Source organism: Camelus bactrianus, chromosome 8 (assembly GCF_048773025.1).
Source record: "Camelus bactrianus isolate YW-2024 breed Bactrian camel chromosome 8, ASM4877302v1, whole genome shotgun sequence".
Lineage (NCBI taxonomy): Eukaryota > Metazoa > Chordata > Mammalia > Artiodactyla > Camelidae > Camelus > Camelus bactrianus.
The window spans coordinates 79,761,115-79,885,844 of NC_133546.1; the positions used below are offsets into that span (position 1 = coordinate 79,761,115).

The window sequence follows — 124,730 nt, forward strand, 5'->3', positions numbered from 1 at the left end:
GAGTAAAAGTTTCTCCTGCAACCCGTGCCCTTTGTGCTAGATGAACGAACGTCTCTCCACATGCTCAGTTCTGAGAGATAAGTGCGTGTGAAAGCCGTCCTTCACCTAGCTTGTTGGGAACACAAAGTTTCTTTTCCCTTGCAAACTCCACTCCATACATATTTATGTGGAGGTACAAGCTCCAACTCGATTTTACAGTGAAAACTGCAGGAACTTCAAACCGGCACTAGGAACTAGACTGAGAAACCAGAGTAAAAGTTTCTCCTGCAACCCTTTCCCTTGTGCTACATGAACGAACGTCTCTCCACATGATCAGTTCTGAGAGAGATGTCTGTGTGAAAGCCGTCCTTCACCTAGCTTGTTGGGAACACAAAGTTTCTTTTCATTTGCAAAATCCAATCCATACATATATATGGGGATGTACTAGCTCCAACTCGGTTTTACAGTGAAAACTGCAGGAACTTCAAACCGGCACTAGGAAACAGACTGAGAAACCAGAGTAAAAGTTTCACCTGCAACCCGTTCCCTTTGTGCTAGATGAATGAACGTCTTTCCACATGCTCAGTTCTGAGAGATAAGTGTGTGTGAAAGACGTCCTTCACCAAGATTGGTGGAAACACAAACTTTCTTTTCTGTTGCCAAAACCACTCCTTACGTATATATATGGAGGTACTAACTCCAACTCTGTTTTAGAGAGAAAATTGCAGGAAATTCAAACCGTCACTAGGAAACAGACTGAGATACCAGAGTAAAAATTTCCCCTGCAAAACGTTCCCTTTGTGCTAGATGAACGAACGTCTCTCCACATGCTCATTTCTGAGAGATATTTGTGTGTGAAAGCCGTCTTTCACCTAGCTTGTTTTGAAGACAAAGTTTCTTTTCATTTGCAAACTCCAATCCATACATATATATGGGGTTGTACTAGCTTCAAAACGGTTTTACAGTGATAACTCAGGAACTTGAAACCGGCAGGACGATACAGACTGAGAAACAAGAGTAAAACATTCTCCTGCAACCCGTTCCCTTTGTGCTAGATGAACGAACGTCTCTCCACATGCTCAGTTCTGAGAGAAAAGAGTGTGTGAAAGCCGTCCTTCAGCTAGCTTGTTGGGAACACAAAGTTTCTTTTCAGTAGAAAAATACACTCCATACATATATGTGAGGAGGTACGAGCTCCAACTCGGTTTTACAGTGAAATCTGCAGTAACTTCAGAAAGGCACTAGGAACTAGACTGAGAAACCAGAGTAAAAGTTTCTCCTAGAAACAGTGCCATTTGTCCTAGATGAAAGAACGTCTCTCCACATGCTCAGTTCTGAGAGATAAGTGTGTGTGAAAGCCGTCCTTAACCTAGCTTGTTGGGAACACAAAGTTTCTTTCATTTGCTAAATCAAATCCATACATATATATGGGGAGGTACTAGCTCCAACACTATTTTACAGTGAAAACTGCAGTAACTTCAAACCGGCACTAATAAACAGAATGAGAAACCAGAGTAAAAGTTTCTCCTGCAACCCGTTCCCTTTGTGCTAGATGAACGAACGTCTCTCCACATGCTCAGTTCTGAGAGATATTTGAGTGTGAAAGCCGTCCTTCTCCTTGCATGTTGGGAACACAAAGTTTCTTTTCAATTGCAAACTCCACTCCATACATATATATGGGGAGGTACTAGCTCCAACTCGGTTATACAGTGAAAAATGCAGGAACTTCAAACCGGCACTAGGAAACAGACTGAGAAACCAGAGTAAAAGTTTCTCCTGCAACCCGTTCCATTTGTGCTAGATGAACGAACGTCTCTCCACATGCACAGTTCTGAGAGATAATTGTGTGTGAAAGCCGTCCTTCACCTAGCTTGTTGGGAACACAAAGTTTCTTTTCATTTGCAAACTCCACTCCATACATATATATGGGGAGGTACAAGCTCCAACTCGGTTTTACATTGCAAACTGCAGGAACTTCAAACCGGCACTAGGAAACAGACTGAGAATCCAGAGTAAAAGTTTATCCTGCAACCCGCTCCCTTTGTGCTAGATGAACGAACGTCTCTCCACATGCACAGTTCTGAGAGATAAGTGTGTGTGAAATCCGTCCTTCACCTAGCTTGTTGGGAACACAAAGTTTCTTTTCACTTGCAAACTCCACTCCATACATATATATGGGGAGGTACTAGCTCCAACTCTGTTTTACAGTGAAAACTGCAGGAACTTCAAACCGGCACTAGGAAACAGACTGAGAAACCAGAGTAAAATTTCTCCTGCAACCCTTTCCTTTTGTGCTAGATGAACGAACGTCCCTCCACATGCTCAGTTCTGAGAGATAAGTGTGTGTGAAAGCCGTTTTTTACCTAGCTTGTTGGGAACTCAAAGTTTCTTTTCAGTAGATAACTCCACTCCATACATATATGTGAGGAGGTACGAGCTCCAACTCGGTTTTAAAGTGAAAACTGCAGTAACTTCAAACCGGCACTAGGAACTAGACTGAGAAACCAGAGTAAAAGTTTCTCCTAGAACCCGTGCCCTTTGTGCTAGATGAACGAACGTCTCTCCACATGCTCAGTTCTGAGAGATATGTGCGTGTGAAAGCCGTCCTTCACATAGTTTGTTGCGAACACAAAGTTTCTTTTCAGTTGCCAACTCCAATCCATACGTATTTATGTGGAGGTACTAGCTCCAACTCGGTTTTACAGTGAAAATTGCAGGAACTTCAAACCGGCACTAGGAACTAGACTGAGAAACCAGAGTAAAAGTTTCTCCTGCAACCCTTTCCCTTGTGCTACATGAACGAACGTCTCTCCACATGCTCAGTTCTGAGAGATAAGTGTGTGTGAAAGCCATCCTTCACCTAGCTTGTTGGGAACACAAAGTTTCTTTTCAGTTGCAACCTCCACTCCATACGTATATAAGGGGAGGTACTAGCTCCAACTCGGTTTTACCGTGCAAACTGAAGGAACTTCAAACCGGCACTAGGAAACAGACTGAGAAACCAGAGTAAAAGTTTCTCCTGCAACCCGTTCCCTTTGTGCTAGATGAACGAACGTCTCTCCACATGCTCAGTTCTGAGAGATAAGTGTGTGTGAAATCCGTCCTTCACCTAGCTTGTTGGGAACACAAAGTTTCTTTTCAGTTGCAAACTCCACTCCATACATATATATGGGGAAGTAGTAGCTCCAAATCGGTTTTACAGTGCAAACTGCAGGAACTTCAAACCGGCACTAGGAAACACACTGAGCAACCAGAGTAAAAGTTTCTCCTGCAACCCGTTCCCTTTGTGCTAGATGAACGAACGTCTCTCCACATGCTCAGTTCTGAGAGATAAGTGTGTGTGAAAGCCGTTCTTAACTTAGCTTGTTGGGAACACAAAGTTTCTTTTCACTTGCAAACTCCACTCCATACATATATATGGGGAGGTACTAGCTCCAACTCGCTTTTACAGTGCAAACTGCAGGTACTTCAAACCGGCACTAGGAAACACACTGTGAATCCAGAGTAAAAGTTTCTCCTGCAACCCGTTCCCTTTGTGCTAGATGAAAGAACGTCTCTCCACATGCTCAGTTCTGAGAGAAAAGAGTGTGTGAAAGCCGTCCTTCACCTAGCTTGTTGGGAACACAAAGTTTCTTTTCAGTAGAAAACTCCACTCCATACATATATGTGAGGAGGTACGAGCTCCAACTCGGTTTTAAAGTGAAAACTGCAGTAACTTCAAACCGGCACTAGGAACTAGACTGAGAAACCAGAGTAAAAGTTTCTCCTAGAACCCGTGCCCTTTGTGCTAGATGAACGAACGTCTCTCCACATGCTCAGTTCTGAGAGATATGTGCGTGTGAAAGCCGTCCTTCACATAGTTTGTTGTGAACACAAAGTTTCTTTTCAGTTGCCAAATCCAATCCATACATATATATATGGAGGTACTAAATCCAACTCTGTTTTACAGAGAAAACTGCAGGAACTTCAAACCGGCACTAGGAAACAGACTGAGAGTCCAGAGTAAAACTTTCCCCTGCAACACGTTCACTTTTTGCTAGATGAACGAAAGTCTCTCCACATGCTCAGTTGTGAGAGATAAGTGTGTGTGAAAGCCGTCTTTCATCTAGCTTGTTGGGAACACAAAGATTCTGTTCAGTTAGAAAATCCTCTCCATACATATCTATGGGTAGGGACTAGCTCCAACTCGGTTTTGCAGTGAAATCTGCAGGAATTTCAAACCGGCATTAGGAAACAGACTGAGAAACCAGAGTAAAAGTTTCTCCTGCAACCCGTGCCCTTTGTGCTAGATGAACGAACGTCTCTCCACATGCTCAGTTCTGAGAGATAAGTGCGTGTGAAAGCCGTCCTTCACCTAGCTTGTTGGGAACACAAAGTTTCTTTTCCCTTGCAAACTCCACTCCATACATATTTATGTGGAGGTACAAGCTCCAACTCGATTTTACAGTGAAAACTGCAGGAACTTCAAACCGGCACTAGGAACTAGACTGAGAAACCAGAGTAAAAGTTTCTCCTGCAACACTTTCCCTTGTGCTACATGAACGAACGTCTCTCCACATGCTCAGTTCTGAGAGATAAGTGTGTGTGAAAGCCATCCTTCACCTAGCTTGTTGGGAACACAAAGTTTCTTTTCAGTTGCAACCTCCACTCCATACGTATATAAGGGGAGGTACTAGCTCCAACTCGGTTTTACCGTGCAAACTGAAGGAACTTCAAACCGGCACTAGGAAACAGACTGAGAAACCAGAGTAAAAGTTTCTCCTGCAACCCGTTCCCTTTGTGCTAGATGAACGAACGTCTCTCCACATGCTCAGTTCTGAGAGATAAGTGTGTGTGAAATCCGTCCTTCACCTAGCTTGTTGGGAACACAAAGTTTCTTTTCAGTTGCAAACTCCACTCCATACATATATATGGGGAAGTAGTAGCTCCAAATCGGTTTTACAGTGCAAACTGCAGGAACTTCAAACCGGCACTAGGAAACACACTGAGCAACAAGAGTAAAAGTTTCTCCTGCAACCCGTTCCCTTTGTGCTAGATGAACGAACGTCTCTCCACATGCTCAGTTCTGAGAGATAAGTGTGTGTGAAAGCCGTTCTTAACTTAGCTTGTTGGGAACACAAAGTTTCTTTTCACTTGCAAACTCCACTCCATACATATATATGGGGAGGTACTAGCTCCAACTCGCTTTTACAGTGCAAACTGCAGGTACTTCAAACCGGCACTAGGAAACACACTGTGAATCCAGAGTAAAAGTTTCTCCTGCAACCCGTTCCCTTTGTGCTAGATGAACGAACGTCTCTCCACATGCTCAGTTCTGAGAGAAAAGAGTGTGTGAAAGCCGTCCTTCACCTAGCTTGTTGGGAACACAAAGTTTCTTTTCAGTAGAAAACTCCACTCCATACATATATGTGAGGAGGTACGAGCTCCAACTCGGTTTTAAAGTGAAAACTGCAGTAACTTCAAACCGGCACTAGGAACTAGACTGAGAAACCAGAGTAAAAGTTTCTCCTGCAACCCTTTCCCTTGTGCTACATGAACGAACGTTTCTCCACATGCTCAGTTCTGAGAGATAAGTGTGTGTGAAAGCCGTTTTTTACCTAGCTTGTTGGGAACACAAAGTTTCTTTTCACTTGCAAACTCCACTCCATACATATATATGGGTAGGTACGAGCTCCACCCCTTTTTTACAGTGAAAACTGCAGGAACTTCAAACCGGAACTAGGAAACAGACTGTGAATCCAGAGTAAAAGTTTCTCCTGCAACCCTATCCCTTTGTGCTAGATGAACGAACGTCTCTCCACATGCTCAGTTGTGAGAGACAACTGTGTGTGAAAGCCATCCTTCACCTAGCTTGTTGGGAACACAAAGTTTCTTTTCAGTTGCAACCTCCACTCCATACGTATATAAGGGGAGGTAATAGCTCCAACTCGGTTTTACCGTGCAAACTGTAGGAACTTCAAACCGGCACTAGGAAACAGATTGAGAAACCAGAGTAAAAGTTTCCCCCGCAACCCGTTCCCTTTTTTGCTAGATGAACGAACGTCTCTCCACATGCTCAGTTCTGAGGGATTATTGTGTGTGAAAACTGACTTTCAAATAGCTTTTTGGGAACACAAAGTTTCTTTTCAGTTGAATCCTCCACTCCATACATATATATGATGAGATACTAGTTCCAACTATGTTTTACAGTGAAATCTCAGTATCTTCATACCAGCACTAGGAAACAGAATGAGCAACCAGAGTAAAAGTTTCTTCTGCAACCCTTTCCCTTTGGCCTAGATGAACGAACGTCTCTCCACATGCTCATTTCTGAGAGATAAGTGTGTGTGAACGACGTCCTTCACATAGATTGTTGGGAACACAAAGTTACTTTTCAGTTGCCAAATCCAATCCTTACATATATATATGGAGGTACTAAATCCAACTCTGTTTTACAGAGAAAACTGCAGGAACTTCAAACCGGCACTAGGAAACAGACTGAGAGTCCAGAGTAAAACTTTCCCCTGCAACACGTTCACTTTTTGCTAGATGAACGAAAGTCTCTCCACATGTTCAGTTGTGAGAGATAAGTGTGTGTGAAAGCCGTCTTCCATCTAGCTTGTTGGGAACACAAAGATTCTGTTCAGTTAGAAAATCCTCTCCATACATATCTATGGGTAGGGACTAGCTCCAACTCGGTTTTGCAGTGAAATCTGCAGGAATTTCAAACCGGCATTAGGAAACAGACTGAGAAACCAGAGTAAAAGTTTCTCCTGCAACCCGTGCCCTTTGTGCTAGATGAACGAACGTCTCTCCACATGCTCAGTTCTGAGAGATAAGTGCGTGTGAAAGCCGTCCTTCACCTAGCTTGTTGGGAACACAAAGTTTCTTTTCCCTTGCAAACTCCACTCCATACATATTTATGTGGAGGTACAAGCTCCAACTCGATTTTACAGTGAAAACTGCAGGAACTTCAAACCGGCACTAGGAACTAGACTGAGAAACCAGAGTAAAAGTTTCTCCTGCAACCCTTTCCCTTGTGCTACATGAACGAACGTCTCTCCACATGATCAGTTCTGAGAGAGATGTCTGTGTGAAAGCCGTCCTTCACCTAGCTTGTTGGGAACACAAAGTTTCTTTTCATTTGCAAAATCCAATCCATACATATATATGGGGATGTACTAGCTCCAACTCGGTTTTACAGTGAAAACTGCAGGAACTTCAAACCGGCACTAGGAAACAGACTGAGAAACCAGAGTAAAAGTTTCACCTGCAACCCGTTCCCTTTGTGCTAGATGAATGAACGTCTTTCCACATGCTCAGTTCTGAGAGATAAGTGTGTGTGAAAGACGTCATTCACCAAGATTGTTGGAAACACAAACTTTCTTTTCTGTTGCCAAAACCACTCCTTACGTATATATATGGAGGTACTAACTCCAACTCTGTTTTAGAGAGAAAATTGCAATAAATTCAAACCGTCACTAGGAAACAGACTGAGATACTAGAGTAAAAATTTCCCCTGCAAAACGTTCCCTTTGTGCTAGATGAACGAACGTCTCTCCACATGCTCAGTTCTGAGAGATATTTGTGTGTGAAAGCCGTCCTTCACCTAGCTTGTTTTGAAGACAAAGTTTCTTTTCATTTGCAAACTCCAATCCATACATATATATGGGGTTGTACTAGCTTCAACACGGTTTTACAGTGATAACTCAGGAACTTGAAACCGGCAGGACGATACAGACTGAGAAACAAGAGTAAAACATTCTCCTGCAACCCGTTCCCTTTGTGCTAGATGAACGAACGTCTCTCCACATGCTCAGTTCTGAGAGAAAGAGTGTGTGAAAGCCGTCCTTCAGTTAGCTTGTTGGGAACACAAAGTTTCTTTTCAGTAGAAAAATCCACTCCATACATATATGTGAGGAGGTACGAGCTCCAACTCGGTTTTACAGTGAAATCTGCAGTAACTTCAGACCGGCACTAGGAACTAGACTGAGAAACCAGAGTAAAAGTTTCTCCTAGAACCCGTGCCCTTTTTTCTAGATGAAAGAACGTCTCTCCACATGCTCAGTTCTGAGAGATAAGTGTGTGTGAAAGCCGTCCTTCACCTAGCTTGTTGGGAACACAAAGTTTCTTTTCATTTGCTAAATCAAATCCATACATATATATGGGGAGGTACTAGCTCCAACACTATTTTACAGTGAAAACTGCAGTAACTTCAAACCGGCACTAATAAACAGACTGAGAAACCAGAGTAAAAGTTTCTCCTGCAAACCGTTCCCTTTGTGCTAGATGAACGAACGTCTCTCCACATGCTCAGTTCTGAGAGATATTTGTGTGTGAAAGCCGTCCTTCTCCTAGCATGTTGGGAACACAAAGTTTCTTTTCAATTGCAAACTCCACTCCATACATATATATGGGGAGGTACTAGCTCCAACTCGGTTATACAGTGAAAAATGCAGGAACTTCAAACCGGCACTAGGAAACAGACTGAGAAACCAGAGTAAAAGTTTCTCCTGCAAAGCGTTCCATTTGTGCTAGATGAACGAACGTCTCTCCACATGCTCAGATCTGAGAGATAATTGTGTGTGAAAGCCGTCCTTCACCTAGCTTGTTGGGAACACAAAGTTTCTTTTCATTTGCAAACTCCAATCCATACATATATATGGGGAGGTACAAGCTCCAACTCGGTTTTACAGTGCAAACTGCAGGAACTTCAAACCGGCACTAGGAAACAGACTGAGCAACCAGAGTAAAAGTTTATCCTGCAACCCGTTCCTTTTGTGCTAGATAAACGAACGTCTCTCCAAATGCTCAGTTCTGAGAGATAAGTGTGTGTGAAAGCCGTCCTTAACCTAGCTTGTTGGGAACACAAAGTTTCTTTTCACTTGCAAACCCCACTCCATACATATATATGGGGAGGTACTAGCGCCAACTCGGTTTTACAGTGAAAACTGCAGGAACTTCAAACCGGCACTAGGAAACAGACTGTGAATCCAGAGTAATAGTTTATCCTACAACCCGCTCCCTTTGTGCTAGATGAACGAACGTCTCTCCACATGCACAGTTCTGAGAGATAAGTGTGTGTGAAATCCGTCCTTCACCTAGCTTGTTGGGAACACAAAGTTTCTTTTCACTTGCAAACTCCACTCCATACATATATATGGGTAGGTACTAGCTCCAACTCTGTTTTACAGTGAAAACTGCAGGAACTTCAAAACGGCACTAGGAAACACACTGAGAAACCAGAGTAAAATTTCTCCTGCAACCCTTTCCTTTTGTGCTAGATGAACGAACGTCCCTCCACATGCTCAGTTCTGAGAGATAAGTGTGTGTGAAAGCCGTTTTTACCTAGCTTGTTGGGAACACAAAGTTTCTTTTCACTTGCAAACCCCACTCCATACATACATATGGGCAGGTACGAGCTCCACCACTTATTTACAGTGAAAACTGCAGGAACTTCAAACCGGCACTAGGAAACAGACTGAGCAACCAGAGTAAAAGTTTATCCTGCAACCCGTTCCTTTTGTGATAGATAAACGAACGTCTCTCCAAATGCTCAGTTCTGAGAGATAAGTGTGTGTGAAAGCCGTCCTTAACCTAGCTTGTTGGGAACACAAAGTTTCTTTTCACTTGCAAACCCCACTCCATACATATATATGGGGAGGTACTAGCGCCAACTCGGTTTTACAGTGAAAACTGCAGGAACTTCAAACCGGCACTAGGAAAGAGACTGTGAATCCAGAGTAAAAGTTTATCCTGCAACCCGCTCCTTTTGTGCTAGATGAACGAACGTCTCTCCACATGCACAGTTCTGAGAGATAAGTGTGTGTGAAATCCGTCCTTCACCTAGCTTGTTGGGAACACAAAGTTTCTTTTCACTTGCAAACTCCACTCCATACATATATATTTGGAGGTACTAGCTCCAACTCTGTTTTACAGTGAAAACTGCAGGAACTTCAAACCGGCACTAGGAAACAGACTGAGAAACCAGAGTAAAATTTCTCCTGCAACCCTTTCCTTTTGTGCTAGATGAACGAACGTCCCTCCACATGCTCAGTTCTGAGAGATAAGTGTGTGTGAAAGCCGTTTTTTACCTAGCTTGTTGGGAACACAAAGTTTCTTTTCACTTGCAAACCCCACTCCATACATACATATGGGTAGGTACGAGCTCCACCACTTATTTACAGTGAAAACTGCAGGAACTTCAAACCGGCACTAGGAAACAGACTGTGAATCCAGAGTAAAAGTTTCTCCTGCAACCCGTTCCCTTTGTGCTAGATGAACGAACGTCTCTCCACATGCTCAGTTCTGAACAGATAAGTGTGTGTGAAAGCCATCCTTCACCTAGCTTGTTGGAAACACAAGGTTTCTTTTCAGTTGCAACCTCCACTCCATACATATATAAGGGGAGGTACTAGCTCCAACTCGGTTTTACCGTGCAAACTGAAGGAACTTCAAACCGGCACTAGGAAACAGAATGAGCAACCAGAATAAAAGTTTCTATTGCAACCCGTTCCCTTTGTGCTAGATGAACGAACGTCTCTCCACATGCTCAGTTCTGAGAGATATGTGTGTGTGAAAGCCGTCCTTCACCTAGCTTGTTGGGAACACAAAGTTTCTTTTCACTTGCACACTCCACTCCATACATATATATGGGGAGGTACTAGCTAAAATACGGTTTTACAGTGAAAACAGCAGGAACTTCAAACCGGCACTAGGAAACAGATTGAGAAACCAGAGTAAAATTTTCCCCCGCAACCCGTTCCCTTTTTTGCTAGATGAACGAACGTCTCTCCACATGCTCAGTTCTGAGGGATTATTGTGTGTGAAAACCGACTTTCAAATAGCTTTTTGGGAACACAAAGTTTCTTTTCAGTTGAAACCTCCACTACATACATATATATGGGGAGGTACTAGTTCCAACTATGTTTTACAGTGAAATCTCCGTATCTTCATACCAGCACTAGGAAACAGACTGAGTAACCAGAGTAAAAGTTTCTTCTGCAACCCTATCCCTTTGGACTAGATGAACGAACGTCTCTCCACATGCTCATTTCTGAGAGATAAGTGTGTGTGAAAGACGTCCTTCACATAGATTGTTGGGAACACAAAGTTACTTTTCAGTTGCCAAATCCAATCCTTACATATATATATGGAGGTACTAAATTCAACTCTATTTTACAGAGAAAACTGCAGGTACTTCAAACCGGCACTAGGAAACAGACTGAGAGTCCAGAGTAAAACTTTCCCCTGAAACACGTTCACTTTTTGCTAGATGAACGAAAGTCTCTCCACATGCTCAGTTGTGAGAGATAAGTGTGTGTGAAAGCCGTTTTCATTTAGCTTGTTGGGAACACAAAGATTCTGTTCAGTTAGAAAATCCTCTCCATACATATCTATGGGTAGGGACTAGCTCCAACTCGGTTTTGCAGTGAAATCTGCAGGAATTTCAAACCGGCACTTGGAAACAGACTGAGCAACCAGAGTAAAAGTTTCTCCTGCAACCCGTTCCCTTTGTGCTAGATGAACGAACGTCTCTCCACATGCTCAATTCTGAGAGATATGTGTGTGTGAAAGCCGTCCTTCACCTAGCTTGTTGGGAACACAAAGTTTCTTTTCACTTGCAAACTCCAATCCATACATATATATGGGGGGGTACTAGCTCCAACTCGGTTTTACAGTGAAAACTGCAGGAACTTCAAACCGGCACTAGGAAACAGACTGTGAATCCAGAGTAAAAGTTTCTCCTGCAACCCGTTCCCTTTGTGCTAGATGAACGAACGTCTCTCCACGTGCTCAGTTCTGAGAGATAAGTGTGTGTGAATGCCGTCCTTCATCTAGCTTGTTGTTAACAAAAAGTTTCTTTTCACTTGCAAACTCCACTCCATACCTATATTTGGGTAGGTACTAGCTCCAACTCGGTTTTACAGTGAAAACTGCAGGAACTTCAAACCGGCACTAGGAAACAGACTGAGAAACCAGAGTAAAAGTTTCTCCTGCAACCCGTTCCCTTTTTGCTAGATGAACGAACGTCTCTCCACATGCTCAGTTCTCAGAGATAAGTGTGTGTGAAAGCTGTCCTTCACCTAGCTTGTTGGGAACACAAAGTTTCTTTTCACTTGCAAACTGCACTCCACACATATATATGGGGAGGTACTAGCTCCAACTCTGTTTTACTGTGAAAACTGCAGGAACTTCAAACCGGCACTAGGAAACAGACTGAGAAACCAGAGTAAAAGATTCTCCTGTAACCCGTTCCCTTTGTGCTAGATGAACGAACGTCTCTCCACATGCTCAGTTCTGAGAGATAATGTGTGTGAAAGCCGTCCTTCACCTAGCTTGTTGGGAACTCAAAGTTTCTTTTCACTTGCAAACACCACTCCATACATATATATGGGGAGGTACTAGCTCCAACTCTGTTTTACAGTGAAAAATGCAGGAACTTCAAACCGGCACTAGGAAACAGACTGAGAGACCAGAGTAAAAGTTTTTCCTGCAACCCGTTCCCTTTGTGCTAGATGAACGAACGTCCCTCCACATGCTCAGTTCTGAGAGATTTGTGTGTGTGAAAGCCGTCCTTCACGTAGCTTGTTGGGAACACAAAGTTTCTTTTCACTTGCAAACTCCACTCCATACATATATATGGGGAGGTACTAGCTCCAACTCGGTTTTACAGTGAAAACTGCAGGAACTTCAAACCGGCACTAGAAAACATACTGGAAACCAGAGTAAAAGTTTCCCCTGCAACCCGTTCCCTTTGTGCTAGATGAACGAACTTCTCTCCACATGCTCTGTTCTGAGAGATAAGTGTGTGTGAAAGCCGTCTTTCACCTAGCTTGTTGGGAACACAAATTTTCTTTTCACGTGCAAATTCCACTCCATATATACATATGTTGAGGTACGAGCTCCAACATCGTTTTACAGTGCAAACTGCAGGAACTTAAAACCGGCACTAGGAAACAGATTGATACCAGAGTAAAAATTTCCCCTGCACCCCGTTCCCTTTGTGCTAGATGAACGAACGTCTCTCCACATGCTCATTTCTGAGAGATAAGTGTGTGTGAAAGCCGTCCTTCACATAGCTTGTTGGGAACACAAAGTTACTTTTCAGATGCAAACTCCACTCCATACATATATATGGGGATGTACTAGCTCCAACTCGGTTTTACAGTGCAAACTGCAGGAACTTCAAACCGGCACTAGGAAACAGACTGAGAAACCAGAGTAAAAGTTTCTCCTGCAACCCGTTCCCTTTGTTCTAGATGAACGAACGTCTTTCCACCTGCTCAGTTCTGAGAAATAAGTGTGTGTGAAAGCCGTCCTTCACCTAGCTTGTTGGGAACACAAAGTTTCTTTTCACTTGCAAACTCCAATCCATACATATATATGGGGAGGTACTAGCTCCAACTCGGTTTTACAGTGAAAACTGCAGGAACTTCAAATCGGCACTAGGAAACAGACTGAGAAACCAGAGTAAATGTTTCTCCTGCAACCCGTTCCCTTTGTGCTAGATGAACGAACGTCCCTCCACATGCTCAGTTCTGAGAAATAAGTGTGTGTGAAAGCCGTCCTTCACCTAGCTTGTTGGGAACACAAAGTTTCTTTTCACTTGCAATCTCCACTCCATACATATATATGGGGAGGTACTAGCTCCAACTCGGTTTTACAGTGAAAACTGCAGGAACTTCAAACCGGCACTAGGAAACAGACTGAGAAACCAGAGTAAAAGTTTCTCCTGCAACCCGTTCCTTTTGTGCTAGATGAACGAACGTCTCTCCATATGCTCTGTTCTGAGAGATAAGTGTGTGTGAAAGCCGTCCTTCACCTAGATTGTTGGGAACACAAAGTTTCTTTTCACTTGCAAACACCACTCCATACATATATAAGGGGAGGTACAAGCTCCAACTCTGTTTTACAGTGAAAAATGCAGGAACATCAAACCGGCACTAGGAAACAGACTGAGATACCAGAGTAAAAATTTCCCCTGCTATTCGTTCCCTTTGTTCTAGATGAACGAACGTCTTTCCACATACTCAGTTCTGAGAAATAAGTGTGTGTGAAAGCCGTCCTTCACCAAGCTTGTTGGGAACAAAAAGTTTCTTTTCACTTGTAAACTCCACTCCATACATATACATGGGGAGGTACTAGCTCCAACTCGGTTTTAAAGTGCAAACTGCAGGAAGTTCAAACCGGCACTAGGAAACAGACTGAGAAACCAGAGTAAAAGTTTCTCCTGCAACCCGTTCCCTTTGTGCTAGATGAACGAACGTTTCTCCACATGCTCAGTTCTGAGAGATAAGTGTGTGTGAAAGCCATTCTTCACCTAGCTTGTTGGGAACACAAAGTTTCTTTTAGTTGCAACCTCCACTCCATACGTATATATGGGGAGGTACTAGCTCCAACTCGCTATTACCGTGCAAACTGCAGGAACTTCAAACCGGCACTAGGAAACAGACTGAGAAACCAGAGTAAAAGTTTCTCCTGCAACCCGTTCCCTTTGTGCTAGATGAACGAAAGTCTCTCCTCATGCTCAGTTCTGAGAGATAGGTGTGTGTGAAAGCCGTCCTTCACCTAGCTTGTTGGGAACACAAAGTTTCTTTTCAGTTGCAAACTCCACTCCATACATATATATGGGGAAGTACTAGCACCAAATCGGTTTTACAGTGAAAACTGCAGGAACTTAAAACCGGCACTAGGAAACAGAATGAGCAACCAGAGTAAAAGTTTCTTCTGAAACCCGTTCCCCTTGTGCTAGATGAACGAACGTCTCTCCACATGCTCTGTTCTGAGAGATAAGTGTGTGTGAAAGCCGTACTTCACCTAGCTTGTGGGAACACAAAGTTTCTTTTCACTTGCAAACTCCACTCCATATATACATATGTTGAGGTACGAGCTCCAACACCGTTTTACAGTGCAAACTGCAGGAACTTCAAACCGGCACTAGGAAATAGACTGAGAAACCAGAGTAAAAGTTTCTCCTGCAACCCATTCCTTTTGTGCTAGTGAACGAACGTCACTCCACATGCTCATTTCTGAGAGATAAGTGTGTGTGAAAGCCGTCCTTCACCTAGCTTGTTGGGAACACAAAGTTTCTTTTCATTTGCAAACTCCATTCCATACTTATATATGGGGAGGTACTAGCTCCAACTCGGTTTTACAGTGCAAACTGCAGGAAGTTCAAACCGGCACTAGGAAACAGACTGAGAAACCAGAGTAAAAGTTTCTCCTGCAACACGTTCCCTTTCTGCTAGATGAACGAACGTCTTTCCACATGCTCAGTTCTGAGAAATAAGTGTTTGTGATAGCCGACCTTCACCTAGCTTGTTGGGAACACAAAGTTTCTTTTCACTTGTAAACTCCACTCCATACATATATATGGGGAGGTACTAGCTCCAACTCGGTTTTAAATTGCAAACTGCAGGAACTTCAAACCGGCACTAGGAAACAGACTGAGAAACCAGAGTAAAAGTTTCTCCTGAAACCCGTTCCCTTTGTGCTAGATGAACGAACGTCTCTCCACATGCTCAGTTCTGAGAGATAAGTGTGTGTGAAAGCCGTACTTCAACTAGCTTGTTGGGAACACAAAGTTTCTTTTCACTTGCAAACTCCACTCCATATATATATATGGGGAGGTACTAGCTCCAACTCGGTTTTACAGTGAAAAGTGCAGGAACTTCAAACCGGCACTAGGAAACAGACTGAGAAACCAGAGTAAAAGTTTCTCCTGCAACCCGTTCCCTTTGTGCTAGATGAACGAACGTCTCTCCACATGCTCTGTTCTGAGAGATAAGTGTGTGTGAAAGCCGTCCTTCACCTAGCTTGTTGGGAACACAAATTTTCTTTTCAGTAGCAAAATTCATTCCATACATATATATGGGGAGGTACTAACTCCAACTCGGTTCTTCAGTGAAAACTGCAGGAACATCAAACCGGCTCTAGGAAACAGACTGAGAAACCAGAGTAAAATTTCTCCTGCAACCAGTTCCCATTGTGCTAGATGAACGAACGTCTTTCCACATGCTCAGTTCTGAGAAATAAGTGGGTGTGAAAGCCGTCCTTCACCTAGCTTTATCTGAACACAAAGTTTCTTTTCACTTGCAAACTCCACTCCATACATTTATATGGGGAGGTACAAGCTCCAACTCGGTTTTAAAGTGCAAACTGCAGGAACTTCAAACCGGCACTAGGAAACAGACTGAGAAACCAGAGTAAAAGTTTCTCCTGCAACCCGTTCCCTTTGTGCTAGATGAACGAACGTCTCTCCACATGCTCAGTTCTGAGAGATAAGTGTGTGTGAAAGCCGTCCTTCACCTAGCTTGTTGGGAACACAATGTTTCTTTTCATTTGCAAACTCCACTCCATACTTATATATGGGGAGGTACTAGCTCCAACACGGTTTTACAGTGCAAACTGCAGGAACTTCAAACCGGCACTAGGAAACAGACTGAGAAACCAGAGTAAAAGTTTCTCCTGCAACACGTTCCTTTTGTGCTAGATGAACGAAAGTCTCTCCACATGCTCAGTTCTGAGAGATAAGTGTGTGTGAAAGCCGTCCTTCACCTAGCTTGTTGGGAACACAAAGTTTCTTTTCATTAGCAAAATTCACTCCATAAATATATATGGGGAGGTACTAACTCCAACTCGGTTCTACAGTGAAAACTGCAGGAACTTCAAACCGGCACTAGGAAACAGACTGAGAAACCAGAGTAAAAGTTTCTCCTGCAACCCGTTCCCTTTGTGCTAGATGAACGAACGTCTTTCCACATGCTCAGTTCTGAGAAATAAGTGTGTGTGAAAGCCGAACTTCACCTAGCTTGTTGGGAACACAAAGTTTCTTTTCACTTGTAAACTCCACTCCATACATATATATGGGGAGGTACTAGCTCCAACTCGGTTTTAAAGTGCAAACTGCAGGAACTTCAAACCGGCACTAGTAAACAGACTGAGAAACCAGAGTAAAAGTTTCTCCTGAAACCCGTTCCCTTTGTGCTAGATGAACGAACGTCTCTCCACATGCTCAGTTCTGAGAGATAAGTGTGTGTGAAAGCCGTACTTCACCTAGCTTGTTGGGAACACAAAGTTTCTTTTCACTTGCAAACTCCACTCCATATATATATATGGGGAGGTACTAGCTCCAACTCGGTTTTACAGTGCAAACTGCAGGAACATCAAACCGGCCCTAGGAAACAGACTGAGAAACCAGAGTAAAAGTTTCTCCTGCAACCCGTTCCCTTTGTGCTAGATGAACGAACGTCTCTCCACATGCTCAGTTCTGAGAGATAATTGTGTGTGAAAGCCGTACTTCACCTAGCTTGTTGGGAACACAAAGTTTCTTTTCACTTGCAAACTCCACTCCATATATACATATGTTGAGGTACGAGCTCCAACACCGTTATACAGTGCAAACTGCAGGAACTTCAAACCGGCACTAGGAAACAGACTGAGAAACCAGAGTAAAAGTTTCTCCTGCAACCCGTTCCCTTTGTGCTAGATGAACGAAAGTCCCTCCACATGCTCAGTTCTGAGAGATAAGTGTGTGTGAAAGCCGTCCTTTACCTAGCTTGTTGGGAACACAAAGTTTCTTTTCACTTGCAAACTCCACTCCATATATATATATGGGGAGGTACTAGCTCCAACTCGGTTTTACAGTGCAAACTGCAGGAACATCAAACCGGCCCTAGGAAACAGACTGAGAAACCAGAGTAAAAGTTTCTCCTGCAACCCGTTCCCTTTGTGCTAGATGAACGAACGTCTCTCCACATGCTCAGTTCTGAGAGATAATTGTGTGTGAAAGCCGTACTTCACCTAGCTTGTTGGGAACACAAAGTTTCTTTTCACTTGCAAACTCCACTCCATATATACATATGTTGAGGTACGAGCTCCAACACCGTTATACAGTGCAAACTGCAGGAACTTCAAACCGGCACTAGGAAACAGACTGAGAAACCAGAGTAAAAGTTTCTCCTGCAACCCGTTCCCTTTGTGCTAGATGAACGAAAGTCCCTCCACATGCTCAGTTCTGAGAGATAAGTGTGTGTGAAAGCCGTCCTTTACCTAGCTTGTTGGGAATACAAAGTTTCTTTTCACTTGCAAACTCCACTCCATACATATATATGGGGAGGTAGGAGCTCCAACTCGGTTTTAGTGTGCAAACTGCAGGAACTTCAAACCGGCACTAGGAAACAGACTGAGAAACCAGAGTAAAAGTTTCTCCTGCAACCAGTTCACTTTGTGCTAGATGAACGAACGTCTCTCCACATGCTCAGTTCTGAGAGATAAGTGTGTGTGAAAGCCGTCCTTCACCATCTTGTTGGGAACAAAAAGTTTCTTTTCACTTGCAAACTCCACTCCATACATATATATGGGGAGGTACTAGCTCCAACTCGGTTTTACAGTGCAAACTGCAGGAACTTCAAACCGGCACTAGGAAACAGACTGAGAAACCAGAGTAAAAGTTTCCCTGCAACCCTATCCCCTTGTGCTAGATGAACGAACGTCTATCCACATGCTCAGTTCTGAGAGAAAAGTGTATGTGAAAGCCGTCCTTCACCTAGCTTGTTGGGAACACAAAGTTAATTTTCAGTTGCAAACTCCACTCCATACATATATATGGGGAGGTACTAGTTACAACTATGTTTTACAGTGAAATCTCAGTATCATCATAACAGCACTAGGAAACAGACTGGGAAACCAGAATAAAATTTCTTCTGCAACCCTTTCCCTTTGTGCTAGATGAACGAACGTCTCTCCTCATGCTCATTTCTGAGAAATAAGTTTGTGTGAGAGACGTCCTTCACATAGAATGTGGGGAACACAAAGTTACTTTTCAGTTGCCAAATCCAATCCTTACATATATATATGGAGGTACTAAATCCAACACTTTTTTACAGAGAAAACTGCAGGAACTTCAAACCGGCACTTGGAAACAGACTGAGAGTCCAGAGAAAAACTTTCCCCTGCAACACGTTCACTTTTTGCTAGATGAACGAAAGTCTCTCCACATGCTCAGTTGTGAGAGATAAGTGTGTGTGAAAGCCGTCCTTCACCTAGCTTGTTGGGAACACAAAGATTCTGTTCAGTTAGAAAATCCTCTCCATACATATTTATGGGTAGGTACTAGCTCCAACTCGGTTTTACAGTTAAAACTGCAGGAATTTCAAACCGGCATTAGGAAACAGACTGAGAAACCCGAGTAAAAGTTTCTCCTGCAACCCGTGCCCTTTGTGCTAGATGAACGAACGTCTATCCACATGCTCATTTCTGAGAGGCAAGTGCGTGTGAAAGCCGTCCTTCACCTAGCTTGTTCGGACACAAAGTTTCTTTTCATTTGCAAAATCCAATCCATAAATATATATGGGGAGGTACTAGCTCCAAATCGCTTTTACAGTGAAAACTGCAGGAACTTCAAACCGGCACAAGGAAACAGACTGAGAAACCAGAGTAAATGTTTCCCTGCAACCCGTTCCCTTTGTGCTAGATGAACGAACGTCTTTCCACATGCTCAGTTCTGAGAGATAAGTGTGTGTGAAAGCCGTCTTTCACCTAGCTTGTTGGGAACACAAAGTTTCTTTTCAGTAGCAAAATCCACTCCATACATATATATGGGGAGGTACGAGCTCCAACACTGTTTTACTGTGAAAACATCAGGAACTTCAAACCGGCACTAGAAAACATACTGAGAAACCAGGGTAATTGTTTCTCCTGCAACCTGTTCCCTTTGTGCTAGATGAACGAACGTCTCTCCACACGCTCAGTTCTGAGAGATAACTGTGAGTGAAAGACGTCCTTCACCTAGCTTGTTGGGAACACAAAGTTTCTATTCAGTTGCCAACCCCACCCCATACATATATATGGGGAGGTATTAGCCATAACTCGTTTTTAAAGTGAAAACTGCAGGAACTTCAAACCGGCACTAGGAAACAGTCTGAGAAACCAGTGTAAAATTTCTCCTGCATCCCGTTCCCTTTCTGCTAGATGAACGAACGTCTATCCACATGCTCATTTCTGAGAGATATTTGTGTGTGAAACCCGTCCTTCACCTAGCTTGTTTTGAAGACAAAGTTTCTTTTCATTTGCAAACTCCACTCCATATATATATATGGGGTTGTACTAGCTTCAACACGGTTTTACAGTGATATCTCAGGAACTTGAAACAGGCAGGACGAAACAAACTTAGAAACCATAGTAAAAGTTTCTCCTGCAATCCGTTCCCTTTTTTGCTAGATGAACGAACGTCTCTCCACATGCTCAGTTCTGAGAGATTAGTGTGTGTGAAAGCCGTCCTTCACCTAGCTTGTTGGGAACACAAAGTTTCTTTTCAGTTGCAAACTCCACTCCATACATATATATGGGGAGGTACTAGCTCCAACTCGGTTTTACAGTGAAAACTGCAGGAACTTCAAACCGGCACTAGGAATCAGACTGAGAAACCAGAGTAAAAGTTTCTCCTGCAACCCGTTCCCTTTGTGCTAGATGAACGAACGTCTCTCCACATGCTCAATTCTGATATCTGAGTTTGCGTTGGAGCTGTCCTTCAGCTAACTTGTTGGAAATCCATAGTTTCTGGTACAGGGGAACTACGCTACTTACATATCTAAGGGGAGACACTCGCTCCAACGTGGTTTTCCACACTAAATCGCTTTTACATTGAAAAAGGCGTTAGGAAACATGCTTACAAATCAGAGAATTTGTGTCTAGAATACCTCTGCCTTTTATACTGCATGAAGGAACCCTTCTCAACATGCTCAATTATCAGATCTGTACGAGTGTGAAAGCCGTTCTTCACCTAAGTTTTTGGAAACCCAGTGTTTCAGTCCAAGGTAAACTACGCTGCTTTCCAATATATGGGGATGTACTAGCATGAACCCGATTTTTCACTGCAATCGGCTTTTACTTGAAACCAGCTTTGAGAAACATGCTGAGAAATCAGAGTACTTGTTTCTGTATGTAACTTAACCTTCAAGGCTGGATGAAAGAAGCCTCTCCACAAGCTCACGTTTGACATCTGAATTTCTCTTGGAACTGTCCTTCACCTAACTTGTTGGAACTCCAGAGTTTCTTGTATAGGGGAACTACCCTACTTACATATGTAAGGGGGGGCTCTCGCTCCAAATTCGTTTTCCAGATCAAACCGCTTTTACATTGAAACCGGCATAAGAAACACGGTCAGAAATCAGAGAATGTGTGTCTAGAAGTCCCTCTGCCTTTTATGCTGGATGAAGGAACGCCTCTCCACATGCTCAATTTTCAGGAATATAGGAGTGTGGAAGCCACCTTTCACCTAGCTTGTTGGAAACCCAGATTTTCAGTCCAAGGTAAACTTCGCTGCTTTCATATATATGGGGACGTACTAGCACGAACTCAGTTTTTCACTGCAAACCGCTTTTACTTGAAACCGGGTTTAAGAAACATACTGAGAAATCAGAGAACGTGTTTGTACATTTCACTCTGCCTTTTATGTTTACTGTGAAACGCTGGTTTGAAAGAAAAATCACTTTGCTTTGGTAAACTGCTTTGAATCGAGTTCCTCTGCTTTGATATGTAAATTGGGTAGTTGCCGTTTTCCAGAAGCTCTGGTTTTCCAACAGGTTAGGAGAAGGACGTCTCCAACACAAATTCAAGTGTCAGAAGTGATCTTGTGGAAAGGCGTTCTTTCATCCAGCATTAAAGGTTAAGTGACATACAGAAATACTTACTCTGAATTCTCAGCATGTTTCCTAATGCCAGTTTCTAAGGAAGAGTGGTTTGCTGTGGAAAACCGCTTTGGAGCGAGAGCCTCTGCTTAGATATGTAAGCAGCGTAGTTCCCCTAGACCAGAAACCCTTGTTTTCGAAGAAGTTATGTGAATGGCTCCAACTCACATTTAGATGTCAGAAGTGAGCATGTTGGGAGGCGTTCCTTCTTCCACCATTGAAGGTTAAGTGACATACTGAAACACTCACTCTGATTTCTTAGCATGTTTCTGAAATCCGTTTCAAGTAAAAACGTCTTGCAGTGGAAATGAGAGTTGGTGCTAGTTCGTTCGCATATATATGAAAGCAGCGTTGTTTCCCTAGTCCAGAAACTGTTGGTTCCCAACGAGCTAGGTGAAGGACGGCTTCCATACATATACAGATTTGAAAATAGAGCATGTGTAGAGGCCTTATTTCACCCAGCATAAAAGGCAGAGTGACATGTAGAAACACATTCTCTGATTTCTCAGCATGTTTACTAACGCCGATTTAAAAGTAAAAGCTGTTTGTGTGGAAAACTGCATTGGAGCGAGAGCCTCCTCTTAGATATGTAAGCAGCGTAGTACCCTTAGACCAGAAAATCTTGTTTTCCAACATTTTAAGTGAAGGACGTCCCCAACACTCATCCAGCTGTCATAAGTGAGCATGTGGAGAGGCGTTCTTTCATCCTGCATTGAAGGTTAAGTGACATACTGAAACACTATCTCTGATTTCTCAGCATGTTTCTCAAAGCCGGTTTCAAGTAAAGCGGTGTGCAGTGGAAATGAGAGTTGGTGCTAGGACGTCCCCAAATATAAGAAAGCAGCGTAGTTCCCCTAGTCCTGAAACTATGGTTCCCAACAAATAGGTGAAAGAAGGCTTCCATACATATACAGATTTGAAAATAGAGCATTTGGAGTGGCGTTCTTTCATCCATCATAAAAGGCAGAGTGACATGTAGAAACACATTCTCTGATTTCTCAGCGTGTTTACTAACGCTGGTTTCAAAGTAAAAGTGGTTTGCTTAGGAAAACCGCGTTGGAGCGACTGCCTCCGGTTACATATGTAAGTAGCTTAGTTCCCCTAGACCAGAAACTCTGGGTTTCCAACAAGTAAGGTGAAGGACACCTCCAACACACATTCAAATGTCAGAAGTTATCATGTGGAGAGGCGTTCTTTCGTCCAGCATTGACGGTTAAGTGACATACAGAAACACTTACTCTGATTTCTCAGTGTGTTTTTCAGAGCCGGTTGCAAGTAAACACGGTTTGCAGTGAAAAACCGTTTTGGTACTAATACATCCCCATAGATATGTATGTAGCGTAGTTTCCCTACCCCAGAAACTGTGGGTTCCCAATTAGCTAGTTGAAGGACAGCTTCCAAACTCATACATTATCTAAAAATTGAGCATGTGGTGTGGAGTTCTTTCATACAGCATAAAAGGTGGAGTGACATATAGAAACACTAACTCTGATTTCTCAGCATGATTCTGAAAGCTGGTTTCAAGTAAAAGGTCTTTGAAATGGAAAAGCCAACTGGAGCTTGTGCCTCACCTTATATAAGTAAGTACCGTAATTCCCCGAGACCAGAAACTGGGTTCTCAAAAACCTAGGTGAAAGTTGGCTTCCACTCACATATGTTTCCAAAATGGAACAAGTGTAGAAGAATTCCTTTGTCTCACCTAAACAGCAAGGCTAAATCTCAAGCACTTACCATGATTTCTCTGCATGTTTACTTGAGTAGATTTAAAGCTAAAAGCATTTTTCGCTCAGATACCTAGTTAGAGCTTATTCCTGCTGTTATATATATCGGTCGGGCAGTGCCCCAACACCACAATTCTGTTTTTCCAGCAGTGTTGGTGAAGGGTGGCTTCCACACATATTCGGTTTTCTCTCATCCTCACTCTTCTGCTTAGACATCAATGCAGGTTGTGTATTGTGGAAGCCAAGGAAATTTTTTTTCATTTAGGATCAGCCTCGGAGAAAACTGAGACCTGCTTCTGCTTCTTTTCCCTGCTAGATTTCCTCTTGGTGCATTACCAATCCTCAAGAGTGAGTTCCTTTAAACAAGTATTTCAAAAAAATGAGCAGGTTTCCATAGGGCCATTACTTCTTTTATATTCTTGCTTTTTAATACCTCTCTTCCATCTCTTTATCTCCAGGTGTCTTATTTCTATGTCCTTTGGTTTGGGCTGATGGCTAATCAGCATTAGTGTAGAAATTGTTGCTTGATATTACTGATCTATATTCTTTCCATGGATATTTGATTTATCATTGGATTTTAGGGAAGATAGTTTCTTTAAAAAATCTCTGGTAAGTAACTTGTGGAGGACCCTGATTCTGTTGGTCTAGATCTATAATGCTTAATTTCTGAATAAGTGATACTTTCACAGAGCTCAAAATTCCAAAGGTTTGAGTGCCACCACTGTCCCGAAGACTTTCAAACTTTTCTTTGGGGGCACTCAGAACTGAGTGTGTGTGTGTGTGTGTGTGTGTGTGTGTGTGTGTGTGTCCTTCTGGACTTAGTTTAGCCTGAAATGAGCAAAGGCAAGTACCCCCCATTTTACACAATCAATAGACGACTTTCACAATTTGATACCTTTTAAAAATATATGAACTGTAATGTAGAATTTTACAAGAGGCAGTGACCTTCAGGACTGTCAGCAATGGAGGCAGAACAGTTGGAGGGACAGCAGGTGCTCGTGCTCAGTGGCTGAAGTCACACAACATCCACGGCCACCTCTGGTTAATCTTATAGAGTGGGTGCTGTCTGCAGGCTTTCAGGGCTGTGCCCCCTCCCCACCAAACATATATATTAGGAAAAGTGGTGAGCCTCAGTATGAGAAACAATAAAGAATTAGTAGGGTAAATTGAGTTTATTGTTTTTAAAAGAAAAATTAACATCCAGGTAGTTTAATTTCAGCTCCTAATAGACTGATGTGTTGACATTCACAAGGATGCGTAAACACCTGCAAGATCATGGGGCAGGACCGGAGACTCTGAAGCAGCAGTCACCACACACAACTTCCACTGCTGTCCTTGACAGCCTTATAGAATTACTTGATTAAGAAAAGGCCATAGATGTTAAATATCATCATTTTGAGAAACCAGTTCTTTTGAAATCTTATATACTAATGTAACTGAATTGGATAAAGAAATGTTAAATGTGTAATAAAGTATCCAAAGAGGTAATGATTACTGAAAACACCACAAATTGAAGAGGACCACAGCATAATGTGCATATATATTTTAATGATCTGGAAGAATCAGCTCAGCAGTGTATTCGAGACATCTAGAGATGATGTCAAAAGTGGGTGTCCTTGGATAGCTTTTTGTGAATGTTAGAGTGAAGTCAGGGTCAGGTACACAAATTTAGTTTAAAAACAAAAGGTGAACCAGATTTCTTTTCAAAAATCTATTGTGTCTTGTTAGAAATCATCAAATCCAGTGTCAAGGGAAGGAAAAAAAAACCTAGTGACCACGTGAGTGTTTCAGGAGCTGGTAGTAAAATGACAGTTGACAATTGTGTAAATTAGATATGATCTTGATGTCCAACTGACCCAAAGATTTTTAGTCCATGTGCCAATAATATATCAAGGAATAAATAGTGATATATGTTTTATCAGCTCTGTTATCCCCCCTTCAAGCCTGCATTTTGATTGGGAAACTAAGAACTTCTACTGCAGGGAGGGGGATTTTCAAAAATGGAGTGTCCCCCAACCGAGAAAATTAAGAAAATGTAGCCATACACTGTAGAGACACAGGGAGATCTGTTGAGCCAGATGACACTTGCTTTACTGTCAACTAGTGGAGGTGCAGCTTTTTGAAGACTTGGGTACCACGTTGCTGCCTTTCTCAAGGTATTGCCCACGGCTCTTGAGAAGCGTTGAAGTGAGGCCAAGGAATTAGCCTCCGAATGCCCTTTGCCATGGATGTTGTCTCTATTCGCCACTTTTAAGATTTAGCTTAGACAAGTTGCCGTGTCTTGCCAAGTGAGCTAAATACACTAAGTACATCTTGAAGCACACGACTCTTTCCTCCTCACTGCAGCAGAGGACCTCTGCATTGGAGCATCCTGAGATGTCATCAATTGTCATTTTTCATGTTCGGAATCAGTAAGGATGCTATGTCCACATGGATGAGGAGCGTAAGATTTCAGTCTCTAAAGTGACAATGATGGGTTGACCTTTTCACTTAAAGGGTCTCACATCAACAAATGCGTGTCTGTTCTGGACCAAGAAGAAACAAGTGTTTGCAAAAGAATAGCTTGAAAGGTCAGTGGGACATGTCAGGCATCTCCTTCATGTCCTCAAGTTCGGGTATCCAACATGGTTTTCCTATCCTGAGTGATACTGACAATTTGCCGTGCTCTGTGCCACATGTATACCAAAGGCTTTCCTAAATAAAATACCTAGAAATGGTAACATTCTTGATATGTGTTAAACCGGGGGATGTGAAGGATTTAAAATTAGTCCCTAATGTGCATTGATTTTTTTAAAGACATCAAATTTATAGAAACTTTTGAAGAATTAAAGTGACAGATAATTACAAAGCACCTTTTCCTTCTGGTAAGAAAGGGTTCTGTATTCCTTTATTGATGAATCTAACATAGAATCAGTACTAATATTGTTTGTATTGTACTTAGTGTTTACAGAGTGATTCACAGATATTCTCCTATTTCATCTGTGCAATGACCTCTGGAAGATAAGATTTCCTAGTTATGCTTTTTAATGTCTATTTTTAACTCTGTCTAAAAGCAGATTGATTGAGCCCCATTTGCTCAATTTAGAAGGCTGGACTGATATTGTGTCAGAACATTCCAGGAGGCAGAGGAAAGGAAGAGACTGGGGTTCTACAGGATGGAAGCTGCTCCTGAAATGATTTGACCAGCAGTTTTATCCATTTTTCCCAAGGCTGGAAACAAAACATAACCCAAGACAAGGAAAACAGGGAGCCCATGTGACTCCATTCTTGGCACGTAGAGTCACTGCTGTCCTTCTGTGCCTTGGAGAGGAGGATGCTTTGGGTCTCTGTTCTACAAACTCTGTTTTGTTTATCTCCACAGTGTCTTGTTTTACTGGCATATGCTGTAACTTGATTTATATTTCATAGCATTAAAACAAAAATCAAGATCTCTTTATCATTTATTAACTATTTGGTAAAGAGTTTTTGGTGAATATTGAACTTTATTATTAGGTCTTACCATGGCAATGCACAACACCTAGTTCCCCAGATAACAGCAGTGGCTTAAACATGCTAAAATTGTATTTCCCTCTTACATAAAGAAGTCAAGCAATCGGTAGCCCAGGGCTGGTTTGCATGATGGCCCCTGGGTCAGAGAACAAGATGCCTGTTATCTTCAGCCCATCAACCTGATGGCCCAAAGTGGCTGCCTGAGGGTCAACCATCAGGTCCACATTCCAGGCAGCAGAAAGGAGGGAAGAAAGGTGCTTCAGTTCCCTTTTGGGATGGTTCTGTAAAGTCCCAGGTAGCTTTCCTGCTTTTATCTTGCTTTAGACAGAGGGCTGAGAGACAGCTTGCTATGAGGTAAGCTCAACTCAGGACCAGCCTTCTCCCTCGAGGGGAGGGGAGGGAGTGCGCGGGGAGGAACCGATCATCCTGCACATGGTGTAAGACACCACGATGAGCCGCCGGGGGCCTCTTCAGTCCGCCCATTGCTTTGGGCTGCACTGAGCGGTTGGTAACGGTTGAGATTTTCACGTAGAGGTGCGTGTATGCTTGAACAATTGCTCGGTTCATTTAAACTAGTGGCTACCAGAGCACGTTGGAGAACACATTTGTTCTCACCTTCTAGCCAGTGACCCTCCCGCCAGGTTGCTGTCCTGCTGTTCATTTCCACGTTATTTTCCAAGACTTCCAGAGGAAATGTAAGCAGCCTGATGTTCAAATGCTTTTCTGTGTGATTCCCCCCTTGTTCTTTGAAGGAACAACAAATTGCCTAGAGAAGAGTGGACAAAATTCCAACCCTCCATTTCTTTAAAGCTCTGAGATTTGGTGTTAGGAAATAGAAGAAAATTCCAGAAACACCGTTAAGAAACATTATTTCTTTCAAATGTGATTTTTAACAGCAAAGGACAATATAATTTATAGAACAACTTTTAAGACAATTGAATTGGCAGTAAGTTCACATAATGACACTTCCAACAAGTCTTTATATTTCTCCTGGAAATTCCTTGGCTATTGGTGTAAATTATTAATAATTAATATCAGCTTTCTATTCTTTCTCTTCCTGTAGTTGTAGAGTTACATGAAAATAGCTTGTTGTGTCACTGAGAAAGCCTCCTGGTCAGCCTTTTAGTTAAACAGCTTGTGTGCGTTTCGGTGGCAGGTGTGCTAAATAGTAGTTTTCAGGCACTTGGGGGATGCCCATCACACCAGCACTGTGGGAGCCTATTTCTCACCCACGACCAGGTGAGACCCTCCTTTCCTCCACTGCCTCGCCCAGCCCCCCACATTCTGGTTATTTCTCACCACCCAATTTCATCAGATTCAGCCCTGCACAAGCAGAGCAAGTCTTGGTTTCTCAAAGACCAGGATCTTAGTTCTAGGCTTTCTGTTAAAGGACAGTGTATAAAATCAGGCAAATTTATGTGTCTATTGAGGCCTCGGGATCTCTGCAATTAAAACAAGAAGTTGAGTTACAATACTATTCTTTTCCACTTCTGAATTTCTATAACTCCACACAATAGCTTTTTTATTAATTAGCTAAAAATTTTTCCAGAATATATTTTCCTAAGATTCACAAATATCTGTTACTTTATATTTAAAGATGCTATATTTAAAAAATGGAATAATTATTTACTTTTAAAAAGTAATTTAAGTCAAGAAATGTTTGATACTGAAAGTTTACTATGAGTCCAAGTATGTAAGCTTAATTTTTGTGGTACTGTCGTTAAAACACACAACGTGAGAGTTGTGGGTTAAGTTTTATCTGGGGCAAAATGAGGACCAGAGCCCAGGTGTCAGCATCTCAGAGAGCTCGGAGGAACTGCTCTGAATTTGAGGGGGAGTTCAGCATTATATGAGATTTCATTGAATGCTGACGTGCAGTCAAGTATACGTTAAGTCAGAGGCTGCTGCTATTCGAGGAACAGGTGTCTCTGTTAATGATTTTAGTGCTTTTCTAGATAGGAGGAGATGCAAGAATTTGGGCTCATAAAATTTCCTGAAAATGTCTAACTATCTGAAAGATTTTCTGCCCATTTTCCCAGAGCACAGAGCGCCCCATTCCTGATCTCCACCCTGAACTACTTTCAGAGGGTGTTCAAGGTCAGCAGCTGCAGCGGCTCATGACTTAATCAAATCAGAGGCAGATGACAAGTGCCAATTTTTAGTTGACAATATGTATATATTGTAGGAAAAAATGTTACTTTCCAACCCTACCCCTGTTTTACTTTTAGTTAGAGGTCAACTGATAACTGTTAGATGACTTAAGTCAGATGAGGGGTGAAGGAGTCGTCTCGTGAGCCGGCCAGTGCTCTATGTCAGCCTCCTTGATCACATTCAATTTTCTTTCTGTTCAAACAGCATGCATCTGATTTTATGAAGTTTGGAGACTGTCCTGAGCACATGGGGTCTGGAAGTGGCCCTGTTCCTGTGGTCTTTGTTTATTCTGTGAATTATGGTGTGAATCTTTATGTGCCCAAGCTTCATCATAATTTCAAACTTTAAGGATTTAAATATGGGAGATGGATGCCAAGTTCTGGGAATAGATTTTCAGGATAACAGCCAGGATTGGTAAAAAGTAGGGGGAATGGATACAGCCTTTAAAAAAGAAAAGTTATTTTACAATTTCTGGCAGATAAATTAAAGTCCTTGTTGGGATTCTATCAGGAATGTTTAATTGGGAGACCTACCTCCCATTTTCATGAAATAAAATAATTTTATTATTTGTTTAGTGCCAACTGTCTAACAAATAAGTATCCCCTTTGCATATATTTTTATCATTTAATCTCTACAAAGATTCCCTGGAGAACACACGTGTCACAGGTGAGGGAACCAAGATCATCCAGGGTAAGTGGCTGGAAGGCAGATGGGTTGGAGGGCTTACCCTCCTTCAGGCTGAGACAGAGACACCAAGGTTTATTGACAAGCATGTAGCTGAAGTGGTTTATTTAATACTTTGCTTCCTTGATGAATTGGATCTCTTGAAATTGTTTATGTCTGTCTTATCTTCCCCTCTCTCCTCTGCCTCAGGACTTCTCCTCGTAAGTAGTATGAATTCAGCCTCAGCTGATTCAGGAAAATCAGAAAATAAAAAATTAGCCCACACAAATGACTTCTTAGTCCTTGTAATTCAGTACTTCCTAAAATTCTCAGAAACGCAAGGAAGGTGTGTTACCTCGGGGACTGAGTGCATTTGAAGAGTGAGAAATGTTAAGTGTGATCTGGTAAAGGTGCAGGCTCTATAGACAAAGATCCGGGTTTGGATCCTGGTTCCATCAAGTACTGGAAACATGACCACCTACAGCCTCAGTTTCTTCATGTGTTAAATGGGCTGATGGAGCTCACCTCCATGTGGTCAGGTCAAAATGAGATGGTACGAGTGACTCTCAGGCAGAATGCTTGGCAAAGTGCTAGTTGCTCTTGCTGGTTTATAATGTCCTCTTAGGTAATTCCGTTGTCCATTGGCTTGAGAATACCTCCTCATTTGATTTAAGAAAAATAGCATGCCTTAAGAATTTTAAAAATAAGGAATGAAGATTTACTGATTAATGCTGGGTGTATTTTTATAGGTCATTTATTTAAAAAAAAAGTAGGAGTTCTCTAAAGAGAATTTATTCAGTGTGCCTAGAATATGATTCAGTTAAAAATGGTTTTCCTTTAAATACTTTTCAGAAATTTTCTGTGATATTTTTCTTGAAAAGTACTTGAAGATTTCTGAGGAGGTTTTACATTTAGAAAAGTTTATTCTTGTAACAATTGACACATTAAATAAATGATTCATATCCCTGGACAGCATAAAGCACTGGCTTTTTTTTTTTTTAATATATATAATTTTGGTGGTTAGTTCTATGACATTTTATTGGGTAGAACTATCTCCCATTTCCATTTTACAGGCAGAGAAGATGAGTCATACGATACTCACTATACAAGAGAAGCAGAGGCTGATTAATTTGGGCAGAAGTGTAAAAGGGTGTGGAGAAAAAAATCGTTGACTCGCAAACTGGACGCATTCTGTGGTGCTGTGCAGCTGAAACGGATTTGATTTTGCTTCTGGGTTGTCCTAGGTTTTGGCACATGTGCCTGGAAATGTCTCTCGGGCAAAGATGCTTATTTAAGAAGGTTGTCATTGTAAATGTTCTTAAGAGTATTAAACAAATTCCACAGCAAATAAATGAACATGTTTGGAAGGTTTTCCACCCTAATGTAATTTCCAGAAAACAGACATGATTCACTTGCTAAACCAAACACACAGGTACAATAATGAGCCTGGCTCACATGACTGGACAGCACGGAGGGAGCCTCATCTATTGGCCTGGGTTATGCTGCAGTAACTGCACCTGAAATTTTAATTAGAATTTATTTACAGCGAGTGCTGCTTCCGCGTTTTTCTCCCCAAAGTAAGGAAGCGCCCTCAATGCCTGGCCATTAGTCTGCAGAGCCCCGCGGCTCACACACTCCCCTGCTCATCAGGAGGCTGATGGAGCCAGTTTGCTTAGACACACTTAGCTACACTCGCAGCGGGGATCATCAGTCTCTTCTGTGTGTTGATCTCCACGTGCAGGGGAGAAAATCGACTTTTGCTGCCGACAAACGCTAATTGACTACCAGTTGTTTCAGAGGGACTGTGATGTTGAAAACTGGTGTCCCATTCATTTTTATATGTTGGATGCTGACAAATTTCACGGCAACACCTTCACGGTAAGTACACCCACCAGGGAGGGTGTCGGAGTTTGAATCTGTGTGTTTTAGTATTCAGATCCTGGCACTGGTCAGTTTACAGTGTTCTCGCTGGGTTTGGGAGACTGTTTCTGGAGCGATTTCTTTGGCTTCCAATAAATTTGCAAAGCCGTCTCCTTCAGTCGATTTCTGATGAGTTGAGTTGGGAGGGGCATGTGAAATTGGGGCGGGCAGAGAGGTGCAATTAAAACTAGCCACCATCTGGTTACCTTTCATTTTTTGTGGGCCAAAAATGCTTGTCTTCTTTTCTTTTCTCCTCCATTCATCCCTTCAGGTCAGGGAGTCGTCTTCAAGAATTTCTTCCTAAAATGTAAAGTAATGATGAAGGCAGTGTGTTTCTGTGGTTGATTTCATTTGATTTGCTTTCATTGTTAAAGATTTTCTGGTGAGGTTCTTATGAGCTCTTAAAAGCTGGAAGAGCAGCAATACCAAGGAGAGAAAGTCAGAGAAATGAGTCAGCGGCCCCTGTGAGGTCTGGGGGACGAGGGCAGGAGGTGGGGCAGAGGCAGCACCGTGGCCTCACCTGCAGCCCTGAGGGCAACGTGCGCATGTAAAGCCAGCGTCTCTTGTCACCATGTGTTCTAACAGGACTCCCACTAAAGGAATGCGAGGAGATTTGGGGAGGCCTTAACTTTTACCCTCTTGCCAAACATCTTTAATGCTGACTGTATTTATTCAAGATGACACAGAGATCACCTGCAGAGTGTGAGGAAGCGGTGCTTGCTTCCTGTCTTGCCCGCCCCAGGCTCACTCATCAGACACCTGATTCTTGCAGGCACTGCAGTGCCCGTGGGGGGAGCTCTGCTCCTCGGGGAGCTGGGCACGGCAGTGCGCACATTGAAGCCGGCCGCACCATCGCTGATCCCACTCCAAATGGTGAGATGAGCCCTTTGTGTAAGTAGTAGAGGTGGGATCCAGAGTCTTCCTGTGTTTGAGTTTTGCAGTAAAGCCAACTTGGAGGAAAGAAAGAAAATGCCTACTGTTCCATGACTGTGTCCTAAGGGTTTAAAGCTCACTGTGGAGCACACGTGAGATCTCATTCAGTAAATACTCTGGGGTCTTGATTCTGACTTGTCTTGAATTTGGCATTCTCATGTTATTTCTCTTAAAATATGTCTAAGCAATCATTTTTGTTTGATGGTTATGTGTGCATAAGGATCCTGAAGAAACTGTTGTGGATGGAAGTGTGGGTACCAGAAGGGCTGGTGGCCCTGGGGGCTGCCCGAGCTCCACACCATTTGTTACCAGCAGTCTTTCAGATTGCATCTTATTCCAGAGCTCATCGGGGCTCCCATCTCTCACTACGTGTCTTTAGAGAATATTTGTTCAGAGGGGAGGGGACGGGGTGCTTCCAAGTTTGGGCTCTGGGGTTCCCTGTCTAAAGGTGGCACTGGAACAAATCATTTATTCATGGAGTAATGAAGCCCCCCAGTCTCGTGGCTAATTGGGACTCCCTGTCCTTCTTCATTTTAGGAGCTGGAGGGCTTGTGTTAGGCCCCCAAACCTGTTTTTTGGTGAGCTTTCAGTCCTATAACTCCACCTGGGTTGTCCCGTTTCAGTCACATGACTTTGATTTTTGCAGGTAGGTGTGAATCCTGGCTAGTGCCTGGGACTTCCTGGTTTCCCCTACAGTAGGGACACTGAAGAAAGTTCACCCCATAAGGTGTGTTCGGGGGCCTCGAGGACAAGTAGGGACCCACAGACAGATGTCTGGATGGGTGGCGATCAGGCCCAAGTCTTGGAAGAACAGAGATTCCATTACTGTTTTAACAGTGAAATTGAAGGAGTAATTCTGGAAGGTCTGATGCAACTGAGATTAAAATTATTATATGGTTTTTATTGTTAGCAGGAGTGGTTTTTAATCCTTAGACCCAGTCCCCCCTATTGACAATAAATATTTTGTAACCTTTCTTTTCTGTTGCCCGGAAATGAACGTCATAGAAAATGTAACCTAACTATAAATATGATAAACAAATAGACAGGTAGATGGAAAGATGTTTTGCCTAAATTCTTATATTATGGGGTATTTTATATTCTATGCTAATTAGTGACCACTCAGGACAAAAGGCACATACAAAGGGAGTCACTTCTAATAAACTATTTTTCCAACCCTTACCTAACTGGGAAACAAGTGGCTTCAGAATGTTAGAGCACCTCCCAAGTCCCTGGGGAAATCTCCTTGTCAGAGTTACACTTGCTTATGGTGTCCTGTGCCAAGTGCAAGCAGATGCGGTTCGGAAGCTGCCCGGAGGCTGACTCCGGGGATTCCATCTCCGTCGCAGCTGTGAGGGAGCCTGTCTTTCCTGACCACAACCAAAGAGGCGATTTTGAATCTCTTAAAACTGCCATACCAGTGTATATCACAACCCTCACAAGATACGTTGAATAAAGTAGAAAACTTTAAGTGTCTCCTTTAGGATAGAAATAGGGTATAAAAGAAATAAATTAAAAAATTCTAGTGCCCGAATAAGTGCTACATTACACTGGCTGCATTATAAGGTTAGAAAACTTCATTACCGCTTTACATACCACATCTTGTAATTAGATTTTATTTATCTTTTTTTCCCTAAAGAAAAAACAATCATTTGATGAGTTCTTGTGTCAGAGGTGATGAGCAGAGAGCAAGTGTAAAACCGGGAATCGTGGTGCTGGTTAGTCTAAGACCATCTCCGTCACTACGCAGATCATCTTTACTCATTTTACTGCACTTTTTGGAATCACCTTCTCACTTGGAAAAACTCCCGTGTCAGTTGGATTTGCTAGTAAAACAATTCTTTTTCTTACCTAGAACATCAGTGATGTTTTCAAGATGATAAAAAAAATTTGCCCATGGCATTTAAACAGTTGCTTGTTCTCGTAACTCATGGCTCACGGTCTCGTATTTGTCACAATTGGAACTGTGTTTTCTTTGTGCAAATTCTCATTGCTTTGGTGACGCAGGGACACTTGTCCTTACTGGATGGAATATGATAGTAGTTTTTTGCATTCTCTCCCTAAATCTGGAGTCCTGTGTTATGTTTCCTGTTAACTTAAAAAATAGGAATATTGTTATTTACCTAAATATCTAACCTCACACCAGTGGTGCATATCAAATTGGTCCAAATAAGAATTCCAATATTAAATGAAACAGTAATTTCACAACCCACTTTTCCAAAAATTTGGATTGATGGTTCAATTATACCAGGGACATTAGCTGTTTTAATTGAATCAATCATTGCTTTCTTCAATAAAATTTTCCATTCCATCTGCTCTTTTGGTTTATTGTTCTTCAGTGTTTCATTTGCTTTCTTTCCCAAAAATATATGATTTTGGCTTTTGTCATTGAAAATCCTTGCTGGTTTTGCTACCTCATGCTGGAGAGGAAGGCTTGTGACTGTTTTATAGTCACTGGTTTCATGGTTGTATGAGTGCTTAATGCCACGTTGCAGGGGTGTGGAGACCTAATGAAGTGTGTACATAAAAGGCTTATTCTACACTGAGTGCAGGGTTAGTGTTCACAGCCCATGTCATCAGTATCATAATTAATCCATTACAATCATCCTCTATTAATCAGTGTTTTCCTTCTAACGTCTCCAGGAGAGGAAATGTAGTAGTCTAAATGCAAATCTTTGCCAAACTTTCAGTCAATTCAAAACCTTTAAAGCTTTGCTGTCAATAGGACTGTGTGCTTTCTGTCCCTAATTCTACTCCTCCTGACCCAGGACGCGGTCTCCACAGCTGATGATCCATGAGACACTGGATTCTTGGTCCCATGGCTCTGTGTGTTCTGGGACTTCTGGGGACTTCAGCACTGTTTTAGGGGCTTTGGGTCCCACCTCTTCATAGCATTGCTGAGATGAGATCTGTGGGTTCACCCTCATTCTTGACTGTATGGTGCATTTTTTCTAGAACCAACACACGCCACCGTGGCAGCACTACTTTGAACACGTGCTGGGGCAGCGTGTGCTTGTCAGTTCTTGGGTTTAAATTTTCTGTTCTAATTTCTATAATGGGGTATATTGACAGATACACTCCATGTAAACAGAAGCTCTGTGGGGTTTTCAGCAACTTCTAAGAACATAAATATTCCTGAAGCAGCTAATCTTCCTCCCAACAAGTGAGGAGCAAGCCGGCAAGTCCTGGGCGCCTGTGGCGGCCAAGCTGTGCAGCCCAGGCTGCTCACCGAGGAGCAAGGAGAAAATCTTAAAAACCTACTTCCATGCTGTCTTTCACAGAATCTCAGAAATGAACGTTTTAATATCTAAAGAGGGGTGTTTTTTTAAAATAAATTTTTTATTTTTTTCCTTTTTCAGTTTTATCAGGTAGAATTTTTACAGTTCAACTTCACATACACATATTGCATGTAAATACATGTATAGAGCATACTGCATTTTTTAGTTTACATATATGTACTAATTATTGTTTCATAAGAACAGATTAGAGCTTTAGATTTTTAAAATTAGTTACCAGAGGAATAAGGACATCTACAAAAGAATAAACAGAATATGGTAATCCAATCACAAAGGACGGTCAGATGTGCTTGCATATATTCAAGAAATCAAAACAATATTTAGTTCATTTGTGGTCTTATTATTATTGCTATTAATTTTAGATTCCCCATAAATGAAGTCATATGGCATTTTTCTTTCTCTTTCCACCCCACTTCACTTAGAATGACAGTCTTCAGGTCCATCCATGTTGCTGCAAATGGCATCTTTTATGGGTGAGTAGTATTCCATTGTATATATGTATCACCTCGTCTTTATCCAGTCATGTGCTGATGGACATTTGTGTTGTTTACATGTTCCTTGTTCTATGTCCCTTCTGGCAACAATTACGGATTTTAAATATTTTCCACCTTAAAATCCTTCCTGAAGGAGATGTGGTAACTGGAATCAAAAACAGTTACAGCACAGGGTTGTTTGTGATGGCCTTGGGGGCTTGGTAGAAAGGTTGGCAGAAAGGATTTCAGATTCTGATCAAATGAGTCCTCCTCTTGTAGCCCTGCTGACCGCCTCTCTCACGGCCTGCCCTACAAGTCTGACCAGTCCCTTCTGTGAATCCTACTGTATTGTGCACAAATTTTGTCCAATTGGTGTCATCCAGTATGGACCTTAAGTGAGGCACCCAAGCTCCTGTGTTGGTTTCTTCCATCAGCCCTTACTTCCTTGGGAGCCAGGACTGTCTCATTGCCCCAAGGATCCCTAATGCCTAGTGAGATGCATGATAAAGCTGGTACTTAATGAGCACATGGGTCAAATGGAAAAACCTGATCAAAAAAAGGCCCTCATTTTTCAGACATGCCTACTTGAGCACATAGGGTAAAATGACATGTCTTCTTGGATTTGCTGTCAAATACTTCAACAAAGGACAAATAAAAGAACAAAGGTCTGAATAAAGGAAATATGGAAAAGTTTGTGAATTCCTTAATCTGGGTGATTGGCTTATTGTACTATACTTACTCATGTATACTTAAGTTAGTTTATAATTTTACTGTCATTAGCTGAATAGCAAGTATTAATGCGTATTAATTGAAATCCTTAGAACTGAACAAACTTACCCCACACAAAATCCTTAATATCCTAGTAGTTTGTCTTTCAGAAATCTTTTCCCACAAAGACAGGAAAAAAGGGAAAGGCAGATCCGTGCAGTATTTCCACGTTGTCAAAAGACCAAAGGCCGATACAAAAGAAGAGATTGTAAAAAAGATAAAGAGGCTGAAATCAATGTCCGGAAAACCTAGCTAACAATCCTAAATGGCCCAACTTAACTAACCTCAGCACTGCTGCATCAAGAATGGGGCAAATAGCACCTAGTGGATTTTTTTTTAATAAATAAATAATAATCCAGTTCCTACCACAGGCAATTATGATAAGACTGAGTATAATTTCTAACACCAACTAGTGTACAAATCATAATTTCTACTTGATTCAAACTGCTTCTTCTATAAAATTTGAATCTTTTTATTCTTAAGACAGATTTGTGGCCTATGACCTAGTGATAAAATTTTCAACTGGCTTGTATTAAAAAAGATTCACCATAGTGAGAGTTTATTACATCAAGTATTCCTTTTTGGGAAACCCATGTGCCTTGTCACTCTCTTTCATAAGATTTCCTGTGGAAAATTCAATCCTTCATTCAGGAAAAGGCTGAGCAATATATCTCATGGGAAAACCTTCATAAACTGCAACACAAGAAAATGAAAATGACAGTGAGCAGCCCGTGAAGCCGGCAGACACACAGCGCACGGCTGTGTTCCCGCCTCGAATTTCTTTAACCAGCAGGGAAAATGTGCATTTCAAGAAATAGACATAAACACTTTTCAGGACCTGAGCACACAATTTCCCTTTCAGGGTTTAGTGGGCTTCCATTTAATTCTATGAGAAATGTTTAAAACAACAGAACAACAGCTGAGATAGGGTTTAAATTAACTTTTATGTCTTAGTGAAAATAAAGCCAACTGATAGTTATCATTTTTACTTTATTTGATCTCACTCTCTTACTTTACCTCCCCAACCTCCTCCAGAAAATGATTGTGAACATCCCCTCCTGTGTCAGAAGGCTAAGTAGAAAGTACCAATCAAATGGAGGTGGGCTTTGTTGTTTTATTTTTCAAAACAAACAAGTTTAATTCATGTGATTTAATAATATACATCAGAAACAAAGTCTACTCAATAAATGGTAGCCAACACATGTCATCATAGCTGCTCATCAGGTTTGGCCCCACGTTACACACTTTTACATGGACATGTGCCATGTGCTGTCATGGGAAATGGTGAGTGGGGACAGGGCCTCTGCTCTCACAGGGCACACAGCCTGGTGGGGAGGTGGTGTTCAATCATTGCCCTTTTTTTTAATATACTTACAAATTATGGGAAATGCTATTTAAAAAGAACAAAATGAGTCAATGAAAGTGAAAAATACAAGGACAGTATTTAGGCTGAGGGAAGACAGGGAACCTCTTTGAAGAGCTGACACTCCACTGAGACCCAAAGGACAACTCCGGTGCTGCAGGTGAAGGGCAGGGACACATTGATAAAGGGCTGATATCCAGAATATACCAAAATCTCTTTAAACTCAACAAGAAGGATGAACAACCTGATTAAAAAATGAGCAAAATTCCTGACACAGATCTCATCAAAGAAAAAATCTAGATGCCAAAGAAGTCTATGGAAAGATGCTCCACAGCATCTGTCATCAAGGGGATGCAGACTGAAACAGCGAGGTACCACTGCACAACTGTCAGAACTGCCAAAACTCTGAACACTGACAGCACCAAATGCTGGTGAGGATGTGGAGCATAAGGAATTCTCATGCATTGCTGGTGGGAATGTAAAATGGCCCAGATACTTTGGAAGACGATCTGGCAATTTTTTACAAAACTAAACGTACTCCTAACACATGATCCGGCAACTGTGCTCCTTGGTGTTTACTCGACGAAATGGAAACTTATGTCCACACACAAAACTGCATACAGATGTTAATAGCAGCTTTATTCATAATCACCAGAACTCAGAAGCAACTAAGCTGTTCTTCAGTAGGTGAATGGATAAACTGTGGTCCAGCCAGAAAATGGACTATTATTTGGTGCTAAAATGAAATGAGTTATCAAGGCATGGAAAGACATGGAGGAACCTTAAATGCATATTACTAAGGGAAAGAAGCCAATCTGGGAAGGTTCCGCAACTGTCTGATTCCAACTGTATGGTGTTCTGGGAAAGGGAAAACCACAGAGACTAAAAGATCAGTGGCTGTCAGAGGCTAGAGGGGAAGGAGCAATGAATGAGGTGCAGCACGGAGCATTTTAAGGTCACTAAGACAGACTACTCTGTATGATGCTGTGACGGTGGATACATGTCATTGCACATCTGTCCAAACCCACAGAGTGCACACCACCAAGTGTAAATCCTAGTGTTAAGTCTGGGCTCTGGGTGATGATGACGTGTCAGTGCAGGTTCACCCATTGTCGCAAATGCATGCTCTGTTGCAGGCGTCAATAGTGAGGAGGCTGTGGGGACAAACTGCAGTTCATACACTGAATCCAGCCCCAGACACCGCTGTTAATAAAGCTCTGTGGGTGTGTGGAATGTCCGGATGCTCTGGCGTCTGAACAGCAGAGCTGAGCAGCTGCACCAGAGATCAGGAGGTTTGCAGACCCTGAAATATTTACTCCCAAGCCCTTGACAGAAAAAGTCTGCTGAGCCCTATTCTAAACGAATCAGAATTCACCCTGATGAGACAGGACAGCAGGGCCCAAACCAGGCATGGTTAATGGGACTGAAGCAATGTTTTAGTTCCGACACCTTTGCTGAAGTCCTGCAGATCCAGCGACAGACTGTAGCCAGGAAGCGTCTGCAGAAGGAGTCGGTAGCAGACCTTCCCGCCAGGCTCCGTAATGCCGGGGGCCGCGCGCTGCACGGGGGCCACCCGCTTGAAGAAGGCGGACTTGCGGTGGAAGCCGATCAACTCATAGAGCTCGGAGAGGATGCTGCACTGCTGAATTCTCTCCTAGGAATGCTGAAGCACAGGGAGAAAAGCAACAAGCATCTGAACGAAACATGTAATGGAAAAAAGACCCGTAAAAAATTTTCCCTTAAAACAGAGACCGAACGACACAGGAAGGAAGAGGAAGGCTGACTTCATGCACTGATGGGACCGGATGCAGAAATGCAGGGAAGCAGCGCTGTGCGGATGCTCCAGACCCCCTCTGGGCCCCACCTTTCCGCGTTCCGCCTCTCCTTTTACTAGAAAGTTCCGTATTCCCTGAAACAGAGGAATCTGCTACCTAAACATGGGACACAGAGAAGGGAAAGAGGAAAAGGACGGGAAAGTAAAGGAACAACAGTTCATCTACACCCTAGGGTTTGGGCGGGACTTTCACCAAACACACAACCTCTCAAAGCACAGAGCACACAGTGAGAGGCTGACAGAGTGACTGCGACTTCTGCTCCTTAAACACAAGCTACCTGCCAGCACACGCTGTGCCCGTTACTGAATCATTACAATCATTTCAGAAACTATTACTACCCCAGCTCACAGGCAAGGAAATCTGAATCTCGGGGAGGATTTATTATCATCCTGGACAAATTCCCATGGCCCAGAAGTGTCAGAGCCTCCGGCAGACCCTGGACTAAAATGCTCCTCATCACCACGGGCCCTGAGCCTCAGGCTGAGGCCACGTTAGGTCTGCACCGGCCCAGAGCACGAGTCTGTGGGACAGGGAGTGGTCCCATTTGAAGTGCCAGGCCAAGGCCCTCAGGAACATATGTAATGAAACCAAATACCCAAACTCATTTCCAAGCACTTCCCTGTCCGGTAGGACTGCTCAGCACATCTGGCTTATCACCTGTGCACAGGCTGTGCAAGGGGCCCAGACAGTGACGTGACGTCCCCATGGAAGTGGCTCAGAGACCGCTTCATCACAGGACAGACTCTCCCGGCTTCCAACGTTAGCTCTCCATTCCATTTCCAACTGGAAAGTAAGTTTAGACTTGTTTTCCTCTCCAGAAACAAAGACAGTGGTAACATCAGCGGGAAACTCAAGACTGAGGAAGAGTCTCCTGGACATTTGGAAGGATAGGCTGGGGAGGGAACAGAGATAGGGATCAGAAAGACCCGTGTTCCAGTCCAAAGTCTGCACATCACTCGCTTTGACAGTTTCCTTATTAATACAGGTGATAAAATCTAATTATGATTGTTTTGAAAACTAAAAGAAATAACGTATGCCACTAGCATAGGTGTAAAATCCTCCATGAGTGTTCCAGAAATGGACGTGACCATGGTTAGATACTGTCTGCCAAGTCTTGTGTGCTAAGTTCACATCAGCCAGCCAGAGATGTGCCAGAGAATGCCTCAACAGCCAGCAGCCTTCTCCAACTTGGAAACTCACAGTGTCCGAAGAACAGGCAGTGGTGGATGCTTTGGGACACTCTGGAGGTAGCACTCCAGTGATGACTTTAAAAAGCTGGGGAGAATTTAGGGGACCATACAGTTCAAATACAGTAAACTCATTCCATGTCTACAAATATTCATCTGTAGCCATGATGATTCAGAGAGGAAATACATATTCAAACGTACATCATTTTCCCACATAAGTGCATCAAAACAATTTGGAAAGAATGTCACTTTCTTCTCTAGATCACACAGTGGGGATTACAAGGTTTGTATTGACAGCACTACGTGTAAATCATCTGCAAACGTAACTGGGTCCATTATCATTCATCATCATTTGAAGGGAAGGATGGAAAAGAACAAAGCCAAGCTAATACGCTCCGGTAATTTGTTGGGTTACGATGTCACAGAGGAGACGGACAGCTCAACAAGGAACCACTCTGCCGTGATCACGGAGCCGGGGAACGGGATGGGCGGCAAGATGTATGGCGCAGCCGTAGCTGTGCCCGCCCTTCTAGGCAGGTACCCAGTCACTTTGACAAGGTGTCAAAAGTGTATGCCCACGTCCTCATCACCTGTCATGCATTAAAGAGAAATGGAAACCTATTAACGGCCAATAACCTCGGTGGGTACACCGTCCAAAGAGCAACGTCACAGTTTGACAACTGGCCATCCCGGTTCCCTGGGCTTCATTCTTGGAGAACCTTAAAAACCACTCCTCTGTCCTCAAGAAGTGCTGCCTACTTGTCCTATATTTGGCTCAGGGATACAGCACGTTCACGTGGACTTTAATGTCTGCACAGATTTGACTGTCTTTCTCCAGGTTCACTTGTCCATTCTGAAGAGGCCTGAGTTAAGTCCAAACTCCATAAGATCAATTCCCTCCAGTGACAACTCAACGAGCCTGCAATTACAAACCAACTGAACAGGACTGTCCTCAGCTAAAAATGTCACCCGCCCTTCACTGCTTTCTTAATCTCCTGTCCTGGCTAATTGCAACAGTCTAACACCACCCTCCACCAAGTTCCCCAACTATGTCAAATAGAAAGTAAGGTCCATAAAAGAGGTGACAACTCCATAGTCACATCTGAATTCCTAGCATATATTAATGTCAATAAATAGAACTATGATTATGGCTTCTTTCCTTTAAAACCTTTCTGGTTATTTAAATGAGACCATGGAAGGGAGGTGTTTGGGTCCAGTATCTTGATCCAGAAGACTCTGGAGACATTTTTCGGAATGGCTGCCCACTGATTCATTCAAAACACAACTTCTCTTTCCGGGAGGAGCTGTGATTTTCTGCCAGGAGTTTGTTGTCAGTCTCATGCCGGAACAGATTTAAACTAAATACTTACATTGGATATGTTATTTTTCCCCGCTTCCAAAAAAATTGACTTTCCTTACTTCCTTGCCTTGAGGAATGCTTTTTTACTTTTCTTTCTAATTCACCCTTTTATAAAGCAGGATTCTCAGGATGTGCTTGGCCTTACATAAGAACAGCCATCCAACTCCCAGTGTGAGAGGCCTGGGGCTCACCTCCTGCCCTCCTGTCAAGGCAACTGAAACTCAGTTCAGGAGCCAACTGGCCCCCAGGGCTTCTAAGGCTCGTGTATCTCCCAGAATCCCTGCTTTCTGGTTGACTTGGCTTCTGAGGATTTCCCCTCACTTTCTTGACAATTAGCTGTGCAGCTTGAAAGATGAGGAAGGAAGGTCTTATTTCTTAATCAGCATTTTAAGGAACTTATGTAATGAAGGTTTTCAAGAGTTTCTAGAACCCTCCATTGCCGAGACAGAAAACACACTAGATATATTCTAAATCTAGCTATCATGTGCATTTTTTATTTGCTTTTGTTTTCTTAACTGCTAACAGACATTTTTGAATTAAAAAATAAAATAAGGCCCCAAATAGGATAGAACATTGAAGAGGAAACAAAATTAAAGGGGAAAGACAGAAAAATGATAAGTACTCTACAAAGTTAATAGAAAAAATACACTATGGATCAGATCAGCAGTTCTCAGTAACAGCTAATTGAAACCTGACCATGAGGTAAAATGTCTCTCCTGTCAGGAGACGGCCAACAGAAAACAGAATTAAATCAACAAACTAAAATTCTAAGTCTGGCGAAGTAGAGAAGTCTACCAGCTAAATGTGTTTTCTTCTGGAAAAGAGGGAGACTCACAAGATCTTTTCTGTGGAGACTGAGCCCAGGTGAGGATGGTGAATTGAGCTCTGTAAGTACCCAATTAGCAAAGTGAGTGATGAATAAAGAGACGTGAGCTTTGATGACAGAGATGATACTACTATTCACTTGTCCTGTAAGTATGTCTTCACGTTCAATGATCAATACCTTGGCGTCCTCAGGGATTGAGATTATAGGAAAATGCACAGCCCGGGCCTAGACCTCCTCTGTGATTGTGGCACTGCACTTAGGTGTTTCAAGGGCACCAACAACTCCACCCTCTGCCTCTCCCAGCTCAGTCCCATCACTCACAGATGTGACTGGACCCCTCCTTCAGGGCCCAATTTCTTCAGTCAATGAGTCACACCACCCACACCTCACCTACAAAGTTCTCACTGGCACTCCCTCAGCACTGACTGTGTGCTGGGGACCACGCTGCACATTGTGCACACGTTATCTCACTGGATCTCCACAGAAGTCCTGGGAAGTCGGTATATCACTGCTTCAAGTAATAAGATAAATTGTTTCACTTCCTTGAGTGCGTCATCCAAAGTGACACGGCTACTGAGCCACAAACCTGGGACTGAAAACCATTTGAAAATTGAACACTGCTACACCTCATAGCCACCCTACTCTGACTTATCACATCACCTCCTGCCGAGCCTTCTAAATGTTTCTAAGCATTCTACAAGACAAAAGTGATCTACGAGAGCACCCATCTCCCCTACTTAAATTCTGACAATGACGTTCCACTTCCCTTAGGAGAAAGCCCCACCGGGCCTGAGCACAGCCCAACGGCCCGGCATCCGCGTTCCCTGCGCGGCCGCGCCGCCTCACCCACCACGCAGTGCTACACGTGCCGTGTCCAGGACAGGGATGCTGACTCCGTACAACCCGGGGCTCGTCTTACTCAAACAATGATCAACCTCTTCAGTGCTGACTCTCAGAAAAATGTTTTCTCTGGATGAATCAGTATCTTTTTCCTTACAACTTCCCATCATTGATAATGAGGTCCCCCCAAAAGAGAGAAAACCTAATACTCAGACTCCTTATCTGTAAAGTGTGAATAACAAGGAAATATGAGAGGTTTTAAGCGGAATAATATTCATGTGAGGCTGAGGGACAATTCCCAACCTACAGTAAGCACTCAATATGTGCTTACTTAATATTAATAAAATAGATTCCATTCCAGCAACCTTAAATCAATGCTTTATGGCATTGTCCAAAAGACTACCGACAAACTATTGGACGAACCCCTTTGAGCAGATCCACCCAAGCGTACTGGGATAGGTAAGACTTGACTCCAGTTACAGCTGCAGCCAACCAGCACTATGGGGCGGGGGCAGTTTGCTCAAACTCTTACATGTTGTTTGAGCATTTAGTTGTAGTTATTGAATAAAGACAGGTATTATATAGTCAAAGCTCCTGAAACATAAATCTTCAAAGATTGTGCAAATTAGTTTCAAGTACAACACTCTCACTAGAAATTATTTGAAAATTATAGTCTTAGCTCCTCCACACATCGAAAGGGCATTTTCTTAATGTATCTGACTATATACACTGAAAGGATTGTTTAAAAGAAATTAAGATGAAGCCATAATGAATAAGCTTTCAGTATAATCTGCACAAAGCCCCACCCAAGGGTCTCACTTCTCACTTCCACATAAGTGTTCAGGTAGCTTAACCTGGGTCTTGGTTTCTTATGACACGGGGGTGGGAAGAATTGTGGATAGATTTATGTAGCAAATATAAATCTAGGGTATTTGCTGTGTAGGAATCCTAGAAATAAATAAATTGATATATAGTCCCACCCTTAGGAAGCTCAGCCTTTCCAACTACAACAGCATTAAAAATAAAATGAGAGATACATTTAAGAAAATTTTACAAGATTTGCACATTGAACATTTTGATTTATCACCAAAAAAAAATTAAAACATCTACATATATGGAAGGCATCCCATGTTCATGGAATGGTAGACAATATTGTTAAAAATGTTAAGACACCCGAAAGTGATCTACAAATTTAATGGAATCCCTATCAAAATTCCAGCTGACTTCTTTGCAAAAATTGAAGAACTGATGCCAAAATTCATATGGAAGTGCAAGGGACCCAGGTCAGCCAAAACAATCTTGAAAAAGAAGAGCAAAGTTGGAGGACTCACTCAATGGTTACTACAAATCTATAGTACTCAAGTCATTATGGTACTGGCATAAGTTTGGATGCATAAATCTATGAGAAACAATATAAAATCTAGGGGGGAAACTTACATTTACAGTCATTTTTCCAGAAATGTGTCAACAAAACTCCATTGAAAGAATAGTCTATTCAACAAATGGTGCAGAGACACCTGGGTATCTGAAGGCAAAAGAATGAATCTGGAATCTGGACCCCTGTATTTTATATAACAAATAAAATATTAATTCAAAATGGATCACAGACGGAAACGTAAAAACTAAATGTATAAACATTCTAAAAGAAGACATAGTTTAAATCTTTGTGGTTCAAGGATATGCTATGGCTTCCTAGATACAATACCAAGAGCACAAGTGAAAAAAAAAAGATAAAATTGACTTCATCAAATTTAAAACCATTTGTTACAAAGGACATCATCAAGAAAGTGAAATGAAAGGGGAAGGGTGTAGCTCAAGTGATAGAGTGCGTGCTTAGCAAGAAAAATAAAATGAATAAATCTAATTACCTCCCCTAGAAAGAAATTGTTTTAATGTTTAAAAAAACTAAAGTGAAACGACAATCTGCAGAATAGGAGAAAAATTTTGCAAAGCATATATCTAATAAGAGACTAGTATCCAGGATATAAAACAAATGCTTACAACTGACCAATACAAAGAAAATCGACCCAATTTTTAATTATGCCAAGTATTTAAATAGATACACAATTGGCCAATAAGCATATGAAAAGATGCTCAGCATCACTAGTGAAATCAACATCAAAATGATATCTGATTTTACACTCACTAGGATGGTTATAATCAAAACATGGACAATAACAAGTGTCGGTCAGGAGGCAGAGAAATGGGAACCCTCAATACGCAGCCATTGGAAAGGGGCAATGGTGCAGCTTCTTTGGAAAAGCCTGGTGTTTCCTCAAAAGGTTAGAATTATATGGCACAGCAATTCCACTCCTACATATAGAGTCATCCCTCAGTATCCTCGGGGGGTTTGTTTCAGGAACCCCCCACCCTGGATACCATAATCCAAGGATGTTCGAGTCCCTTTAAAATCAGCCATCTGGATCCATGAAGTGGAAACTACAGAAATGGCGGGCCAACTGTACAGCCAACAGAATGAAAATATATTCTCACAAAAACTTGCACATCAATATTCATGGCAGTATCATTCAGAGTAGCCAAAGGTTACAAACAATATCCATCCATCAATGAACGGATAAACAAAATTACCAAGAATAGTCCCACAAACTTTTGGTCATTAAATCTTTGACAAAGGAGGTGAGAACATACAATGGAGTAGACAGTCTCTTCAGAAAATGGTGTAGGGAAAAGTGGACAGCTGAATGTAAATCAATGAAGTTAGGCCAATCCCTCACAGCATACACAAAAATAAATTAAAATGGCTTAAAGACTTAAACATGTAGACAAGACACTATAAACCTCTTAGAAGAAAACATAGGCAAAACATCTGACATACATCTCAACAATGTTTTCCTAGAGCAGTCTACTCAAGCAATAGAAATTCAAGCAAAATAATACAAGTAGGATCTAATTAAACTTACAAGCTTTTGCACAGAAAAGGAAACAAAAAGCAAAACAAAAAGACAATCTATGGAATGAGAGAAAATAGTTGCAATAAATGAAACTGACAAGGGCTTAATTCCCAGAATATGTAAACAGCTTTTACACTTAATAAGAAAGAAAAACAAACAATTCAATTCAAAAATGGGCAGAAGTCCTAAAGAAACTTTTCTCCAATGAAGACATACAAATGGCCAATAGGCACATGAAAAAAATGCTCAATATCATTATCAGAGAAATGCAAATCAAAACTGCAATCAAGACTCAACTCTCACCAGTCCGAATAGCCATCATTCAGAAGTTCACAGACAGTAAATGCTGGAGAGGCTACGGAGAATTGGGAACCCTCCTGCACTGTGGTGGGAATGCAGTTTGGTGGAGCCATTGTGGAAAACTGTATAGAGGTTCCTCAAAAGACAAAAAATTAACCTCCCATATGACCCAGCAATCCCACTCCTGGACATATATCCAGAAGGAACCCTAACTCAAAAAGACACTTTTACCCCAATGTTCACAGCAGCACTATTTACAATAGCAAGACATGGAAACAACCTAAATGTCCACTGAAAGATGACTGGATAAAGAGACTGTAGTATATTTCTCCAATAGACTACTATTCAGCCATAAAATAATAATAAAGTAATGCCATTTGCAGCAACATGAATGGACCTGGAGAATGTCATTCAAAGAAAAGTAAGCCAGAAAGATAAAGAAAAATACCATATGAGATCGCTCACATGTGGAATCTTCAAAAAAATAAATCAAAAATCAAAGACACAAAAAGATAAACTTATCTACAAAACAGAAACAGACACAGAGACATAGAAACCAAACTATAGTTACCAGAGGGGAGAGGGTGTGGGAAGGAATATATTGATAGTTCAAGATTTGCAGATACTGAGTATGTATAGAATAAACCGCAAGTTTATACTGTATAGCACAGGAGAATATATTTAATATCTTATAGTAACTTATGTTTAAAAGAATATGAAAATGAATACAGGTATGTTCCTATTTAACTGAATTGTTGTGCTGTACACAAGAAACTGACACAACATTATAAACTGACTAGACTTCAATGAAAGTATTTTTAAATAGACCAAAAACGAAAAAAAAGAAAAAGGATATTATGAAACCAAAAGAATAAAGTACTGACTCAGGCTACATTATGGATGAACCTTGAAACTTTATGCTAAAATAAGCCAGACACAAAAGGACAAATAGTGCCCTTTAAGGTGAACTGTATCTAAGCGTTTACTGTACTACTTCTGTAAATTTTCCGGAGGTTTGAAGCCTATCAATATCAAAATAAAATGTATTATTCATTAAAATCATAAAACGCTTCCTCACAGGAGGGCTTTAATTATTAAATGCAGAAATGCATGTAAAGCTCCTGGAAAAACACTATGCACGTCCACACACAGACACTGCTGTCACTGCCGCTCAGAGGGTGGTGCCAGCGCTGATGAGGGCTGCCTCCACTCGCTGCCCTGCAGACAGGACTGAGGGCCTGGGCTCTGACAGGCAGGGTGAGCGTGACACTGGGTCAGACACAGCCATGCCCCAGACTCTGCGTTACCCAACTTTCTTATACAAACTGCAACAAGTAATGTAAACACGCTACAGGGATGTATCTTACAACACAGGGAATACAGCCAATGTTTACAGTAACTATAAATGGAGCATCTATTGTACACCTGAAACATATCATATTTTAAATCAGCTATATCTTTGTAAAAAATTAAAAAATAACTTAAAAATGTTATCACTTTAATATTCAATTCGGTTTTTAAGTAACTACTAAACAGCTTAGAATGTATAAAAGCATTTAAGTGTGCTGTTTGTTTACATATTTATTTACTTTCAGCCTCCTGCTAAAAGAGAAATTAAACAATTTTTTTAAACACACCTTAACAACCATAACAACAAAAAGGCAAAACTGAGAGTGAAGAGAAATTGGAGATTCAATACTTAAATGAAACCTGGGGGAGGTAAAGTCATAAAAATGGATTCCCTGGAGTCAGGGCAAGTGTTAAAGGCCGACTAGAAATTCAGCTGTAAGATTCTTGGCAGCTAAAGCAAAAAGAAAAGATCATGGGGGGGTGGTAGAGGGTGTGCTTAGCGTGCACGGGGTCCCGGGTTCAAGCCCCAGGGCTTCCACTAACAGATAAATACACCTAATTACCTACCCCCCCAAAAGAGTCCCAAAGAAAAGAAAAAGAGAAATTTCTTTCCAAAAAAACCTGATATTAAATTTGGATTAAATACTTAAAAAAAAAAAAAGAAATATAGAAAAGATGAATGACACTGTGAAGGAAAAGCCCAGCTGGGCTAACGAGCTAAGTCACAAATCTAAGTGTGATAAATGTCGGTTTACTGATCTAAGTATTGCTGGGCTAACTCGTAAATCTGAAGTTTAGTGTCAGTTGACTGGGCTAATAAGCTAACTCGTAAATCCAAGGTCAACAATTGTCAGTAAAGTGATCTTTTCCAAATTCATAAGCTTCAGTGTACTGATTCCTTGCTTTTTGTTGTTTGAGCCTTATTGGCTAATAGCCCCTTACTTGTAACTAACCCTATAGAACCTCATGTGCAGGTCTTGGAGGTGCTCAGAGCTTCGGAACAGAAGCCCCTCTGAGCCCGCCGGCGTAATAAATCTCAGTGCATGTTTCTTGGCTGTCCTGTTGTTTCCGTAACAACACAAGCGATAATGCCCTTGAGATAAATCTGTGATGGCTGCTGGCAGGTCCCCATGTCTCACGTGGCAAAATATGAAACACCTTTCTCACCACTCAGAGTCATCATAAGCCCACTCCACACATCCTGCTGTTAAATGCAGGAGCACAGGCAGGGCCCTGCCTTTGCTCTCTCTGTGTCATCATAGTGAGACAGGATGGAAGAGGCAGAGCACAGCCATTCAAGGAAGGCCACAGCAATTAACATCAAAATGGTGAAGGATTCAAACCCCAGTAGGCCTTGAGGCTCAGGATGAAGAGATTTAATATCTAGCAGAGCTTGAGCATCATTATACACCCATTGTAATAGTAACATGGTGAATAACATGCCCCAAGGTACCATGGCAGTCCCAAGGCTAGCCACAAAAGGTCAAAGGGTGGGAAATGGCCAACTCCCTGGGAATCCCAGCCCCTTGCCCTTAGGCTGCTTCTTCTATATATTAGCAAATGAAACCACCAAGCCCAAGAAAACGAGCAACACAGCGCCACCTCGCGGTCACCCCTCTCTCTCCTTCTTCGGAGAAAGCCCACACTCTGTGGAGTGTGTACCTACTTTTAATCTGAGCAACCAAACCCCACACCTCGTGGCCTTTCTCTTGCCTTTCAATGTGTCTCTGTGAATAAATCTACCTTTCCTCAACACTGGCTTGCTCTTGAATACTTTACTGCACAAAGCCAAGGAACAAAATCTGGTGGGACACATCCCAGGGGCTCAACAAAAGCCTGGGAAACAGCCCTTCTCATGCCTCACGTTTTTTTCCTTGTATCAACAGGACTGGGTTGTGAAGGGAGCTCTGAGGCCTCAGCTAAGGGACAGAAGCTGCCCCCAGGGCTCGAATTGGCGGGCAGCCTCTTCCCCAGCAGGGGCCTTGGGGTCTGCACGGTTCTCTGTGTTTCTCTGTTGTGCTGACTCCCCAGCCACAGAGCGTTCTCCCTAGGCCTGTCCCCACAAAACCCTTCTCTCCAAAATACAAGCACATCATGTCACAATCCTCTTGTTCAACCAGGAAATGCTTAACCCACTTTTTCCCTCCACAGTAAAGTACCTAACTGTCCTCCCTCCCATCACAACTCTTCTTTCTTTGTGAGAACTCTGCACTCCACACTCACCATCCTGAACGCAGGTGCCTTGCTGGCTGGGAACGAGATGTTTCAGTCTCACACAGCCTGCATCCTTTCACTTTCCACTTGTTACCATAAAAAAGCCTTTCCTGAGTCACCCACAAATCTGATTCTGAACTTCATAATGTGCTGAGGTTGCAGTCACTGTGTGCATACCTCCCAGGTTTTGACTAAGTTTCCTTCACGAGATCTTCATTAAGGAGCTGCATCAAGAAGTCGAAAGAGGATATTCTTACATCTGAGCGGAGGAGCCTGCAAGAAATTTAAATGGCTTTCAAGAGAGAGTTAACCAGGGACAGAGAGGTCGCAGGTCCTAGTCAACAGTGTCATGAGGCAAAATGTTCTTCAAAGACTCAGAGTGGCTTCTGAACGTAGAGTCGGCAGGGAGGAAGTGACACACAGTGAGTGGGGTGAGTGACACAGGGTACGCTCCCCCAGCTGGGGAAGAATTGGATTTTGTTCTAGTTTTCCAAACAATTTCTTAATAGCTTTTTTTCCTATTGTCACATACCATTTCCTATGAATTAAGAATATCAATGTCAGTCATTTGGGCCGCTTGGGAGAGGCAACATGATGCCATTCACAGGGCTGGGACATGACAGCCACACCAGTCTAGGTTGAAAGACCAGTGGGGGTATTTCCATGGTGATCACGGGCATGCAGCAAACTCCCCAGCTTCAATGACCTCATCTCAAAGGTGGGGCAATAAAACTACCAAGAAAAGTGCGTGATGATTATGGAAGACATCTGTTTACTAGGTAAGTGCCCGTGACAGCTGCAGCTTAATGGGGAATGTGTATGATTAACAAGGCCCTGTCTACCTGGCCACACGCTCCCTGCCTTCCTGCCTTGGTGGAGCAGCAGAGTTTGTTTAGCTGAGATGAACGCCCCCAGAGCAGCCCCGACGGGAAAGCTCGCAGCTCTGCATTGTGAGGCGTGTTCCTTTCCTTCTCAGTGCTGATCACAGTTTGCTGTCATCTGTTTTTATGTTTATCCCTTTTGTAATTTCCTCTCCTCCGGAGTTTTTGCTCAAGCAGCGCAGGGCCAGGTGTGTCTTGCGGCCTGCCCGATATTCTGGGCTGGGAAAGAGCCGACCACACATCTGGCTCTGGTGCTGAACGGAGAGGGCAGAAGGCCCTGGGGCCCATGCTGAACCGAGGCCCATGCACCCAAAATTATGCTCTGACTTTGGGCAAATTACACAGTCTTCTTTACCCTGAGATTCCTCATCTGTCCATGGAAATAACTGCCCATGGCACACAGAGTTACCAAGATTAAAGGAAATCACCAAATTCACAACATATTCAAGGGGCTACCAGTGCATCCTCAACAGACAAATGCTGCCTTTACGGCTCTGACACACGCCAAGCGGGGAGGCCACACACAGTGAACACTGCTAAGTGCTTCATGTGTGCTACAATACACTTTAGAACTTACAACAATCCCAGGAAGAAACGAATATTATCATGCCCATTTCACAGATTCACCAACAGGTTAAGAGAGGTTGCATTCTAGTCCAAGGCCGTATGGTGAGGAAATGGCGATTTAAACCGGAATCTGGGCCCAGGCCTAGGCTCCATCTCTCTCCCATCCACCTGACCATTTGCCTATGAATTCCACCTGTCCAATACACAAGTTTGCAGCCGGCCAGCTCTTAAATGCAATGTGTGCCACCATTTGTAAATGTTGGTTAATTACCATAAACTGTTCTCAGAAACCACTACAGACAAAAAAGGTGGACTTAAGGAATTCTGCATTGCGTTCTCCTGTAATGTGCAGAAACCCTTCCCTACACCACCAAATCCAAATGTATGCTTCCTCCATGTTTATGTTTGCACACGGCTTATTAAAGAAGAAGGTACCTGCAGTAATTCCATCTCGGTTCCTTTCCAAGGTTGCAGATTATCCATAATCAGTCCGTGAATGAAAATACTACAATGTGAATGAAAATACTGCAACCATGTCAGTAAACAAAGAGTGCTGAAACCAAGTCATTAGCGGCTGCCGCCAACTCCCAGCGAGGACAGGCCTGCAGCCCAGCAGCTGCAGCAACTCACAATGGTGCCCTCTGAGCAGACTCAGAATAAGAAAGGACAGGATACTGGCCATAGGTATCTAGGTTCTTGTTTAAAGAATGAATTCAGGGAGTCCAAAATATTTGCTTCCTCCCATACATAGAAAAGCACTAAATTCTTGAACTTGAGATACCTGGCTTTCTTTAGATAACAAGCAATCTTTTACTGTTCCAACAACCTGGTCTTTGTTGTAAAGCTCCTATATATCCTAGCTCCTCCTCAACCTCTTGGGAGCAGTCCCTCAGAGAGATCTGAGAGGCTGTCATCATGGCTCGAGTCGTCTCGCCAAATAAAACATAACTCTTAACCTTTAGGCTGCCCATGTATTTCAGTCAACAGTTTTGGACATCATGAAGGGACCCAGAGCAGACTTTCTCCACCTGAACTCTCCGAGTATCTGGAGCCTTGGTACCATAAGTGGCCCTTTGTGCCCATCTGCCTCCTCGGGGAGTCCAGATGAATTTGGGTGAATCTCTCTTGTTTCTCGGAAATCACATATTGTTTGATGATCCTGAGTTTTATTTGGCGGAGTTTCCAGGTAACTGGGCCTCCAGTTGAAATATACTGGGGTGAATTACCCACCCAGTGGAGACATACTGGGTGGGGCCTGGTTGAAATATAATGGGAAATACCCACCTTGCAGAGACGTCCGAAGTGGGGCTGGTGGAAACATACCAGGAAAATACTCACCCAGTGGAGACGTCCCGAGTGTGTCCAAGTTGAAGGACACTGGGTTCAGGGCTGAGTGGTTAGGTAAGAGGTTTTTCTAATGTTTTCCTCAATTTGGTTACCTCCATTGAATTTTTCAGGATAAAAGTAAAACTCTTATGAGTAACCTTTCAACTCCAAAAATGGGACCCTCCTCCTGGCTGGTAACAGCTTTCTCTGGTGACAGAGAATCTTGCAGGAGTGGTAGAGGCAAAGACTTCATGCCATAGAGTTGTCCCTGAGGGAAATCTTACTAGCAAATTTATTCTGAGAACCCGAACTTACAATGTGGAATAGAACTTTCAAAAAAAAATAAAAAACAGAAAAGAAAAGAAAAAATGACAGATTGCCAGCCTCCAACTATTACCCCAGCCAGGTTTATGTACATACAAAACTTACAGCATTAATTGGGAATTAGAAAAAAAAAAAAAAAAAACTCACTATGAAAGTAACTAACCAGGCCTGATAAAAACATTTTTTGGAATTCTGAACTTATAAAAACAAAATCCCCGTTAGGGGGAACTTAGATTTCTCTTCCTGTGTCCTTGAAATGTAAATGTTTTATCTTTCTCTGGGTGTTTTAAATGTGTGTATGTATGTATATATAAGTTTACTTTTTTCTAAAGGAAACCTTGGACTCTGCCATACAAAAGGTTCAAGTATTGTGTACATATGGTGGCCACGCAAATAAATTGGGATTCTAAGCCATTCTTTGTACCAATTGTCAGATATTTTGCCATATTAAACTTTGTTTCATCAGCCTGGACCACAAAGGCCTTTAGCTTTTGAAGAGTAAACCTTTGAATTTTATTTAGGCAACACCCCCACTCTCATGTGGAAGAGCCTCTTCATCTTATTGGTTTAAAATCACTATATATATATTATATATATATTGTATAATAATAATATATATATTATTATATATATATATATAAAATGATGCCCATATGATGGATCTTTTAATTTGGAAAAACTTTTAAATTGGTGAAAGTTGAAAGAGATCTCATTATAAACAGCTGTTTTATTGGTATCTATTAAAATCAATTTTAAAGGTAGAAAAATATATCTAATGTTTAAGCTAAGAACTTAGTGAAAAAAATAAAACTGGTTTGAAAAGCTACATTTGTGTTTTTCCTTTCCGATAAATGGTTCTAGGGATGCTAATAAAATCTTAGAATAATTAATGTTAATTAGGTTGAATAACTGGAAAAAGGATTGTTAAAAGGTCGAAAAATAAAAGATAAGGGGCTTATCCCAAGTGGATAAATATTTTTATATGGTTATTTTGAATGAGATAAATAAAATGGACATTTTTGGATTTAGGTACAAGGTTTTGATACTACACTACATAAAGTAAAAAAAAGGGCCAAAGAGATCACCTACTGCCCCCCAACATTAAAGTTCAAACAAGTCCGTTTTATTTGCCGCAGTTTAAAATATATATATATATAGACTGAAATATTTGATCAATGATTGGGACAACAGACCAATTAATCAAAGTAAAAATTGAGAAGGGTCTAAGCTCTTTGGCTGAAACTTGGGCATCCTAGAGACTTTTCTATAAAATTAGATACAATGCACAAAAAAAAAAAAAAAAAGGCTTCTGGCACTCCTTCTAGAAATAAGAATTATTGATTAAAACATAAATATAAAAATTAAAGGTATAAGATTTAATAAAATTGAGATAAAAGTTTGTAAAATTGGTATATTTAAATGGTCTTTATATAAAAGTTTTGCTTAATTATGTTGTGGGATAGATATGTTTCAATGGAAAAACGCGTCCCCTTCTTGGTGTTATAAGTCTGGGCACAAATCTGTCCCTCAGAAAATATTAATTGAACAAAGTAAAAGAAACCAACAGAGTTACATGAGCTGTCCAGTATAACGTAAAACTAAAAACTAATATTCAGTGGCTAATAAAAAAATATAATAAGAGGTTTACCCTGGGTTTAACTTATAACTCAAGAAAAAGAGACTTTACTAAATGCCTTATGCAAGCTTTGGAAAACATGATAAATTAAACCTTAAGGTTTTAAAACACGGAATTCTTTGTTTACAGCTCTTCTCACTGATAAAAAATGCCAATTAAGGAGGGAAAATTGGGTCTGGGTGACAGAGCAGTTCTCTGGGGAATTGGAAGATTGTGTCTTTGTCTTGCAGATCAGAAATGTAAATACAGCAAACAATGACCTAGGACTGAGCCTAATTAGCTCAACGAAATAAAATTTAAGGCCAAGAAATTTTTGGCATTTTAAAACTTAGAACTCAGAACTCTGATGTGTCCTTCAGACTTTGTCAAGAAATCTTAAATGTCTGTTTCATAAATAGCAAGCCTTAGTGATTTGAGCAAGCAAATTCACTTTACTCCAACTATTATTATACCTATCTTATAAGTAAGTTTTAAAGTGAAGCTATGAGATCTCTAGCTTTTGTCTGTTTATAAGACTGTGTACACATTATTGATGTGAGATATTTCTACAGCTAAAAAAAATCAAAGTCAAAGAGATCTGCTTAATTGACGTAAAAAATAGGAGCTTGAAAATTAAGTATTTTTAAAATAAAAACAGAACAAATTGACTTTCAGCGTCACGTGAACTGGAAAATATTCAATATTAAGATAATATTTGATATTGTTTAGTTTAAGAATGTTCTAATTAATATAGACATCTTTAAAGTCATCAATATTAAGTATAATGCTTTTACTGTACCTAGGTTTAATGAAAGTCAAATAAGATCCTGTTATATCTGTTGCAGATATGTCAAGAAAAAATAACAGTAATGTGGTGTGGTAAAATATTAAGTAAATTAAATGCAAATGAGATGAGAGCTTTGGGTAAATTTTTAAAATATATTTTTAAAATGTATGCTTAAGATAATCTCTAAATGTTTGGTAACTTTAAATTCTAGAGTTGTGCTAAATTAAGTCAAATGATAGGATTTTATTAAATAGCTATGCCATTTTCAGATAAAATAAGATTGAAATATGAATTACTTAACAAGTAACTTCCTCTTACAGAGAAAATAAAGGTGTTTAGAAATACTAATAAATGGATGATGCCACCCTGAAATAGTCTCTATTATTAAGGGAATGATCTCAGTATCCTAGGAAAGTAAGATAAATGTGTAAAGGAAGATATAAGAATGGAATTATATTTTGTTAATGAAAAATAGTGGATTTCTCCTGAAGCTGGTTACTTCTGAATGGAAGAGAAAATAAGGGACACACTAATATGAGTATAGAAAGCTATGGAAGGCTTGTGGAAGTGGAACCCTGAAGAAAGAGTTTCATACGTGGTCAGAATTGGCTAAGTTTAGAATCAACTTGGGCAAAGTAAATGAATCTTAGAAGTAAGCAGGTACAAGACTAGATTTGGTTTTCTCGCTGTTAAGAGGAAAAAATTTTCTTAAAATGTTAATCCACCTCAGTAACAGATTATAAAACTTCTTATACCACTTAACTGATCTGTTCTGCCATTACCTTTGACGCATTTTCTTGTTAATGAATTAGTACTACGTTACAGTGATCTATATGTTTATCTGACCAAGTGTTCTGAAATCTTTAAACAAGCTCCCCAAATATCAATTTCTAATTAAAGTTCTTTTAATCTCCAGTTAAGTTTGGGATGCTACAGAGGGCCCCTGAAACATCCCAAAGAGAGATTTTAATCTAGTAAATTTCATTTGGCATGTTAAATAACATGGTATTGTCAAATGAATAATAAATCTTCTAAGGTTATATTGTATGAGAAAATGTTATTAATATAGATATTGTAGAAATTATATGGACTCCCTAAAATTCTGGTATATCTGAAATGTTACCAGTGATAATTCTGGGTATAGTGACCAGGTTTCTTTATCGATTATAGTGTAACGGTGTTTAACCATGATTTTAAATCTTTTGTCATTTATAGACAGTTAATGGTTGTCTTCTGATGGTTTTGCAAAATGCTTGCTCTTCAAGGAGATTTACTGATTTCTAATAAATTTCAAACTATAGCAGTGAAATAAACTGGGTAAGAAATTTTAAATTTCCAATGAAAACTGTGATTAAAAGAATTAGTTACATGGGACTGAGTAAACTGGTGAATATGGTTATAATTTTTGATTTTGTTTAAAATACTACTGGCTTTTAACCTGTTTCCCAGACATAAAGAATCTCTTCTCTTTAAGCTAGCTATGATTCACAGCAATTTGATAAATTATACCTATGTAATCAGACTTGGAACAGTTATCTTTTCTCTCTATCTGATCCCTCAATAGACTAAAATCTCTTAGGTCCCCAGTGGCTCTATCAGACAAATGAGGAAGATCATCTCCTAACAGATATAGGAATCTCAAGGTATTTTAAGGATTTTAAAGAGAAAAGAATTTACCTAAATCTGTAAGGCAGAAATCCATGACAAGCCCTTGACGGGGCTTTCCTGGCCTTAGCAAACCTTATTAAACATTCTACCCTGAGACTCCTAATTAAAAGTTCCAACACAGCCAATTTAAAAAAGCTTATATGATCAAATAATCAGACAACTTGTAAAGCAATTAATCTTGACATGGCTTTATTTGAGAAAAATGAGGGTAACTTTAGAGAGAAAAAAGATTATATTTTAGTGGATATTAAATTCTAGTTTTGTTGACGTCCGTATTTACTAACACACTTCCCAACCATTCCTTGCTGTTATGTCACATTGCTGTACAGTTTAACTGAATTATTAATAGGATACTCTAGCTTTGTTTCTGAAGCTCACTAATCTATCCTTGGGTAAAGTTCCAATGCCCCATGACCTGCAGCCAGGGGATTATACAAACTGGAACAGGCATGACTTAAAGAACTGTCTCCAACCTGAATGGAAGGACCCTTTATCAGGTACTCTTAAATAGACCATACACACCAAAGCTGAAGGAAACGGACTTTCGGGTTCATTTCCTATCAGAAATAGCCCCTGCAATGCACTGGCCTATAGAGCACTGCTCACCTTAAAACAATGCCCAAATGGAGAAAAAGCTACCAGGCCAGGATGACAAGAAGACGATATCTGAGGTAGACAGCTGACCCAAGACACCGTACCAGGCCTGCATAAAAATTACTGTGATAATTTCTCCTACCTTTGATTATGAACTACTCCAATTGTTAAGTTTATGGTAAATTACCTATGTCTAGTTCTTCTGTGTTACCTTGGTGGGTTTCCCTACTCCAAGGCTCTAACTAGATAGCCCTCAGAAACGTTATTCTAAAAAGAAATTATAGTTCTGTTTAGACCTCTGTTGATCTTACAAGGTGGGAGACGTCACCTGACCAATTAATACCTGCTCTGAGACTGACCATAAATATGAACTTTCTCATAAGATCACTCAAACTCTATCAGAAACACAAGCAAAATTTTAACCCCAAAATACAACTTCCCGATTATTAAATTCTTAATCGTGACTTTATTAACGTTACTAGCTGTATTACTTGTATCCTGTCTATTTTATAAAATTGTCTGTTACATTTCCCAAAGTGTAACTAGGCCTACAAAATTGATGATGGCTAAACATCTTGAAGAAATAGAAAAAATTTATAACCCTGAATAAAGTAATTGTAATAGTGTGATTCTAGGTATGGGAATGAGCAATGAAGTGAAAACACTTCCTGGATCATAACAAACAAGTAAGACAGGTGATCCAGAGAATTTTTAGTATCAACAGGGCATCCCCGCCCCTTTTTAGTATAAAAGTGGACTGATTTCTGACTTGGGGGAGACGGTTCTCCAGCATGTCATTCAGCCATCTTCTGGGTCTGCCAGCTTTTCAAATAAAGTCACTATTCCTTGCTCCAACACCTCAATCTCCCGATTTATTGGCCTGTCATACAGCAAGCAGTACGAGTTTCGACTTGGTAACAAGATGACTGCATTGGAGGTAGTATGTCTCCACTTTTTCCTTGTTTCCAATATGTAACATGCACATCATTTATGATCTAGTGCAAATAATTCATCAAAGACAACCACAAAAAGAAACTACACTCACCTAGCAATCAACACTGAAGTCACAACCTATCAATTTTATATGCTGTTTAACAACACAACTAAAAAACCTAACATAGGGAATTGATTCCACAGAAATAAAATTATTTCTACTCCTTCAAAACCTTTTTTTCTTTTCTATTTTATTTTGTTTTGCATATTGAAAAGAAAATAAAAGACAAATCATTTTATTTCACGTATTTTGTTATAGCTACATAATATAAATACTACAAAGATATTTAAATTGCAATAAAAATTGTTCATATATTGTACAAAGATATATACACAATCAATGTGGATAAGGAAAGGAATGGATATTTACTAAAAATCCACTGCACATCCAGTCTTTTACAAGCATATCCTGGAATATAAGCTCTATGATCCAGGGGTCCCCCACCTGCATTCTCACTGTTGAGTCCCTTAGTAATCTTCTACCAAGGCACCAGCATAGAACCACGCGATCAGTATTTTAGGTATAAATGAGGAAATTAGCTCATTCAGTTCTAAAACAAAAACCCTAAAGTAAATACTGAACTTATTTACAGATAAAGAAAATTGGACACAAACAAGTACAGTTTCTTCACCAAGTTCACAAAGCTAATAACTGGTAAAGGCAAGATTTGAACTCATCTGTCTGATTCTAAAAACTAAGTTGGAAATCCCTTTCGAATGGGAAGGGTCCAGCAGCACAGCCTATCACCCTATCTTTGTTCAGATCTAGCCTTAGACAGCCTGAGACAGCACCCCATTCCTATAGAACTTGAGGGCAAATGATAACAATAAGGATTTTATATCCAGTAGTTTCTTAGGTATCATTTATATAAACTGTCAGCAGGACAGCAGAAAAACTCTGGGAAATATGAGTGGGTCCAGGGCTTTTTGCTGATTAGAAACTCAGTCTTTCAGGACAGAGTGACCTTCCCATGAGAGGCCACACGGACCTAAACTAAAGGCAGCTGAGCAATGAAAACTAGCAAGACCCTGGAACTCAAGCAAGAAGGATCCCTGCCATCTCCCGCCCTGTTGCCTCTTCATCTACGTGGACACGAAGACAGAAGACCCAGGTTCTTGTCCAAGTTACACCATCAAGGATTCTCACCCATAAAAAGTTACGACTCTATGCTGTCCTAAGTCCTTTCCAACTCAAATATGTTGACACCAATATCTCAGCAGAATGTCTATGTCTCCACAAACTCTCTTCTATAAGAATAGTTCTATGGCCACAAAGCAGAAATCCAATTAAAAACACCATGCACTAAGCAAGGTGAAAGTCTGCGTAAGAGACTTTGCTCTCACGCTCAGTGAATGAAAACTCAGAAAAATTGGTCCTTCTCCCTCAGCAAGTGGGAGGTAGGCTGATTGTGTGTGTGGGTGGGTGTGCATGTGTGTGTGTAAATCAAATACAATGACGTCTGGGATCTGTACAGATTTTTTTTATGTTACTGTCATATCATGAGGATGAGACACCCTTTAAAGTAATTTGAATCTAGTTTTCTGAGAGAGTCTCAGGATCTTTTGGTGGAGGAGGGAAAAGGAAAGGAGGAAAGAAGTAAATGAAGCAAAGGAGTAAGAATACTGCAAGGGAAAGGCAAGACATTAATTTTGTTCCTCATTGCATCACAAACAAATTACGGACTGGCTTTGCCCCGATGTCCTGTCGAGCACTGAGTTGCAGATGAAGAGGTGACAGCCCATTTCTCACTGAGCTTGTGACTGTACGTGGCATCTTATAGAAACAAATCATTTACCCTGATCAAACACTCTAGCAGCAGGCCGTAATTCTCCTATTTTGAGAGATAAGAAAATAGGAGTTCAAAGAGGGTAGATAACTTGACAAAAGTCAGAGGACCAGTAAATAAGAGAGGATGAATTCAAACTCAGATCTGAATGCAGAGTCTGATCTTCCCAATCCCAGAACTGGAAAATCCTTAACACACAGACTCCCCAGCTCCCCTTCAGTGTTCCTGGCGCCAAGCATTTCCCATGGCGATGGACTCCAGTTCTCACAGACACAGCGCTCTGTGCAGCCAATGACCTTGATCAGACCTTGATCATCTACCTGCCACGCCCACCAGGCTTCACCATACAGGTAGGAAAGCTGGCTTTCAAGTGCATACAAAGCCACCCCTGGTCTAACCTGGGATCTTCTGGGGCTTCTCCAGCCTAAAGGCAGCCATGAAAGTGCTCACAGTTTGTACATGAGCCACACTACCTCTCTCCATCTGTCTCCACACCTATACTTCTTAGCTATGACAATTTTGATAATATTGGAAACAAATATTTAAAAACACAAAAGAAAGGATCCTCGAACAATTACTTAATACTTACAATTTTAAATGATTTGTTACAAAGTGAGTATTTACAAACCGAATCTGCCTTCTAGGTGTCAGTTTAAACAGTTAAAAAATATAATAGCAAAAAATTCTCACTTACAAAATTAACAAATACATCAACAATAATCTGGAATAAACTCAAAATTAATGCCCATGTTGTACATGGAGAAAACTACAGGACTGTACTGAGGGGTAAATAAGAGGTGTGAATGTAGAGACATCAACATATTGCATGGAGGAAAACAGTTTTGTAAAGATGTAAGTTCTCCTAAAAATAATTCAAAACTTAATAAAAATCCCATGAATACTCTTATCTGACTTTTTTTTAACTTGAACAAAATATTTTAGAATTCTTCAGGAATAATAAAGTCATAATAATAGCCAAGAAAGTTTGGGATGAAAGAAAAGAACAAAAAAAATCACACTGTCAGATAATAATTAATTTTTACAATATGTAAGATATGGCGCTGGAGTAAGGAAGTAAGATTGACAGAAATATAGCATGAGCTCAAAAAGAGACTGTAGTGTACATAAGTATTTTGTGCATGTGGGATTTCAAATCAAAGAGCAAAGTATGAATTCAATAATTCTCCTGGGACAATCAGAGAATCATCTGGAAAGAACAAATTCTATTCCTGTCATAATGACCACAAAAAAATTTACAGATAGTGGTTTAAATATTAAAATACTAATAACAGCAAATACAACTCATTGCTCACATTAATTCAAGTTCTCCTCACTATAACAAGTACTATTATCATCTCCAACTTAGACATTAAATAAACCTACATAAGAGATTTATACCATTATAAGAAAGTATTTCTAAGAATAATAACAAAGATAAAACCCAAAAGGAAGACATTTACTATCTTAGGAATATTTTGAGCCACAACGAAAATAAAAAACCTACTGAACAAAATGAAAGGCAAGAAATGACAAGAAAAAGCTCTGTGATACATGTTGATGAAGACAAGTGGTTAATGTTCATAACATACAAAGAGCTGTCACAAAGCAACAAGAAGCTCCCTCACTTAAATGTGTGCAAAGGACAAAAGGGATCATTCACTTTTAAAAAGTCAGATGACTAATGAGTGAAAAATGCTCAATAACTCACTGGTCATCAAATACAAACTAAAACAATGAAAAAGCAATTTTGCTCATCATATCGGCAAATATTTGTAAAAGATATTCTAGCTAGTGTCCATCTGTGAGAGAACAAACTGTGAGCGACATTTTGGAGGACGACATGTCAATGGATATGTAAACTCTGAAAAACGTGTGTACACACAGTCTCAACTCAACTTCTAGGAATCATTTCATTTAGAAAAATAATCAGTTCAAAAGATGTACTCATCAATGCATTTACACAGCACTGTTTACAATGGTGGGATGAAAAGCTGAAGTGAAATCATATCCTGTGATAGAGAATTGGTTACATAAGTTATTCTACAGATTTTCATTCCCCACTGGAGAAGCAATTTCTAGAGTCACTTGAAAGGAGCCTGTGATGAATGTAAATATCACATCCAGGGACAAAATTTCCAGAAGCCTTAACTAAAGGAATACTCATACAAGATCACAGGTATGTTTGTACAAGAGGGATGCCAGTCAAACATCCTTTCTGAAAGTGGAAAATGGAGAAAACTTAAGGGTCCAACATCAAGAAAATGATGCGGTAAATCACGGCAAGATGTGGGCTCTGAAGGGGCCGGCGATTCAGCATTGTCCAGGGCCTTGTCCACATCACTCTCCCACCAAAGGTGTCCTTGCACAAGAGACCACACCTGCACATCAGGAGACCCCTCCATTCTATCTGAAAGGACCGGGTGAGTCTGGAGTGGGAGGACGTCTATGATATACCCGTGAGTGAATAAAGCGAGCTGCAGAACACATATAGTACGGTCTTATTTTTCAATAAAGCATATATATACACACATATACATAGATTTCTCATATACGTGTATGTATGTAGGTATGTATGTATTTATGGGTATATATATATATATGTCATAGGCATAAAGGTCATGAAATATATACACCACATTGTCAACAGCTTTTACACTCAGGAAATAAGGGGAAGGGAGTTAGGGGCCTTTAAGTACCACCACAGTTCCCTTTTCAGTATTTCAGTTAAGTATACTTGAATTTAAAAGTTTATTTAAGTCCGAAGTAAAATGGACGATGCCTCCACAAGACAGAATGCTATACTGGTCATTAAAAATCATGCCAGGGGAGATAGAATATTGCAGAAAAACATGTAATAAGCCGAATGGAAAATGGAGGTCTCCAAACAGTAAACAGGCACAGAGTGATCGCTGGTTTTTATGACAGAGGTGATACACAATGATGAAAAGAACAGAAAATAGATGTTAAAGTGTTAATTACTGTCTCTGAGTAGTGGGACAAGGATACCCTATTTTGCCCCTTTTTTCAGACTTATTATATTAAATACACATTATTTTTCATCTGAAAAAATCATTTTTAGATGTCTAGTACCATGCATTGGAGAAAATACATGAGTACTTACATAAATAAATAACTAGGAGACACCGCAGCAGCGTCACACAATGTAGAATGGGCGATCCTGAATAACAACGCACAGTTACATAAGGACCCACAAAGTGAGAGCACCTGCTGTAACAGGGCATGGCCCCCTTCTATTTGTCAGTTGTATCTTCAGGGCTGAGGCAGTTCTGAGCACGGGCAGTGTCAGTGCTGGTGTCTGGATGGATGCCACTGGAGGTGAGGGCACCTGCAAGCCGAGAGGAAGAACAGAAATCATCCTCTGCTTTTTCTGTCTTGTTTCTTTGTTACTTTTAAAGAGAGGCATAAATAAGATAAACTAAATCTTCCCTGCTGAAATTTAAGTAATGAAACATTTTTTAAAGTCTTCACAGCTTATATTCTGCCTATAACTGTCTTTACAACAAAGCATCATATTTATTACATGTTAATTAACTCAATTAACTCCCTGTTGAAGCCTATTAAAGAACATGAAATGCACTACGTGAAAGCACCACGCCTGCAGTGACTACCTCAGCTGTCTTGAAGGCAGTGCAGTCAGCCCCCACCATCCCGTGGCCCTGAGCTCCTGATGCTGCTAAGAGAGCATGCTGCCGCCTCAGATGGAGAGGAACTGTGAAAGCATTTTCTGAAGTCATCAGCACTGACAAAACATAACTGACAAATCCCAGGCTTCTTGGAGGATGTCATTTTCGGTTTCTGGCCAACACCCGTCAATGAGCAGAACCACCCCATTCCGAGCCATGGGACACACGTGGGAAGCAGTTTTGGAGAAATTTCCATGTATAGAATGTAACCAACTATACATAGAACTCTGAAAAAGGAAAAGATGAAATACTCTGATTTTGGAAGACACTCAAAATATTCTCCTAAGCCTTAGTAGCTGGAAAGGCTGGGCTTCTCCTCAGCCACTTATTTATTTCACAGCCAGTGAGCATCTCCCACACACCCTGTTTCCCTGTGTCTGCTGGGAGCCTCAGGCACACTTATGCTGTCGATCTTATAAGTCACAGGGCAGACGCGTGTCTCTCATGCCTGCCACCCTCACACAGGCTCGCCTCCTAGCCTCACTGTCTGAACTTGGCCCCATTTTCTCACCTGCTTATTTGGTATCTGTTCTTCTGTAAGCTGCCTGAAATGCTTTTTGGAACAAGTGAGAAGAATGAGTGGGTAGAGAAATGGACAGTTGGACAGGTGAGAGTTGGGCAGACAGACAGAGAGACTCCAAGAAAAGGGGAACAAAGAAAATTCCCTATGCAGAACCCTCTTCTAGTCAGGGAAGAAAACCGCCACGGAGACGTGTGAAGAGGCAGGTGGCTTAGGGCTGTTTCCTGGATTCCATGAAAAGTCCCACCAAGAGAGAGGGTAGAACTATAAAAAATAAAAGAAAAAAACATGCATGCTTGAAAAATATATCTACAATATGTACTTTCTAAAGAATAGATTCAAATCAGCAGGGCCCAATAACACAATCCTTGGGTATTTACAGAAGTGAGAATCCCATCTCCAAACCACAAGGCATCCCTTAGGAGCACTGAGAGTCTTCACGGGGCGGTCATAAAGCCGTCACCGCAAAAGCTATGCTCTCCTGCACTTACGAGGAACGAGCAGCTGTGCTAGGGCTGCCCACGTGCGTCAATTACACCCCCCAGCACCTCTACGGGGGGAACGCCTAGCGAGCCCCATCTCTGCAGGACAGAAATCTAGTCCGAGAGACGCTAAGCCGGCCTACCAGTTCTCCATCTCACAGGACTGGTCATTCCAGAGCAGGACTCGAACTAGGACCCACGTTTTTAAACACGGTTCTACCGTGATTTGTGTGCTTATTTTGTGTATAATACATTTGTTTCTGGCATGAAAGGATATTTAATAAATGATCGGTTGTCTTGTCTATCTCATTAGCTCACAATCTTTATATTTTTGAATTGTACTCTTTTCCCCTGGAGAAAGGAACGGAAAGAGCAGTGGTCAGAATGTGCTGGGGCTCCATTCTTTATCTGTTACCTCATCTCATCCAAGTCCCCAACCAGGGAGAAGGATCAAATGTCCTCCTCATCTTTAAAAGAGTGGTCTCCAGTGATGGTGACTTACTCAATTCCAAAACCAAGCCTGGGGGAAGGGCACATGCAGCAACCAGAGCAGTATCATGTGTAGGAAGGTGAAAAGACCTCAGGGGGTCACCCTGATTTAATTTCAATAGATAAAAGAATACCACACACTAAAAATACTAGCATGCAATGGATTGGTTCTTTCTTGACATCTAGCAAGTTTCCACAGCCCACATGTAACATTATCGTGAACTAGTGAAAGGAAGAGTCCACAGATAGGGAAAATCAATGCCACAGGCAGGCTGAAACCCAGGCTGGAGGAAAGGAAGAGAAAGGGCATAGTTAAGATAAGGGGAAAGTCTGGGAAAAAGATATCATCACAAGGACTCTCAAGCATCATTCAGCAATCATAAAATCATTCATTCAAGAAAGAGTTACTTAGGTCCTATTTTGTGCAAGATTTTACAGAGGGCAAAGAAAGACCGCAGCGTCCATTGTAGCAGCAAGTGTTGGGGCTATAATACAGTTCTGATTCCGGTACGTTGCACAATTTTACTCAGTATAAAGGGAAAAAATAAATAAAATAATACTATGTAAACTCTACACATTGTTGAAAAAAAATTAAAGAAGACCTAAATACCTGGACAGACACACCACGCACATTCCTGGATCAGATGACAGCGCTCTTGGAATGTCAGTGCTCCACAGAGCGATCCACATATTCAACGTGGTCTCGATCACAATCCCAGTGGGCTCCTCTGCAGTAACTGGCTAGCTGCTGCTACAATTCATATGGGAATTCGAGGGTCTCAGTAACCAAAACGTACTTGAAAAAGAAAAAAAACGTGAGAGGACTTGTAATTCTCAATTTCAAAACTTACAACTGTATCTCCAGGTGAGATTAGAGGCCATTTTAAGTTATTACTGTGTTTATCCTTATTTTATAAATTCTCTACAACGAATACAACTGTTAGAATAAGAAAAGTAAAAAGTAAAGTTTTTTAAAACATGCACAACGATTCATTCATTGGGAAAAATTTATTTTAACTATAAAGAGATAAACAAATATCTAGTGAAAAAGGACTACTTAAAAACAAGGGTGCATTTATATTTTTCATAAATTGAAAACTGAAAAGCACAAACACATCAAGTTTCTAGGGAGACATGTGAAACATATTAGTAGTTATTTTCAAAAATTCTAATTGAAGAATGAAAACTCAAGAAAGGGAAAATCGTGATTGACAGCCAACTGCAAACACATGGAGAGCAAAGGCCTAGAAATCACAGTTCCTTTAAATCTGCTACTAACTCAATAGGAGTGGAAATTCCTCCCTGAGGGGACAGTGGAATCCCATGCATAAGAAAGGATACACAGTACAAACTGCAGTAGTATTGGGAGTGAATTTCTTAGAAGAATTCTAAAGTTACAACATTGCTGAAAAACTATAAAAACACTGACAGACAGATTAAAACACACAGTCATATGTATTATATAGAAACATATGAAGTCTGCTCCCATGTTGCATAGAAATACAAACATATTTGTGCATTTATAGGCACTGATTACTTTATCTCAGATAGAATATTTCAACTAAAACAAAAAATCAATAGTACACACCTCTTGTCAAATCTACTTGATAAGTTACTCTGCTATGTAACCATAATGTGTCTAAGATACATCTAAAATTAGTGAAAAAGATCTTTGTATGGTTTCTTGAATTCTTCTCAAAATTCCAAGCTTAATTTTGAAATAGATCTGAGCAGTATTTCTATATTATCTTTTCCCTTGTGAAATGAACAACATAGTCTGTTGTCAAAATTCTGTCCTTACAATGATTCACGAGCACCGTATCCTCACAAAACTGCTGGACAGCAAGGCGCTATCCAGACACTGTGACCAAACAAATGAAACACAAGGAAGACAGTGACCCTATTCTGGAGGGCTTATAATCTGTGTCAACACCGGGTTTTCATTTGATTGGTTTGATTGGGTAGCAAGATGAAATCAATCAAGTACTTTCTTCTTTGAGCATTCTTTAAGTCATGACACTTTTCAGTGTCATGAGCAGGAAAGAGTTAAGCATGACTTGATTAGGTTAAATAGCAACAATCATCATCGGAGAGTGAGTAATAAAGAAGTTAACTGATAGCAATACTTCTGCCTACATGAGACCTAAAATAAATCTACACTGATATCCGAAAGGAAAATGAGGAGATGAGGTCACCAAAGAGAAAACAAACTAACAAGAAATCAAAAACGGAAAAACTTTTTCATTAACGATTCCAGGAAGGAGTGGAGCATGTTGGTGAAAAGCACAGATGTTGGGGACAAACATGAGGGTCTGAACACCCACAGCACTGGGTAGCTGTGACACTGATATGTCAGTGAAATTTTCTACATCTCAGTCTCCTATCCATAGACTGGGGACAACAACCGCACCCATCTCCTAGAACGGTCCTACGAATTAAGTTATTTTATATATAAAATTTTAAATAAAATACCTCAGATTTTAAATAATACCCCAAAAGCACAAGGAACAAAGAAAACAGAGATAAATTGGAGTTCCTCAAAATTTAAAACTTTGCTTCAAAGAGCACCATCCAGAAAGTGAAAAACCAATACACAGGAGAAAATTTTTTCAAATCATTTATCTCATTAGGAATTTGTATCTCCAAATGAAAAAAAAAAAAAAAAACCCTACAACTCAACAATAAAAAGGCAACTCAATTAAAAGGTGAATAAAGGATCTGAAAAGTTATTTTTCAAGGAAAATATACAAATGGCCAATAAGCACAAAGAAACGATGTTCAATATCATTAGCTCTAAGGGAAATCAAGTCAAAACCACTAGAAGAAACCACTTCACACCCACAACAATAGGTTATAATAAAAAAAAAAATAACAAGCACTAATGAGGACACAGAGGAAGCGGAGCTCGCAGCAGTTGCTGGTGAGGACGTAACACAGAGTGGCCACTTTGGTAAACAGCCTGGCAGGTCCTCAGGGAGTTGAACATTTGGTTTCTGAATGACCCAGCAATTCTGCTGTCTGGGCACACACGTAAGAGAACTGAAAACAAATGTCCACATAAAAACTCCTAAAGGAATGTTCGCGGCGACACTACTCATCACAGCCAAAAAGCAGAAACAACACAAATGCCTATCACCTGATGAATGGGTAAAGAGTGGGGCCCAGCCATACAGTGGAATATTATTCAGCAATAGCAAAGCATAGAGTACTGACCCAGGCCACAACGTGGACAAACATTGAAAACGTTACTCAGTGTGAAAGAAGTCAGTCACAATAGACGGTTCCACTTACATGAAGTGACTCGATTTAAATGAAATGTCCAGTACAGGCAAATCCACAGAGAGAGAAGAGTGGCTCATTGGGGCTGGGGGAGGATGGGGAAGATGGGAATATCTGCTTATGCATACGGGGCTTTCTGTTGGGGGGAAGAAAATGTTCTAAGATTGAATGGGATGCACAATTCTGGGCATAGAGTAAAAACCGCTGTACATTTTAATGGGTGAATTGTATTAAAATTGTTAAGAAATAAAGCACCTCGGGCCAGTACCTTCCCATAGTAAATGCAAATTGCTAAATTTTATTACAGGAAGAAGAAACTGCCCTCAGCATGAAAGCAGGAGATCAGCAAATGTGAGTTAACCGAAATTGGACAAGAGCATTTCACTTGAAACAGTTGCTGAGTGTACACGAAATATTCAGAAACAGGAAAATTAGTTTCACATCACGAAGAAGCATTCTGCTTCAAATGCAGATCAAGGATTCGGCAAGCCCAGCTGCTAGAAATGACCAGAGAAGAAACCTGGTCTGTAAAACAAGCACCAGAGCCAGCAAGGAAGTGGTGATGAGGAAAGCAGGCAGCCGAAAATCTGGAACAATTTGCTACAAATAATTTCTCCACTGAAAATTCAAAAATAAAATGAAAGTTATGTAATGCTCTGTTGACCTCACGTGAATGGGCTTCCTTCGGTTCTCGACTGTTCTGTAACCCCGATTGAGAGACTCAGGAGAATCAGCATGGCTCCTGGGAGTCCCCAAATGACTGCCCACCAGCACGCTGACCACCATCACATCTGCCAGGGTTGAATTGCAGAGAACAGACCAAATTCTGAAAGGAAATGTTGACAAGGGAAGGAAAGGCTGCAGTCAGTCCTGGGACAGAGACCCTCTGAGCAGAAGTCAGAAGGCTTCAGGTGAACTGCAGTGGCCCTTGGGCAGGAAGGGACCACGGGGGAGCTTATCTCAATTCTCTCCTCTCTCTCCCTCGGGTAGGAGAGATAAAGCCTGCATACTTCTCACCTTGAACTGTGGCATCTGGCTGGCAGAAGTCTTACCAGCATGGAATGATTATTCAAGACTCTGTGTAAAAAGTCAAGAAATCGAGAGGGAGTCGGGAGTCAACTCCACGAGCCTCTCAAATGCTCCCATATTTATTGTGTTTAATCAAAGGAAAAATTCATCAACAGTTGTGAGATAGTAAGAAGGAACTTCGGGAAAGACGGGATGAGGCAGAGATTGTAAAATCCACAATGAGTACAAAGGATTAGTGTATCTTTAGGGAAGTCATGGGGTGAGGGGAACAAGATACATTTTTAGATATCTGAATTACAAAGCAGACCACCAGACCAGCCAGGTCCTTGTTTTGGGGATAATAGGCTATCTAACAGCACACAAGCCCAGCGTTTATAGCTGAGGGCCACGGTCCTTGCTTTGCAACCAGCAGAGTGCTATCTAAAACCTCAACTATGCAAGCAAAGCATTGTCTCTGCTTTTTAAGGCAAGGAGACTGGTGTGAGGATGCACAGGCCCTTGCTTACAAAGCAGTTTCTAAGCATATTTTTTTCTTATCAAATTTCACAGGCGGCTGGGGTGTGTTACAGTTTGTTAAACCAGTCATGGGCTTTCACATGGAACCATTATGGAGGACACCCTAGGATGACAAATCCTGCCTCTGGGTCTTTTCCTGCCATCTTCAGCTACTCTAGCAGGGTCTAGGCACATCCATGAATAACGATCCTACAGAACCACCCACACTCTTAAATCCTGGTTCTTGAAACTTAATTTTAGCTCTACACAACTTAACGTAGAAAAGTTTCAGAAATAAAAGATATGATATCCCTTTTATATCTCATCATATTACTGATTTTTCTGATTGCTCTAAGCTGCTTCTACTTGGTAAAGCACATAATTCTACAGGTGAACTCAGTAATTTCCATTGGGCATATCTATCCATTTTGGGCTCGCTAACTACTATTGGTCAAATATCGATACACTTAATTGATTTATTTATTTATCAGGAGGAGAGGGAGTGTCACTCTTTTCCTCAGCCCACCCTCAACTCTTTTCTCATCAACTCAGGACTCCTGAAAACAAAACAAAGTATTTGTTTCCCTTCTACTCTTTCCACAAACACAACAGGAAACATCAGCCTGGAGAAAGAATTCAACACAAATGTTAAAACAAAAATCTACAAACCTGAAGCAACTCCATCTCCGAATCATGATACACAATGAAATGAGAGTAAGTGTGTCAGGCACAAAGCATGCGTGAGCCTGACCACCTCATTTCTATTCTTCAAAGGAAGGAAGGTTTTTGTATTTTTTTTTTATCATTCTTTGTCATTGTTTCTGAATATGCCAAAAAATAGTTTATGAAATAATTATGCACTGCAATAACTGATTTTTATTGTATCAATTATAGATGGCATTCAGAGGGGATAGGAAAACCCAGCTCTGTAAAAAATGCAAAATTTCTTCCCCTGTTAAGAACACATATACAAAATGCAACAGAGAATTCAAATTCTTGTGGAGAGGAGCAAAAGCCACAGAACAAAAGCAAAGTCATTACAATGAGTCGATTCAAAATTCACTGGACAAACATGCTCAATGCATTCAAAGAATTTTAAAGGCACACTGCAAACTATTCACTTAATGATCTGCAGGCTAGAGGAAGCATTTCCCTCTTTAACAGACAACAGAAATCAATAGGGTGCCCCAACAAACAAGGACCAAAGAACAATCAGGTTTTTAACGGTTCTCATGTATCAGCATGTTCTAAACATCAAAATCCAGAAATTTTAAACATTCATTCAAACCACAATGAAACAAGCATTTCAAAAAAAAAAAAAAAAAAAAACTAAGCACACAGATCATGTACATAGATTAATGAGCATGTCTTGTACCGCTGGAAGAAAGAACAGGCTATAGCCTTTTACTTGAAAAATAAAACAACTTTTAAAGGTAACTGCTAAAACACATTTCATCATTCAAGTTGCCTTCAAAAATCTGAGGCACTTGTTTCTGATCAGAATAGCAATTCTGAGTAATAGTATGTTACAATTCAGCGCCAGTTTGCTTTAGAAGAAAAAAGAAAAGCTACTGTTCCTCAAATCCTTCACAGAGTGTGAAGTGCCTCCCGGCCTCTTTCTCCTCCCGTTTTCTAAGCTCATGCTCCCCAACTCTTCTGAAACAAGTATGACAACCTCTTATTCCCAATATGCCAAATGACAAAAGAATATCAATTTATTTGTGTAAATATATGCCTACACCTTGAACTGGAGGAAAAAGGTATCAGAAGTCTATATGGAACTTATTTCTACTTTCCTGAAATCACACACACAAACGTTCACACAGACACAGACACATACCCCCTGGATTACTGGACACTTCAAAAGCTTAGGAATTCCAACTTCTAGAAGATAACTTTGTAGTTAGTTTAAAATACAATTCTGTCAGCTTTTGAAAGCCTTGATCATCTGATAAACCATCCAAATATCAAAGAGACCCAATTAGCCTTCTCTGTAGAATGTAATTTCCATTGATGGCAAAACAGACCCTAAGAAGTACTGGATCAAAGACTCGTGTTTATCACTACCTATGATCGTTTTTAAGCACATTAACAGATTCAGAAATGTATGTCTCAACAACATTTATTCTTATTGAAATAGCATACGTGTTCAATTGTCTATAAGTAGACTAGGCCCCATGATGGTGTTTAAGATCTATTTTGTGTATTGCAATATTTATTTTCAAGTACAGACAAGGAGGGTGTGTATTACTCAGTTGTAGAGCACCTACTTAGCATGCACAATGTCCTGGCTTCAGTCCCCAGTACCTCCAAAAAAATAAATAAAAATAAGTGCATATTTAAAAATAAGAATAAAGTTATAAAAAATACAGACTAAAAACCACTGCAATCTAGCTGCTACAATTATACTAAAAAAACAAGGGTTTCTATCAAACACTGACTATATGCCAATCACAGAGACAATCACAAACCACACCTGACAACCATCACGTGTGATTCTCAGCAAACCTACTAAGTAGACACGGATGAGCAACCCGGCACTGCGGATGAGGAGACGGATCTCGGAGGAGCCGTGGACGCTGACCGTCCTGCTCCCCGTGACACCACGTCAGCCCAGGGCAAGCGCTGACAGAGCTGCTCTAATGGGACACCCAGCTGCATGGAGCCTTGGGGCACTGGGGAGTCCCAGAAAACACTAAAAATTTTTCAGTGAAAAACCAGCTCAAATATACTACATTGTGCCACATCCTTTAAACAGGGAATATGACTGAGACTTTTTGATGCTTCCGTGTCCTTTCCGCCATCATCAATTATTTGCCCTCTCAGCGTGACCAGTGATGAACTGGACCCCATATGAAGTGCACTCAGATGGCAGAGCATTTAAAGCTGTTTTATGAAGTTTGTAAGACTCTGTCTATGCCTCACACAGGCGGTCATCCATCACTTCTCACCGGTGGGGACGTACCACCTGAAATCACTCCTTTCTCCTTTTTAAAATCCCTTCATCTAATCCAGACTTTTCAACAGCAAAGCAGCAGCTCAACCACAGTGGACAGCTTCTCACCAAATGGACTCGAACAGCCCATCGGACTACCTGGAAGCCCTTTTCTTCTATTAAGCCCACTTCCGGGTACTTCATCATTTTCTGATTGGTGGACTTGGCCACCGACTGGCCAACTCATAGAGCTCCCAGCCTCACATCCGGGGGTGGGAGAGGAACCTGCTGTTTGGAGAAATCAGTGAGGAAGGCGGACATCCTCCAGCCAGGTCTGCACGGGTAGAAGTGTGACAGTGTGCTCAGAAATTATACCGTTAGCATCCCTGGGCTCCCATGGACTGGTTTCACATTAACCAAACTCATGACACACTGATGCAAGAAAACCAGAAACTTATTAATGTAACAGAAGAAGTGAAACTATAAACCAGACTGAAATATCAGAGTTCAACCATGAGTATATTTTCTCCTCCACAGCCCAATCACGGGCAGGCAGTCACATGGCAACCATGGACAGAAGCAGAGCAGGAAGGGTTTGTAGATTAACTCAATGGACTAAATTTCTGTTATACGAACAGATCTACTGCCTAGAAAATAATTAACGCTAATCACAGTGCACACTTCGTGGACAGTGGCCGAGACATAACAGTGAGCACCTGTGTAACTCTCCTTTCCCTGTCCTTTCTGGGCTAACTGATGCAAAGTGGTACAAAGATTCAGGGATGCAGATACCTCTAAACACCCAAAGCCCATCTCTGGGAGCCTCAAAACCAGACAGCCAGGGTTTAAATACCAGCTCTGCCACTTACTAGCTCTGTGACCTTGGCCAACTTACTTACTCTCTCCGTGCTGAAAATTCCACACTATAAAACTGGGATAACAATCAAACCTTCCTTACTCGCTTGTTGAGAAGATTGAAGGATTCATTTCTGTAAAACTCTCAGAAAAGAATGTAGCACATTTTTGTTGTTCAACAAATGTCAACTTAGTATAAAAGTGATTTACAAGTCTCCCTTCTAATAATATTATGTGTTTCCTGGCTAGTATAAGTCCCAAAGAAAATCCTTATTTCTCCTTTTATAAACTCTTGGGGAGCACCCTCCCATTCCATTCCACCACCTGTTTAAACTAGGTAGGGGATGCCTCCTCCCCATTCCTCTAGGCCATGGAGAGTGCTTCTCCCTTCATACCCCTGGCCGCTGGATCACAGCTAGCCCTCGTCACACTAACAGGGTGAGGTGTGAATCCGGGGAGACAAGCAGGGAATGTGAAAGCCTACCTTTCCCTCCAGTGTTGGTCACCATTGGGAAGCACCTGGGATGCTCAGCTCCATGTCAGGACAGCCCTGTGCATGAAGGGGCAGGTCCTCTCAAGGGAAGGCTCGCTGTGGCCCAGAGCTACCTGGGACAGGGTGAGTCTCTAATTCTGGGACACAGTATCATGACACACATTTTCCCACAGCCCTGAAGTTCATGGAGAACGTGGCTTTATCAGTAACAAAGAAGACATTTATCGCCTGCATACTCTTTTGTGTCTTCTCTCAGTTGGCTGCTGGAGACAACATGCATATAAGTATTGGATCCCCATAGGCCCCAACATATATGAATTAACAAAAAATTCTGTGGCTTAATGTTTGTTCAGGGTGACTGTGTAACACTTCTGACTCTGCTGATGCTTAATTATGGGTATAGGAACTATGGAACCTCCTCAAATATCTTTCATCATAAACCAGCTTTTCTTGTTTCCCTGTTTCTTAGTAATTGACAAAGACTATAAAATGATGGCTTCACACCAAACAGCAGCTAAAGATTATGAGCCCTCTTGACATACCCACTGTGGTAAACACTTTACATAATTTCTAATTCTCACAATTCTACAAAGCAGATACCAAAGTCCCAAACTCACAGACGAGGGAAAAACTCAGAACGAACTGACTCAGGCTCACATGGCTCAGTGGCAGCGCGTGCACGCAAACCCAAGTCAAAGAACTACAACCCTTCCTATATGTACCAAATGTCCTACCACCAATTAACACACAGCAGCGGGGTCAATACTCAGGGAACTCAGTACACTTTTCAGCTATAATGTTCTCCAGAGGCCGCTACTGGCTGTTTTATAAGTTCCCGGCTCACTGGTTTCTATCACTGGAAGAAAAGTCCGATTTTGCCACTGTTCACACAGCAAGTCTGAGATGTTCACAGCGAGATGACAGAATAAAACTAAAATATAAGCAGAACAATTTTTCCACGTAGACAGACATAATGGACATTGTGCTATTCTGAAGCATCAAGCAAAGAAATCAAAACAAAATAACGTTGTTTAAGCCTTCTTTAACAAACAGGAAAATTAAGACGGTAAGAAGGGGCAACAAGCGCCACCTATGGCTAAAAAGACCTTCCAGGTTGCCAGGAAGCATGCAACACAAAAATTGCCTGTAGGATAAGAAACGAGAATCAGATAACTAAAAGCTTCTGTAGCACATACTGCACTTTGCTTCGGGGGAAGCGAGGGTAACTCAGTATTTAATCTGATATTGCTAATACTCCTGAATATAAACAAAAGACACAGGCTCATGGAAACTCATCTTAGAAGAGGAAAGAATCCAGTCCAGCCACTTCATTTTACAGGAGGGGAGACTGAGACATGGGATCTGTCCTCCTTTCAATCGGCAACAAATCTATCCTAGGCCTAATGTCTTGCACTGTAGCAAAAATGAACAGATCTGTACTAGGCCTATATTCATAAAAGTCGCGTCTGTATTTTTCCGAAAGTAGGTTATCTAAGTATCTTGCAACATACTTCTCAAAATCCAGGAAATCATACGTTTGTTGAAGTACAAAAACATTTATTTACATAATAAAACAGCATGAGCTTTATTGTCTCTATTAAAAAAGTTACATGTCAAATCAATGTTTTGATATTTTAAACCTGTTAAGAGTGCAGGAAAAAAGATCAAAATTTTCTTAAATCACAAACGGGAGAAGCTTATTCCCTGAAAATGATCAATGTGGATGTCAGAATCCAACGAATTTAAATGTCTGAGTGGATGGTTACACGGCAACATGACATCGGAGTTCTAACAATACACATTCTGTGTAAATAACCTTCAAGGTCGTCTGCTTAAGGCAATTTAACTAGTCACTGTCTCACTAGAATGATACAGATTTCATTAAAACTTCATAGTGCACTAAAAAATAAATGAATCCTTGTTACTTTAAGCCATATTCATATATATCATATATATACATATTAAATATGCATCAGTAATAAGACACCCTCTTTAGTATTCAGAGTTGATCCTTCTAAAATATCTGTCATTTTGACAGCACATTTTTACTAAGCACCTCTTGGGTTCTTTGTATACAAGGCTACTAACTCTCACAGTCAGACAACTTAAACGATATTACTCAAATTTCACAAATGAGGAAATGTACTTAAGCCATGAAAACAACTTATATATACATCATCAGGAAAGAAAAGAATAAAGATTTTCTTAAAATATTCACTGACAATCTTTTCTTCCATATTAAGACTACATAAAACCAATTCAGTCTTTGTAAGTATTTCTGTCAATAAGGGCCACTAGAGAAAAACAAGTAACATCATCAGCAGTGGTTGGACTTTCAAAGCCCCCTTCTCATTTGCACTATAATTATTTTTAATGTTTTGTTTTTAGTGCTTACAGAGCACTAAAATACATAAAAATTAACTTTTTATGCCACTACCTGAGAATTAAACATCTGTGAAAATGTACAATTTTAATTTATGCCACTCTGTCTCACATTCTCTCTGGTGTCTCTCCTTTGAAGGCCTCATCAGGCTGAGATCACTAAAATCGGCCATTTATGGAGTCACAGGAGTTCGGGTAACCACTCAACGGGAGGCTGATTAGAGGAGCAATTAAGAATGCATCCTGTGCAGCCTGGGTTCCAGCACCGAGCTAGCCACCGCCAGCTGCGTGTGATTTGGGACAAGCTGCTCCATCTCTCAATCCCTCAGCTGCAAAAAAGGAGACACTGATACCTACCGTCAAACACCTGCTATGAAGTAAAACATGAGGAAAGTATTTTAGCCTTAGGTAGGTGTCCACTCAGAGCGAGTTTGGTCATTATGATGATGAGGATGGCTGTTAATAAATTGAGCTAGACCAAAAAGGAGAAATCACATTAAAGGAGAAACATTTTATGCCAATGAACATTTCCTTTTGGATGGATTGCAGAATATACTATTCATTTATTTAATAAACCAAGTTTTGTCCATTAATAATAGATTTACAGGTTCATGGACAAGTCTCCAGAAAAAGAATTAGAGGCCTCTAACCTCTGTATACTAAGAAAGTAAATTTTAAAAAAAATCAGGGGGGAGATTATACCTCATTTGGGAGAGTATGTGCTTAGCATGCATGAGGCCCTCAGTTCAGTCCCCACTAACTCAATTTAAAAACTTTTTTTTTTAAGAAATGGAGAATTAAAGCAAAAAGATGGAGGGATACGGAAATTTTTTAGAGACTCATCTCAGATTTAAGATGGGGAAAAACCCATCCATTACTCAGAGGAAATCTTGAGAACTATGTAAACTGAATCTGAGATGTCCAGTCTTCTAACATTATTCATGAATTCATATTACCAAGTCTTAAAACTACCTGATAACCCACAGTTGTGATACTGACCATAACAGCTGCCAACACGGATCTAGCTCTGGCTAGGAATGCTCTGTTCTGACATCTCTGCCCCTGAGGCCTCACCAGACTGAGAGCAATAAATTCAGTCATTCATGAGCATCTCCTGTAAGTCCTCCCTTTGTGCTCCTCACTCTCCCCTCACCAGCCCCTCTGAGGAAAACACTGTTATCATCATCCCCACCCGAAGATAAGGCCACTGAGGCACAGAGACTAAACCTGCTCCTGGTCATATTGGCATTAAAGGACGTCTGTATTTCTGCTGTTTTGCTTTTGACAAAGGAATCTGAGATATCAATTCAAGGGAGACTGTTAAATAATAAAATATGTCAGGTCTTCACCTCAAAGAGCAGATAATATAAATTCCCGATGTAGGATGAGGCTGCCGCCACAAAATGACTCAGCTTGAAATTAATATCCAAGATGAAGCAGCGGATACACGTAAATACTCACGATTGTCAACTCCGCTCACGGGTCTGGGCCCTTCACTGCCTGAACTGGGGTGAATAGTCCACCCGTGTCAGGGAGGGAAGCGTGGCTTTTCCAGGTCTCCCCAAGGCTTCACGGGCTATTTCCCCCCACAGGCTGACCTCAACGATTAAAAATCTCTCAAGATTTTTACACCATGCAAAACTGAAATACATTTCTGCAGATGGAGCACTTTCTCAGGCTTAAAATTATTTTGCCTACACTCAGCAGGGGGGGAAAAAGAAACAAGTCTCTGCAAAGTCTCTGATTCTCACCACTCACACTAGTAAGAAGGCAACTGCACAAGATGTCTCTTCAGAGTGCAGGGTGAGAAGAAAATAAAGCCGCCCCCAACCACAGGCACTCCCAGAGACAGAGCTCAGCAGTCTTCTGCACACTCACGGTTGTGCAGCCCTCATCACCATCTATTTCCAGAACACTTCATCACCCCAGAAGAACACCCCTGTCACTAGCAGTCACTCCCTAACCACCCTCCACCTAGCCCTTTGCAACCATCACCTGCTCTCCGCCTCTGCATGTGCCTATTCTGGGCATTTCAGATCACTGAAGTCAATATGTGGCCGTGTGTGTCTGCTTCCTTTCACTTAACATGCTCTTGTCAAGGCTCGTCCATGTTGAAGTGGTATCAGCATCTCTTTTTTTTTTGAAAACGTTAAAGTTTATTAGAGGGTTTTAAGTACTATCAAAAAGAGTAGAGTGGAGCATAAGTGATTGTGTTTCAAAGGGAAAAGGGCGGGTTGAGCAGTCAGAGTGGACTTCCCAGAAGAGGTGGCCTTTTTCATTTTCCTCTTTTTCTTTTTTATTCACTCTTACGTCTGAATAATGTTTCACTAAATGGAGATTCTACATTCTGTTCATGAATTCAGCAGCTATGTATGGACGAGGTCCAGAAGGATGAGTGTAAGAGGCGACTTGCAGGGATGGCATTTAAGCAAAGGGCAAGATGTGCTTTCAAAAAAAAGCCAACAAACAGAGGCGCAAGGAAATTCAGTGCGTTTCTGAACAAAGTGAATGCTTGCTTCGGCAGGACAACCGTGCAGGGCTGGGGCGGATATTGGCAGGAATCACGGCGTGGGAGTCACCTGAGGAGACTCCCCACTGCACGCAGCTCAGCCAAATCTCCTCCCTCATCCTATATTGTTAGAGCCATGTTTCTAGGTTTATCTTATTTCAAGTAATAGCACTTTAGCTACATATCTGATCATCTGCATCAGACCACTTTACCTCCAAGGCACAGAAAATTATTCACTAACCGGAGCAGCTCCAGGACATAACGGTGATGGATTAGGGAGTCCTGCAGCATCCCAGCCTGCATGCACAAACCCCACATGTGCCCTGGTGATGTCCGGAAAATTAAACGCATTGGAAATATCTCACTGCTGGTACACGACATCTGCCCTCAAATTGCCCCAAACTCATGCTGGCAAAGCACTACTCAGCCCTCTCACTACAAAAGAAAAAAAAATGCTAAGAAGGCAAATTTAGGCTCTTCCATTGAAAACCAGCAACCATCAATTCCAGTATCTGAGCTGGAATGCTCCTGACATCTAAAACCACTGCGCCGTTACTTTTCAAATGTGGAAGTCATATATGTATACCACGTAGATGATATTACAGTAGGATTTTTCTTTTCAGAATTTCCAGTTGCAACATTAGCACAAGAAAGTTTATGGTTCAGCTTTAATAAAATCAATTATCTTCCACTTTCTTAATTTTGAACCTATTATTATTTTATAAATGGAGCTATGCTGCATAATATAAACAAACTGTTTGAAATCTGCAAACAAGACCTTTATGACCTCACTATTTCAGAGCAAACTTTAATGATGTTTTGAGAGGTGGGGCCTGGGTTGCTCACTAACACCTCTTTAAATACTGACAAGGATGTGCTATTAAGTAATGCAAAGGCTCTAACACCACATTAGCTCAGAAACCAAAGAAACTACACCAAAGCCTTACTTTATCATTTTTAAATTTTGCTATTCTTTGGAATATAAAATTTCTTTAAAGATATGATTTTTTTTTTGAGAAAGACAACAGCTCTATTAAATTTCCTCTCACCAAGAAAGCAAACTTTATCAAGAATAAATACCCCATGGAAATCGAAATGACGGGAGGTTTCTAGCTAAGTGAACATGCAGATCTGAACAGAAATCTAAATCCTATCAGATCTCACTCGAACGAGCTCAACAAAGTCCTGGGCTACCCTGGAACTTAGCTCTTCTGTTCCAAAAGTTGGCTGAGCTAAGATCATCACACAAGGCAGGGAAGGAGAGAAGAAGAAAGTCCACTTGGCAGCCTCCATCTCTTTTCTTCCAGCCAAAAGTCGCCTCTCGGGCGACCCCGATAAAAAGCCCTCCCCATAAGGAAATCCGGCATCCACACTGCCCCTGCCGTCCCCAAGCAGACCTGATGCCCCTCTCCCAGCCTGTGAATGGTCTTCTAGTGACCCCCCAGTTGGTGGCACCCTCCCCTTCTTCCCCGCTACACACACACACACCCCCAGAGCAACGGCAGCCTTCCCAAATCACAAAGTTGACTACATCACCCCACTTCAAACCCTTCAGAGGCTCCCTGGTGGAATTCTAGCTCCGCCCCCGACACTGCTCACCCAGCCTCACCCCAGTTCCCAGGTCCCCAGTGACCTTTGGGACCCCCTGTCCTGCTCCTACTTCCCACTTGCCTCCAGGCTCATTTTGATTGTTTCCCAAGGAAGAATTCCCTCCCTCCAACCTCCGCAACTTTTTCCTCTATTCCTAGAACATTCTAGGCTAAGTCAACTTCTGACACTGCTAAGCTCACAAGAAGCAAATACATTTTGCTTACTAATGTGGGTCCACCCACTCTCCCTTAGACACACAGAAGTGCGCGTGTTATGAATAAATGAATGACGGGGTGGATCTCAAAGGGACAGACAGACCTGCTCTCGCCCGTCCCGATCCTTCTGTCTGTAGAATATCAGAAGCAAAACCAGAAGTACCTTTCCTGAGGGTCACTTCCTGCTGACACCCTTCACTGCCTCCAGTGTCTGTTCAAATAAAACCCAACGTCTTCCAAAGCCCTTCACCCCAGGCTCTCTCCAGGGTCCTCCCAAGCAGGGGAACACTCCACCCTGGACCACACAGGGCACTCTACCCAGGTCCCCACACCACAAGCCTCCAGGCCTCTGCCCGGGCTGCACCTGCCACCTGAGCCACACTCTTGACTCCTTCTCCTGGCTGACACTTACTCTGTCCTCACGATTGAATGTAGAGCCCATTTCTTCCAGGAAGTCCTCTCTGAGAATGTCCTTTAGGTCTTGGCAGGGCTCCATCTATAGCAACAGTACATGGTGACCAACTGGGTGTTTGCCCACTCCTTTGAAACCACGAACTCTTGGGGGCCACGTGGGAAGGAGTGAGAGATTACAAGAGGGGTGGGGGAAGCAAAAAGCAAAAATCACAGCCCAAGTCCCAAATTCATGGATTCTTTCTCAGAAAAAAGTATAAACTATTTCACACCTGTGCAATTTGGCTACTATTTTTGTGGCTTGTGAACAGCAAGAGCTTGGTGTTCTAGTCCAAAACCCAGATTACATGCATAGAAATGTATATATTCATATCCAAAGGAAACCAGAGCTGTTCAACAACAGTTTGCAGTTAGAATAGAAAGGAACTTTGATAAAGGCAATCTCTCTCTCCCTCTTCTTTCTTTTCTGGCATCATATAATTTTAGAAGTATTTGCGTGACTAAGAGATGGCTACAGCCCGTGATTCTGCACTGGAGTGTTTGGGGCTGAGGAAGCCCAGATTACATTCACTGCGTAAATGCAATCACACCAACACACTGATAGTTGCCGTGGTGGTGGAACTGATGTTCCAAAGCAGGCAACCTTACTCTGTAAGACAACTCTAAATAGAAAGTAAGAATTGCAATGTTCTGTACTGAATTTCATTCGATATATGGGTCATTAACTGATAGAATATCTTCACTAATGTAACCCAAAAATAAATTGTCAACGTCGATTTTCTTCATCTGACCGTTTTATGCTAACTTTGGATATCAAACCCTCACTCCATACGGAAAGCTCAGGCCTACGCTGCAGCAGTTACATCCCATGGAAGAAAGTCGATCAAGGGAGAACTGGAGAGTTTCCCTTCAGAAGCTGCTAAGTCTGGTTTTGCACCTGTACGTCATTTGCAACCACGTCAGCGTCAAAGGAGTAAGACCTTACCTCTGTGGGGCGAAAAGCACTGCGGTGCTTCTGAACCATTAAAGAACACTGAGCTTTGTGAAACAGTCCTGAGGTACTTAAATCGTATTTTTTATGAAAGGCTCAAATACTGACCCAATTCACCAATCCAGGTACAACAGGGAGGTACCGGAATTAGTAGAGAGAACATGCCCTTGAAGTCTGACAAGGCCCTGCTTGAATCCTGCTACAGCATTTACTAGACGCTAAACGGACCAATTCCTTAACCCCTCTGAGAAGGCTTCGCAATCCGCAAAAGGGGCCTGCCACCGTCCACCTGGGAGGCATGGATGAGAATGCAACACGCAAGTAGGGCTGCCGACTGGTATCTGACACGGGGCCTGACTAGCTTCCCTCCGCTGCCCTTCTTCCCCTTTAAACTTTCACTGTTCCCCCTTGTAAGGATCAAACCCCTGGAAAAGACTGCCCGAATCTTCTGTGTATCCCTGAATACATGCATTACACTTAGGAGGCCAGAAAAACAACTGCCTCCTCCCCAGTCACTATCAATGTTCTTAAGAGTCTGGGTATTTTTAACTCAATTTTTCAGGGAGACTATTCCAGAACTTTGCAAGCACCATTCTCCAGGTTGGCTCCCCTCCCAGTGCCCATCTCTTCTCACCTCAGATCCTCTATCTGATTGCCTTCTGTTCATTGGAAAGCGAGTCCAGTAAGGTGGCGACTCCCAAAGACGCCCTCCCTCCCTCACAGGTGAGTGTGACTACTTTCTCCCCACTCCAACTCCAGCTTCTTAGAAGTCTACCTTCCCGGACCCTGCAGACTCTGCATCATCCCAAGACACACACGTGGCCACGAAACTCCTTTCAGATATCTTCCAGGCTGGCCCTGCCCAACCCCAGGCCCCTTAAGGATAAATGGCATTAGTCTGAAAATCGCAAACGCCGCAGACTGACACACCAAAGTTGCATGGTCTGGGCTTTCCTCCAACCCAGGCACAGCCCTGCCCCGCCTCAGCCTCAGTCTGCAGCTCTCCAGATGATCTAATTCACATGCGCGTCTGTGAACACCAGCTAAGAATGAAGACTCCCAACGTGTATCTCTAGTCCGGCTCCTTCACCTGAGCCCCAGGGCCATAGACCCGAGTGCCTCTTTGAAGTCCTAACTTGGATGACAAGTGGAATCTTAAAAATGCCTCATGTCCGCCATTTACTCTGGAATTCGATTCCTGGCAGGTACCTCCCAGACACCCCATTTTAGTAACAGCCCCAGCACCCACCTATGTGTTTGAGGTCACATTCAATTTCCACTGTTCCCTCCCCCAAGCCCTGCCCTGGAATCAGTCCTGTTATATCCGTCACTAAGCCCATCTCAAGTCTGGTTCTGCAGGGACCACGGCCGGAACCCCACAAGCTCACAGCATGGTGCACTGAGTCACAGTCCTCCAAAGGGTGCTCCCTGGAGGGGGAGGCATCTCCTGCCACTGGTCACCTCAGAAGGCACTGTATTCTCACAAAGGAGGCCCAGGAGAAGGGACTCAAGGTTCTCCCGTGGTCTGAGTTTTGAAGGGCCCGAGGTGTGGGGGAGCTCCTAATTAGCAGACACAGTTGTCAGTAAGCAGACGAGGATGGAGGAACCCAGGCCAGGCTGTTCTCACTCCGACCCCTGGGCTCTCGGGAGCCACAGGAAAGGCCTGTGTCCAGGGCATATCCTGGCCATCACAGATCCCAGCCTGCATTTGCCAACCCGGACAGACTAGACTCCTTCTACTTACGACATTTACTTCTGATCTGTTCCCCACCCACAATGTGATGGACTCCTTCAGATATTCTTTCCTGTCTGAAGCGAGACAAATTCAGTGAAAAATGAAGTGTCCACATTTGGACCAGAGCATGAAAGGAGAAACAAGGCCTCATGGTCAGCATGATGGTGGTGGCCAAACACTTTCACCGGGTGAGATGAACCATGGTGGGGGTGAGAATCCAAGGTCCTAGGTCGGCCAAAGCATCTTCCTTCACAGTTGACTGGGGTGTTGGAGACTCACTCCCGCAAACTAACGACAAGGCCGAAAGAGGTGGACGTCAGCTGCAACAGACACGGAGTCAGCTATTTACTGCCAACATGGGTTAAAAGTAAAGGACGGTGCAGGGAGGCCTGCACGGCTGCTGAGGCAAACCACAGACCCGGCTCTGAATGCCCACTGGCTGGAGCAGGGTGGAAGCTACGGTCCCCTTTAGCAGTCCCTATGTCCACCAGATCCAGGTGAACCAGCTACTTAGGAGAAGGACATGCTGTCCTGATACTCAGATAAACCAGCCTCGTAAAGGGAACAAAAGAGTGGCATGGATTTTACACCAAATTCTGCCTCTTTGTGAAGGCAAAGTAAAGTAAATGGCACGGGAAATAAAATGCAAAAAAAAAAAAATTAAATAACAAAACGGTGACTGCTTCCTCCAACAGCTGCTCACCCCCGAGCCTGCCACTTCCTCACCAGTGACCGCCGGCCAGGCAGCGCCGTCACGCGCGTCACACAGCGACAACCAGGAACCGAGTGCCAAGCACGTTTGTGTAAAAGAAGGAATGGAGCAAGATGCTGCAGAATTTGACTTTACAAGATTAAATACTCCATGAAAAATATCCCTCAGCAGCCGCCTAAATGAATTCGCATCTCACTTCTTCAAAACAATCAAACAAATTTAATAAGGGCGCATTTGTCACCAAATATAAGGAGGACCAAACTGGTTCCTTAAAGCAAGGATTTTAAGAGGTATCAAACACCAGTGGGTGATGTGCTAAAAAAAATTAGAAAATAAAAAGATGACAAGGATAATACATGGATTAAGGCAGCTGTTAAGTTTTTGCTTTTTAAAGCGATGGAGACAGCTCGGAGGGCGATCTAGCTATTTCCAATGCAGGGTGTGCACAGCCCACATTTTCAGACGCAACAACATGCTCACAGGGCAGTACAAGAGAAAAAGGAATAAAGAAAAAGGAAAAGAGGAACAAGAGAAAATTAGAAACACACAAGAACAAAAATGACTTTGACAGCACGTACAAGAATTTACGTGAGTGTGTGAGGCCAGGGACGCGGGGATGGTGAGACCCACACTCACCTCCTGCTCCAGGGAGAGCAGGGGCCTGAGGGGAGCGGCCCTGCCGGGGGACCCCAACGTGGTCAGCGCCCCTAACCAAAACTCCACATACATGGGTCTAGGCAGGTCTTAAGCTACAAATTGTGGTCACATTTCAGGCTGGACAGTTTTACGCACTTCCACCAAGAGTAGCAGGAGAGATTTAGGCTCTGTTCCTGCACCAAAGCATTGTTTAAAAAATTAATGTCTGCGGAATAGTAAAAGCAACAATGGAGTAAAAGTGACTGGAGGAGAACTTGCTTGACCCTAGCTCACTGGCCGCGTTATCTCACTGACGTTAAGATGCTGGCTGAGACCTTACGGTACCAAAACAGACAGAAGCACAAGGAGGGAGGTTTAATGCGCTGCTATATTTTGATGCCGGGAGCCATGCCTGGTACACGAGGTTCTGGGTAAACAATGGTGACTGTGTCAACCACTATGGGCTAAGCAAATATCCAGCTACTCCTCCAAATCCCAAGGGCAGACTTCAAAAAGCAAAAACAAGCAGAAATTCTCTGGTGGGTCTGCAGACCCAGAGCCAAGCAGTTGCTGAGCAATAATGTCACCAGTGCCTCCTGTGACAAAAGAGGAGGCACTGGCCTGAGGGCTTGGGCAGGGCTCCAGGCTTCCACTGCTCACCCACCAGTCTGTCCAGGGGGAGAAGGTGGTCCCTGCTTACGTTGCACCGATGCACCTACCTTGACTGACGCCTGGGGGATCAGCAGGCGGTGACATGTGAGGTGAACGGAGCCAGCCTCGGTGTAGCCCGGTGCTGGCAGCTGTGCCCTCAGCAGTTCCCAGGCTCCTAAACCTGACACCTCATCTCCAAGGAGCAGATGGGTGCTCGGGCATGTAGATCACAGGGCCCTGTGAGGACAAGAACAGATCATGGCCACGACATGCCTTGCCCCTTCCTTAAGCATGTCCGGGAGGAACAGGAAATTCATCCAGAGACCGCTAGGCACCTCACGCAGGTGGGACTCGGGTCCTCTTGCCTATCACTCACAGGGCTGATCTGGATATTCTTTTTATCAATTCTCTGGCATCTTCTCCTCCAACTTCCAAACAACCAGAAAGTAGAATCTGATCTTAATTAAGTTCAAGAATCACAGAGCACCGCCTCCACAGCGGGCCCGGCAGCACGTGCCAGGTCGTCCGACCATCACCTGTGGGACCGCCATGAGCCCTCTCCAGACTCAAGGACCGAGGCCGTAGGCCGGGTGTACACAGATTCCCTCACTCTCCCCAGCAAAGTGGGACCACCTCTCGGCAAAGGCATCTCACCCTCTTCTGTCCGAGGGACAGCACAATAGATACACGGGGAAACAGAGCAGAAGTTGGGGGGTTAGGCAGCCCAGAAGAGCTCGTCTGTAATTCCGAGGCAAATTGGGGCCGTTGACTTAATCACAGGGACAAAGTGAGGATGAACATTTCTCTGCTCTTTCCCATACTCCGTGATACGCCTTTCCCTGCATAAGGAGTTCATTCGGAGGTCCCTGGCGGTGTTTCTGATATCCTAACATGGCATGCTGCCTGTCGGGCAGGAAGAGAGGGCCTGAGCCGAACAGGTGCTGAGCCTGGGAGGCAGGAGACACTGGCTCCAAGCCAGCTCAACCAGCGCCTCGTTCTGCCTCTCGGGATTCAGCATCTCATCTATAAGCAAAGGGATGAGACTGTCCCAGGAAACGCTGCCCAACAGAAATGAAATGAGAGCCATGTAAAGAAAGTTTCCCAGTTGCCACATTTAAAACGGTAAACAAAGAAACAAACCAACAAACAAAAAACAAGTACTAGAAACTGATTTTAAGAACATATCTTACATAATCTACTGTATGTAAAATACTACCATTTTGACATGTAATCAATAGAGGAAGTAACAAGATAGTTTATATGCTTTTAGTAGACAAGCCTCAGCGTCTCATGTGCATTTGAACTACAGCACATCTCAGCTCAGACCAGCCTCCTCCCCAGTGCTCCTAGCATCAGTGGCTGTGGCTACTCTATTGAACAGCAACTCCAGGGGTCCCACCAGGGTCCTGGCTGAAAAGCAGGAGTAAGTGCTCTAACACTATCACTAAAAGGATCTCTCTGAAACAAAGGCGGATTCACTTTTAAATGTCTGTAAACCGGCGGGCTGCACCTCCCTCCCCCCTTGGATACAAAAGAGTCCTATTCCTTGCTGATCACTTTCTGGATGGAGAAAAGAAACCCGGCACAAAGCCAGGGTGGACTGGCCTCCAGGTAAACTTACCTGCTGTCTGTGTCCAGTCCCATGAAGTCCTCCTTCTCAAACGGCATGCAGAGGAGTGGGATCTTGTCCCCAGGCTTGTCAGGGGCCCCATCCAGCCACTTGGACTTGAGCAAGATGAAGAGTGACTCAGTGAAGTCCTCGATCCTCTTCTCCACCACCCTGCAGTCCTCGTAGATTGAAGGCCACGTCGGTGCGCGGCTGCTTGGCTTACCTCCCCATGCAGCACAAAGACAAAGAGCTGAGAGTCATTAAGCGTGATGCCATACTGCTCCTCTGCACGTGGAGCTTCTCGAAGGCCTTGGCCGAGAGGCAGTCGGTAATGGTGACAAGGCCCACAACCATGCGGTGGGTCTGGAAGACGCTCCATCCATTCTTGGGCGCATAGTGGTACCTGTAGTGCGTACAGAGTGCGCCCTGGGAGCTGCACGGGCTGATCTGGCTCACCAAGGAGATTCGCTTATAGATGCAAAAGAAATTCTCCTCTGAGATGATCCCCACTGGTTTGACCACCACGGGAAGAGCCTAATAGTCCTCAGCACACTGCACGTAGTCAGGAATGTTCATGTTGCAGGCCCTGCCGAGAGGGGAGAGGAGATCGAGGTAAATATTGTGCTGTGTGCTGTGGGCGCCTCTGGGTTGCGGTGACCTGGTGTGTACCAGCCAGAAGGCAGGGGAAGCCCAAGCAAATCCAGGGGTACAGTTTGTCCTTCAGAGCCTGCACATGGCTACCGTAGCTCGGATCACTTTACCCAGCTTTTGGTCTAGGCTTCCTGAACCTGCAGAGAAGGGTCATTTCTTGTTTTCTGTTTCAAAGCACCTAGCAAGGCTAGCAAGGCCCTGATGCAAAGTCACTGCTCAAAAATGCGGAATAAAGAAATGAAAAAAGGAACTGCTTTCCGCAACCCCCTTCAGCAGAATATAAAGAAAAGGACAACAGTAGGAGCAAAAGATGTGGATTTCAATTCCAATTTAATTGAACCCCTAAGCTGCAGAATAATGGATAAGAAAACTTGCCTTGGGGAGGAGGGTACAGTTCAGTGGTAGAGCACATGCTTATCATGTACGAGGTCCCAGTACCTCATTTTAATTAATGAAACAAATAAATAAACTTAATTACCCTCCTCAAAAAATACTTTTTAATTCAAAATTCAAAAAACACCTTGCAATTGACACAACATTGTAAACTTGACTATAATTCAATTAAAAAAAAAAAATCCTTGCCTTACAAGAATATATCTGGATTACGGAAGTTTGCAAATGTAAAATGCCTAGGGTACCACCTGCATAAAAACGGGTGACTACAAATTTACTATCCCTCCTTTATGAGCTATATTTCCTTCGGGGGGGTAATAAACTCTATGAGCTAATTTTCTCAGATTTAAAAAAATGTAAATATTACCTGATTCTCAGTACTGCTGAAGAATCAGATAACCCTATGAAATCATCTGACCCACAGAGGTTACTCAATAAATGTTTGTTGAATGAATGAATAAACAAGCAAAATGAATGCTGCTCCCTGCCACAGACCATCATAATGGTACTGCTTGGAAATCCCAAGCCCACGTTCCACCCGTCTCTACACTAACCATGTGGGTGACCTGGGCAGGCGTGTGTGCTTCTCTAAGCCCCAGTTTAATCGTGAATAGAAATGATGGCAATAACACAAACCTCAAATTGTTAGTGAGTCAGTAATTAATCGTACCCCAACTTTGCAAGATGGAACCATTATGGAAAACTGGGAAAGGGTCCATAGGCCCTCTCCATATTATCTCTTACAACTACATGGGAATCTACATTATATCTCAAAATAAAATTTCTACTTTTTTAAAGAAGGTATTGAGGTTAAATGTGCTCACTGTCTCAAAAAAGGAACACACAGAAAAAATAGGACAATGCCCAGCACATGAGATACACTCAGTTAACATTCCCACTGAACCCACAGGTCCCTCCAAATTCAGAGCAAGAGGATGGGTCCTCGTGGCAAGAGGCCACTGCACCTGAAGCTAACAAAGCTAATGGTGCTCACTTCCAAGAGTCCCTGTCACCACACTTGTTCTAATTTTCTATTTGTAATTTTTTTCCTTTTTATTACATAGAAATTCCCAATTGCATAGCCTTCACCTGACTAGACATCAAGATGGCAGCCCTTCAAAACCTGACCACAGAGATCATGATGGCAGCCCTTCTTGGTGAAACAATAAAATGAAAAGCCATTTCCACAAGACCTCTGTGTAAATCTACTAGGGAACTTCATCCTGGACTGAGGAAGAGGTCTGGGGAGGAGGGGGCCATCTGGGGCATAGAGAACTATGGGCCACCTGTCCCACGATGGACTTTAGACTCAACCATCACCCTCCAGGAAATTTAAAATACACAGCGACATAGTGCTTTGGGCAAGATTTTTTTTTTTATATCCCTGAATCCCTTGCAGGTCTTGTTTCTACTGAGACACAAATAGATTATGTGTATATTGTTTAACAAAAGCCTTAAAATATTATCACCCCAACTTGACACATCAAGAAACTGAGGTAGAGAGGTTTGTCACATTGTGCAAGATTAAAGAGAGGCCACGACAGACACCATATTTAAATCCAAGCCCCTGCTCCAGTGCTCACACTAGAAAGTGTGACATACTGCCCCTTTTCTGCCCTCTCCCTGCAATAAATCTCTGAAGAGTATTTTCTGTGCAACCTGGAATCACAATCACATCAATTTTCCACAAAGAGCTATGTGACTCCTTGCAGGAAGTAACAAAATCTAAAGTGTTGGGATGGGAGGAGAGATTTGCATTTTCTGTTTCTCAAAGGAAACATGGCTTTAAAAGAAACTGAAAAGCACTTATCTAGTCTAAGCCCTCATTGTGCAGAGAAAGAAACGGAGGGTCAGAAGAGATGAGGAAAGGGCCTTATTAACAAATATTTCCTCAGCACAACACCAAGCCAGCCCTGGGAACTACTGGGGGAGGATCTGGGAGGCCCAGGAGAATGAGTGTTAGAAAACGGAAAGAGAAGAAGCATACAAGGCCCTGTCTCTACACCACCATACCATGAAATTCCACCAAATTACCCAGTATGGGGGCAGCCAATAATAAGGTGGGGTAAACAGGTTACAGAAACCTGGAATTCTCAACCATAGTGTAAATTCCAACATTTACTGTTTTTTTTCCCAGTTCAAGCATCAACTCAGTGGGCACTCTGTACCAGGGACTACACGAGGCCTGGAGTTCTCCCAAATACAGATCTCTATTACCACGTGTGCAAAGCACATAAAGGCCACCAGAAGAAAAGCGCTCACAGATAACATGGAATTACTGAAACTGAAAGCAGCCAAAGAGCATATATTACTAGGAAAAATGGTGCTGCTACAAATGGACTCATGGACATAGGAAGCAAACTGTGCTTAGCAGGCAGGAAAGGGGAGATTAACAGATACACGTTAATAAATATAAAATAAATGACAAGGGCCTACTATATAGCACAGGGAACTATATTCAATTTCTTGTAATGGGTTCTACTAAAAACAATATACTACATATGTATATACATATGCATATGTTTATAACTGAATCTCTGCTGTACACCTGAAACTAACATTGTAAATTGACTACACTTCAATAAAAAATAAATTAAAAAAATAATTAAAAATAAAAGCAACGCCATTAAGAAAAAAAAAAGAATACTGTAATCCCCTTAGCTGTAGGTGCTGGAGAATCCTGGTTGCAAGCACCAAGTCCACTGGATCACTCCAGCACTGGCTGTCACTCTTTCTGACCATTACAGAGTCACTTGGCTTCACTGAGGTTACTTTTCTCTTCTGTGAAAGGCTACAGTAGCAACTAACGATGTATAGAATCTCATCATTCACAAGCCCAAAAATTTAGTGAGGACTTCCCATGGGCCAGGCTCTGGAGAGATGAAAAGATACAGTCCCAGATATATTCATGGGTAGAAGAAATTTATGCCATAAAGACATTAATTCTTCCTGTTTTGATACACAGATTCATTGCAATTCTGATTACAATTCCTACCAGATATTTCATGGAATGTAACAAGTTATTTTACGGTCAGGAATAGGCATGAAACTTCCTTAGAAACACCACTGAGGAGGGGTGGGTTTGTCACTCATTTTCACTGGTCTTTCTGATGTGATGAAAACGTTCTGGAATAATAATTGTTGCACCACTGTGAATATGCTAAAAGTTGCTGAATTGTACCATTTAAATGGATGGACTTCATGGTGTGTGAACAATATCACAATAAAGCTGTTATATGAAAAAATATTTCTTGACAATTATTTTTCCCTCTATACTACTAGTCTGCCCCACGATTTAAGAAAAACAAAAAACCAAAACAAACCAAACTGTGCCAGGAGCTCTTTAGGACTGCAATGTCCCTGGGTCTCCAACGCCTCTGGTGGTGCTGTTCCTGTTAACGCACCCTAGCTGGGCTGGGCTAGTTAGGGATTGTAACTATCTTTTTAAAATCGACGGTTACATGTTTCACCCTGGGAAAGGGAAGGAAGGAGCATGACACAGCCTCATGCCTTCAGCTCATTTTTAACTGAACCAAGCCCTGCTTTCAACACTGTAATCCCTGGTACTATAAAAACACGTGACATCAACAAGCACCGCCATAATTACACCTGAAAGTGTTCAAGGTACTTACCTGGGGCAGAAACACTGAGGGAGGAGACAGAAGCTCGCTCAGCACTGAGGATCCACTTTCCCGACTCCACCAGAGGCTGCGCTTTACAGCCGGAGGCTCTCAGCCCAGGGAGCAGCGCCCACGCCGCTGAGCTTGTCCTCAGGGAGCAGGAAAGGAAGAGCAGGGCAGCCCCGGGGTTGCGGGGCAGGGAAAGCGGGGGGGGGGTTGGTGGAAACGCGGGCTGCAGCCCCGCTCGGAGGCCAGCCCCAGCCCCAGCCGCCTGCCCCCGTTCGGGTCCGCAGACACCACCCGCCCGGGACACAGCCCGCCCAGGGGCGGGGACGTGCCGGCGGCCGAGGAGAGGCAGCCAGGGAGGAGAGGACTCGCGGGCGGGAGAGGGGAAGGGGACGCCAGCCACGGACTGAGGGGAGCCCGGCTGGGTGAGAGGCTGCATGTGCACACCTGGCCATGGAAGGGTGTGGCCGGGGCGCCGGGTTAGGTGGCGCGGGCAGAGGGGTCTGGCCAGAGCAATTCAGCTGAACACAGGCTGACTGGCGCCCTGGGGGGCTGTGACATGCCGACTGCCCTCCCGCAGCCGCCTGACCCCTTTCCCGGGAGCCCCCCACCTTGCACTTCCACAGCCAGAGGCCCCGGCCCCGGGCAGGAGCTAAAGGCCTACCGGTCGACAGAGCTGAGAAGCCTTTGGGGCCGATCCCCGGCTCGGAGCTGGAGCTTCCAGCCCGCGGTCCAGCTGGCACCGACTGCCCATGCGCAGGAGGGCCAGCGATCCACTCTGGGTTCTGCGAGAGAAGGTGGGGCAGCGAGGGAGGGAGAAGATGGGAGGGGGAGGAGAGGAGGGGAAAAGTGGAGGGAGACAGATGGACCGGAAGAGCAGAGAAAAGGGATGGATCTGGAGAGGGGAGGGTCGTAGCGGAGATGGAGAGAAAAGCTTTACCTCTGGGGGCACCCCGAAGGAGGCGGCAGTCTTGCCTCTGTATCATTCTGTTACCCTTCAAGGCCCGCAGCTCATGTTTTACCTCTCTGATCCAGCCCTCCATCCGATGCTTCTGCAGAACCCCTATGGGTATCACACCCGTTGCCTCCACGCGGAGCTGGGTTTTCTGTTGCTCTGGGAACCAAGCACCCGCAGGTGTTGTCGCTCAGAACTACCTTGGGAAGAGTACCTATTCCCCTTTTACACGCTGGGAAACAGGCAGGCATGATCTCTGCCTTAGTTCCACTCTCCCAGGTGTTGGGCTGGCGGGGAGCGGGGTGGTACAAGATCAGAGCCCCAGACAGAGCAGACAGCCTGAGTGTTGGTGCACAGTCCCCATCCCTCCTGGGTAAACCACACCCCACCCTAGTGGAACCATCAAGGGCTCACAGTAGTTCCCTGGGTGTGAGAGAGCTTTCCTTATGTAAAGGAAAAGCCCAGCTGGGCTGACAAGCTAAGTCACAAATCTAAGTGTGATAACTGTCGGTTTACTGATCTAAATTCTGCTGGGCTAACTCGTAAATCTGAAGTTTAGTGTCAGTTTACTGGGCTAACAAGCTAACTCGTAAATCCAACCTCAACAGGTGTCAGTAACGTGATCTATTACAAGTTGATAAGCTCCAGTGTACTGATTCCTTGCTTTATGTTGTTTGAGCCTTATTGGGTAATACCCCTTACTTGTAATTAACCCTTTAAAACCTCATGTGCATGTCTTGGAGTTGCTCAGAACTTCGGAGCAGAAGCCCCTCTGAGCCCGCCGGCATAATAAATCTGAGTACTCCAACCCTCCCAGTGGTGCTTGTTTCTTGGCTGGCCTGTTGTTTCCATAACACTCAGTTCCAGTGCCCTGCTTGCTAGGTAGATAGGAGTCTTACCGAGTCCAAATTCATTCTCCTCAGTGCAGGACAGGCCAATAAGTTGGGAGACCAGGTGTTGGGGCAAGGAATAGCAAGTCTCTGTAGACCTAGATGGCAAACTAATGTCCTGGAAAACCATCTCCCCAAGTCAGAATTCAGGCTCCTTTCCTACGTGCTTGGTTCTTGCAATCTTCCTGGTGTAGGAATTCCTTGTTGTTAGAATCCTTTGTTCTTGCAGCTATCTGCCTGGGTCAAATCTCTGTAAACCTCCAACAAAACAAACGTTATTTTCTATTCTGTAATTTGTTATCTTTTTATGAATGAAAAAGTGTTAAATATCCTTAAAGGTCAGAGCCTTCAGAATAGGCTCTCCTGTATATTTCAGGCTCTAAGCAACATTGTTTTACAAGCAAGATGAAGCCTAGGAGACAGAGCATAGGGTTTAAGTCAAATGAAAAGATCTAATATGCAGTCAGATTTTTTCTGTTCTATTACCTGGGCAGAAGCCACTTGAGGGTTTAAATCCCTTTAAGTTAAAAATAACTAAAACTTTAAAGGAATTTACATACATATTTGGGAATGAGCATACCATATCTGGAAAAGCATCCAAAGGATAGTAAACAGTGGCATCTCCAGGGAGGGCTGGAAGAACAGAGGATGAGGGTAAACTTCTTTCACTTGTGTAGTTTTGTGCTCTGTTTGAATATTTATTAACCATTTGCATGTATTTCTTTTTCAGTTAAAAAAATGTGTAATGGAGCAAAGGAGTAATTAGCTCAGCAAATACAGCAGCCATGGAATCACTGAGTCATCACTTTTGACTTAAGCCAGGAAGCATTTATTGACTCTCTCCAATGTGCTCAGTGCTGTTTTAAGAATTCTTTTATTATTATTATTTATTATTATTATTATTGTTATTTTTATTTTATGAAATAATAACACGGTATCCCCCACCCCTGCCCATGGCTGGCGGGAAACCAACTGAGTTCTTATTGAGTTGTTTTCCAAGGAGTAGAGATGAGTTATAAACTGAACACACCTTCAGGGCAAAACAGGCGGAGTGGTTTTACAGCACTCCAGACAGCTATGAAGGGTTTTCAATAAAGGTGCCCAGAGTCTGAGAGAGAAAGCCTCCATGGCCCTACAAAAAGCTGTCCAAACTGCCTTCTCCATGGCACTACTGAAGTAGGAAAAAACAAATCTGACTCCATGTTTGATCTGTTCCTTTGAATTTAAGAAAACCACGTTAATACGCTCCGGTCTTTTCATGGGTTATGATGTCACAGAGGAGACGGACAGGTCAACAAGGGACCACTCTGCCGTGATCACTGAGCCGGGGAACGGGATGGGCGGCAAGATGTATGAAGCAGCCATAGCAGTGCCCGTGCTTCTAGGCAGGTAACCAAAGTCGCCTCGACAAGGTGTCAAATACTTGTGCCCACGTCCTCATCACCTGACGTGTATTAAAGAGAAATGGAAACTTATAAAAGTCCAATACCCTTGGTGGGTACACCGTCCAAAGAGCAAAGTCACAGTTTGACAACTGGCCATCCCGGTTCCCTGGGATTCATTCTTGGAGAATCTTAGAAACCACTCCTCTGTCCTTAAGAAGTGCTGCATATTTGTCCTATCTTTGGCTCAGGGATGGAGCATGTTCAAGTGAACTTTAATGTCTGCACAGATTTGACTGTCTTTCTCCAGTTTCACGTGTCCATTCTAAAGAGGCCTGAGCTAAGTCCATCCTCCGAAATATCTATTCCCTCCAGTGACAACTCATTGAGCCTGCAATTAAAAGCCAACTGAACAAGACTGTCTGTCCTCAGCTAAAACGTTCACCCACCCTTCACTACTTTCTTAATCTCCTCTCCTGGCTAATTGCAACAGACTAACACCTCCCTCTACCAAGCTCCCCAACTATGTCAGTTTTTCTCCCCAAAGAGAAAGTAAGGTCCATAAATGAGGAGTCAACTCCATAGTCACCTCTGAATTCCTAGCATATAGTAATGTTAATAAATAGAACTATGATTATGTCTTCTTTCCTTTAAAACATTTCCAGTTATTTGAATGAGACCTTGGAAGAGAGGTGTTTGCCGTCCAGTATCTTGATCCACAAGTCTCTGGAGGCCTTTTTCGGAATGGCTGCTCACTGATTCATTCAAACCACAGCTTCTCATTCCAGGAGTAGCTGTGCTTCTCTGCCAGGAGTTTGTGGTCACTCTCATGCCAGAAGAGCTTTAAACTATATCCTTACTTTGGATTTGTAATTTTTCCACTCTTCCAACAAAATTGACTTTCCTTACTGTCTTGCCTTGAGGAATTTTTTTTTTCCTAGTTCACCCTTAAGTAAACCATGCTTCTCGGAATGGGCTTGGCCTTACATATGATCAGTCATCCAACTCCCAGTGTGAGAGGCTTCGGTCTCACCTCCTGCCCTACTGTCAAGGCAACTGAAACTCAGTACAGGAGCCAACAGACACCCCAGGGTTTCTAAGGCTCATGTATCACCCAGAATCCCTGCTTTCTGGTTTGTCTTGGCTTCTGAGGATTTCCCCTCACTTTCTTGACAATTAGCTGTGCAGCTTGAAAGATGAGGAAGGAAGGTTTTATTTCTTAATCCGCATTTTAAGAAACTTGTGTAATGAAGGTTTTCACAAGTTTCTACAACCCTCCATTGCCGAGACAGAAAACACACTAGATATTTTCTATGTTTAGCTATCATGTGTATTTTTTCTTTTGTTTTCTTAACTGCAAACAGACATCTTTTAATTAAAAAAAATTAAGGCCCCAAATAGGATAGAGAAAGGGCATACAAAATTAAAGGGCAAAGACAGAAAAATGATAAGTACTCTACAAGGTTAATATAATACTTACTCTATGGATCAGATCAGCAATTCTCAGTAACAGCTATTTGAAATATGACCATGAGGTAAAAGGTCTCTCTTGTCAGGAGATGGCTAATAGAATATAGAATTAAATCAACAAACAAAAATTCTAAGTCTGGCGAGGTACAGAAGGCTACCAGCAAAATGTGTCGTCTTCTGGAAAGGAGGGAGGCTCACCAGCTCTTTACTGTGGAGCCTGAGCCCATGGGAGGACGGTGAAGTGAGCTCTGTAAGTACCCAATTAGCAAAGTGGGTGATGAATAAAGAGACGTGAGCTTTGATGACAGAGATGATACTACTATTCACTTGTCCTGTAAAGTATGTCTTCACATTCAGTGATCACTACCTCAGCGTCCTCAGGGATTAAGATTATAGGAAAATTCACAGCCTGGGCCCAGACCTCCTCTTTGAGCTCGTGACACTGCACTTAGATGTCGCAAGGGCAACTCCAACTCCACCTGCAAAGAGCTGACTTCATGATGCTCCTCTCATAGCCGTCCTGCCTAGGGCCAGTGGTTGGGGGGCAAGGTGTCTCTGCCTCTCCGAGCTCAGGCCCATCACTCACAGGTGTGACTGGACCCCTCCTTCAGGGCCCAGATTTCCTCAGTCACCGAGTCCAACCACCCACACCTGTCCTACCAGATACTCACTGGCACTCACTCAGCACTGACTCTGTGCTGGGTACCATGCTGCACACTGTGGACACGTTATCTCACTGGATCTCCACAGCAGTCCTGGGGGGTCGGTACATCACTGCATTTATTGATTAGATAAATTGTTTCTCTTCCTTGAGTGCATCATCCAAAGTGACACGGCTACTGAGACACAAAACTGGGACTGAAAACCACTTGAAAATTCTACACTCCTACACCTGGCAGCCACCCTAATCTGACTCATCACATCACCTCCTGCTGAGCCTTCTAAATGTTTCTAAGCATTCTACAAGACAAAAGTGATCTACGAGAGCACCCCACTCCCCTAATTAAAATCTGTCAATGACGGTCCACTGCCCTTAGGAGAAAGCCCCACCGGGCCTGAGCACAGCCCAATGGCCCGGCATCTGCGTTCCCTGCGCGGCATCGCCGCCTCACCCACCACGCAGCTCTATACTGGCTGTGTCCAGGACAGGGATGCTGACTCCGTACAACCCGGGGCTCGTCTCAATCGAACAATGATCACCTTCTTCAGTGTCCACGTTCTTCACTGCTGACTCTCAGAAAAATGTTTTCTCAGGATGAATCAATATCTTTTTCCTTACAACTTCCCGTCATTGATAATGAGCTCCACCCAAAAGAGAGAAGACTTAATTTTCAGTCTCCTTATCTGTAAAGTGAGAATAACAAGAAAATATGTGAGGTTTTAAGAGAAATAATATTCATGTGAGGCTGAGGAACAATTCCCAACATACAGTAAGCACTCAATATGTGCTTACTTATTATTAATAAGAATATAATGCATTCCAGCAACCTTAACTCAATGTTTTATGGCTATGTCCAACAGACTACAGACACACTGTTGGACGAACCGCTTTGAGCGGATCAGCACAAGCATACTGGGAAAGGTAAGCGCTGACTCCGGTTACAGCTGCAGCCACCCAGCACTACGGGGCGGGGGCAGTTTCTCAGACTATTACATGTTGCTTGAGCATTTAATTGTCACTAATGAATAAAGACAGGTGTTCTTTAGTCAAAGCTCCTGAAACATAAATCTTCAAAGATTGATGCAAATTAGATTTCAAGTACAGCACTCTCTCTAGAAATTATTTGATAATAGCCTTAGCTCCTCTGCACATCAAAAGGGCATGTTCTTAATATATCTGACTACACCGAAAGTGTTGTTTAAAAGAAATTAAGATGAAGCCATCCTAAATAAGCTCTCAGTATCATCTTCACAAAGCCCTAACCAAGGGTCTCATTTCTCACTTCCACATAGGTGTTCAGGTAGCTTAACCTGGGTCTTGGTTTCTTATAACATGGGGGTGGGAAGAGTTGTGGATAGATTTATGTTGCAAATATAAACCTAGTGTAGTTGCTGCGTAGAAATCCTAGAAATAAACAAATTGATATATAGTCCTACCTCAAGAAGCTCAGACTTTCCATTTACAACAGCATTAAAAATTAAATGAGAGATACATTTAACAAAAATTTACAAGATTTGTACATTGAATATTTTGAAGTATCACCAAAACATTTTAAAAGATCTACATATATGGAAGACATCTCATGTTGATGGAATGGTAGACAATATTGTTAAAAATGTTAAGACTCCCCAAAGTGATTTACAAATTCAGTGGAATCGCTATCAAAATTCCAGCTGACTTCTTTGCAAAAATTGAAAAACTTATACCAAAATTCATATGGAAGTGCAAGGGGCCCAGGACAGCCAAAGCAATCTTGAAGAAGCAGAGCAAAGTGGGATGACTCACTTTAAAGTGTACTAAAAAGCTATAGTACTAAGTCAGTATGGTACTGGCATAAGTTTGGATAAATAAATCTATGAGACACAATAAAATCCCAGGGGGAAAAAACTTACATTTACAGTCAGTTTTCCACAAGGGTGCCAACAACACTCCATGGAAAGAATTGTCTATTCAACAAATGGTGCAGGGAAAGCTGGGTATCTGCAGGCAAAAGAATGAATCTGGAATCTGGACCCCCATATTTTATATAACAAATAAAAATTAATTCAAAATGGATCAGAGACAGAAACGTAAAAAGTAAACCTATAAACTTTCTAAAAGAAGACACAGTATAAATCTTTGAGGTCCTAGGATAGGCTTTGGTTTCCTAGATACAATACGAAGAGCACAAGTGATAGAAGAAAAAAGCAGATAAACTGGGCTTCATCAAAATTAAAATCTTTTTGTTACAGAGAACATCATCAAGAAAGGGAAATGACAGGGGAAGGGGGTATCTCAACTGATAGAGGGCGTGCTTAGCAAGAAAAATAAAATAAATCAATACATCTAATTACCTCACCTGTAAAGAAATTGTTTTAATGTTTAAAAGAACTAAAGTGAAAGCACAATCTGCAGAATAGGAGAAAAATTTTACAAAGAATGTATCTAATAAGAGACTAGTATTCAGGATATATAACAAATGCTTACACCTGAACAATACAAAGAAAATCGACCCAATTTTTAAAATTTCCAAGGATTTAAAAAAATACACAAATGGCCAATAAGCATATGAAAAGAAGCTCAGCATCACTAGCCATATCAATATGAAAATGAGATCTTATTTTACAACCACCAGGATGGTTATAATCAAAACATGCACAATAACAAGTGTTGTTCAGGAGGCAGAGATACCTCATATGCGGCCAGTGGAAAGGGACAATGGTGCAGCTTCTTTGGAGAAGTCTGTTGTTTCCTCAAAAGGTTAGAGTTATATGGCTCAGCAATTTCACTCCTACATGTAGAGTCATCCCTTAGTATCCTCGAGGGGTTGGTTTCAGGAACCCCCCATCCTGGATTCCATAATCCAAGGATGTTCGAGTCCCTTTACAATCAGCCATCTGGATCCATGAAGTGGAAACTGCAGATATGGCGGGCCAACTGTACAGCCAACAGAATGAAAACATATTCTCACAAAAACTTGCACATCAATATTCATGGCAGTATCATTCAGAGTAGCCAAAGGTTACAAACAATATCCATCAATGAACGGATAAACAAAATTACCAAGAATAGTCCCACAAACTTTTGGTCATTGAATCTTTGACAAAGGAGGTGAGAACATACAATGGAATAAAGACAGCCTCTTCAGAAAATGGTGTAGGGAAAACTGGACAGCTGCATGTACATCAATGAAGTTAGACTACTCCCTCACAGCATACACAAAAATAAATTCAAAATGGCTTAAAGACTTAAACATGTAGACAAGACACTATAAACCTCTTAGAAGAAAACATAGGCAAAACATCTGGCATACATCTCAGCAATGTTCTCCTAGAGCAGTCTACTCAAGCAATAGAAATACAAGCAAAAATATACAAGTGGGATGTAATTAAACTTACAAGCTTTTTCACAGCAAAGGAAACAGTAAGCAAAACAAAAAGACAACCTATGGAATGAGAGAAAATATTTGCAATAAATGAGACTGACAAGGGCTTAATTCCCAGAATATATAAACAGCTTTTACACTTCATAAGAAAGAAAAACAAACAACTCAATCCAAAAATGGGCAGAAGACCTAAAGAGACTTTTCTCCAATGAAGACATACAAATGGCCGATAGGCACATGAAAAAATGCTCAATATCATTATCAGAGAAATGCAAATCAAAACTGCAATCAAATATCACATCTAGCCAGTCCGAATAGCCATCATTCAGAAGTTCACAAACAATAAATGCTGGAGAGTCTGTGGAGAATAGGGAACCCTCCTACACTGTGGTGGGAATGCAGTTTGGTGGAGCCATTGTGGAAAACAGTATAGAGGTTCCTCAAAAGACAAAAAATTGACCTCCCATATGACCCAGCAATCCCACTCTTAGGCACATATCCAGAAGGAACCCTAATTCAAAAAGACACCTACACCCCAATGTTCACAGCAGCACTATTTACAATAGCAAGACATGGAAACAACCTAAATGTCCACTGACAGATGACTGGATAAAGAGGTTGTAGTATATTTGTACAATAGACTACTTTTCACCATAAAAAATAATAATAAAATAATGCCATTTGTAGCAACATGAATGGACCTGGAGAATGTCATTCTAATTGAAGTAACCCAGAAAGAGAGAGAAAAATACCATATGAGATCGCTCACATGTGGAATCTAAAAAAAAAAACAAAAAATGAAAAAACAACCAAACAAAAAGATAAACTTATCTACAGAACAGAAACAGACACAGAGACATCGAAACCAAACTATGGTTACCAGAGGGGAGAGGGTGTGGGAAGGAATAAATTGGGAGTTCAAGATTTGCAGATAGTATGTATAGAGTAAACAGCAAGTTTATACTGTATAGCACAGGAGAATATATTTAGTATCTTATAGTAACTTATGTTGAAAAAGAATATGAAAATGAATACAGGTATGTTTCTATATAAATGAAGTGTTGTGCTGTACACAAGAAACTGATGCAACATTATAAACTGACTAGAATTCAATGAAAATATTTTTAAATAGACAAAAACGAGAAAAAGAAAAAAGATATTATCAAATCAAAAGAATAAATTACTGATTGAGGCTACAACATGGATGGACCTTGAAAGTTTATACTAAAATAAGCCACACACAAAAGGGCAAATAGTGCCCTTTTAGGTGAAATGCTCTAAGCGTTTATTGTACTATTCCAGTACATTTTCTGGAGGTTTGAAGTCTATCAAAATCAAAATAAAATGTATTATTCATTAAAAACATAAAATGATTCCTCACAGGAGGGCTTTAATTAATAAATGCAGAAATGCATGTAAAGATCCTGGAACAACAATTTGCATGTCCACAGAGAGTCACTGTTGTCACTGCCACTCAGAGGGTGGTGCCAGCGCTGATGAGGGCTGCCTCCACTCACTCCCCTGCAGAGAGGAGTGAGGGCCTGGGCTCTGACAGGAAGGGTGACCATGAACATGGGTTAGACAGAGCCACTCCCCAGACTCTGCGTTACCCAGCTTTCTTATACAAACTGCTCCATCTAACATAAACACGCTACAGGGATGGATCTTACAACACAGGGAATATAGCCAATGTTTTACAATAACTATAAATGGAACATAAAAATAAAAATTGTGCAACTATTGTACACCTGAAACTTATATCATTTTGTAAATCAGCTATACCTTTATAAAAAATTAAAAAATAATTTAAAAATTTTATCACTTTAGTATTCAATTCGGTTTTTAAGTAACTACTAAACAGCTTAGAAAGTATAAAATATTTAAGTGTGATAAGTTTGTTTACATATTTATTTACTTTCAGCCTCCTGCTAAAAGAGAAATTAAACAATTTTTTTAAACACGGCTTAACAACCATATCAACAAAAAGACAAAAGTGAGAGTGAAGACAAAATGGAGATTGAATACTTAAATGAAACCAGGGGAAGGTAAAGTCATAAAAATGAATGCCATGAAGTTAGGGTAAGTGTTAAAGGCCGACTAGAAATTCAGCTGTAAGATTCTTGGCAGCTAAAGCAAAAAGTAAAAGATGATGGGACGGGTGGTAGAGCTCAGTGGTAGAGCGTGTGCTTAGCGTGCACGGTTTCCTGGGTTCAAGTGCCAGGGCCTCCACGAACAGATAAATAAACCTAATTATCTACCCCCTAAAGAGCCCCAAGGAAAACAAAAAGAGAAATATCTTTACTAAAAAAACCTGATATTAAATTTAGATTAAATACTTGAAAAAAATAAAAGAAAAATAGAAACGATGAGTGACACAAGCGATAATGCCCGTGAGATAAATCTGCAGTGGCTGCTGGCAGGTCCCCATGTCCCACGTGGGAAAATCTGAAACATCCTTCTCACAACTCAGAGTCATCCTCAGCCCACACCACCCCTCCCCCTGTTAAATACAGGAGCACGGGTAGGGCCCGGCCTTTGCTCTCTCTGTGTCATCACAGTGAGACAGGATGGAAGGGGGCAGAGCAGAGCCATTCAAGGAAGGCCACAACAATTAACATCAAAATGGTGAAGGATTCAATCCCCAATAGGCCTTGAGGCTCAAGATGAAGAGATATAACTTCTAGCAGAGCTTGAGCTTCATTATACACCCATTGTAATAGTAACATGGTGAATTTACATGCCCCAAGGCACCATGGCCATCCCAAGGCTAGCCACAAAAGGTCACAGGGTGGGAAATGGCCAACTCCCTGGGAATCCTAGCCCCTTGCCCTTAGGCTGCTCAGTCTACTTATTAGCATATGAAACAACCAAGCCCAAGAAAACGAGCAACACAGCGCCACCTCGCGGTCACCACTCTCTCTCCCTCTTCCGAGAAGGCCCACACTCTGTCTGTGGAGTGTGTACCTACTTTTAATCTGAGCACCCGAACCCCACAACTCGTGGCCTTTCTCTTGCCTTTCAATGTGTCTCTGTGAATAAATCTACCATTACTCAACAGTGGCTTGCTCTTGAAATCTTTCCTGCAGGAAGCCAAGGACCCATGTCTGGTGGGGCACATTCCAGGGGCTCAACCAAAGCCTGGGACACAGCCCTTCTCATGCCCCACATCTGTTTTCTTGTATCAACAGGACTGGGATATGAAGGGAGTTCTGAGGCCCCAGCTAAGGGACAGAAGCAGCCCCCAGGGCTCAAAATGGCGGGCAGGCCCTCCCCCAGCAGGGGCCCTGAGGTCGGCCCTGTTCTCTGTGGTTCCCTGTTGTGCTGACCCCCTAGCCAGACAGCGTTCTCCTAGGCCTGTCCCCACAAAACCCTTCTCTCCAAAATTCAAGCACATCATGTCACAGTCCTCTTATTCAACCAGGAAGTTTTCAGCGCACTTTTTCCTTCCCTAGTAAAGAATCTATCTGTCCTCCCTCCCATCCCACCCCTTCTTTCTTTGTGAGAACTCTGTACTCCTCACATACCATCCTGAACGCAGCTGCCTTGCTAGCTGGGACCGAGATGCTTCAGTCTCACACAGCCTGCGTCCTTTCACTTTCCCCTTTCTACCTTAAAAAGCCTTTCCTGAGTCTCCCACCCCTCTGATTCTGAACTTCACAAAGTGCTGAGGTTGCAGTCACTGTGTGCATACCTCCCAGGTTTTGGCTAGTTTTCCTTCGAAAGATCTTCACTAAGGAGCTGCATCAAGAAGTTTAAAGAGGCTATTCTTACATCTGAGCTGAGGAGCCTGCATAAAATTTAAATGGCTTTGAAGAGAGAGTTAACCAGGGACAGAGAGGCCGCAGGTCCTAGTCAACAGTGTCATGAGGCAAAATGTTCTTCAAAGGCTCAGAGTGGCTTCTGAACACGGAGTCGGCAGGGAGGAGATGCCAGGCAGTGAGTGGGGTGAGTGACACTGGGTACGCTTCCCCAGCTGGGGAAGAATTGGATGTTGTTCTAGTTTTCCAAACAATTTCTGACTACCTTTTTCTCTTATTGTCACATACCATTTCCTACGAATTAAGAAAAATCAATGTCAGTCATTTGTGCCACTTGGTAGAAGCTACACGATGCCATTCACAGGGCTGGGATATAACAGCCACACCAGTCTAGGTTGAAAGACCAGTGGGGTTATTTCCAAGGTAATCACGGGCATGCAACAAACTCCCCAGCTTTAATTACCTCATCTCAAATGTGAGGCCAATAAAACTACCAAGCAAAGTGCGTTATGATTATGGCCAAAATCTGTTTACTAGGTAAGTGCCCGTAAGAGCTGCCGCTGAATGGGGAATGAGTATGATCAACGAGGCCAAGTCAACCTGGTCACACGCGCCCTGCCTTCCTGCGTTGGTGCAGGACCGGAGTTTGTTTAGCTGAGATGAACGCCCCCAGAGCAGCCCCGAAGGGAAAGCTCCCAGCTCTGCGTGGCGAGGCGTGTTCCTTTCCTTCTCAGAGCTGATCACACTTTGCAGTCTTCTGTTTTTACATTTATTCCCTTAGTACCTGCCTCCCCTCCGGAGTTTTGCTTAAGCAGCACAGGTCCAGGTTTGTGTTGCTGCCTACTGGATATTCTGGGCTGGGAGACAGGCGACCCCACGTCTGGCTCTGGGGCTGAACGGAGAGGGCAGAAGGCCCAGGGGCCCATGCTGAACCGAGGCCCCAGCACCCAAAATTATGGTCTGACTTTGGGCAAATTACACAGTCTTCTTTACCCTGAGATTCCTCATCTGTCCATGAAAATAACTGCCCATGGCATATAGAGTTTCAAGGATTAAAGGAAATCACCAAATTCACAACCTATTCAAGGGGCTACCAGTGCATCCTCAACAGGCACATGCTACCTTTATGGCTGTGACACACGCTAAGCGGGGCGGACAGACACAGTGAACACTGCTAAGTGCCTGTTTGTTAAGTGTTTCATGAGTGTTATAATACTGTTTACAACTTACAACAAACCCAGGAAGAAACGAATATTATAATGCACATTTCACAGATTCACCTACAGATTAAGGGAGGTTACACTCTAGTCCAAGGCCCTTTGGTGAGGAAATGGCGATTTAAACCTGTATCTGAGCCCAGGCCTGGGCTACATCTCTCTCCAATCCACCTGTCCAATACACAAGTTTGCACAGGTCAGCTCTTAAATGCAATGTGTGCCACCGTTTGTCAATATTTGTTAATTACCATAAACTGCTCTCAGAAACTGCTACAGAAAAGACAGGTGGACCCACATCCCTGCCAACAAAGTAGAGGAATTCTGCCTTGCCTTCTCCTGTAATGTGCAGAAACCCTTCCCTACACCACCAAATTCAAATGTATGCTTCATCCGTGTTTATGTTTGCACACGGAATATTAAAGTAGAAGGTACCTGCAGTAATTCTATCTCGGTTCCTTTCCACGTATCCAGATTATCCACAATCAGTCTGTGAATGAAAATACTACAATGTGAATGAAAATACTGCAACCATGTCAGGAAACAAATAATGCTGAAACCAAGTCATCAGCGGCTGCCGCCATCCCCCAGCGAGGACAGGCCTGAAGACCAGCTTCTACAGCCACTCACAACAGTGCCCTCTGAACAGAATGAGAATAAGACAAGACAGGATACTTGCCCTAGATAGCTAGGTGCTTGTCTAAAGCATGAATCCAGTGAGCCCAAATGATACATAGAAAATCACTAAACTCTTCAACTTGACATACCTGGCTTTCTTTAGATAACAATGTTTTATTGTTCCTACTACCTGATCTTTGTTGTAAAGCTCCTATATATCCTAGCTCCTCCCCAACCTCTTGGGAGCAGTCCCTCAGAGCGATCTGAGAGGCTGTCATCCCGGCTCGAGTCCTCCCGCCAAATAAACATAACTCTTAACTTTTAGGCTGCACATGTATTTCAGTCAACAGTTTTGGACACCATGAAGGGACCCAGAGCAGACTTTCTCCACCTGAACTCTCCGAGTATCCGGAGCCTTGGTACCAGCAGTGGCCCTTTGTGCCCATCCACCTCCTCGGGGAGTCCAGATGAATTTGGGTGAGTCTATCTTGGTTCTCAGATCTCCCATATTGGGTGATAATCCTGAGTTTTATTTGGCGGTGTATCCAGGTACCTGGCCCTCCAGTTGAAAGATACTGGGGGGGAATAACCCACCCAGTGGAGACATACTGGGTGGGTTCTGGTTGAAAGATAATGGGAAACACCCATCTTTAGGAGACGTCCAAGGTGGGGCTGGTTGAAAGATACCAGGAAAATACTCAGTGGAGACATCCAGAGTGGGTCCATGTTGAAAGACACTGGGGTCAGGACTGAGTGGTTAGGTAAGAGGCTGGTCTAATGTTTTCCTTAATTTGGTTACCTCCATTGAATTTTTCGGTATAAAAGTAAAACTCTTATGAGGAACCTTTCAACTCCAAAAATGGGACCCTCTTCCTGGCTGGTAACAGTTTTCTTGGATGACTGAAAACTTGCAGGAGTGGTATAGGCAAAGACTTCATGCCATAGAGTTGTCCCTGCGGGAAAACCTACTAGCAATTTTATTCTGACAACCCTACCTTAGAATGGGGAATAGAACTTTCAAAAAAAAAAAAAAAGAAAAAATGAAAGTAAGAAAGGAAGAAAGAAAAGGAAATAAAGAAAAATAAATGACAGATTGCCAGCCTCCAACTAATTCCCCAGCCAGGTTTATATACATACAAAACTTACAAATTTAATTGGGAATTAAAAAAAATTCTCACTCTTAAAGTAACTAACCAGGCCTGATAAAAACATTTTTTGGAATTCTGGACTTATAAAAACCAAAACCCTTTTAGGGGGAACTTGGATTTCTCTTCATGTGTCCTTGAAATATAAACGTTTTATCTTTCGCTGGGTGTTTTATGTGTGTGTATGTATGTATATATGTGTTTCCTTTTTGTTTTTAATGGAAAATTTGGACTCTGCCATGCAAAAGGTACAAGTATTTTGTACATATGGTGGCCACACAAATAAATTGGGATTCTCAACAATCCTTTGTACCAATTTTCAGGCATTTTGCCATCTTAACCTTTGTTGCATCAGTCTGGACCATGAATTGCTTTACCTTTTGGAGAGTAAACTTTTGAATTTTATTTAGGCAGCACCCCTACTCTCATTTGGAAAAGCCTCTTCATCTTATTCTTTTAAAATCATTATATATATATATAAATTGATGGCCATATGATGGATCCCTTAATTTGGAAAATCTTTTAAATTGGTGAGAGTTGAAAGAGCTCTCATTATAAACAGCCGTTTTATTGGTACCTATTAAAATCAAGTTTAAAGGTAGAAAATATATCTAATGGTTAATCTAAGAACTTATTTTAAAAAAACTGGTTTAAAAAGCTACATTTATGTTTTTCCTTTCCCATTAATGGTTTTAGAGATGTTAATAAAATCTAAGAATAATTAATGTTAATTAGGTTGAGTAACTGGAAAAAAGAATGTAAAAATGTCGAAAGATTTTTTTCTTAACGGAAAAAAAAAAAAAGATAAGGGGCTTATCCAAAATGGGTAAATTTTTTTGATGGTTATTTTGAATGAGTAAATAAAATGGACATTTTTGGATTTAGAGACAAGGTTTTAATACTACACTACGTAAAGTTAAAAAAAAAAGTGGCCAAAGAGATCACCTACTTCCCCCCAAAATTAAAGTTCAAACAAGTCCGTTTTATTTACCCCAGTTTAAAATGTATGTATTTATAGGGATAGATACATATAATATATTTAGACTGTGATATTTGATCAATGACTGGGGCAACAGACCAATTAATCAAATTAAAAGTTGAGAAGGGCCTAAGTTCTTTGGCTCAAACTTGGGGATCCCAGAGACTTTTCTATAAAATTAGATACAGTGAAAAAAAAAAAAAGAAAGAAAAGAAGAAAAAGGCTTCTGGCATTCCTTCTAGAAATAAAAATTATTGATTAAACCTAATAAATATTAAAATTAAAGGTATAAGAGTTAATAAAATTGAGATAAAAGTTTGTAAAATTGGTATGTTTAAATGGGCTTTATATAAACTTTTTGCTTAATTATGTTGTGGGATAGATATGTTTCAATGGAAAAACGCTTCCTCTTCTTGGTATTACAAGGCTGGGCACATTTCTGTCCCTCAGAAAATATTAATTGAACAAAATAAAGGAAACCAATAGAGTTACATGAGCCGTCCAATATAATGTAAAACTAAAAACTAATATTCAGTGGCTAATAGAAAAATATAATAAGAGGTTTACCCTGGGTTTAACTTATAACTCAAGGAAAAGAGACCTTACTAAATGCCTTATGCAAGCTTTGGAAGACAAGATAAATTGAACCTTAAAGTTTTAAAACATGGAATTCTTTGTTTACAGCTCTTCTCACTGATACAAAAAAAGCCAAATAAGGAGATACAATTGGGCCTGCGTGACAGAGCAGTTCTCTGGGGAACTGGAAGTGTCTGTCATTTTCTTGCAGATCAGAAATGTATATACAGCAAACAGTGACCTAGGACTGAGCCTAATTAGCTCAATGAGAGAAAACTTAAGGCCAAAGAAATTTTTGGCATTTTAGAGCTCAGAACTCTGATGGGTCCGTCAGACTTTGTCAAGAAATCTTAAATGTCTTTTTCATAAATAGTAAGCCTTAGTGATTAGAGCAAGCAAATTAAGCTTACTCCAACTATTATTATACCTATCTTATAAGTAAGTTTTAAAGTGAAGCTATGAGATCTCTAACTTTGGTCTGTTTATAAGCCTGAGTACACATTATAGATGTGAGATATTTCTACAGCTAAAAAAAAAAAAAAAAAACAAAGTCAAAGAGCTCTGCTTAATTGACGTAAAAAGTAATAGCTTACAAATTAAGTATTTTTAAAATAAAAACTGACTAAGTTGACCTTCAGTTTCACGTGAACTGGAAAATATTCAATATTAAGATAACACTTGGTATTGTTTAGTTTAAGTATGTTCTAATTAATATAGACATCTTTAAAGTCATCAATATTAAGTATAATACCTTTACTGTACCTAGGTTTAATGAAAGTCAAATAAGATCCTGTTATATATGTTACAGATTTGTCAAAAAAAATAATAGTAATGTGGTGTGATAAAATTTGAAGTAAATTAAATGCAAATGAGATGAGAGTTTTGGGTAAATTTTTTAAAATATATATTTAAAATGTATGCTTAAGATAATCTCTAAATGTTTGGTATCTAAATTCTAGAGTTGTGCTAAATTAAGTTAAATGATAGGATTTTATTTAATAGCTATACCATTTTCAGATAAAATAAGATTGAAATATGAATTACTTAACATATGACTTCCTCTTACAGAGAAACTAAAGGTGTTTAGAAATATTAATAAATGCTTGGTGCCACTCTGAAATAGTCTCTATTATTAAGGGAAAGATCTCAGTAACCTAGGAAGGTAAGATAAATGTGTAAGGGAAGATATAAGGAATGGAATTATATTTTGTTAATGAAAAATAGTGACTTTGTCCTGAATCTGGTTACTTCTGAATGGAAGAAAAAATAAGGGACACACTAATACGAGTATAGAAAGCTGGGGAAGGCTTGTGGAAGAGGAACCCTAAGGAAACAGTTTTGTACGTGGTCAGAATTGGCTAAGTTTAGAATCAATTTGGGCAAAGTAAATGAATCTTAGAAGTAAGCTGGTACAAGACTACATTTGGTTTTCTCTCTGTTAAGGGGACAAAATTTTCTTAAAATATTAATCCACCTTCAGTAACAAATTGTAAAGCTTCTTATGCGAATTAAGTGATCTGTTGTGTCTTTACCTTTGAAATATTTTCTTGTTAATGAGTAAGTACTACTTTACAGTGATCTATACATTTATCAGATCAAGTGTTTTGAAAACTTTTAACAAGCTCCCCAAATATCAATTTCTCATTAAAATTCTTTTAGTCTCCAGTTAACTATGGGATGCTACAAAGGGTCCCTGAAACATCTCAAAGAGAGATTTTAAAGTAGTAAGTTTCATTTGGCATGTTAACTAACATGGGAAGTATTGTCAAATGAATAATAAATCTTCCTAGGTTGTATTGTATGAGAAAATATTATTAATATAGATATTCTAGAAATTATATGGACTCCCTAACATTCTGGTATATCTGAAATGTTACCAGTCATAATTCTGGTTATTGTGACCAGGTTTCTTTATAGATTACAGTGTAATGTTGTTTAACCATGCTGTTAATTATGTTGTCATTTATAGGCAGGTAATTGTTTTCTTCTGATGACTTTGCAAGATACTCTCTCTTCAAGGAGATTTACTGATTTCTAATAAATTTCAAACTATAGCACTGAAATAAACTGGGTAAGAAATTTTAAAGGTCTAATGAAAACTCTGATTAAAAGAATTAGTTACGTGGGACCGAATAAACTGACGAATATGGTTACAATTTTTGATTTTGTCTGAAATACTACTGGCTTTTAACCTGTTTACCAGACATAAAGAAACTCTTCTCCTTAAACTAGTTATGATTCACGTCAATTTGATAAATTATACCTATGTAAGCAGACTTAGAACAGTTATCTTTTCTCTCTATCTGATCCCTCAAGAGACTAAAATCTTTAAGGTCCCCAGTGGCTCTATGAGATAAATTAGGAAGATCGTCTCCTAACAGGTATAGGAACCTCAAGGTAATTTAAGGACTTCAAAAAGAAAAGAATTTACCTAAATCTGTTAGGCAGAAATCTATGACAAGCCCTTGACGGGGCTTTCCTGGCCTTAGCAAACCTTATTAACATTCTAGCTTAAAAGTCCTTATTAAAAGTTCCAACACAGCCAATTTAAAAGAGCCTATATGATCAAATAATCAGACTTAACTTGTAAACATATTCACCTTGATTTGACTATATTTGATAAAAATGAGGGAACTTTAGAGAGAAAAAGATTATATTTTAGTGGATATTAAATTCTCGTTTTGTTAATTGAGGTCTATATTTAGTAAGACACTTCCCAGATCATTCCTTGCTGTCATGTTACATTGCTGCAAAGTTTAATTGAATTATTAAAAGGACACTGTATGTTTCTTTCTGAAGCTTAGTAATATATCCTTGGGTAAAGATCCAATGCCCCATGACATGCGGCCAGGGGATTATACATACTGGAACAGGCATGACTTTAAAAACTGTCTCCAACATGAATGGAAGGACTCTATCAGGTACTCTTAACTAGACCATACACAGCAAAGCTGAAGGAAACTGACTTTCAGATTCATTTCCAATCAGAAAGAGCCCCTGCAGTGCACTGGCCTATAGAGCACTGCTCACCTTAAAACAAGGCCCAAATGGAGAAAAAGCTACCAGGCCAGGATGAGAAGACGACGACATATGAGGTAGACAGCTGACCCAAGACACCAGATCAGGCCTGTATACCAATTACTTTGATAATTTCTCCTACCTTTGATTATGAACTACTCCAATTGTTAAGTTTATGGTAAATTACCTATGTCTAGTACTTCTGTGTTACCTTGGTGGGTTTCCCTACTCCAAGGCTCTAACTAGATAGCCCTCAGAAACGTTATTCTAAAAAGGAAATTATAGTTCTGTTTAGGCCACTGTTGATCTTACAAGGTGGGAGACCTCACCTGGCCAATTAATACCTGTTCGAAGCCTGACCATAAATACGAACTTTCTCGTAAGATCACTCAAACTCAGTCAGAAACACAAGAAAAATTTTAACCCAAAAATATAACTTCTTGACTATTAAATTCTTAATCGTGACTTTATTAACGTTACTAGCTGTATTACTTATATCCTGTCTATTTTTATAAGATTGTTTTCTCTTACATTTCCCAAAGTGTAGCTAGGCCTACAACAAGATTGATGATGGCAAATCATATTGAAGAAATACATAAAATTTCTAACCCTGCATAAAATAATTATAACAGTGTGATTCTAGGTATGGGAATGAGCAACGAAGGGTAAACATTTCCTGGATCATAACAGACTAGTAAGACAGGCCATCCAGAGAACTTTTAGTATCAACAGGGCCTGATAAAAACACCTAACACCTTGAATGGCAGGTCAGAAGTTTCTTCAACCTGAACTAGGAATGAGCCTTCACAGCACCCTGGGACAAAATTGGTCATGAAATGTCTCTCAAAATATTGGTCGAATTTAGGACCAAGGGGGAGCACTGTGAATGAAAATACTACAATGTGAATGAAAATACGGCAACCATGTCAGTAAACAAAGAATGCTGAAACCAAGTCATCAGCAGCTGCCACCATCTCCCAGGGAGGACAGGCCTGTGCATCCAGCACCCTGCTCAGAGGCTCTTCCTCCCCTGCTCAGCCTAGGCAGCCACTCAGAATGGTGCCCTCTGAGGGGACTCAGAATAAGAAAGGACAGAATACTGGCCCTAGATAACTAGGTGCTTGTAAAAGGAGTGAATTCAATGAGCCAAAATATTTACTTCTTCCCATACAAAGAAAATCACTAAATTCTTGAACTTGAGATGCCTGGATTTCTTTAGATAACAAGCAATCTTTTATTCTTCCAACTCCCTGGTCTTTGTTGTAAAGTTCCTATATAATCCTAGCTCCTCCCCTACTTCTTGGGAGCAGTCACTCAGACAGATTTGAAGGCTGTCATCCCGCCTCGAGTCCTCCCGCCAAATAAAGCATAACTCTAAACTTTCAGGCTACACATTTCTTTCAGTCGACAAGTCCCAGAATAGACACAACTCATCAATTCTGTAATGGAACACACTGGATCAGGAACCAAAAGCATGTTCTAGTCCAGAAAAACTACGGGACCCTCTTTCTTCCTGTCATTATACAATCCCACCAGAACTCATTAATTTGCTGTCTGCTCATCTGGCAACCAAACTCAGAGAAGAGTCAACTCAGCAGAGTGCCGTGCTGGGGAGAACACCCCACAGCAGCATGGCGGGCTGCCTGCCCTCCCGCACGCTCTGCTGACCACTAGTGTCCTCCGTGGAGACCAGGCCAACAGAGCTGTTCCCAACAGCTGCAAAGTCCCACACATTAAATAAAAGCGTTTTATTTTATACGATATTTTACATATATAACCATCTCTGAAGACAGCTTTGCAAGAAGCCCAAATCTTCAACATTAATCTGCAAAGGCAAATGCTGCCCCCAAGGGAAAACAAGTCTTAAAACGATGCTAAGGCCTCCAAACTCCCCTCCAGGACCATCAATCAAACTGTCTGCAGGCCTGCAGCTGCAGGCGGCTACATGTCTGTTTTTAGAGCAACCCCTTCCTGCCGTCAGGTGCTACAATGTCCCTCTATGCCCTCCCATCTGAGGGTAAGAGCAGCCAATGCAGAACATTGCAGGGAAGCACTGACAAGACTGGACACAGAGGATCAGAGCTAAACTAAGCCTTCTGATGACACCAGCTTGTCACTGTGTCATTTTACAGATGAAGATATATAGAGAGAGGTGGGGTGATTTTGCTCAAAGTCACACAGCTAATAAGTGGCAAAGTCTGTAACCCAGCTACACCCTCCGTTGTGACGCCCCCTCTGGGACTCCCACAGGGTTCTCTCGTGCCTGCCGGACCAGTCCTTTACTGTCACTCATAAAACACCACAGGGACTGACACTAGCCTGCCTTTTCAGCCACTTCTCCCTCTAGTTTCTCAGGAACAAGGCTGCTCGGGACACTGTGTGACTTCCGGCTCCCCAAACCCTCCGTGCTCAGGGTGGTCTTGCCTGTGCATCCAGCACCCTGCTCAGAGGCTCTTCCTCCCCTGCAGGAACACGATCCTACTCTCCGCAGGGACACCCTCACAGGGAAGCCCTCTTTTCGCCCTCAGCACAGCAAGTGTCCCAGGCCACATCCCGAGCTGCCCCATTAGGACTGCGGGTGCCAAGGTTTGCTAGTCAGACCAGAGCCAGAGCGTTTATGCCCGGGTCACCCTGCAAACCTGCTGCCCGCCATACAGCCCCCAGCCAGAAGGTCACCTGGAAGTCGCAGCAAGTGCCCCACCCAATCCCGAAGTCTCTTCATTTGCCAGCACCGCTGATGACTGGTCTCCAACCTTTGGTCAGTTTTGCACAAAACAGCAGCTTCCACTGTGAAGCAGGGGGTTTTCTCTTCTGCTCATCATCCTTACTGGACACGTCAAGGGAAACCAAAAGGCCTTTTCTCAACCCTTTTCTGATGACACCCTCCCACCCACAATATTCACATGCTCAAGAGCTTTGGGTCCACGTGATTTTGTTTCCCATACGCTAAGTGGCTCAAAACACTGCGGAATTCTTTCTCTTTTGAGAGTATTTGTTTGTACTGAGTTTATCGGCTTTAATCACTTTTTGTGTCTCCCTTCAGTGTCCCTAGCAGTTGCCACTTCTTATTCCCTTCAGCAGCCTCCCTCCCAACATCTAGTCTAGGAAATCAGCTGTGATGAGGAGCCCGGGGGCAGTCACAGAAGATGGAACTAAGGCACAGAGAGGCGACATAATTTGCCTGAGAAGATCAGCTTCAAGCCCCAACACTGTGTGTCACGTCCCTCTGTTTAACACTTATGCTATACTAGTTAACTTTTTATAGATTATGGTTATAAACAGATGAGGTATCAAAATACATACAAGGACACACATCAACTCTATGATGTTCATTAACTCCACTATTTTGTTTCTATTTTTTTTATTTCTGTTAAAAAAAATTAGGAACCTCTGCAGTCAATATAGCAAAATGTTAATGGGTTTTAAATCCAGAATGTAGAGACGTAAGGGTATCATTAATCATAATTATTTGTATGCTCACAAAATGATTTGACAGTCTCTCTCCCCTCCCGCTACTCGCTACTGGCTCTCACCTGAGCTCCCAGACCACACATCGAACATCCTTTCACTTTACCCACAGCTGAACTCATCAGTATTCCCCCAGAGCTCCCTCTGCAGCTTTCCCTCCTCAGAGCACAGCAGGACCATGACTTACCTCATTAATCCACCCAGAAACCTGGGCCTAACTCCATCCTACCTTCACAGACATCATTCATCCTTTCCTTTTTACCATCTAAACATGCCTAAAGTATGTTCGTTTTTTCCCAGTGACTGTCCCACCGCTCAGGTGGGAGCCACCAACACTGCACACCTGGACTCACGAGTCTCACATGTGGCCCCACAGACGCTCTCCAATACTAGACACAAAAGGGATATTGTCACTCCCGTGCTTTTATGACTCTTTTCAAACCTACTGTTCTTAGAAGAAACTCCAAGTTTTTCACCTGGTGAAGGTGTTTGCCAAGAAACTTTGAGCTCAGGAACGGCAGGACACCCCTCCTTCTTGGCCCTCCCCTTTCCCCAAGGCCCAGCCCTCTCCCCCTCAACCCCGCCCTCTGGCACGGTGCTGGATCTGGAGGACCTGCTGAGCTACACCAGCCTGTATTCTAACCTTGGTCTTGAGTTCTTACCAAACTGCATCACTTATCCATACAAATCCAAGGTAGATTAGAAAGATTTTAGATGTTGAGCTAGACTATTGATTTGGGGACTTTGCACTAGCAACCTGCAAGTACATGTTCTAATGATTCTGTCTTCTTAAAACCACACCCAGGTTTTAGTAGTATTTGTGGAATGTCTTCGGAGTAAAAGGGACTGTACTTTAACAGACTATATGTTTTATAACATGAACAACCCGGAGAGGGTCACAAATGGAATCGCCTCACAAGTGACAGAAGACAGGTGAGAGGCACAAAGCAACAGGTCTCAAAGATGGTAAGAGCAAAGTTGTTTCGCCAACCCCCCAAAATTTCCTGAAAGAACCAAAAATTCTGAATTTTGAAAGTAAAAGGCTATCATATATAGAAATAAAATAAATGATCCTCTTCATCAGTGTTTCAAGATCTGACTCCAGATATTTTAGCAGGCCATACTGAATCCTAGCACAGAAAAATCAGATGGACTAGTGGTGAGTAAGTTCCAGGAAAACGGCAGTAATTCCTCCACTTGTGTAAAGACATACCCTCACCTGCCGAAGGTGAATGTAGAACGCATTCTGGAGAAATTTGGAAGCTTCCAGGGTCCGCTTCTTAATGGCAGGACACGGACAGCTTGGGAGCATGTTTCTAACGCAGTCACTGGCATTCTTACACTGCAGGGGGAAAAGGAGGCCCTCAGTCGAGAGCAGAGATATTCCTGACGTGTCTCCCAGGCCGCGCCTCGGGGACTCAGTGCCCTGCAGCAGCTCGGCCCCAGGCGAGGACACGCAGCGTGGCCCACCCAAGCAGGAGGGGCACTGTGCTTGAGAAATCCCATCCCCAATGGGGGCAAGAGGGGCTGGTGGGGTTGAGTGAACCTATAAATGCCCACAGAAATATGCCTGCATTCATTCAAGTGATACAAGCTTTTTAACAAAATTTCAATTTTCAGCGGAAATTTTGCCATTCCTTTCCACTTGTCCCCTGCACTCTGAGACAGGCTTAGGCTTTCTCACACCGGCAGCTCTGAAGCAATATTTGTGAAGTCATTTTAATTTGCTGCAAGTGTCCTCGCTCCCCGTGTCACTGTGTCTGTCCTCTCTTAACACAGTCGGATATCTTCCTGGATCTCTACCTGAGTTCCTTTCTCCTCCTCCTCAGATCCTGAGATAAAGGACAAGTGAAGACACATGACCAGGAAAGGCACTGTGGACTTGACCGAAATCCACAGTGACCCCCTAGGTGAGTGCTGCCCACCCCTTACCTTCGATTCTCAAGGTTCTGCCCAGGGTGACATCCAGCCCAGAGAGGTGGCCCAATTAAAAGCTATGTGGCTTGGGCACGGGGACAGGTGCAGGAGCTGGTTCCGGGGCCAGGCCCCTCCCCACGTCTGCTCCCCTCTCCACCGAAGCCACGCTGCCAAGCACTCAGGCTCCGTGATCTGATGTCCTTCTCTTCTACTCTACTCCAAACCCCTTTCCTTTTCCTTTTTTCCCTAATTATCCCCAGCTGGAGTGATTTATCAATCGCAGTATCTAAAAAATTTCCTGCAGCCGAAAATGAGGTCTCCAGATATCAATGCCCATATGCTGGCTCCTGAAGAGAGCCGCTGGCTAGGGGGACCCTCACCAACACTCACGGGGCATCAGACATGTTCCAGGGTCGGCCACCCCAACAAGAGTTTGCTGTGACCCCTATGCCCGCACAGCATCCCTGCTCACAAAAATATAGTTGGCCCACTTATCGGTTATTAAGGAGCAAAAATACAAAATTGCTCATGTTTCTTACTAAAATTATCTATGAAGCGGAAAAGGGAATTGTAATAGAAAAGAACAATTTTGACCCCATGTTAGGTCTGTTCCTTTGGCTTTAACCCTGTGCCCTGTTTTCTAGGCTCAGACTTGCTATCTCTGCACCATTTGTAAAAGAAAGTTGCCTTTAGACTGAAATATCCAGGACAGCCTCTACTCCTGGCCGTGATCTTGAAGGATGCTAACTAATCTGCACTTATGTAGAGATGGCAAGTTGCAAAATAGAGAATAACTTTGTTTTATTTTTGGAGGTTTTACAGGGGCAACATGATTTGATCCACATGGACAGCTGCAAGAACAGCGGATTCAAAGGACAAGCAATTCATACAACAAGAAGTTTCCAACAACCAACTGCAGCCCCGCCCCTTTTTAGTATAAAAGGAGACTCAATTCTGACTTGGGGAAGATGGTTCTCCAGGACATCAGTCTGCCATCTTTTGGGTCTGCCAGCTTTGCAAATAAAGTCACTATTCCTTGCTCCAACACCTCATCTCCCAGTTTATTGGCCTGTCATTTGGTGAGCAGAATGAGTTTGGACTCGGTAACAAAATGACTGCATTGGAGGTAGTATGTCTCCACTCTTTCCTCGTTTCCAATATGTAACATGCACATTATTTATGATCTAGTGCAAATAATTCATCAAAGACAACCACAAAAAGAAACTATACTCACCCAGCTATCAACACTGAAGTCAAAACCTGTCAATTTTATATGCTGTTTAAGAACACAACGGAAAAACCTAACATAGAGAGTCGATTCCACGGAAATATAATTATTTCTACTCCTTCAAAACTTTTTCTTTTCTTTTCTATTTTATTTTGTTTTGCTTATTGAAAAGAAAATAAAAGTCAAATCATTTTATTTCACGTATTTTTGTTATAGCTACATACTTTAAATACTACAAAAAGACTTAAATTGCAATAAAAAATTGTTCATATATTAGTATAAAGATATATACACAATCAATGGGGATTAGGAAAGGAATGGACATTTACTAAAAATCCACTGCAATCCAGTCTTTTACAAGCATATCATGGAATATAAGCTCTTTTATCCAGGGAGCCTCACCCACATTCTCACTACTGAGTCCCTTAGTAATCAACCACTAAGTCACCAGCATAGAACCATGTGATCAGTATTTTAGGAATAAATGAGGGAATTAGCTCACTCAATTCTAAAACAAAAACCCTAAAATAAATACTGAAGTTATTTACAGATAAAGAAAATTTGTCCCCAAAAAAGTAAAGTTTCTTCCTCAAGGTCACAAAGCTAATAACTGGTAAAGGTAAGATTTGAACTCATCTGCCTGATTCTAAAAACTAAGGTGGAAATCCCATTCGACTGGGGAGTGTCCAGCTGCACAGCCTATCACCCTATCTTTGTTCAGAGCTGGCCTTAGACAGCCTGAGACAGTACCCCATTCCTGTGGAACTCGAGGGCAAATGATAACAATAAGGATTTTATATCCAGCAGTTTCTTAGATCTCATGTATATAAAGTGTCAGCAGGTCAGCAGAAAATCTCTGGGAAACATGAGTGGGTCCAGACCTTTTTGCTGATTAGAAACTCAATCTATCAGGATAGAGTGACCTTCCCATGAGAGGCCACATGGACATAAATTAAAGGCAGCTGAACAATGGAAACTAGCAAGACCCCGGAACTCAAGCAAGGATCCCTGCCATCCCCCACCCAGTTACCTCTTCATCCGCGTGGACATGAAGACAGAAGACCCGGGTTCTTGTCCAAGTTACACTATCATGGATTCTCACCCATAAAAAGGTACGACTCTATGCTGTCGTAAGTCCTTTCCAACTCAAATATGATGACACCAATATCTCAGCAGAATATCTATGTCTCCACTTCCCCTCTTCTAATAGGAGTCTATTTCTGTGGACACAAAGCAGAAATCCAATTTAAAAAACCATGCAAGAAGCCAGGCGAATTTCTGCTTAAGAGACTTTGCTCTCACGCTCAGTGAATGAAAACTCAGAAAAAGTGGTCCTTCTCCCTCAGCAAATGGGAGGTAGCCTGATTGTGTGTGTGTGTGTGTGTGTGTGTGTGTGTGTGTGTGTGTGTGTGTGTGTAAATCAAATATAATCATGTCTGGGACGTGTACAGATTATTTTTAATTTCACTGTAATTTCATGGGGATGAGCCAACATTTAAAGTAATTTGAATGTAGTGTCCTGAGACAGACTCAGTCTCTTTTGGTGGAGGAGGTGAAAGGGGAGAGTAAAGGAGGAAAGAGGTAAATGAAGCAAAGAAATAAGAATACAGCTAGGGAAAGGCAAGACGTTAATTTTGTTCCTCATTGCATCACATACAAATTAGGGACTGGCTTTCCCCCGATGTCTTATCGAGCACTGAGTTGCAGAAGAAGAGGCGACAGCCCATTTCTCACTGAGATTGTGACTGTACGTGGCATCTTATAGACACAAATCATTTACCCTGATCAAACACTCTAGCAGCAGGCTGTAATTCTCCTGTTTTGAGAGACAAGAAAACAGGAGTTCAAAGCGGGTAGATAACTTGACAAAAGTCAGAGGACCAGTAAACAAGAGAGGATGAATACAAACTCAGATCTGAATGCAGAGTCTCATCTTCCCACTCCCAGGGCTGGAAAATCCTTAACACACAGGCTCCCCAGCTCCCCTGCAGTGTTCCTGGCGCCAAGCATTTCCCATGGTAATGGTCTCCAGTTCTCACAGACACAGTGCTCTGTGCAGCCAATGACCTTGATCAGACCTTGATCATCTACCTGCCACGCCCACCAGGCTTCACCATACAGGCAGGAAAGCTGGCTTTCAAGTGCATACAAAGCCACCCTTGGTCTAACCTGGGCTCTTCTGTGGCTTCTCCAGCCTAAAGGCAGCCATGAAAGTGCTCACAGTTTGTTCGTGAGCCACACTTCCTCTCTCCATCTGTGTCCCCACCTATACTACTTAGCTATGAACATTTTGAGAATCTTGGAAACAAATTTTAAAAAACAGAAAAGAAAGGATTCTGGAACAAGTACTTAATACTTACAATTTTAAATGACAAGTTACAAAGTGAGTATTGACAAACCGAATCTTCCTTTCTAAATGTCAGTTTTAAACATTTAAAAATATAATAGCAAAAAATTCTCACTTACAAAATTAACAAAAACATAAACAATAATCTGGAATAAATTCAAAAATAATGCCCATATTCTAAATGGAGAAACTTCAGGACTGTACTGAGGGTTAAAGTAAGAGATATGAATGTAGAGACATAAACATATTGCATGGAGAAAAGCAGTTTTGTAAAGATGTAAGTTCTCCTAAGAATAATTCAAAACTTACTAAAAAATCCCGTGAAAATTCCAATCTGATTTTTTATAACTTGAACAAAATATTTTGGAATTCTTCAGGAATAATAAAGTCATAATACTTGACAAGAAAATTTGGGATGGAAGAAAAGAATCAAAAAAAATCAGACTGCCAGTTATTAAATAAATTTTTACAACATGTAAGATATGGTGCTGGAGTAAGGAAAGGAGATGGACAGAAGGGAACCATGAGCTCAAAATAGACTCTAGTGTATGTAAGTATTTTGTACAGGTGGGATTTCAAATCAAAGAGAAAATTATGAATTCGATAATTGTCCTGGGACAGAGAATCACCTGGAAAGAATAAATTCTACTCCTGTCATAATGACCACAAGATAAATTGCAGATAGCGATGTAAATATTAAAAAGTACTAGTAACAGCAAATACAACTCTTTGCTCTTATTAACTCAACTTCTCCTCACTATAACATGTACTATTATAATCTCCATCTTAGAGATTAACAAAAAACTACAGAAGAGATTTATTCCATTATAAGAGAGTATTTCTAAGAATAATGTCAAAGATAATACCCATAAGGAAGACATTTACTATCCTAAGAATAGTTTGAGTCACAACAAAAATCAAAAAACTTCCTGAACAAAATGAAAGGAAAGAAATGACAAGAAAAAGCTCTGTGATACATGTTGATGAATTCACGAAGTTAATTTTCATAACATACAAAAAGCTGTCACAAAGCAACAAGAAGCTCCCTCACTTAAATGTGGGAAAGGATAAAAAAGAATCATTCATTTTAAAAAAGTCAAATGGCTAATGAGTGAAAAATGCTCAAAACTTCACTGGTCATCAAATGCAAACAAAAACAATGAAAAAGCACTTTTGCTTATCATATTGGCAAATATTTTTAAGATATTCTAGCTAGTGTCCATCTGTGGGAGAACAAATCATGAGCGACTTTTTCAGAGGATGACATATCAATGGATTTGTAAGCTCTGAAAAACGTACATACACACTGACTCAACTCCACTTCTAGGAATCGTTTCCTTTAGGAAAAAAAAAATCAGTCCAAAAAGATGTACCCATCAGGGCATTTACACAGCACTGTTTAGAAAGGTGGGAAGAAAAACTGAAGTGAAATCATATCCAGCGATAGAGAATTGGTTACATAAGTAATTGTGCATTTTTTCTTTCCCCAATGGAGAAGGAATTTCTAGTCACTTGAAAGGAGTCTGTGATGAATGTAAATGTCACATCCAGGGACTAA

The 124,730-nt window shown here is 41.9% G+C and overlaps 1 long non-coding RNA gene across 1 annotated transcript; it reads right to left on the minus strand.

Moving 5' to 3' along the window:
• Positions 1–39,042: 39,042 nt before the first annotated feature.
• LOC141578399 (uncharacterized) lies at positions 39,043–90,170 on the minus strand. The gene is made up of 5 exons (XR_012508782.1): positions 89,525–90,170; positions 87,972–88,140; positions 67,596–67,781; positions 64,912–65,136; positions 39,043–40,087 (listed from the first exon to the last, which is right to left on the minus strand). It is a non-coding gene; the product is annotated as an uncharacterized LOC141578399 (long non-coding RNA).
• Between the last annotated feature and the right edge of the window lie 34,560 nt (positions 90,171–124,730).